The sequence below is a fragment of the Podarcis muralis genome, chromosome 12 (assembly GCF_964188315.1).
Source record: "Podarcis muralis chromosome 12, rPodMur119.hap1.1, whole genome shotgun sequence".
In the NCBI taxonomy this organism is placed as follows: domain Eukaryota; kingdom Metazoa; phylum Chordata; class Lepidosauria; order Squamata; family Lacertidae; genus Podarcis; species Podarcis muralis.
Genome location: NC_135666.1, coordinates 44,537,339 through 44,681,517, shown reverse-complemented (window position 1 = coordinate 44,681,517; position 144,179 = coordinate 44,537,339). Strand labels below are relative to the sequence as shown.

Here is a 144,179-nt window from a genome sequence, read left to right as displayed (position 1 = left end):
CAGTGCCACCCATGTCCCTACAGCGACACCCACATCCCTCCTCTGAAAAATACATGGGGCTAATTCTCATTATTATCATTTTGCTCTATTATCCATAGACTTTTCTTCATCATAAATATGACACCCAGGGTGGATTTTTCTGTGAGGAAATGGCTGACTGATGCAGTATATTGATTTCAGCAAGTAAGACAGGCAAATCCCAAGGTTCAAATCTCAGCATAGCCATAAACTCAAGATGTGTTTTTGGGAAAGTGCTATATTTCAGCATCAGCCGATCCATTCTCCATCAATAAGATGGGTATAATACTGGTTTGCACACCTAACAGGATTATTGTCAGGATTATTCTGTGTGAAGGAGGATTTCTTCGTACTGGGTGAATGGCCAGCAAACCAGTACATGAAAGCCAATGCAAATTAGTTTAAATTGATGCATATCAAGGCAAAAAACATATTCCTTTTTTCAATTATATTTTATTAAGTTTCCATGGAATTGTTGTTTCTCTCCTTCTGCTGCACACCACCTTCTATCTATCAAATCACAATCTAATTACTTCTGTTGCTCATAGCTCTAATCCTGCCCGCAAGTTCATACTATAATATTTATTTAAATAGTCCCAGAAAGGCATCCATTCTTCCATAAAAACACTCATCGTTAGGCAAAAAGTAAGTCACACATATATTGATGGTGTGGCTGGACTGGCAGTGATAAATCAGGAGAGATATCCTGGAGTCATGCTGGATAGCTCAATGAAAACACCAACTGTCAAGGCTTTGGGAAAGCTATTCCTCCCCCTGCAAGAGCAGAGAAAACAAGGTAGAGTCCTTTTTAATGAGACTTATTCAATCCTAATAGCGAGAGACAAAAGAATGCAACAAGCCTTAATAATGGTGTTGCATCAAACTGGGATCAAAGAGAACCAGTATGGTGTAGTGGTTAAGAGTGGTAGACTTGTAATCTGGTGAACCGGGTTCGCGTCCCCGCTCCTCCACATGCAGCTGCTGGGTGACCTTGGGCTAGTCACACTTCTCTGAAGTCTCTCAGCCTCACTCACCTCACAGGGTGTTTGTTGTGGGGGAGGAAGGGAAAGGAGATTGCTAGCCACTTTGAGACTTCTTAGAGTAGTGATAAAGCGGGATATCAAATCCAAACTCTTCTTCTTGGCTGAGGGAGCCGGCGTTTGTCCGCAGACAGCTGCCGGGTCATGTGGCCAGCATGACTAAGCCACTTCTGGTGAACCAGAGCATCACATGGAAACGCCGTTTACCTTCCCGCTGGAGTGGTACCTATTTATCTACTTGCACTTGTTGGCATGCTTTCAAACTGCTAGGTTGGTAGGAGCTGAGATCGAGCAACTGGAGCTCACCCCGTCACGGGGATTCGAACCGCCTACCTTCTGATCAGCAAGTCCTAGGCTCTGTGGTTTAGACAAAACACCAATATTGAAATCAGCAAAACACTGCCCCTCCAACAATGGCCCAGCCCAAGAGTCTGTTCAGTCAACCCACACAACTTAAGCCACTCACAATAATTAAGCCTATTTTTTCCTTAGGTAAAAAAATTAAATTCAACGTGCCTTGGATACACTTGACTCATTTATAAATAGATTAGGTTGAAAAATGGGTCGAGTGAATGATTCATTTTTTAAAGCGAAGTTTAAAAACACGCTGCTATTTGATGAACAAAAATGGCATTTTAATAAATAGAGGTTAAAATACTTTGCTGGACCACTGATGAGGCAGTATCAAAAGGGCAGGATTCCTCACTAATGAAAACCAATGAAGCTTTGGTTTAATTTATGTACCAATTAAATTGGTGCCCCTTGCTGATCGCAGTAATCTTTTTAGAGCTAGGTAAGCAAAAAAAAAGTGGCATTAATGATCACTATGATGGCTTGGCGTTTTTGGACTTTTAAAGCGAGCAGGCGGAATCGTTAGTCTATACAAGCCAATGACTTCAGAATTGCTCTCCCTAATTTCTCTTATCTTTTGCTGACACTGGGTACCAAACCAACAGTGTTCACAGATTCTGCTTTCCCTTAAAATCTTCTGTATTGCACAAAACGGTTCTGTCAGCAGATCTTAGGATATAAGAAATGATCTTAGGCAGGAGTTAAGTTAATCTCCTAGGATGTTCCATTTATAATTTTTAAAAAATTATAATTAGTTTTTATAACTAATCCACAGATATTCCAGAGGATTGTCGTAGAATACAAAGGTCCAGCTCATCAGTCAATTTGGTGATTGAGACAGTGTAGGTCAACTGAATTTTCCTCATAACAGACCCACTGAAATAAATAGTAAGGTCCATTCATTTCAATAGGTTTACTCAGAGCAAACCTTAATTGAATACCATGCACTCAGTAAATCATTATTTTTTAAAAAGATAGTAAAAGGTTAACGTACCCCTGACCGTTAGGTCCAGTCACAGATGACTCTGGGGTTGCGCGCTCATCTCTCTCTACTGGCTGAGGGAGCTGGCGTTTGTCCGCAGACAGCTTCCGAGTCATGAGCCAGCATGACTAAGCCGCTACTGGTGAACCAGAGCAGCACATGGAAACGCCGTTTACCTTCCCACCGGAATGGTACCTATTTATCTACTTGCACTTTGATGTGCTTTTGAACTGCTAGGTTGGCAGGAGCTGGGACAGAGCAACAGGAGCTCACTCCATTGCAGGGATTCGAACTGCCGACCTTCCGATCAGCAAGCCCTAGGCTCTGTGGTTTAGACCACAGCACCACCCGCGTCCCCAAAAAGATAGTAGAAATGTATTAAGCTTTATGACCCATATATGGAGCTGAGTGATTCCAGCTTGTTTGGTTTTGCATGGTGATTGCTGCTGTTATTGCAGTGTGAAATAATGGCTGCATTTGGATGTCTTGATAAACCATGGTTTAGTGTGATGGAAACAAGTGTGGCCTGTCCTGGGCTCTCATGCTCTCCCTCCTCTTCCTTTGGCAAAGCCATAAGAAGAGTGTTGGGAGTGCTCATTTCCAGTTCCAATTAACCATAGTTTAGTGTTCTGTCTGAACCAGAAGCTCTGGTTAATTTTGACTATGGTTTGTTGAAACAAGCCACCTTCAATAAGCCTTGAAGATGGCTTATGTGACAAACAGTTCATGTTCTTGGGAAGCTGCATTTCTGCAATATCAGTCGCTAGTGCCACCATCACCTTGGATTCTATCTAGCTGTAAAGCTAAAGGCACTTCAAAGTAATGGGATTCCTTGTGAGTAATGAAGGATGCTCCTCACTGCCAGCTGGACTCAGTTCTGTGATTCCCACCTCACTTTATCACTCCATATCATGGATCAAAATCCAGAGCGCACACCAGATCACTCCAGAATCCAGTGTAAGTAGTTTATTAAGTAATCAAGGAAACAAGAAATAAATTCTAGGTTCCATTAAAACTTGGGTCCGGAATGAAAATTGTTAGCATTTTAATGGACATTTCTCCTAATAAACACATTTTGTATGGAGTTGTGACTAATATGCACACTTTTGCAAGCAATCTTCTACAATAGAATGCGCTTTTGTATGTTATTTTTCATTAATATGTGCAATTTTTATACACACTTTCTCCTAACATATGCAGTTTTGCACATTTTTTTTTCGTTGGAGAACTGCGTCACAAAAATGAGAAAAATGTGAACTTTTGAAGGCTAGCTGTGTTTCAGTTTGTGTGTTGGTGCAAACTATGTATTTTCTCATTGTACTGAAAACAAAATCAAATTCCTTCCCCAGTCCTAATGCAGAATCACAAAAGGCTACAATCCTGAGATATAGATTTTATGTTTGTCTCAAATCACAGAATGTCTAAGAAGAGTGTAATGCACAATCTAAGCACTTTAAGATTTATAAAAATAGACCTTTTAAACTCAAGGTATGTTATAATGAACCTGAAGCAGCTTACAAAAAAAGAGAGAATAAGATGCTATTAGTGTAAATGTTCTTTTCTTTAAAACACACATACATCACCAGTTAAATTTCCCACAATTCTGCTTCTCCAAACATAAATGTCTTGCGGGCTCTTTTAGAGTTTTCAGATATATTGGATATCATGGCACATTATATATCACAGATATTTTTCAATTACCTTAACACATTTCTGGCAGAACAGATGCCAACCTGTTCTTCGGCATTTCTCTATAATAAGGCAGGCATCCAAAATGATGTGCTGGAGCTGTCAGATCAAAAAGTCAAAAGTGAATTGGTATGGAACGGCGATATGTGTGCGGAAGAGTACTATGTATTTGAGATGAGGACATTTTACTTAAATAGCATCTTATCTAGAAACATGTGGCCTCTGTTAAATTGAACAGGATAAATCTTTATAGATCTATGTACACCAGCATCTAGCGGTGCAAAAATCTGAGCGCAATCCTTTCTAAAACCGTAAACTGGGGAGCTGATTGAAAAAGATAACAGCAACGACAACAAGACACCTTCTTGCTCCCCTTGTACTTATTCATACATTGTGTTTATTACCAAATTCGCGGTGAGGGCTAACACCGCAGTCCCTTCCAGGTGGTTGGATTCTTCCATTTGACTTCAATCAGTGTATCCTGAAAGCAGCCAGATGTTCAGAGAGTTTCCCCAAGGCATGTGGAGAGTGTTTTCTTTCCCTCCCACTTTCTTTCTGCTTTTACAGCAATGGATAAGCCAGAAAAACACACACCTTGTGGCTGAGAAATTCAAGGCTGATGAGCAGTTTGATGGGAGAACCACCACAGAAAAAGCCTTCCTTCCCAAAGGAGCTCCACACAGACCACTGCCCATTTTAAATGTCTGCGTGGTGCCTTGCAGAGCCAGGCAGAGGCCCGGGCCAGGTAGATAATGTTTCCCCCCTTTCCCCCCACTGTTATGTACTGAAGTTCTCACCCTGGGCCAGCAGGGGGATACTGTAGATAGTTATGCAAATGAAGGATCGAAAGTGACGTTCAGTGATTGGATAGTTTTAGAAAGTTGCTACAATAACGTTGTACTGGAGCTCTATATAAACAGGCTGACTGAGCTCTTCAGTTCAGTTCTGTGCTGGCCTCTGAATAAACAAGAGCTGTTTGAAGAATCGCTGTGTCGTCTGATATGTTCACCCACAACTTAACACCCACCAAATTTTATCCTCATTGAGCTATATGTACTCCTCGGGTGTAAGTAATAGTCCTGGCCTGGTCAACAAAATTTTAAACAAATGGCCACATCTTCACCAATTTTTCATCATTTCCCCCCAAAAAAATTAGCGATAAGAAAGCCAACACACTTATCTTTAAGGTACGTGTGGTTTTAATTTTTGGCAAACAAGATTCCAAACAAAAACTCAGCAACTTTTAACAGCATGGAAAACATGGTCCGCCGTCACGTTCGTGGCGCGCTGGCTGCTGGAGCCTTGGTCGCCTCCACCCACCCAGCGCCCGTTCCGCGCTCCTCTGTGGTGCCGATTGCAGGCCCCGCTCCGGACGCTGGGAAGCTTTTCTCTTGCGCTGCCAGCCATGGCCCCAGGGAATCCACCCACCGCGCCGCTGCCTTTGCGCATCCGCGTTCGCCCCAGCGCATCCCCTGCGATTGTGAATATGCTGACCGAGGTCCCCTTTGGAAGCAGAGGCCCGGGCCAAGTGACCCGTATGCCCACCTCGTCTGGGTCTGCATGTCCGCACAGGGCCAAGGATTGATGCAGTACAAAGAATCTTTTAAATGCAACTATGACATTGTGGGTGGCAGCAGGTGGCAGACCTTGGTAATATTGTGCCTTGTGTGAGGCCAGAATTTGACCTCCCCCCCCCCCGCCAGCCCTTGCCCTGCCTTCCCAAAGCTGGGTAAGGGAGGTGCCAGGCTTTGAGAAGGAGGTGCAAGGCTCTGGCAGGGTCCTAGAGCCCTTCCACCTCCTTCCCAAAGCTGGGCAAGCCTTCTCGGTAATGGTGCCTGCCTTGTGGAACATCAGATGTCAAGGAGATAAATAACTATACAGTAGTACCTCAGGTTACATACACTTCAGGTTACATACGCTTCAGGTTACAGACTCCGCTAACCCAAAAATAGTGCTTCAGGTTAAGAACTTTGCTTCAGGGTGAGAAGAGAAATCATGCTCCGGTGGCGCGGCGGCAGCAGGAGGCCCCATTAGCTAAAGTGGTGCTTCAAGTTAAGAACAGTTTCAGGTTAAGAACGGACCTCCGGAATGAATTAAGTACTTAACCCAAGGTACCACTGTACAATGTTTAGGAGACATTCGAAGGCAGTCCTGCATAGGGAAGTTTTTAATGTTTGATGTTTTATTATATATTTATATTTGTTAGAAGCCACCCAGAGTGGTTGGGGCAACCCAGTCAGATGGATGGGGTATGAATAATATAATCATAATAATTAATAATGTTTTTTTTAGCGGGAACTCACCGGAACTCAGTTCCAGCACCTCTCAGGTGGGCGCCATTGACATTCTAAGAGAACAAGGGAGGCGTTCATGGTGAGTTCCAGCACCTCTTTTTCTATAAAAATAGCAATTTAATATTATCATTAACTTGGCTTTGGGAAAGAGAAAAAAGGACTCTAGGACTCTGTCAGAGCCTTCATGCCTCCTTCTCAAACCACAGTGCTTACTAGTCTTTGAGAAGGAGGCAGAAAGACGTTCCCTTGGTCTCCTGTGCCAGGGGACTGGTCTCACTGCCCTAAATCCAACTTTGGTAGCTCTACACCAGGGATAGCAATATCAAAAGCAACACGATGGCCAGAAACAATAACGACAGTGACTACATAATCGCATGAGAACTGTTCCAGAGTATTTTTCATTATATCTATTCGAAAAAAAGATTGGTTAATGGAGAAATTACATATCTTTCTACTTACAAGTGTTGAACTAATTGGCTGATGAAGAATTCAACGAAACAGTAGTTGTTATCTGGAAACACTGTTCAGCAGAGTTTAGAGTTGGACATCAAAATTGGACATTTGCTGATTATACAAAGCTTCACATCTTGCTCTACACCGGGTAAAGTCTGGCACCGTGATTCATTTAAGGACTTTCAGAGACTTCAGTTTGTTAGTTTTGATGTTTTGAATTACTCCATAAAGTTGTTCACATTGTTATTGTTTCTGGCCATCGTGTTGCTTTTGATATTGCTGACTCATATTTTGCAACACAGGGGGTGGTTTGTTTATTACACCAGGGGTAGGCAACCTAAGGCCCTTGGGCCACAAGTGGCCCACAGAGGTCGTTTAACCGGCCCACGAGCCACCCCCAAACCGAGTCGCCCGCTCGGCGAGTCCCCGCCCGCTGCGCTAAACCAGCACAGCATGGCTTGGGGATTCACTTCTGCAGTGCCGGAAATTGCGTCTGCATATACACAGACGCTGGAAATCATGTCTGCACAGATGCAGATGCCGGAAAACACGTGCACATGCACTCACACGCGTGCACAATCCTGCCCACAGAGGGCTCTCCGCTGGAGTGAACCGGCCCAGGCGAGGAAAACTTTGCCGACCTCTGCTACACACCGTCAGTGTGCCACAACTAAATCAACACCAAGCCTGCTGCAATACCTGTTCTCACATTTGAAATGTGAATTTAGGAATCAGAGGCACATCTGGAAAACATTCTCACTGAGTATCCGTCCTGATTTGTTTCCACAAAGTTTGCAGCGAGGTTATATGACATCGGCAGTTTATCGAGCTTTTGTTCTGATCTGTTTGTGGGGAGCTGATGGGACATTGCATCAAGTACCGTATTTTTTGCTCTATAAGACTTTCTTTTTCCCTCCTAAAAAGTAAGGGGAAATGTGTGTGCGTCTTATGGGACGAATGCAGGCTGCGCAGCTATCGCAGAAGCCAGAACAGCAAGAGGGATTGCGGCTTTCACTGCGCAGCGATTCCTCTTGCTGTTCTGGCTTCTGAGATTCAGAATATTTTTTTTCTTGTTTTCCTCCAAAAACTAGGTGCGTCTTGTGGTCTGGTGCGTCTTATAGAGCGAAAAATACGGTAGTTGTTATCCCACACCTTGCAGTACATTTTTCCATCATTTCTCCTATGCCAAAAAGTCCGTGTGTGTGTATACAGAGAGAAAGCTTGTTACAAAACAACAACATATCCACTTTAATTGCACAACCTGAATTTTCTCTTATGTGCTTGAATCCCGCCCACAAAACAGCACTCTCAGCTCCTGCTTCCAATGATGATTTGCTATGATTAGGGCTGGCTGCATGTTTTAGTTTTCTCCTTGAATGTCACCCTTCCTGTTCAGAAGTACTTCATATTGAAAACATTGGGAAGTCATTTTAAAATCCCTGAACTTTCCCACACTGTTTCATAAAGGTGCCTTGGAGTTATTGAGCATCAGTTGGGAAAAAGAAAACCTATACATTCTTTACCCAGGTCAAGAATTTCCCCAGTCTTGGGTACCAACAGGTCTTTTCCCCCAGCCAGAACTCACTGGAACTCAATTCCAGTACCTCTCAGGAGGGCACCGTTGCCATTATAAGAAAACAAGAGAGGCGTTCATTGTGAGTTCCGGCACCTCTTTTTCTAGAAAAATAAAACTGGTACCAGCACTGTATATCCCAGAGCCAGCCAAAAAGCCCAGGGAAGTTTAGGCCAACAGAGGAGTACAGTCCTTGAACTAGCATTGTGTTAGAAAAAGAGCAAAGAACACAGATTCTGCTCACTCAAAGGAGAAACTTTCCCAGAACTGATAAGTTTTGAGTCACTTGTAGCATTTTTATGCTGTTTGGCATTCAGGCAGGGTCAAATCTGAAACTGGTGAGCTGTACAAACCAGTAAAGGTCTTCAAAGAGATAGAATGTGACCTTGCTTTTTTCTTTGGAGAACGTTTAGCCTTTTGAGAGACTGCTCTTCAGTTCTGAAAAGGCCTCCCATTTAATGAATTACCGGGAAGCTGTGAATATCTCAAGTGACTAGATGCAAACTCATAATTCATCAAAGGCATGGAGCCCTGTACTTGGATAACACAAAAAGGGGCAGGTGTAGAAAGGGCAAGGACTCAGAATAAAGTATATAAGGCAGCCAGAGTGCAAAAATGTTCATCAGCAAAATAATAATAATAATAATAATAATAATAATAATAATAATAATAATAATAATATTTACACCCCGCCCTCCTGGGCTCCGGGCAGCTAACACCAAATATGAATTACAATAAATGTAATGGGGGTTAAAATGCAGCCTCATTTTAGTAGTAGCCCATAAATCAAGACCATAAAGGGAGGAAACATTAGATATTCACCCAAGCCAGCTATCCATGGGCCAGCAAAAAAGCCAAGGGAAAATTTATATACCAAATAAGGGGTCAGAGTGAGTCTAAGCTGAAGGCCAGGTGGAACAGCTCCGTCTTGCAGGCCCTGCGGAAAGATGTCAAATACCTATATGCAGAATTTGACTCCCTTCTCCCATAAATTGGGAACTTGATTGGCAGGAAGTGAGGTGCAGGAAAAGGAAAAAGGCGAGGTGGAATAATATCGATAGCAAAGTAACAAAGACCAAAGGTTCTAAAGAGGCATTCAGGACCTTGGGCTGTGAGGCTGACTTGCTGGAGCTTAACTGTTATCACCAATGTTCATGGGAAGCAGTAGAATAGCATGTTCTTGAGGACAGAGGTGGAGGTAGGCAACTTTAAACTCTGAACTTAATGGTCTTACTGAATTAGGCATCTTAACTGGTAACGTATATTGCTTCACTTATTCCTTCAGCTTGTTGCATGCCAGATCCATGCTGTCTTGGGTGAAAACGATTTCCTGGATCCATTTCATTTGGGGCTTAGATCCAGTTTTGGTTACGCTGCATAATAACCTTTGTTGGGAGAGAGACAGAGGAGTGTGTCCTCCTTAATTCTCCTTGAACTCTCACCTGCTCTCAGTCTCAATGACCATGGTAGTCTTCTGGAGTAGCACCCTTTGGTGGTTTCCACACCTCATCAGATGGTCATTATCAGAGTGTGGTGCTTGTAGAATTTCGTTTGACCCCATAGAGCCTTCAGTGAGGTGTTCCACAGGGTTCAATTTTATCGCCCATGATGTTTTAACATCTACAGTGGTACCTTGGTTCTCAGACACCTTGGTTCTCAAACGCCTTGGTTCCCAAACACTGAAAACCCAGAAGTAAGTATTCTGCTTTTCGAACATTTTTCAGAAGCCAAACGTCCAATGCTGCTGTCAACTATTGTTTCCGGGGCGCCTGCACCACTCAGAATTGCACCTTAGTTTTCGAACTCTTCGGAAGTCAAACGGACTTCCGGAACTGATTAAGTCTGGTGCTTTTGTTTTCCCTATTTATTTTGCATTTTTGTTTTTGAGGCTTTTTCGGTTAATTTGCTTTTGTGACTGTGTGGAACCCAGTTCAGCTACTGATTAATTGATTGTGTGACTGGGGAAATGGATAAAAGCCCCCACCCCATCCAAACAATGACTATCATCAGTGCAGGTAAGAAAAAAAAATATTTTAATTTTTATCATCTACAATACTGTCTTATTCATTTTATAGTATCGTACATTGATTATTGCTTTCATTTCATGGATCAATGGTCTCGTTAGTTAGTAAAATTCATGGTAAATTGCTGTTTTGTGGCATGCTCTCTCCCAAGGAGGCATGTCCGGCACCATATTTATCTATTTTTAGATGCCAGACAAAAATGTTTCTTTTTATGCATGCTTTTGGTCATTCATTTGAAGGGTTTCAGGTGTTTGTGGCCTCTTTTAGTAGGCCGTATGTGTAAGACCTGCCTTTCATCTATATAGATACATTTTAAGGTTTTTATTAGTTTTGTTAGTTTTAATTAGCTTTAATGTTTTTGTAATTCACTTTGGGTTACTTTTGTGGGGAATGCAACTAATAAATATAATGAGGAGGAGGAGGAGGAGGAGAAAGAAGAAGAAGAAGAAGAAGAAGAAGAAGAAGAAGAAGAAGAAGAAGAAGAAGAAGAAGAAGAAAATAAAAAATCACCACACATGAGTGTAACAAGAAATGGACATTGGAGAGTGTCTTTACACTCAATGTCAATGGTGTCTCAAGTGCCCGTCTTCTGTGGGAATGAGAGTGCTACGCATGGCTTTGTGGGATGGAGGTAAGGTAAACCGGGGAAATGACAAAAAATACCTAGATTTTCCCCTCCATTGAATTTCATGTGCTTTTAGTTTGTGGACTACAATCCTCAACATCCTTCCTAAGGAATTTGATGGGATTATCTTCTGATGATACCTGCTCTGTGAAACAAATGCCGCTGCAATTGTGCTCCTTGATTAATTACTGGTCGTGAGAACTAGCTCTTGAATATTCGCTTGTTGCACGCACTAATGGGTGCTTCTCTGTCAGCTTGCAAGTGATATTGCTTGCTCCCCTCCATTTCACAGTACAGTGGTACCTCTAGTTCGTTCCAGAGGTCCATTCTTAACCTGAAACTGTTCTTAACTAGAGGCGTTCATTCGCTAATGGAGCCTCTTGCTGCCGTTGCGCCGCCGGCACACAATTTCCATTCTCATCCTGGGGCAAAGTTCTCAACTCGAGGGAACTCTTCAGTTTGTAACCTGAAGCGTTTGTAACCTGAGGCGTTTGTAACTTGAGGTACCACTGCATTGAAATGTGGACAATTCTCTTGTCTTCAAGGCAGAGCGCCAAGTTCAAGTGAGCTTTTGACTTCTAGTTTTCAAAGCTGTCTATTCTTCTTTCCTGAGATTTCCCTTCAGCCCAGCTGCCAGAAAAGAGCTGTGTTTAACTTTCTCTTTCCTCCCTCCTCTCTCTCTCTCTCTCTCTCTCTCTCTCTCTCTCTCTCTCTCAGATTTACCGGGACTGCAGTTTGATTCTCCCCACTGTTAAGGTCGCACAGGTCTCAACAAATGGGATTTTTGTAAACCCCCGGCCCTTTCAAGACTTCTTTCCTTTTTTTGCATTTTCCAAATGGAGGATCCCATGTCTCTTAGTAACCTTGACGTTTTCATGAGCCCGCATCTGCTCACTAGTTCCTGGTGATTCACTAAACGTAGGGCCTTCCAAGCAGTCAATTATCTTTTTTAAAATATGATAAACGTGCTGTTGTTTCTCAACTGCTGCAGGCAAATGCAATTTACACATAACTCCAAATGCAATATTCTATCACTGGGCGAAATTCAATTCCCTTCTCCGTCTGGGTGTTGATTGCAATAGTTTATTCAGTTCAACGCCAAACTAGGCAGCACTTTCAATGCATCTTTGCATTTAGCTTGCAGGTTTTAAAAATGCAATTTGCATCTACTGTGGGGGCTGATAATTAATGGGATTTTTAGCTAGCACAGAGAGGGAATCCCGAGGAATATCCTTCCTCTGAAGCTAGTATTTGCATATATAATTCCCCCCCCCCAACACTTAACAGAATCAAAAATGAAAATAGAATCTCATACAGCATTAAAGGGTATTCCAGGTGAACACAACAGAGGGCAAATTACACTGACAATTTCTGACTGCACAGAAATTGCAGTCATATGGTCCAAATGCCCATATATGCTTTCTGAACCTCCCTGCTGTTGCTAGATTTGTATACAATAAAGTCATACCAGTGAATGTGTTTCTGTGTTTCTTTCGGTTTAGTATGGGAAACTTTCTGTGTTTCTTTCGGTTTAGTATGGGAAATGAGCATTTCATTCAAGGCAATGTGCCATAATTTGACAGATTGCATATTAGCTACCTTTAGGCTACCATCATTCTCACTGTTTTTTAACACATACCTTATTAAATTATTAAAGAGGAAGCTTTTCTTTTCCTCCATATATGTTCAGTAAGGCTAGCTGAGGCGTTTCGCAATGGCTTTTACATATTCTAATCACTTCCAGAAATACGGTGTCCTAGAATTCTGCCACCTTAACACATGGCCACCACATGTGTTGACATGGCCCTCTTTTTTTGCACACTTTTCAGCATCATTTTGAGTATGTTTTATTTATATATAAAAGCATCAGGTAGGCCAATCTCCTGCCCCCAACCTTTGCTGAAATTTATGGACCCCTGTGACTGCTTTTGGTTTAAAAAGAAATTGGACAAAACAACAACATCTGTAATTGACAGCTGTGTTTAGTTTGGGCCTCAGAATTGTAAGCACTTTCCTCTGGTCACAACTATTATTTATTTAGTCAATTTATATCCCGTTCTTCCTTCCAAAGGAGCCCAGGGTGCTACAGGTGAAAGCCTTATTTCCCCCTCTGTGTCTCTGTGTGCCAATATATAAATTGTAGATTTTGAAGCAAGGAAGTAAAAATGGACCGTGACAATTTGGTTCCCTGCGTAGAAACCCCTCCCCCCGAAGACATTGCAAAAAGGGAGTGTGCGCCTTCCTCAGTTTTAACCTATTTTGGTGCTATCTATGCAAGTTCAAACTAAAGGTTTTCAATTGTTATTTACAGGAAATATTGTGGGTTATATCGAGCTAAGTTATACGCAGAGCAGACCCACTGAAACCAATGAACTCAACTTAGATGAATAGCATCCTTTATTTTTATTTTTTTTCAGCATCTCTTAGTTCCCACTGCTGACAAGTGACCCTGTGAGAGTGGCTTTGCTGTTGCCTGCTTGGAATCAAGGCCATCATTTTTGTGGGGAAGCCACTACCACATAAATAGATATGGATTAAGTGTAAGGTATTGGTTGTGGTTTTTTAAAGGGACGCGGGTGGCACTGTGGGTTAAACCACAGAGCCTAGGATTTGCCGATCAGAAGTTCGGCGGTTCGAATCCCCGCGACGGGGTGAACTCCCGTTGCTCGGTCCCTGCTCCTGCCAACCTAGCAGTTCGAAAGCACGCCAAAGTGCAAGTAGATAAATAGGGACCACTCTGGCAGAAAGGTAAACGGTTTTTCCGTGCACTGCTCTGGTTCGCCAGAAGCGGCTTAGTCATGCTGGCCACATGACCCGGAAGCTGTACGCCGGCTCCCTCGGCCTATAGAGCGAGATGAGCGCGCAACCCCAGAGTCGGTCACAACCGGACCTAATGGTCAGGGGTCCCTTTACCTTTTTATTGGTTGTGTTTAGAATAGATTTATGAAAGATTTAGAAAACTTATTGATTAGAATATATGTATGAGATTGTATAGGAAAAATACGGAATAACAGATACAAATTTGCTTAAAATGTATATAGGAAGTGCAGTGTAAGCAATGGAAGTCAATTAATGAAATTTTATTATTGAGATATTTGTAGAATAAATTTGGAAGAAATTCTTCTAATTTTTCTTCTTCCAATTTTTCTTCTTATTTTTTCATTTTTTTTTCTTTTCTTCCTTTTTTCTTTTTATATATGTGTGTGCTTATCTGAAAAATTTATGTATGTTTGTATTTGTATGTATTTTGCTTTTATTTTGTAATAATTATGTAATAATTCGTCCAGCATTTAATTTCTGGTGGTAGGCTGGAAGACAAGCTGAGGCTTAAAAGGGAATAATACTGAATAAAGAATAAAAATGTATTGTGACCCAAATGTCAATTCAGAACCACACATTTCATCCTGGAACGGACTCTTCCAAAGCCAAAGGGCAGCTTGCGCGGTTCTGAACCTGGAGCCCTTTCAAGTATTGACACTCCCCAGCATAAACAACCAAGAGAAGTACGTGGCATTTCCAGAGACTATTAAGCAGTCAACACCTACAGTGAACCTGCAGGGGAATATTTAAGAAGTCTGCGGTGCGTTCAGAAACAGTCATCAGTTTGACAGCTGCAGCTGCCTTTGAGATATACTTGCAAGAAGAACTAATCTGAGGCCTCCTCAGATAAAACTATGCCAGTCGTTAAAGTAAAGAGCCCATCTAAAACACAACAATTACCCAACTTCAAAGGCACTCAAGGAACTTAAAACCACAGTGTGGAACGTACATACATATGACCTGCGCCAAGAAGCGCAAATTGTGTCAGACCTAGGGAGACTTTATGCCATGCTTGGTAGGATTAAGAAAGACCTTCTCCCCACTGCTGGAAAGTTTGATGGCAAGGAGATCACCAATGGAAACAAGTATGTCATGCTGGGTGGTGCACTGTTTTGAATTTTATTCTTGTGGAACAAACGTTTCCAGATAGCACTTTATGTACTGATGTGTGAACATGAAATGGAGCCCAGGGCTGGCCCATGATATATTGCTGCCTGAGGCAAACATCAAATTGGATCCTTTCCTTTACAATACATATAGGCAACTGATGGTTGAATCTTACTTCAAAATGGATGGTGCATTCTCCATGGCAAGCTGAGGGACACATACAGCTCAGACTGAGGGCTTTTCGGCCCTCAGAATCTGCCACCTGAACTGGCTGCCTCATTCTGTCTAATAGTAGGGCCAACCTTGATGGAGTCCACATTACAACAGCTGAGCCGAGCTATGTTTTTTTGCTTGTTTGTTACATTTATGCCCCACCTGCAGTGCAGGGAGGCGGACCCTCGTGGTGGCGCTGTGGGTTAAACCACAGAGCCTAGGACTTGCCGATCAGAAGGTTGGCGGTTCGAATCCCCACGACGAGGTGAGCTCCTGTTGCTCTGTCCCTGCTCCTGCCAACCTAGCAGTTTGAAAGCACGTAAAAGTGCAAGTAGATAAATAGTGGAAAGGTAAACGGCGTTTCCGTGCACAGCTCTGGTTTGCCAGAAGCGGTTTAGTCATGCTGGCCACATGACCCAGAAGCTGTACGCCGGCTCCCTTGGCCAATAAAGCAAGATGAGCACCGCAACTCCAGAGTCGGCCACGACTGGACCTAATGGTCAGGGGTCCCTTTATCTTTACCTTTTTATTATTCTTTCCACACACAAAAAATGTCTGAGGTGACTGACGATAATATCTCATACATAATAAACAAGCAGTATTGCAACAAATATCACAAAATTAGAATTTTTAAAATTTAAAAAGAGGCAGCCAGTTAAAAAACACAAAGCAGGAATACAGATTAACGCACAAAACAGCAGAGAAAAATAAATCACCTCAGTGGTCCAAGGCTTGTTTAAAGAAAAAGAGCTGAGGGCCATTAATGTCCCCTCAGCCGGGAGCTCCAAAGGCAGCAGGAAGACACCTAGAAAGATGGTGCTGCAGCTGAAATGCTTAAATCTGGACTGTCTAGCCAGTATGTACACCTCTATTACCTTCTTCCAACTGGAAGGGAAGAGAGATACTATAGGATGTGCATAAACATGACACAGACACCTGGAGACTGTAACAGCTATTGTGGAAGAATCCCCTTTCTGGCACCATTAGAGACAGCATTTGCCTGGGTATTTTGGTTGATGTCCTGAATCGCTGTGTAGCTTTAGAGTGGAGAGATTCAACAGTGGGTATGATTTTTCTCTCAGCGCCATCTGCAAAAAAATATATGCCCTGCAGAGAGTAGACCAAGCTGGTTGGGAACTCCAGGAGCTTCAGGCAAAGATTCAGCCTGTGTGCTCCTGCCAAGCTCTGGTCAGAGCAGTGGATTACAGCAAAGAAGCCTCTTACAGATTAATAATGAGAAAGAGCATGTAATACAGTAGAGCAGAGCCACAGCTTCTGGTGGCAGGCGTTCTCTTTAATCTAAGTATGGGGAACTTGGTTTTAGTTGCTGCTGATACTTGGCTAGAGACACCTAGAAATCTTCCACCCCTCATGGAAGATCCATGTACCACACTTGCAACGATGAGGAAGGAAATTCCGAGATAAGGGTGTGGTCACGCATCCTATTTTGCAGAGGACAGTCCTCTGTCTGAAGGGCTTCCCGAGAGCAGTCACCCTTTGGAAGATGTATTCTCTGTGAAGGCAGTCTGGACTAACGCTGGTTTAAAGATCCATTAGAAGGGAGATAAGGAGCGGCCTTGACGTTGTCCTTTGACAGTGAGCAGCAGCTGGAGAGCAGACTGAGCTGATCATCCAGCCACCGTCTTCTACAGCATGGTGGCAAAATGTACCGTATTTTTCCATGTATAAGATGTCCCCATGTATAAGACAACCCCTCTTTTTTGAGCCCAAAATTAAGAAATAATTACAGTGGTACCTCGGGTTACATACGCTTCAGGTTACAGATTCCGCTAACCCAGAAATAGTCTTCAGGTTAAGAACTTTGCTTCAGGATGAGAACAGAAATCGTGCTCCGGCGGCACGGCAGCAGCAGGAGGCCCCATTAGCTAAAGTGGTGCTTCAGGTTAAGAACAGTTTCAGGTTAAGAACGGACCTCTGGAACGAATTAAGTACTTAACCCGAGGTACCACTGTAATTGCAACATTCTGTGTATAAGACGACCCCCAATTTTAAACTTAGAAAAAAATGGGGAAAACTATGGTCTAACACGGAAAAATACTGTATTTCTATTTAAATAATAGCAATTCTTTATGAATATGTATCTGTATTAGCACATGTGTGTGTTATGCAAACCAGTATCCTCTATTGTCCTCTTCTAAATTGATGTGTTATCTCCCTTTTGACAATGTGCGATTGGCCACTCGTACTGCTGTTCCACCGGACCTTGCTTCTCGTTTCCTTGCCGTATGACACTGAGCCATGACTCATACTTAACCACTTCAGAGTTCATGCCACACCCTTGCCACTTGCTGGCAAGGTAAGGTCACTGCTGTGGGTGTCCTTGCATCAAACCAGCCTACTCAGTACTGGGACAAATTTTCAAACAGAAACAGCTGTGTTCGCCTGGATACGTGCACAGGATGCAAAATGGCTCCATCCCAATAGGTGAAATAGCCAATTCTAAGAGACCCAGAGGTCGCTCAAAGCTCTGATGTAAGAATGTTTGAGTAAGAGGCTTTGACGTGAATGAGTGGAAAGCTCTGGCAAATGATAGGAACATCTGGTGCCACAGAATGTAGGCTGGCAGAACACTGTGATGAGCTATGGCCCCTACAGCTCCAGAACAAACACAACGATCAGATGCAGAGAGTCAACTAAGACCTTCTTACTGAAGCCTTGCCAATCTGGTATTGGCCTCTTCACACAACAGAGGGAATTTAATTCAAATCATCCATAGAGGTGCTGCAAGACTTTCATCTTGCAAAGATGGACAGCTGCAACAGGAGTATCTCACAGAGTTGATTTGAGAAGAAGCAAGTGCTAGATAATTTACCCTTAATAATATTACAATAAGCAAGCTGGTATTGCAAACTACTGCTATGGCTGGTTATTGGTTCCAGTTATGTCAAATATATGAAGCTGGCTTTGAACTACAGTACAGTGGTACCTCGCAAGACGAATGCCTTGCAAGACAAAAAAACTCGCTAGACAAAAGGGTTTTTTGTTTTTTGAGCTGCTTCGCAAGACGATTTTCCCTATGGGCTTGCTTCGCAAGACAGAAACGTCTTGCAAGTTTGTTTCCTTTTTCTTAACACCGTTAATACAGTTGCGACTTGACTTCGAGGAGCAACTCATAGAAGGCGGTGTGGTAGCCTTTTTTGAGGTTTTTAAAGACTTTGGTATTTTTGAAGCTTTTCCAAAACTTTCCCGACACCGTGCTTCGCAAGACGAAAAAAATCGCAAGACGACAAAACTCGTCTTGCGAGGCACCACTGTACCAGGTAATGAAGGTTATACCTTGAGTTTTTGTTGAGGATGCAAAAATCATATTGTGATCTGCTCAGTTGTGTGTGTGTGTGTGTGTGTGTGTGTGTGTTCATATGGAAATAACAATTTGGGACCGGGCCATTGCAACTGATCATAATGTGCCTCTTTGCACCAGATCAAATGTATTTATGCAAACTACAAAATTGAAATCCAAGAAAATTGCCTTCATTAAGTTATAAATGAAACCATTTGCTGTACTGACAAAGACATTTCCAACCTGCTTTTGGCATAAAAATTTGTCTTTTATAGCCCATATTGGCATGCATGACTCCTGCCTTTCAATTATGAATGCCTTGGGGTGACCAGCAAGCAATAACTCCAGCTGCTGCTGACAGAAGACACCGCTGCTCTGCTGCATTATATTGCTCTGATGGATGTATATTCCCAATATGCTAAACACCCTGTGTGTCAGTGGCATCTGCAACAGCAGGGATTTTGAAATTAGGTCAGGTATATTGATGGGCTGCAGGATAAAAATGATGGATTAAGTAATATGTAAATACGCATTAGCGCATGTATGCAAGAACAGGCCTCAGTACTTCCAGGGTGTGTGAAGTCTGTCGCAGCAAAAAACAAACAAACAACCTAAAGGTGCTACAATAATCTTTATTATTTGATTAATACCGCACTGCTGTTATCATTTGGACACTGGGCTGTGCCTCAACATGCAGATTTTTCAAACGTTTGATTCATTTAAGATATGCATTGGACTTATGGAATGTTAATCCCATACACACATTGTATCCTTACAAACGACAATCCAGGGCTACATGGACTTGTTTCACATTATATCCCCCTCTTAGAACGATATTAGAGACGTCGTTCTAAAAAGTTACAGGGCAGACCTGTTAGTTAAAACATTTTTTACCTTGGTTTCCACACACCCCCCCCCCATCAAATGTAATACAGTGGTACCTCAGGTTAAGAACTTAATTCATTCTGGAGGTCCGTTCTTAACCTGAAACTGTTCTTAACCCGAGGTACCACTTTAGCTAATGGGGCCTCCCACTGCCGCCGCCGCGTGATTTCTGTTCTCATCCTGAAGCAAAGTTCTTAACCTGAGGTACTATTTCCTGGGTTAGCGGAGTCTGTAACCTGAAGTGTCTGTAACCCGAAGTGTCTGTAACCCGAGGTACCACTGTATCTAGCCACACCGTTTTCCAAGATGCTGTTTCTTCCACTGCTGCTGGTTGCTTTGCTCTCCCCTCTGGTGTCACATTTTAGCTCTTCCTCCCTCCCTCTCTTTTGTTATCTGCCCCTCAAATACCATTGGAGGGGAGTTGGAGTTTGAATGCAGTAAAAAAGGGGGGGGGACAACGCTACATAAGGACATAGGAGCAGTGTTTCACCGATAAAGCAGCATAAAATGATTTAAAATTAAGTTATTAAAAAGACAAGGTAATAAACGTAAAAAGTAGGACGTCATGTGTCTATCAACGTTATCAAAACCATACCTTAATCCAGGCATAGGCAAACTCTGCCCTCCAGATGTTTTGGCCTCGGTCCAGTATATCTGATGGAGTGTCTCCACCCCTATCGTTCTACCCAGACACTGAGGTCCAGCGCCGAGGGCCTTCTGGCGGTTCCCTCACTGAGAGAAGCCAAGTTACAGGGAACCAGGCAGAGGGCCTTCTCAGTAGTGGTGCCCTCCTTGTGGAACGCCCTCCCACCAGATGTCAAAGAGAACAACAACTACCCGACTTTTAGAAGACATCTGAAGGCAGCCCTGTTCAGGGAAGCTTTTAATGTTTGATGCATTACTGTATTTTAATATTTTGTTGGAAGCTGCCCAGAGTGGCTAGGGAAGCCCAGCCAGATGGGTGGGGTATAAATAATACATTATTATTATTATTATTATTATTATTATTATTATTATTATTGGGACTACAACTCCCGTCATCTCTCGCTAACAGGACCAGTGGTCAGGGATGATCGGAGTTGTAGTCCCAAAACATCTGGAGGGCCAAGTTTGCCTATGCCCGCCTTAATCCTTCCTCAACATTTAAAAACCATGAGTGTAGATTCACCTCCTCCCTCCCTCCCTCCCTCCCTCCCTCCCTCCCTCCCACACATTTTATCAATATGAACCACAATCCATGTCATGCTTGATGGTAGCACAACCAAGAGTGGCAAAGGTGGTGTTAACAAAAGGTTGTCAAGGGCATTGCATCTATTAAAATAGGCACTGCTGGTCCCAGTTTTTGCACCTGTTTCATCCAAAGCAACTGGGCAACATCTGAACAGATCCTGTTAATGGTACTGTATGTAGGAGAATTGATGCTTTTGAATTCTGGTGCTGGAGGAAACTCTTGAGAGTCCCATGGACTGCAAGAAGATCAAACCTATCCATTCTTAAGGAAATCAGCCCTGAGTGCCCACTGGAAGGACAGATCCTGAAGCTGAGGCTCCAATACTTTGGCCACCTCATGAGAAGAGAAGACTCCCTGGAAAGGACCCTGATGTTGGGAAAGATGGAGGGCACAAGGAGAAGGGGATGGCAGAGGACGAGATGGTTGGACAGTGTTCTCGAAGCTGCCAGCATGAATTTGACCAAACTGCAGGAGGCAGTGGAAGACAGGAGTGCCTGGCGTGCTCTAGTCCAATGGGTCACGAAGAGTCGGACACGACTAACGACTGAAAAACAACAACAAATGTAGGAGAAGGAGCCGGAGTACAGTTTGGCGACAGTCCCTATTGCAAACAACCATCACGTGAGAGGAATGTGTTTGTCTTAAAGCTGATGAATCTGGTGGCATATGCTAGGGACCCCTGACCATTAGGTCCAGTCGTGACTGACTCTGGGGTTGCGACACTCATCTCGCTCTATAGGCCGAAGGAGCCGGCGTTTGTCCGCAGAGAGCTTCTGGGTCATGTGGCCAGCATGACTAAGCCGCTTCTGGCGAACCAGAGCAGTGCACGGAAACGCCATTTACCTTCCCGTCAGAGAATTTATCTACTTGCACTTTGATGTGCTTTCGAACTGCTAGGTTGGCAGGAGCAGGGACCAATCAACAGGAGCTCACCCCGTTGTGGGGATTCGAACCGCTGACCTTCTGATCAGCAAGCCCAAGAGGCTCTGTGGTTTAACCCACAGCGCCATCCGCGTCCCATAGAGGACCATTAAAGGGCAGCAAATGGCCCGTTTGCTATTGCCACCACAGCCATGAGTTCTGTTTGTGTTCTGTGTCCCAGGCATCACAGTGTTGGGGCTGTCTTTGACCTGATGCCTGTTTCATTTATTGCAGTGTTTATTAGAATTTAAAACATTAATGTGTGTGGTTTTCTGGGGGTTTTCTTTTTCTTTTCTTTGGCATGTTCAGGATGCTGACTTTGTTTCTCATTCCAAGCCTACAAATGAAACCACTTGGCATTTATCGTTTCTTTATCCTTATTCCCAGCTTCCAGCACCCTAGAAAAACCGTGGAAATGCTTATCTCCTTCCCACCCAAACCCTGGAAGAGCTCCAACTCGCCACTTTCGAAATAGCTTGGTTTTGGAAAACTCGAGTAATGATCCTTTCCCAAACTGGCTCATCCATCTTGCTCTGATATCATGCATTGTTGCTTTTTTGCTAATTGCAATGCTACTGTGGAAATTGGTTTGGTGCCTGTTATCCATAAGAAAGCAATGGGCTAAAAACCATCAGATAACTTATTTTCTTAATGGTCTTACATGTCGGGGCTTCAACCCATGCTGTCACCCAACTGTCCCCACCGCCACACAGCAGCCATTCTGCGTGGCAAGACATTTTGCTGCCTGGGGTGAAGGACAAGATGGAACCCCCAATCGTTTCAGGTTCAGACTGGACTGGCAATTGAATCTTCTCCACCACTCTCAGAGGCAGAAGGCTAGTATTGAGGGTATAAAGATTGAGATCAGCCACCCCTGTGGGTCTTGCCGCCTGAGGTGGTCACCTCACCTTGCCTCATGGGTGGACCAGCCCTGAAGACAGACCATGTAGGACATGGAGCTTTGTTCTTCAACAGAAGGGTACAGGAAGACCAGCCCTCTGCTACACCCCAGCATCTACTGCCTAATGATAGGGCTGGTCCCATGCTCAGCGGTTAGGTTATTGACAACATCTAATCAGGTTTGCGAGCAGCTGCTCTCTAGATGTTCCTTGCTTTCTTTTGGAAGCTTTGCAAGCATGTAAGTCCTCTATATTTGGGCTGGCTTTTGGAAAATCAGTGGCATAGTACATAGGAGATTTGCTATAATTCCCTTAATTCAGATATATATAGATGATAGATAGATGATAGATGATAGATGATAGATGATAGTAGATAGATGATAGATAGATGATAGATGATAGATAGATAGATAGATAGATAGATAGATAGATAGATGATAGATAGATAGATAGATAGATAGATAGATGATAGAGAGAGAGAGAGAGAGAGAGAGAGATGATAGATTAGATAGATAGATAGAAGATAGATAGATAGATAGATAGATAGATAGATAGATAGATGATAGATAGATAGATAGATAGATGATGATGATGATAGATAGAGATAGATGATAGATAGATAGATAGATAGATAGATAGATGATAGATAGATAGATAGATAGATAGATAGATAGATAGATGATAGATAGATAGATGATAGATAGATAGATAGATAGATAGATAGATAGATGATAGATAGATAGATAGATGATAGATAGATGATAGATGATTAATAGATGATAGATAGATAGATGATAGATGATAGATAGATGATAGATAGATAGATAGATAGATAGATAGATAGATAGATGATAGATATAGATAGATAGATGATAGATAGATAGATGATTAATAGATGATAGATAGATAGATAGATAGATAGATGATAGATAGATAGATAGATAGATAGATAGATAGATGATAGATAGATAGATAGATAGATAGAGATAGATAGATAGATAGATGATAGATAGATACCAGTTTGCAGAATACTATTACCTTCCATCAACATGTGAAATGGGACTCCTAAAATATATCGCCTAGAGTATGTAAATCTGTAGACATTTTGGTTCAAAAATTGGGCTGGGTGGTTATAGGGAGAGCCAAAATGTGCCCTATTCTGTGCAACTGCCATAAACCTAGGGAACAAGCTCTACTACCAAAATGATTAAGGTTTTAAATGACAATTTTAAGTTATATTTTAATGATCAAGATTTAATATATATTTTTAACTGCCACTATATCTGAATTGTCTCTGTTATACCCAATTGCAATTCAATGTATTCCTGTTGTGTTTTGTGATTTTCCTGATATTGTAAGTGAGCCGGAACTGGTCTGTGACCGTAATAATAAAATTCATTCAATGTGCCCTGAAAGTGTTCTCAGATCTCCGCTGGTCTGAATCAGTATGTCAACTTCCTATGCTCCTAAATGGAGGGTTGGGATTTTGACTCAAACTACAATTTGCAATCCTATGGACACACACCTGGGAGTAAATCCTGCTGAACTGGCGAGGCTTACTTCTGAATAGACATAGCAACATGCCTTCCTATTTAAGTTAATTGGTGTCTGAATTGAGTCAGAGAGACAGTACACCAGTTCTATATAACCAAAAACTAGCTCCCAGCAAGATACAATTCCGGCACTGCTTTCCCTTCCAATCATGTCCTATGTAGCTTATTAAGTGAAATCTTTGACTACCTATGGCTTTCAGAAATGTTTAATCTATGTTGGGGAGGTTGATATAAATCCCTTAACATTTCCCTCTTCAGCAATAACGTTCAGGTTAAATAAATCACACACACGCACACACACACACACACACACACACACACACACGGAAACAAGAAAGGAAGATCGCAATGATTAGTTTTTTCTCCAGTTTGGTAGCTTCTCTTATAAACCTAATTAGCATCAGCCTCTTCTTGCTGCCGTAATAATTAGAATATTACTTTGGAAAATCCCTTGGAGGAACGAAATTGTGAGTATTCTTTTTTTAATTACTATTCTGTGTCAGGTTGCTTATCTGAGGATACATTTCTGCCACTAAACTTCCTCCCTTCGTTGGAGTCTATTTAATACTCTTCTCTGGAGGGTGAAAACAGATAACCACTTACTGCATGGTTAATGTTTCTAAATATTCTCAACTCAGCGTTTCAGCGCTCCCGCAATTGTAGGTAGCTATGGACATAGTAATGGTAAACTCAGCACATGACTAGAGTCTGCTGGCGAATTATTCCTTGTACAGTTAGAGCTTCCATATGGAATGTTTTGGGGCCATGATCCTATGGGGCAAACGGCATTCTGTTTTCATACCAAGGGCCTGTGGGAATGAGATACTTTCAATTCCTACATCATTAATGAGCATAGCAGTTATCATGAGCTCTTACCCTTGAGGGCTAATTGCAACGAGGAGACTGGAAATTTCCAAACAGCTATTTGGAAGGTCTTTTTCTTGGTTCTGATGGACTCTTATATTCTTGAAATCTGTTTGTTTAGGGCAGGTTCTAGCTCTAGGTTCAAGCAGTAAGCAAAGAGATTGCTCAGGCCATATACATCTATTGTCCCACAGAATCTGAACCAGACCCTGCGATCATCCTCTGAGGCCCTTCCTCGTGGGCAAAAGGTTTGGAGGATGGTAACATAAGGAATGGCCTTTTCTGTGGTGGCTTCCCGCTTGTGGAATGCTCTCCCCAGGGAGGCTCTCCCAGTGGCGTAGCGTGGGGGGTGCAGGGGGGGGCTGGCCGCACCGGGCGCAACATCTGGGGTTAGGGCAAATCCACGGGTTAGGGGGCGCAAATCCACGGGTTAGGGGGCGCAAATTACTTGCCTTGCCCCGGGTGCTGACAACCCACGCTACGCCACTGGGCTCTCCCGGCACCTTCATTACATATCTTTAGGTGCCCAGGCAAAACTTTCCTCTTCTCTCAGGCCTTTGGCTAATTAAACAAAGCCTTTTAAATTGTGTGTGTCGTGGTGGAAGGTTATTGTTTTGTTTGCTACTATCTTGTGTATTTTTGTGTTTTTATGTTGCAAATCACCCTGTGATCCCCGATGAAGAATATAGGAATTTAATAAATAACAATAATAAATAATACACCGCTTGTATGCCAAAATGGCTTCTAGGTGCTTTACAACTATAAAATCAATACATAACTAAAATGGACTAACCCCAGAGTCCTTAATACATCCTTAATCAAAATATACAACAAAGCAAACTATAACAATGAAAACCAATAAAAAAACCAGTTAAAACAATAGGATCAGAAATTCAGTCTAGGAGGTGTTCATTCCCAGAAGCCCATGAGAAAATTCTGATAATGTATTTTCTTTCCTTCCTTCCTTCCTTCCCTTGCCTTCACCTTTCCTAGTTCTATCTGATTCAACTTTTGGAGAGACCTGCCTGTCTTATATGAATGTTTTCACTTGGTGGTTTGTCTTACTGTTGGCAAAAGTGTGTGTCTTTTGTAGAATGGAGCTGTGCCTTTTCATTTTTCATATATATATATATAGAGAGAGAGAGAGAGTTGTTGTTTGTAACATATCATTTTCGACAGTCATTTAACATAATTTCTTATCTTATACAATGTTTTAGACTTCTGTCAACAACATCTGAAGATTTTCCATTTGTTATCACTTGATCTACATTTCTTAATTTTTCTATTACTTTTAATTGTCCTTAGCTAATAAGTCTCTTCATGGGACTTAATGGGACGTGGGTGGCGCTGTGGGTAAAAGCCTCAGCGCCTAGGGCTTGCCGATCGAAAGGTCGGCGGTTCGAATCCCTGCAGTGGGGTGCGCTCCCGCTGCTCGATCCCAGCGCCTGCCAACCTAGCAGTTTGAAAGCACCCCCAGGTGCAAGTAGATAAATAGGGACCACTTACCGGCGTGAAGGTAAACGGCGTTCCGTGTGCTGTGCTGGCTCGCCAGATGCAGCTTTGTCACGCTGGCCACGTGACCCGGAAGTGTCTCCGGACAGCGCTGGCCCCCGGCCTCTTAAGTGAGATGGGCGCACAACCCCAGAGTCTGGCAAGACTGGCCCATATGGGCAGGGGTACCTTTACCTTTACCTTTAATAAGTCTCTTCATAGTCTTCCTTGCAATATTTCGCATAATCCGCCTTACAAAACTTCTTGCAGTCCTACTAGTGTAATCTGTTTATTACAATTGCTTTTCAAATAGTTCAAATATTTACTCCAGTCCTCTAAGAATCTCTGGTCCCACAGGTTTCGAATCCTTTCTGTCAATTTGTCTGATTCCCCATAGTCCATTAATTTCATTTGACACTCTTCTTTCGTCAGTAATTCTTCTTGTTTCCATTTTTGTGCCTTTTCATTTTTCACCAGTTTCCAGTGCTCTTCCCTGCTGTATCTGGACAAGAATGCTATTCCACAGAACAGGGGCAGCCACACAAAAGGCCCTGCTGCAATATACTGCAGAGCAGGCTTCTGATACCTTTGCAAGAGAAACTCTCTCCCAGAAGACTGGTGTGTGGGTGTGGGTGTTAATGTGACCTTTCAGTATACTTTTACATATTATAACAATATACTTATACACTTGTCCTAAGGTAAGTATTGTGCACTTTGACCTGGGCAAAGTGGCGTCGTGCTTCCCCCTTTTCAGCTAATAGTTCTGATCCAAATCACTCCATCCTTAGTGGTTTTTAGGCACCCATTTACTCTAAGATCAAGTCTAATTTGGCATTTTGGGTATTGTTCCAGCACAAGGGCACTTAAACACAGACCTGTCACATTCCTGTAATCCTTGGCTGAGAACTGGATAGTTCCATTACACGTATTGATACATTTTCCACGCATTTTAAGTTATTTTAACACACGTACAATATCTTCCCTCCGTTTGAGTTTGCTTTGCAGAACGATGCCAGCAACCCCGTTACTCTGAATGTTTATTGCATCCCTGGCAAGCTCTGCTCTTAAGTAATCAGCACTTTCCTTCCTCATTTGTTGTGCAGAGTAATTGTGTTTATTCTGCCTACACTGATTCTCTGACCTGTGGACGTAGTTATCAGTTTTACCTCCTTGTAAATAAGCCTCGTTCAGTTGGTGATGAATGATTGTGTCTTTCGCTCTGTGCTTATTCAATCCAGAGTGTCCCAAAGAGCAACAAAGCGGTAGAATTCTTTAAACTCTGAATCGCAAGCCCCCCTGGAGCGAAACAAAGAGACTGCAGAACTGAAGTCACTTCGAGTTTTTGATCTATGGAAAAGCACATTTTTTTGAATACTACTTTCTGCCATGGCCCTGCTATTCCCATTACACTTTATCAGAAAGAATCTGCATAATTCATCTGAAAGATGCTGTACTTTGAACTGCAGCTTTCAAGTCTTAATTGTTAGCACGCAAGTGGCTATTAGCAGCTGTCTAATTTTCTGCGGAAAGGTGGTGTTACTTGGGCGGTGGTTGTCTTTTTAAAAAAAAGTTTAAAAGGTTGGAATAAAGATGTGGTGCATTTCTTTTATTTATTTATTTCCAGCATTTATAAACTGCACACACACACGCGCGCGCATGCGCGCACACACACACACACACACACACACACAAAGCTACAAAGATATTTCCAGCACAATCAACAAAATGGTTTTGCTGGTTTATTTATTGTTGATTAAATCATGTTGTAAGCTGCGTTGAGCATGGTTTTAACTATGGAAAGGCGGCATACAAATACAATTATGTATGTATATATATATATATGAAATGTACTCGGTTGAATGTGAATTTCATGCTCTTTATTCAGCTCATAGTAGCAATGAATGAAATTTTCCCCAAAACGTCTAGCTATATATACATTATTTACACAATGGGCTCCTGCATGATTGGCTAATTCTAGGCTGCTCCTGTAGGCCAATCAGGTTGCTGATTCACTTCATCCAGGAGCCTGATTGGGTGCCCCTGCAGGCCAATCAGGTTGCTGATTCACTTCCACCTGGAGCTGGATTGGGTGTCTCCTGCAGACCAATCAGGTTGCTGATTCACTTCCACCTGGAGCTGGATTGGGTGGCTCCTGCAGACCAATCAGGTTGCTGATTCACTTCCACCTGGAGCTGGATTGGGTGGCTCCTGCAGACCAATCAGACTGCTGCATTCTGGATCCTATCATTCTAGGAATCAGCTCAGTACATAACAATATATGATAAGAGATATTCAAATATCTAAAGGGTTATTACAAGGAAGATGGAGCAAGCTTGTTTTCCCCTGCTCCTGAGGCTAGGACCTGAACCAATGGGTTCAAGTTACACGAAACGAGATTCCTACTAAACATCAGGAAGAACGGTAAGAGTTGATGGTAAGAGCTGTTGGATAGTGGAATAGTCTCACTCAGAAAGTGGTGGACTCTTCTTCCTTGAAGATTTTTAGGCAGAGATTGGATGGCCATCTGTCACGGATGCTTTAGTTGAGATTTCTGGGTTGCAGGGGGTTGGACTCCCTCAGAGTTATTTCCAACTCTACAATTCTATGATTGTATGTTTGTATGTATGTGTGCAAAATGGCATGACATTTAAGACAACAAAACACAATTAAGAGCACCATAGTTTAAACAGCAACAATGCAGAAATACAAACCAATCTAGCGATCCAGAGCAGGCTTAATCAAATCCACCGTAAGATTAGATTAAGAGGGGTTTTTTATTTTAAAAAAAAGCACAATAGTTCTGTGTGAAATAGCGTTCTTTAGGCAGATGTAGAAGTTGGAAAAAGAAAATAGAAATTCTCCTGAATGTGCTCTCCACTGTGAGGCTTGCTCAGTGTACAGTGGTACCTCGGGTTACATATGCTTCAGGTTACAGACGCTTCAGGTTACACACTCCGCTAACCTAGAAATAGTGCTTCAGGTTAAGAACTTTGCTTCAGGATAAGAACAGAAATCGGGCTCCGGCGGCGCGGCAGCAGCAGGAGGCCCCATTAGCTAAAGTGGTGCTTCAGGTTAAGAACAGTTTCAGGTTAAGTACAGACCTCCGGAACGAATTAAGTACTTAACCTGAGGTACCACTGTATCTGCTTCTGTGTGTTCACCCCTTGTTGTAGCACTGTGACAAGCCACTGTAGGAAATTCTGTTGTTTGTACTGAAGTGCCTCTCCTTTTGCCATGACCTTACGGCAGACCTGGTCAACTTGTGACCGTCAAGTCAAGAACTGTCTATCAACCATGTATGGCTAAGTACACCTCTCCACCTGGTTTCATAGTTTGGGAGAATTATTGAGAGCTTACATGTCTTTGTACAAAGGTCTGGTTTAATAACTCTGTTCCTTTTGCCCTGCTTGCCTCTCTCGGGTCAGGACACGGCCTGAGAAACATGTCTCAGCTGTGCATTATTGAAGATTAGACACTTACTTACGGAGTCTCACTAAGGCAGTTTGAGAATCCCTGGTCTAGCTACAAGAATAATGTGAAAACAAACTGACGGCCTGATGCAGAAAGCAAATAAACTTCTCGGACTCTCGTTCCTAGTGCTAAAATATACATTAGATTGTGAATGGAAGATTCTAGGCACACCTGTTTCCCCCTAATGTATTACAACACTTTGCCCCCTAGAGAATTGCGACGGCAGAAGTCTCTATAATATTCTTTGGAACAGAGCTGCCACAACAGAGCCTGATTATTATTTGCATAAATAACACATCTAACTCTCATGAATGAAACCTTCCATTATGTATTTCTAAAAAGGGCATAAAAATGTATTCTTGGTCTATTTTTCTCCTGCAGATCGAAATAAATAATGCGTTGTTTTTGATCAGCTTCTGTAGGTTAAAGAATTGCCATTTATCTAAATAATGCATTTTGCATTTACACAATGGAATAATTAACCAGCTTTTCTTCTGTTACTTGTTTTTATTTTATCACAGTGGCACCTACTGACTCAAAATATGATTATTTTCTACAACGTGCCCAAGTGCAAATACCCCCATCTGGAGTCTCATGTGTGCTCAAGTGATTATATCCAGCTCTTACAAATGCAAATGTGCCCATTCATCTCAGTAGAGAATGCGGGTGATTCTAAAGGAATGTGTACATGGCATTGCCATCTTCCATTGAGGTTAATGGAGCTTTTGTTAGGCTGATAGAGATGAGAGCATTTATGTGGAGTATTGGAGGTGCTGTACCTGTAAATTTGCTTACTTTTTTATTACTGTTTTGTCATTTGCCATCATAATTAGGCTGGTTTTCTTATGTTGTAAAGGGGTGATCGACAGATGAGCAAAATATGCTTTGACTTTTAACTGGCTCCAGCTATCACCTCACTTACTGAATGTGGCGGCACTTCAGTTTTGAATCCTTCATACCAAGGAAGTGAGCCACAACCCAAGCATAGTTTGGAAACAGGATAAGACATTTTATTTGGACTGGCTTTTGATAATTAGGGGTAAAGGTAAAGGGACCCCTGACCATTAGGTCCAGTCATGGCTGACTCTGGGGTTGCGGTGCTCATCTCGCTTTATTGGCTGAGGGAGCCGGTGTACAGCTTCCGGGTCATGTGGCCAGCATGACTAAGCCGCTTCTGGCGAACCAGAGCAGCACACGGAAACTATTTACCTTCCCGCCAGAGCGGTTCCTATTTATCTACTTGCACTTTGATGTGCTTTCGAACTGCTAGGTTGGCAGGAGCAGGGACTGAGCAATGAGAGCCCACCCCGTCGCGGGGATTCGAACCGCCAGCCTTCTGATTGGCAAGTCCTAGGCTCTGTGGTTTAACCCATAGCACCACCCACATCCCATAATTAGGGTTATGACTGGTCTAATGTTTTAATAATAATAATAATAATAATATCCAAAGAAGTGCTTCTGCTAATGCAAGAATGGTGGCTTGTGTAATGGGACTTCTCCTCCCCACAAAACAATATGCTCTGGAGGGTTGGGCAAACCCTCAGAACAAATTTAGGGGGCATGCAATGACGAGAGAGAGAAGGGAAGTTCTGCTGAACAGCCCAAAGTCCTGGCGCTCAACAAGGCACTTCTCTAGACCAATCAACACCATCACCTTAATTTATATAGCACTATGTTTGTAATATGCCTGTTGTCTTTGTCCATGGAGTTTTCTTGGCAGGGATACTGGAGTGGCTTGCCGGTTCCTGCTCCAGGTGGATCACGTTTGGTCAAAACTCTCCACTATGACCTGTCCATCTTGGGTGGCCCTGCTCGGCATAGTTCATAACTTCTCTGAGTTATTGAAGCCCCTTGTTCAAGACAATGACAAGTAATCAGATGGTGACAGCAGCCACAAAATTGAAAAGATGCCTACTTCTTGGGAGAAAAGCAATGACAAACCTAGACAAGGTCTTAAAAAGCAGAGACATCACCTTGCCAACAAAGGTCCGCATAGTTAAAGCTATGGTTTGTCCAGTAGTGATGTATGGAAGCGAGAGCTGGACCATAAAGAAGGCTGATCGCCGAAGAATTGATGCTTTTGAATTCTGGTGCTGGGGGAGACTCTTGAGAGTCCCATGGACTTCAAGAAGATCAAGCCTATCCATTCTTAAGGAAATCAGCCTGAGTGCTCACTGGAAGGACAGATCGTGAAGCTGAGGCTCCAATACTTTGGCCACCTCATGAGAAGAGAAGACTCCCTGGAAAAGACCCTGATGTTGGGAAAGATGGAGGGCACAAGGAGAAGGGGACGGCAGAGGACAAGATGGTTGGACAGTGTTCTCAAAGCTACCAGCATGAGTTTGACCAAACTGAGGGAGGCAGTGGAATACAGAAGTGCCTGGCGTGCTCTGGTCCATGGGGTCACGAAGAGTCGGACATGACTAAACAACTAATAAACAACAACAAGCTTATTTGTAATATACTGTTAACCTGTCCCAAGTCTGTGAAATGAAGCTGCTAAGATAAACAGTTTCTTTTCCAAACGGAATGTATTGAAAATAAGACATCTTGCTTATGAACGGGTATTTAGGATTGGGCCCTATAAAGGTGCGGCAGACGAATCTGAATAATTTTAAAATGTGCCCTCAGGAGTGAGCCCGTCCAATGCATCCCACAGAGCACCCCCAATTTGCAAACCCAGATTGCTGCTTTGAAATGCACTGAATTTTGCATTGACTGCGCATCTGCTTAAGTTGCATGCATTAACTGGGAAAATTCAGCCATGTACCAGCATACCATTAACTGGAAAGTTGGCTATTGCCATTGTTCTACTCATCTGCTAATGGAATTTTTTTAACCAGACATCTATGACCAACAAAAGTCCAGGGAACCTGATATGGTGAAGTTCTCATTGCTTGTGACATGTGACCAGCTTGCCCAGTGTTTATGCTCACACCATGATAACTGTACCTGAAGCAACCAGATACCCACATCCCATGCTCGAATAGGCAATTGGGAACACAGTTCTCATCAAATTAACTCGTGGCATTCAGATCGGTATATGTGATCTCCGCTGTTCTTGAGGCACAAGCTTCCTGGTACTTTTCCGACAGCTTCCTGGTACTTTTCCGACAGAGATGCGCTCTTTCAGATTCAACAGCAGAAGTAAGTAAGAGGAACCAAAGGTGCCAAAGGAACTTGATAGCCATTTATTCCGTTTACGGTGCACCATGAGCTACCTTCACCTTTAGTTGACCTTCATTGTCATAACAACACAGCTTCTCTTGGCACGAGAAGATATTCCTATCCTTTACTCTCTGGCTCGTCCTCTTTCTCAGTTACTTGCTTTTGTCTGTGAACTTCGTACAGGATGATTTGATGGAGAAAATTACGGTGAGCAAATATCTGAGACGTGACAAAATAAGGTATTAAGGCCAGATATGAAAAGTGATCGTTAGCAAGGTGCTTTAACTGTAGGAATCCTAGGATCGTTCCACACATGACACTTTCCCTGTGTGCTCAGATAATCTCCACGAAAAGGATAAACAATCTTATTACACATCATTTGTGAAAACAATAAAGGGTCTTGTGGCACCTTAAAGACTAACAGCAAGCTTGTGCCATAATAAATTTGCTCCTCTTTAAGCAGGGCTTGCCCATGCAACATCTGTGGGTACCAGTGTTTCTGCTGGGACCTCCTGTGGTACCTGTGAAAGTAAATGCATCCTCAAATATCCCCAATGCATGCGACATTGTTTGGTCTTCCTCCTTCACCTCCTCTTTGTACTGCTTCATTCTCCCCCATTGAACAGGGTTCCTTAAACTTGCCCACATTTCACTGAGTGCACTAAACACCCTCACATGTGTTTTGAGGAGACGTACAAATACAGTGGTACCTCGGCTTATAGACGCTTCAGGTTACAGACTCCACTAACCCAGAAATAGTAGCTTGGGTTAAGAACTTTGCTTCAGGATTAGAACAGAAATTACGTGCCAGCGGGAGGCCCCATTAGCTAAACTGGTACCTCAAGTTAAGAACAGTTTCAGGTTAAGTACGGAGCTCCAGAACGAATTAAGTTCTTAACCCAAGGTACCACTGTAATTCCTTCCTTCCTTCCTTCCTTCCTTCCTTCCTTCCTTCCTTCCTTCCTTCCTTCCTTCTTTTCTTTTTCAAATTAATCTTTATCAAAATTTAAAACACATAAAAAGAAAAAATATATAATGGCTGTCAAAACAAATATTATACACTACATCCAATCCTCATCTTATTTGTTAATTTTTGTAATAACACCATTTCCAGGGCTTTTTTTGGTAGTGCAGCAGTGGCTGGTGCAGATAACCTTTTCTCTACTGATGGTGGGCTCAGGGCTTCTTTTTCAGCCAGAAATTGCCGAATCTCAGTTCTGGCACCTCTCAGGTGGGCGCCATTGGCATTATAAGAGAATGAGGGAGGGGTTCGTGGCGAGTTCAAGCGCCTCTTTTTCTAGAAAAACAGCGCTGGGTGGGCCCATGCCTTATTTTCTGACAGTTTAGGTAAACCAGCTATTTTGTGTCATGCCACTCCTGCATGGCAGTCATTTAGCAACTGGTACCCATGGCATTATGGGACGCGGGTGGTGCTGTGGGTTAAACCACAGAGCCTGGGACTTGCCGATCAGAAGGTCAGCGGTTCGAATCCCTGTGACGGGGTGAGCTCCCATTGCTCGGTCCCTGCTCCTGCCAACCTAGCAGTTCGAAAGCACGTCAAAGTACAAGTAGATAAATAGGTACCGCTCTGGCGGGAAGGTAAACGGCGTTTCCGTGCGCTGCTCTGTTTCGCCAGAAGCGGCTCAGTCATGCTGGTCACATGACCCAGAAGCTGTACGCCGGCTCCCTCGGCCAATAAAGCGAGATGAGCGCCGCAGCCCCAGAGTCAGCCACAACTGGACCTAATGGTCAGGGGTCTCTTTACCTTTACCTTTACCTACGGCATTTCCCCCGAATCCCACCAGCCCCACCCCAAGGTTTTCAGCGCCTGCTTTTAAAAGTACTACAGGATTCCTTGTTGCTTTTAGTGCAACAGACTAGCGCAGCTACCGCCTTGGAAATAAATTGCCAAGTGCAGCCGGAGTGTTTATTATTTTGCCAGCGTTATTTTACATAGCAGCAACATAATTCAGCTGGGCAGCGCCGTTTGTTTCCCAGCAGTAAGGTATTACTTCTCAGAGTCAACCCCTGTTAAGTCTCTGTTGCATAGCTGATCTCATTATACAAGATCACAGCTAAAGCAGCAGCAGTAACTCAATCCATTAATGCACAAGTTAAGCAAGCTGCACATAAATATTTTAAAGAGGTGCTTATTTACTAGTGTAATATTGCATTATAGAATTAACTATCAGCTTCTGTCTAGCAGCACTCGTGAAGGCTGGGGCCGCATCTTTTTAATTCTGCTTCGTGATACCAACCACCTCCTACGGCTCCTCCTTAAGCTCTTCCAGCCAAAGTGAAATCCAGCCGGCTTAGCATAATGAGACAAAACTACGCGATTGTCTTGACTCGGGTTTCGTAATAGTAATTTTAAAAGTCCGCAACAACACTCCATTTATTCCTTAATGTTCTTAATTGGCCCTTAATTCTAGTGCTTTAACCCTATTTTAATATGTGCTCACAGGGAAGATTTATTCTAAACGCCTTTTCAGAAAAGCACTCGAGTTTCGTAGCAATTGCTATAGTATCTTTAAAGTGCAGCATCTGGCTGCAAGGATTCTGACTCTAAATGGAGCCTGTTACGTCAGTTCCGAAGGAACAACGTTGACTGCCTATACGCTGCCAAGCCCAGTTCAAGGTGCTTTAAAGCCATAAATGGTTTGGGCGCCACATATCTGAAAGACTGTGCCATTCCACATCAATCTTCCCGTATAGTATGATGAAGGGAGTCCTTTCTCTATGCTTTATCTATTGGAAAATTGCATTGTACATGCACAAAATAGGCTCTTCTCTGGGCTGGAACCTGATCTGTGGAATGCCCTCCCAAGGAAGTTACGCATTACACTAATGTTGTGCATTATTATTATTATTATTATTATTATTATTATTATTATTAATACCCCGCCCATCTGGTTTTCCCAGCCACTCTGGGCAGCTCCCAACAGAATATTAAAAACACGATAAAACATCAAACATTAAAAACTTCCCTAAACAGGGCTGCCTTCAGATGTCTTCTAAAAGTCAGTTGTTTATTTCCTTGACATCTGATGGGAGGGCGTTCCACAGGGCGGACGCCACTACCGAGAAGGCCCTCTGCCTGGTTCCCTGTAACCTCACTTCTCACGGTAAGGGAACCACCAGAACGTCCTCAGAGCTGGACCTCAGTGAATGATGGGGGTGGAGATGCTTTTTCAGGCACCAGGTTAAAACTTTTTAAAAAAACAACAACACCTCTAGGCATTTTAAATTATTGTATTTTCAGCTAATTAACTAGCTTTATTCCTCTCATTTTTACCATATGGTTGCATAATCTTTTGTATTGCTTCAAAATTACTTTGTAGATTTCAAATTCTTAAGCATACTGCCCTGAAATCCATTTTTGGACGAAGGAACAGTCTATATATTTTCTAAATAAATAAAATGTAAGGTATTTACAGCCTTCCAGTCTTTCATGGAACAAAATGGTGAGATAGTTATTATTTCCATTTTACAGATAGAAAAATCATGTTCAGAATGTACAAAATTTAGCCTCGGCAATGACGGCAGCAGCAGCAGAATGAAGCCATTATTCCTGGGTGCCACTGGGAAGTGGAAGGCATGGATGGAGTTAATAGTGTGCAGCTACCTTGGGTGGTAGAATTCCTTAGGGTAGGGGCTCCTTGCCACCTGCCACCCCTTCCACTTCTGGGGTTGTGTGGCTGCAGCAGTGGTAGCTTCCAAGGAGATCTTGCGGAATTTTCACACAATTTCTTTTCTTTAAAAATGGATTTTGCATTTTTTATATTCACCACAATCTTATCATCTCAAATATACGCACAGACCCAATTACCCCCCCCCCCCACACACACAACTTCCCTCAACTTCCTCTTGTGGTTTGTTGTATAGTGATTTCCCTGCTTTTTAGTTATACCTTAATACCGTATTCTCTAAATTGAGTCCTTTCTCTTTTCTGTTTTGTAATTGTAAGTGTCAAATCCTGCTAGTGAGTTCATTTCTTTACAATATTTTTGTAAACACATCATAAATGGTTCCCATTCTTTTTTTAAAGCACCGCATTTTTCACTCTATAAGACACACCAGACCACAAGATGCACCTAGTTTTTGGAGGAGGAAAACAAGAAAAAAAAATATTCTGAATCTCAGAAGCCAGAACAGCAAGAGGGATCGCTGCACAGCGAAAGCAGCTATCCCTCTTCCTGTTCTGGCTTCTGGGATAGCTGCGCAGCCTGCATTCGCTCCATAAGACGCACACACATTTCCCCTTACTTTTTAGGAGGGAAAAAGTGAGTCTTATAGAGCAAAAAATACGGTACCTGTTGTCTTTATCTCTTAGTCTCTCAGTCAATTTGGCCATTTCGGCGTAGTCCATCAATTTGTCTTGCCATTACAGGTCAAGATCTCCCGAAAGAGGAGAAGAAAAATTTCATGTATGCTACAATGGCGGCCAGGATACTTGTAGCCCAAAAGTGGAAAAGTGACAAGATACCAACTAAAGAACTTTCGCACGATTTAGCTGGAAGCCATCACCGCACAACTCTGGTAAGTGAGTCTTCAGCGGGGGTGTCCCCTTCCCATTTCACCTCAGGCAGTGAAAATAGGACAGTCCGCCCCAGAAGGAAATGTCCCATTTGCCCTTAGGGTCGTCTAGCCTTGAATATGATTATTAGTTCTGAAATATACTCAGAGTCGAGAGTGGATTTCATGCTCTTTATTCAGCTCATAGTGGTGAGAAGGAATTGAAGTTCCCCCAGAATGTCTGCTTTATATACATTATTTACATAATGGGCCCCACGTGATTGGCTAATTCCGGGATTCTCCTGTAGGCCAATCAGGTTGCGGATTCACTTCCACCTGGAGCTGGATTGGGTGGCTCCTGTGGACCAATCAGACTGCTGCATTCTGAATCCTATTGTTCTAGGACCAATCAGACTGCTGCATTTTGGATCCTATTCAACTCAGTACATAATAAGTTCTTTCATGCTCAACTTAGTTTGTAAAGCAGTTGGAAATGTTTAGCAATATTAATTTAAAACGATAAAAAGTAAGAACCCCTGCTGATGGAATATAATACTATTATAAAAGGCGTCGCACATAAAAATTATGTAGTCTTTGGAAACAACCTGAATAGCAGAAGATGAATTGGGTAGCCAGATTGATTTGGTTGTTTATTTCCTTACTATACTTCCATATGGTGGAGGCTGTCTGTTTTTAATTACGCCAGAAAGGTAGCGACTGCCTGGGAGTAAATGCTACGGACTCAATACGAGCATGTGAGAAAATAAAATGAGGGGGGAAATGTGGCTAATTGCTTAGAAAGAACTACAGAGGCCAGAGACATTCATCCTGTAACCCATCTGTCCTAAAAAGCCCTCTCTCCTGTTTACAGGCCATTATGGCTACTTTCCCTTCTCTCTTCTCTGTAGACATTTTGCTAAAGCATATCCGTATTTACCTCACTCTGCTATAAAATAATACAATAGTGCTGTTCACACTAAACACACTCTTTATTTTAAATTCCATTTCTTTTCTTCCGCTGCCAAGCTACCGTTATAAAAGAATGTTTTCGTAACGTATCTTCTACCTTCAAAATACCATCAACACCCACGTCCGGTTGTCTTCATCCCCTGCTAGCAAAATATAGTAATCTCCGAATGCTTTGGCACTGTAATTCCCTAACATTTTACCAACAGGTATTCACTAGCATTGCCATCGTTTGTTTAGGACCCAGCTGCTACCCATTATCCCTTCTCTCTGTCCCCCTCGTTCTGCACTGCCCTCCCCCCACCCCCTAGCAATAACGGCTATAGAGTTCAGAACACTCTTACTGCTGAAGGAGATACGGAAATGTTGTTGGCAACCATTATGAGGGAAGTGCATCGTCGGCTTAGCTGGGAGAAAACCTCTCACACGGGATCAAAGTGCAATTGGGGCATAGCTGTCAACCGTCCCTTATTTGGCAGGAAAGTCCCTTATGCCAGCGCCGTGTCCCGCTGCTGTCCCATATTGATGATGTCCCTTAAATTTCCCGGGTTTCCTCCCTGCCAGCCAGGGAGAAGGGAGGCTCCAACTGTGTTGCTTGGCTGCGTTGCTCACCCAATAAGGAGTCTTAAGAACGACTGGGGGGTGGAGCTTGCCATCAAATCGGCCGCGTTGCCTGGGAGCTCGCCATTGCTCAGCGCTTCCCAGCGGAGAGGTGACGGTGGTTTTCCTTGCTGCATCCCCTTTGCCGGGTTGCTGCGCTGTGGGAACCACCGCTTGAGGCTTTGTTTGGCTGCTGGCTGGGCTTTCTGCCTTTGGCTCAGAGGGGCTCAGAAGTTGAACATACCTGTGCCCGGAAAATCCCTTATTTTGGCTGCTGATACCTTATTTTCGAGTCTGCCGGTCCCTTATTTTCAAATCTTTAAGTTGACAGCTATGAATTGGGGTGATATACTGCAGGAGTGCTAGGCATGCGTGCCATGATCTGGGGAGAGATCTTGGGGAGTAGGGAGTGGAAGAGACAATGAAGATAAATCTCAACACAGAATAGGGACAGGAGGCAATATATGATCAGTGAAGGAGGCTGAGCGCTAGGGAACGGAGGAGGCAGACGAAGGACGGGGAAATATCTCCCCCAATGCCTAAGGAAAGAATGGAATGTATCCTTCATAGGCTAGGTGGGTGGGGAGATTGAGTTGTTCAAATAGGGAAGGGACGAAAGAAACTTGTGTAGATTTGAAGGCTACACAAGCCTTCACAAGCCTACACAAGCCTTATGTCTGGCAGAGGCATAAGGTGAGTACAATCGTACCTCGGAACTCGTCCTCGTACGTTTTGGCTCCCAAACAATCGAAAACCGGAAGTGATTGTTCCTGTTTTCAAACGTTCTTTGAAACCTGAACATCTGACATGGCTTCCGCAGCTTCCAATTGGCTGCAGGAGCTTCCTGCAGCCAATCGGAAGCCACACCTTGGTTTCTGAACATTTTGGAAGTCAAATGGACTTCCGGAACGGATTCTGTTTGACTTCTGAGGTATCGCTGTATATTACCTGCTTTCATTTGCAGTTTGTAACAAAGTGCAGTTTTTCATTTTATTCATATATATGGAACTGTAGTTTGTCAACAGCTTCTCCCCTATTTGTTTGCAAAACAACAGAGAATCTTCTAATTTCCTGGCCTCGCACAAAAAGGAGGTGGGGAGAAGAGGAGGTGGGGGAGAACATGTTTCAAAGGCTTGCCACGACGTGTATGTAACACAAACCATGGTTTATTGTTATGTCCAAATAGGGCCAGAGTGTTAAAAATGTGGCAAGCAAGCATTTAGTATACACATAAAAGCAACTCAGAGTTCTTTTGTTACATATTAGTGAAATGAGTTGACTGAGGGGGAGTCGGTAAAATTAAGAAGGAATGTGTTTTCTGAAATATTTGGTGAATCAATCAGTAGGGAAGAACTAAGTACTTTGGGGTAAGAAACTGTTGACAAAGAACTTTCTAGCATAGATCAGTGTGCTTGCCTCCCAAAGCCGTAAAATCCTCAACCCCTTTCTCTGATAAGAAAAGAGCAATATCTATAATCTGCAATGTGGTTTTTTAAGCTGGTTTAAGAGGCAAAACAGCATCAGTTATGCTGAAGGATGGCGCTGCTGCATTTTCCTGAGGCAGTTACCAGCTAGCTCAGAGGGAGGTAGAATGTCTCATCTGGGATTAATTTAAAGGCAAGCTTTCTTCCCTGGTGATGAAGGACTTTTGCTTTGTGTGTGTTTTCAATCACTCAGCTGCAATCACACTCTTGGTTCACCCCCCCTTCTTCTTTCATTTCCACAGGCCCTCATTTAAGTTGCTTTGAGACTGTTGTTACCTCCTAATTTAGCCGCAAATTCTACAAACATCCTCGAAAAGAATGCCGCACTTGTTTCTTCAATGCCCACTCACAAAAGGGTGGAATGCAAACTGCCCCCTCCAGAATATTTGTTTGAAGAGCTCATGTTGGATCAGTGGGGGGGGGCGGGGGGGGGGGCGGCAGCGGCAAGTGTCTGTGAACAATTGCTGTTTGGTCACAAAGTGCCCGACACTGGAATCTCATGTATGTCTACTCAGACATACTGCATTCAGTGGGACTTGCTCATGTGTAGGAGATTGCAGCTCTGACATTGTTATGGAAGGAAAATAGTATCGGGCAGGCATCTTGAGCAAGTCATTCCAGTTCAATCTCAGTTTCCGAGCCATAAAACGAGATTAGTGACTTAAACCTTACTTTATATTTGATTAAGCCATTGTTATTATGAGATCTGGACTTGCAATATTTTTTTGCTTGCAGCGGCAAAAGTCTACACACATGCGGAACATTAAAGGAGTAGCATGCTGTGCTAAGATGCTCTGAACCACTATAGTCTGCAAATGAAAGATCACATTAATGCCCGCCCCTGTGTCAGGGGTGAGGAACCTGTAGTCCGCCACATGTGATTGGACTCCATTTCCCATCAGTCCGTGCCACTAGGGTCAATTTGCAGGGTTGGTGGGAGTTGCAGTCTAGCCCTGCATTAACTCCATCACAACAAACAGCCAGCACAGTAATAATAATAATAATAAATAATATTTTTTTATTTATACCCCGCCCTTCCTGGTTCAGAAAACAGGGCTCAGGGCAGCTAACAACAAATTTAAAACACTTAATTGTAGAAGCAGCATAAAATACATGAATAACAATAAAATTCAAACTTCAGAAATCAATTTGGGGGAAATCCATCTAATAAGCATTAGATAGTCACCAGGGCTAGCTGGCTGAATTAGTCCTACTTGGGCCAGCGAGGAGGCCAGGGGAGAATTAGCTGTGGGGTCTCAGAGCGGGTAATCTTTGTAAAAGGGGAGGGGGAAGGGAAATAAAAGATCAGGCTGAATTCAAATTAAAGGCCAGGTGGAATAGCTCTGTCTTACAGGACCGACGGAAGGAGGTTAAATCCTGAAGGGCCCTAGTCTCGGGGGGGGGGGGTATCTGCACGCATGCTTCGCCCCCAGATTATAGCGCTGGCCCAAGTATACCAGCCTGTACCTTCTTCGGATGAGCAGCCTGTGCCTTCCTGGGACGAGCCTTTTTAAGAAAAAGGCTGTCCAAAGATTAAGAGGGGGGAATGAAGGAAGGTGAGGACAGGTGACCTCACCTAGGCCCGAAGTCAACCCCCCCCCCCCCCCAAAAGCAGGCTCAAAGCTTCTCAAAGCTTTTCAAAATCATTTTCTCAGCAGCTAAGGATCAGAAACATTCCGCTTGCTGTAACTAAAAAGATTGCAACAAGGTAGAGAACAGAGCCCATTGTCTTCTCAGGCCTTTCTCAGAACCACATTGCAACTTGCTTTCTCTCCGGGAACCATGCCAAAGCACAAGAATGAAACAACGGGAACACTCTGAAAACCCCCTCACCCCCTTTCCTGCCAAGAGTCCACAATAGTCCCAAGACAGCTTTCTGTACATGCTCAGGAACCTCAACATGGGGCAGGACTCCTGAGGGAGGAGAAAGGGGGAGGGAACTAGAAAGGGGTATATATGCGGTGAAGGGTTGGCTTGCAACCTTTCTCTCTGACGTTATTTTTTTCTGTTTGCAGGGATTTAAAGCAAACAAACATGGGGGAGCATTAGGGTTTATCTTACGTCTTCTGCCTGAAGAGTTATAGTCCATTTCACCATCTCAGCATTCTTCCACCTAATTTATCTGCATGTGTGCACCCAGCCTTGAGGGGGAAAATAAGTGTGACTGGTGGATCAGTCACACTTATTTAGTCTCGACATCCTTATCCACTCAAAAGGGACAATTGGGGTACATCTCCCCATCACATTTCCTTGAGTGTTAAGATAGTAATCATTCTTACCCACATGGCATCTTTGCAGTTCTGCAACAGGGGGATTGGGCGACTTTGAGCGAGTTACTATTTCAGCATTTTAGGCCCCTGCCTCTAAAATATAAATGAGAGCAATTCATCTTTTAGGATTCAAGTTCACCCCATCCCACCAACTGAGCTGCAAGGCAGAACTTGCAGCTTCAGAAGCAATCAGATTGTTCCTCACCCTCCTGTTTCAATTTGCATTTGCACATTGCTGTACACACCAGAGAAGGGCAGTGGTGTATTCATGCAAAGCATGTTACCTGTTGGTTTCCCTGCACCTGCAACCCTCACCCTCCTTATTTGTGAAATTACCATCTACACATGTGCTGTAATCAAGGCCGGCCCAATACGTTTTGCCACCTGAGGTGAACCACAAAATGGCATTCCCTCCCTGCCAAGAAAAAAGGGATGAGTGAAGATTTACATCAGTAACAAGGGTATGTGTTTGTGGTAAAGAGCTACATCAGGATCTGCTGCCCCTGTGGATCCTGCTGCCTGAGTGGTCTCCTCACCTTGCCTCATGTGGGGGGCTGGTCCCGGTTGTCATTTGCGCATGCGCAGCAGCTGTCTGAAATGTATACACCCCACCTTAACTGCAGAGTGAATGTGGCTTACATCTTCAAATTGAATGGAAGTTGGTTTCAGGTGTATGTTTCCAACAGGTAGATATGAATTGTGGCTAACATCATGTGCTTCCAACACCAGGAGTGGGAGCGCACTAGAGCTGGAGTAAATGAAAATGTGCTTGCAGCCTTCATTTCTAGTCACAGGGGTCATGCTGCAAACAACAACCAGTGAAAGCCTTTGGTTATAAAAAAAATCTATTAAAATACAGATAGTAAAATGAAGCTGTAAAGGTACCCCTGCCCGTACAGGCCAGTCTTGACAGACTCAAGGGTTGTGCGCTCATCTCACTCTAGAGGCCGGGAGCCAGCGCTGTCCGCAGACACTTCCGGGTCACGTGGCCAGCGTGACGAAGATGCTCTGACGAACCGGCACCAGAGCAGCACACGGAAACACCGTTTACCTTCCCGCTATAAAGCGGTACCTATTTATCTACTTGCACTTAAGGGTGCTTTCGAACTGCTAGGTGGGCAGGAGCTGGGACCGAACAACGGGAGCTCACGCCACTGCGGGGATTCGAACCGCCGACCATGCGATTGGCAAGTCCTAGGCGCTGAGGTTTTACCCACAGCGCCACCCGCGTCCCCCCAAAATGAAGCTGTAGCAGGCAATAAATGTTTCATTTCAGAAGTGGAATTCTATGCTCTGGTAACCTCTAGGTTAGATTATTACTGCAATGCATTATACAGTAGGGTTGCCTCTGAAGATGATTTGGAAACTTCAGCTAATGCAGAATTCAGCAGCCAGGTTGCTCACTGGGCAAGATGGTTTGAGCATATTAGACCAATCTTGATCTGACTGCACAGGCTACCAATTAGTTTCCTGGCCCAATTCAAAGTGCTGGTTTTGACCTATAAAGCCTTAAATGGCTTGGGACTGCAAGGACTGCCTCGCTCCACATGAACCTAGCCGGTCTCTAAGATCATCCTCTGAGGCCCTTCTTCGCGTGCCTCCTCCACGAGAGATCCAGAGGGTGGCAACACGAGAACGGGCCTTTTCTGCAGTGGCCCCCCATTTGTGGAATGCTCTCCCTGGAGAGGTTCAACGAGTGCCTTCATTATACACATTTAGGCACCAGGCAAAAACCTTCCTCTTCAACCAGGCCTTTGGTGGATTGACATCCGAGGTCGTTTTAAATGTGCTGGGGTGGTGTTATTGGTTGTTTGTTATTTGTACTCTCCATTTTGTAGTTTTTTATATTGCAATTCGGTGTTGTAAACTGCCCTAAGATAGATATAATAAACAAACAAACAAATAGAAGCCCACACAAATATACACTTACACCTAAAAATGGTAGGCAGACCCCCCCCCCCAAAGGAGGGGGAATAAACACGTAGTAGTTTTTCAGCAGGCACCCAGGGAAACCGCTGGTTTTCAAACAAAAAAAGCCAGCAAGATGTTACTTTCCAGAGGCAGCTAGTGTTAGCACATACTTTTCGAAAGGGAGCTAGGGGGCGTCAATAAATTATAGGCCTGTTAACCTAATATATAGCCAAGATAAATAGATGAACAGCATTTCTTAACAAAACCCTGTTAGAATCCACCCTGGGCACATTGCAGACTTCATACAGAAGACCTGCAACAGAGTCCTTAGGATAGTGTCACCTGCATAATGCACTTTCATTATGTCTCCAAATTTCAACCACTTCAGGGGTTTGCCCCTCTCCCCCCGTAGTTTTCTTGCAAAAAATGTTTTTTGGGGGGAAATACTCCCCCAAATTTGACGTGAGGGGAGGACAGCTGACCCTCTCCATGCAACTTTTCCTTTTTGTGTATTTGCACGTGAGACACGGAAGAGGGGTTAAAAATGTATTTATTGAGAGGGCTAGTTCCTGCCTCTGGGGACTGGTCAAATTTCCGAAGGAAATAATGGAAATATCTATATCTCTTGTGGCGCCCCCTGAATTCTGCCCTCAGCGTCCCCTCAGCTCAACCCGCCCCCCTTCCCCCCGGCCAGGCAGCAGGCAGGAGGGTCTCCGCGCCTTCGTGTGAGGTATTTATAGCCGGCCTCGGCACCAGGAGTCCAGCCGAGCGCCTGAGGGCGGAGCCGAGCGCAGCTCCGGGGCGGGCACGGCGCGCCGAGGAGCCCGGCTATAATTCCACCTGCAGCCATTTGCGTCGCGGCTTCGGCGGCTAGGCGACAGCGCGGAGCCCCGGCGACAGCGGCCGCCGCGCCTCTCTTTCTCTGACCAAAAGGAGTGGCGGCGCCCAATGAACGGCAACGCCGGCGGCGAAGGCGGGATGATGATGGAGGAGGAGGAGGAGGGTAAAGAAGCAAACTGGCCCCGAGGCTTTATTTCTCGTCATGTGGAGGTTCAAAAACCTCCTTTTTGAGGGATACAGCAGGAGCGAAGTCGTGCGCTCCCGCCGCCCTTTCGCGCGCGCGCTGGGGTCGCGTTTGTGCGCTCCTGAGGCGGACGGTGCCTTTTGGCGGCAGGCAGAACTGCACCGGCTCAGGGACGCTTCTTTGTTCTGGGTGCTTTATTGAGTATTTTGTGTGGTTATGTGTGTGGGGGGCGCTTTTGGTGTTCTTTCTCCCCGCCAACCTGACTCTCTGGCTGCGCCTCCCTTGGGCAGCAGCATCCTTGGTGGCGCGCGAGCAAAGTAAGTGGAGAGCTTGAGGTAAAACGGGGCAGACTTTTCCCAAGAACTCCTCCAGGCGCGCGGGGGGGGGGAGTGTGCGTGCGTGGGAGTCAGGCATGCGGGGGGGGGGGGGAGGAGGAGGAAGCCGGCATCTCTCCCCAGCAGCAAGTGACTGATGGTGCTCCTGCGCTTATCAGTCGCCACCATTAACTTCTGGCTTTGCAAGGGCGCTTGGGAGGGGAAACCCAAACACGCCGCCACCCACTTAGTATAAACAAACGCACACCCTCAAAGGCGGGGGGGGGGGGGAGTGGTTGGGGAGAGAACCCAGCAACCAAAAACTTTGCCCACAATTCACCCAGTTTTTAGCAAGTGGGCATGTCCTTTTTAAATAATGAGCAGCAGCAGCAGCAATAATGATGATGATGGTGATGATATAGTGCAAGAAAACGTATTCACATTGCTATGGGCACAAAAACGCAGTTCTTAGTGAAACGCCCCAGAGGAGATGGTTAAAAAAAAAAAAGTCCAGTGCTTTTATCGGAATACAACTGGCGTTGAAGCCTGGCAGATCCAAAATTCTTGCAATTTTTATTTTTAGATTGAGGTAGGTATCTGTGTTGGCCTGACGCAGTCGAAATAAAAATGAAATAAATAAAATTAAAAAATTGTCCAGTAGCACCTTATAGACCAACTAAGTTTGTTGTGATATAAGCTTTCGTGTGCATGCACACTTCTTCGGATATTTTTATTTTTCTTATTTTATACAATACAGTCGCAGCAAAGAGAAGACTGCAGCATAAAGTTTATGGCGTTATTTCACACGGAACCTATATGGACTGCCAGTGTTTTAAGGCCATGTAAATAGTTCTTGCATTTAACCACACTGGCATCCTCAAGAGTTGAGCTGTGATCCTAGTCACAATCGACTTAAGTGTAAGCCCCTTTAAAATTTCGTGGGGCTTGCTTGAGTTTAGCTGCCAGGTAGCTCCATCCAGTTCTTTTTTATTATTATTTAAATACATTTAAAAAGTTTTAAAAGGGGGGGGAGGGAAAAGGGGAGAATAGGGTATAGTATATTGCTATAACAATTGATCACATTTTTAACCTATTGTATTTTGCAAAAATGAGTTCCAAATTCCATTATACTTGTCCATGCAATAAGCATATTTGTCCATCTATAAGCAACCTGCTTACAAGTAGCAAGTGTAGTCAGGTCTTTGATCCACTGGAGAAATGGAGAGCTCCATCTAGTTTTTAGCAGCTTTGCCTGGCTGTGGGTAGGATTGGCCCCAAAGTTGACTTGTAGCGTGAGGTTGAAACCTGTTTGAGGAAATGTATTATAAGAGGTGAACACGCTTGCAGGTGTAGGCTGCAGTCTTACGTAGAGTTGGGTGTGCCCAAGCCATCGGTTTCCATGGACTTGGAGCACCTAATTCGATATAACATTGTATTACTCATACTGCACACATAGGAAGATTAAGCTTTCAAAAGGTTAGAGATAGTGAAAAACTGAGAAATACAAGCGAGTTTTCCAGGTATTTCCCAGAGTGTGTGGAGCTTTCTTTCAGCAGTGTTTTCCTTTACTAACTTTAATTTTGGTAAACAGCCTTTCAAAAACGTTGCTGATGAAAGCCCTTATTGCTAGTTTAGCAGCATAATGTAGCCACATGCTTTATTTCCCTGTCCTTCCTTTAAGGAACTTATTCCGTGATTCTCCACTTTTTCCACGCACCCGTGTTCTCATTTCAGTAGCTTGCTCTGAGACATAATGATAAAGCACAGGTCATCCAGCAAGTTTCGTAAACCCAGGTATTTCATATGCAAACCATAGGCCAAGGTTTACCCTATGGTTTGAGGTGCATGGTTTGTTTGGGAGCGCTGAACTTCGAATCCAGTTTAGACAACCCACCGTCCTTCAATGGCTTAGATAGCATGGTGCAGCAGAATGACCAGGGAGGAGTAAAAGCAGCTGTGATGCATTTAAAGCATTCTTGCGCCACTGTAACAGTCATAGCATACCCCAAAGATTTCTGGGACCCCCTCACAGGACTGCAATTCCTAGCACCCTTAGCAAAAAACAGTTCCCAGGACTCTTTGTGGGAAGACATGATGATTTACCTGTATGGGGCAGGTGTGTTCCTCCTCTTCAGGAGCCCGTAAGTTTGTTCTGAGCCATGGTGTGGCTCAGTGTGGTTGTGCAAACCAGGCCATTATGGCAGTAGCTCTCCAGGGTTTCAGATGACAATCTTTCCTACCCTGCATGGCGTTTCCAGGGACGCGGGTGGCGCTGTGGGTTAAACCACAGAGCCTAGGACTTGCTGATCAGAAGGTTGGCGGTTCGAATCCCCGCTACGGGGTGAGCTCCCGTTGCTCGGTCCCTGCTCCTGCCAACCTAGCAGTCTGAAAGCATGCCAGTGCAAGTAGATAAATGGGTACCACTCTGGCGGGAAGGTAAACGGCGTTTCCGTGCGCTGCTCTGGTTTGCCAGAAGTGGCTTAGTCATGCTGGCCACATGACCCGGAAACTGTATGCCAGCTCCCTCGGCCAATAAAGCGAGATGAGCGCCGCAACCCCAGAGTCGGCCACAACTGGACCTAATGGTCAGGGGTCTCTTTACCTTTACCTTTACCTTTACCTTTATGGCGTTTCCAGGGATTGAACTCAAAGCATGTGCCTTGTTTAGGGTTGCCATATTTCAGAAAGGGAAGATCCAGACACAAAAGATGTTCAGCTTTTTTTTTGGCAAAGTTGTAGGTGGAATTGGAGTTTTTTTTGAAAAATATCTTTAAAAAATGAAGTTTTTGCCATAATCTACACTTCATGGGTTGCCAAGCATCCAGATTTTCCTGGTCATTTTGGCGATTTTCGCCCGGACACTATTTTTTATAGCTGTATTCTTGCTATGTCCAGGAAATTCCGAACGTATGGCAACCTTGGCCTTGTCCATACAGTCGTACCTTGGTTCTCGAACGTAATCCATTCTGGAAGTCCAGCTGACTTCTGAAACATTCAAAAACCAAGGCGCGGCTTCCGATTGGCTGCAGGAGGTTCCTGCACTCAAGTGGAAGCCGCATCATACATTTGGCTTCCGAAAAACGTTAGAAAACCGGAACACTTACTTCCGGGTTTTCAGCGATCGGGAGCCAAAACCTAAGAGTACCACAGCGTTGGAGAACCAAGTTATGACTGTACTGTTGAGTTGTGGCCCCTCCCTTGAATATTGCATGTCCAGTTTCATGGCATATCTCTTGCACAAGTGCTCCCTGTTGTTGCCAAGGTGCCATCCTTTGTGTTTACAAAATAAATAACCCATTTTGGGGGTTTGGGATTTTTTTGTCCATGCACGAAAACTTAATCTCTTTTACGTACAGCTGGAAAAGTTACTATCTTGGCGTCTCTTACTGTACACTCAAGAGTCTTGTTTGAACACAAATGTAGTTAAAATATCAGTTTAGCTTTGCTTTTAATGTTTGTTAAACATATAACAAGTAAATTAAATCATATTATTGCCTGGCACAGCATGCCCCTTTAATATATTACAGTTCTGTGTGCCAGTGAAGAATGAATTAGCCCAGATAGATCTATTTAATGTTCCTGCTGATGTCAGCTTTCTTTGATGGAAAAATATGAATGCAAAGTAATAATCTTATAAAATTAAGTTCCGTTTAGTCCATGCTGGTGTCAAAGGTACTTATTCTGCTTCTTTCAACTGACTAGATTTCGTCCAGATAAAAAGCCGTAGGCGAGGAAACTATCACTTTTCCGATGTATGGGATTCGATCACTTTCTGGCAAATTAAGATTGCACAAGGCACCAGGGAGTCTTGCAAAAAAAAAAAAAATCCTTTCCCCCAAAATATCAGACTTTTTCTGATAAGGAGTGTGATGTGGAAATGCACTGGGAAGGGCGAGATAAAACTTGTGACCCTCTTTTTAGATTCAGCATCATCTAACCTCCCTTCAAACAAACTGAGATGAATGCTCAATAAAACAGTGTGAGGGTCCCGCTGCTTGAAAATACTGAGTTGAATCCAATTAAGTCTTACTATGGACAGACCAATAAAATCAATGGACTTAAGTTAATCATGCAGTCCTAACTGCTCCTGGAAGGAGTTAGGGTTCCGAGAGGTGGGTCCCTCTGCTGATAGTGAGCTCTGCTACACCAGCTGAGAATGTGGGTGATTGCAGTAACTAACACAAGGTTCCCAAAAGGGAGTGTTAAACGTCTTGTGGAGGAGCAGGGCCAGTTATTGATTCATTGGCTAAAAAACCTTCCAATTTCTAGGTGAAAAAGCCCAATCTGGCTCCCTCCGCTGCACTAACTTCAAGCTGGTGCAGCGAAAAGAGAATTAGAAGCAAACACAAAGGTAGCTCCACCCTGGCTCATCATTAGATAGTACAGTAAAGGTAAAGGGACCCCTGACCATTAGGTCCAGTCATGGCCGACTCTGGGGTTGCGGCACTCATCTCGCTTTATTGGCCGAGGGAGATGGCGTACAGCTTCCGGGTCATGTGGCCAGCATGACTAAGCCGCTTCTGGCGAATCAGAGCAGCACACGGAAACTATTTACCTTCCTGCCGGAGCGGTACCTATTTATCTACTTGGACTTTGACGTGCTTTCGAACTGCTAGGTTGGCAGGAGCAGGGACCGAGCAACGGGAGCTCAACCCGTCGCGGGGATTCGAACCGCCGACCTTCTGATTGGCAAGTCCTAGGCTCTGTGGTTTAACCCACGGCGCCACCTGATTGTACAGTACTGCAACTTAAATTCGTTGATTTGGATCCTGAAGATTTGCAATTGGGGAAGGTTTGGTTTAAAACTATGGGGAAATGTCCATGATTTTAAGAGTGCTGTCTGAGACAGGCACACAGGACTGAGCTGCTTAAAATAATTTATAGCCAACATGGCTTTTTTCTTTTCTTCTTTCTGAACAAAAACTTGACATATTGATGACCATCCCTCAGGCAGGCACACACAGTTTGAAATGATCCCTTGGCACCAATTGAAGTGTTACTTCCTGCCTCCCAAACCAGGAGTTAGTGAGTTATTCCATACCTTAGATCTAAGCAGTGATTCAATCTAAATGAACAATGAAACTTGTCTACCCTGTAATCCAGGGGTAGGCAAGGTTTAACTTGCCTGGGCCGGTTCATTCCAGCGGAGAACCCTCTGTGGGCTGGATCCTGCTCACGTGCCTGCGATTTCCGGCGTCTGTGCAGACACAATTTCCAGTGTCTGCGTCTGCACATATGCAATTTTCGGCCCCATGGAAGTGAGTCCCTGCACTGTTTAGCGCAGCGTGCGGGGACTTGCCAAGCAAGCGGCTTGGTTCGGGGGCGGCTCGGGGGGCGGTTAAACGACCCCCGTGGGCCGATTGTGGCCCATGGGCCTTAGGTTGCCTACCCCTGCTTGCAATCCATATATTGTATCTATTTTCTTATAATGCATATTAAATGGGTTTCCTGTACTGGAGCATTCTTCCCAGCTGTTTTAGTGGTAAAGGTAAAGGTACCCCTGCCCGTACGGGCCAGTTGTGTCCGACTCTGGGGTTGTGCGCCCATCTCACTTAAGAGGCCGGGGGCCAGCACTGTCCGAGGACACTTCCGGGTCACGTGGCCAGCGTGACAAGCTGCATCTGGCGAGCCAGCGCAGCACACGGAAACGCCGTTTACCTTCCCGCTAGTAAGCGGTCCCTATTTATCTACTTGCACCCGGGGGTGCTTTCGAACTGCTAGGTTGGCAGGCGCTGGGACCGAACGACGGGAGTGCACCCTGCCGCGGGGATTCGAACCGCTGACCTGACGATCGGCAAGTCCTAGGCGCTGAGGTTTTACCCACAGCGCCACCCGCGTCCCGTTTTAGTGGTAGGACTATTTAAATAATCTAACCACGATGACTGTATATGGTTCAAATAGCTATGGACACAATGACATTGATGGCTAATTTATTCGGCACATCAAACTGAAAAGGTAGAAAATAACTTGAAACTGTGCTTCCGTGATACCTAAGAAAGCACTTGAACTTCATAAAAGGGTGACAGACAGAGTAATTCTATTCATGGTTATTTGGAAGCTAACTTAACTTGCATTCGATGGGGCTCACTCCCGAATAAGTTTATTTGGATAGGTTTGCAGTCTAAACTATGTACTGGAAGATGTGGATGCTGTGTGTTCAACACGGGCAAAGTATGCCCTGCCAGAAGAGTTAGGCTATATAGTTTGTAATGGAAAATGTTGAATTTTAGGTTGGGTTCAGTTGAAATATGTATATTTTTAAAAAATGCTTTATTGGTTTTAAAAACAAATACAGAACAAAACAATATGCAATGATCAACAAAAGGCAATCCAAGATCAACGCTCATTACAAAAAAAGAAAAGATTGAATTCACATGTCACAAATTCCACACACACTCCCGTTGAGATTCCTAATTTACATTACAACTGCACACTTAACTTTATCTCTCCTAGGTTATTCGGTTGTGTTGATTTTGTAAATTTCTCTTATTTCATGCAGGAACCAATCCAGGCCTACCAAAGAATTTAGATTATTGCAATGTTCTTTTAAGCATTCTCTGTAAATATTCCACTCTCTGTTAAGTATTTGATCTGTGTGGTCTCAAAACCTTGCTGTCAATCTTGCTATCTCTGCATACTCTAACATTTTATTCTTCCAGTCTAGTTTTGAGGGAGTAGAATCTCCTTTCCATACCTTAGCAATTAAATCAAGTCTTTATAGTGCGGTTCGGTTGAAGCCTCTCCTTGCTTTCCTGCAGTGGTGATGGGATAGCAAAGACTACCCTCCATTTCTTGGAGGTGTTAAGAAACATGCTGCGTAGGGCAAATGGAAATTTTAACACTACTAGCATTGTGATTAGGGACATGGGTGGTGCTGTGGGTTAAACCACAGAGCCTAGGACTTGCCGATCAGAAGGTCGGCGGTTCAAATCCCTGCGACGGGGTGAGCTCCCGTTGCTCGGTCCCTACTCCTGCTAACCTAGCAGTTCGAAAGCACATCAAAGTGCAAGTAGATAAATAGGTACCGCTCCGGCAGGAAGGTAAACGGCATTTCTGTGCGCTGCTCTGGTTTGCCAGAAGCGGCTTAGTCATGCTGGCCACATGACCCGGAAGCTGTACGCCGGCTCCCTCAGCCAATAAAGCGAGATGAGCACCGCAACCACAGAGTCGGTCATGACTGGACCTAATGGTCAGGGGTCCCTTTACCTTTACCTTACAGGATAGGGCAAGGCTGACATACCAAAGAGTCAAACACAACTGGCCCCAAGGATTCCCCCTAGCTAACCTTTTCTTGCACCCACCTCAAAAGCATTTGCTTGGCTGGAATGAGTCTCTGTGATAAATTGATCTTGCTCACTGATGGGACAATGGAGAGATGTGTGGGCAAGTATAGAAACCGCTGGTTCTGATGCACAGTGTATTATACAAAGGTAAGAATCACATCCATTGTTTACTGGGATGTGAACCCTCCTCCCCTCGCCAAGAGTTTCCCATGCCTGTGGTAAATGGCACTTCTTACATTTTTATCTCACTCCTCTGGAGCAGGGTTGATAGTTTTCCTCTACTTACCCTCCCAATAGCCCTGAGAGGTAGGCTAGACTGAAAGAGAGGCTAGCCAAAAGCCAATGAGAATCTTCATGATGGAGCAGGGCTCTGAGTAGAGTCTCCGTGGTACAATACTAGTAATCACAATGCTAAAGGTAAAGGGACCCCTGACCATTAGGTCCAGTCATGACCGACTCTGGGGTTGCGGCACTCATCTCGCTTTATTGGCTGAGGGAGCCGGCGTACAGCCCTATCCTGTAAGGTAAAGGTAAAGGGACCCCTGGTCATGTGGCCAGCATGACTAAGCCACTTCTGGCAAACCAGAGCAGCGCACGGAAATGCCGTTTACCTTCCCGCCGGAGCGGTACCTATTTATCTACTTGCACTTGACGTGCTTTCGAATTGCTAGGTTGGCAGGAGCAGGGACTGAGCAACGGGAGCTCACCCCGTTGCGGGGATTCGAACTGCCGACCTTCTGATCGTCAAGTCCTAGGCTCTGTGGTTTAACCCACAGTCTAGGGTTTAACCCCCCTAGGCTCTGTGGTTTAACCCTGCGCCCCACGCCCTATCCTGTGCCCAGCCCCCAATTAAACTTATAAGACACTTGTAATATCGCTTTTTCTCTTTTTCTTTTTGCAGAGTTTCCAACAGGGCAAAGCGTTTTTCTTTGGGTTAACTTAAGTTGCATCGGGTAACAGCTTCTGTTCAGAATGTTACTGTTTTTGGAAACTCTGTCCTGCAAGATAACCAGACCCTCTGCTTACTCAAGCAGTGCCCATATTTAATTTCAACACAAATGCTTGAATGCCCAGTGATTCTGACAAGGGGCCTTTTGTCACAGAAAGCTCACACTTGCCCTGAAGTGTGAGCTCCAAGTATGGGTCAGTCTGTAAAAGTGACCTTTTCTATATAAGCTAAATATACATGCAGACATAACAGGGACATAGTTTGAGAGAGGCAAGTGTAATTTGGAAAGAGATTTATTGTTCCTAAAAGGGCAAATCAATGGGCATAACCCTTCAGAGAGCTTTAAAAAACAAACACCCATCCCACAAATGTTCTGATCCCTAATAATTATAATAACAATAACAACAACAACAACAATAATAGTTATTATTTTATTTATATCCCACCTATCGGACTGCGTTGCCCTAGCCACTATGGGTGAGTTCCAGCATAGTATAAAAACACAGCTAGACATCAAACATTAGAAACCTCCCGATACAGGGTTGCCTTTAGATGTCTTCAGATGGTTGTGTAATTGTTTATCTCTTTGACATGTGATAGGAGGGTGTTACACAGGGCGGGTGCCACCACCGAGAAGGCCCTCTGCCTGGTTCCTTGTAGCTTCACTTCTCGCAGTGAGGGATAAGTCATTGAAGGAACTTACTGGATTTTACTATGGGTTTATCTTTGGACTAGATCAGCTGTACAGGTGTATAAAATTTGCCACGTAATCGCTTCCGTCAAGTAATGATGGAGAGGTGAGCTGCTTGTTGTTGTTGTTGTTTAGTCATTTAGTCGTGTCCGACTCTTCGTGACCCCATGGACCAGAGCACGCCAGGCACTTCTGTCTTCCACTGTCTCCCGCAGTTTGGTCAGACTCATGTTTGTAGCTTACAGCAGAGTAAATAAAACAGAACACTTTAAAACACACACAAAAAAAGAAATTTACATAATGAACAGAAGCAGCACAACACCAGTACCAGAATGAGTAAAAGTATTTGATGGCCTGGGAAAAGAAATATGGCGAAGTACGTGCCAAAGGAGATCATTTTACAAGTGGTATGATCTGCCGCCTCGCTTCAGATGTTGGGGGGCACCTGGAGGTGGACTTCAAAAAAGATCTTAACAGATAGGCAAGCTGACATGAAGGCAAATTATCCTTCAGCATAACTGGTCCCAAGGCACATAGGGCAAAGCTTTAAAAAGCAGCACTCAATGTTTATTTCTAGTTAGCAGGCTGCACCAGCATCTTGAACTAGCTGCAATTTCCAGGAAGTCTTAAAACAGGCCCCACTTGGCTGTGAGGTTCACCCATGGCAAGAGTGAACGGCTTCCCTCCATCAAATAGTTGCTACCATGAACAAAGCCTTGAGTGCTGCAACCAGCTTGAGCCGTGAACTTTACCATAGGTTTATGTGTCTTTGTTACAGAGAACCCAGAATCAAGGATATTAGGTGGCATTTCCAGAAACCAGAAATGTGTGCAGGGAGTCTTGGTTCTAGCCACAGGGCTACAGAACTGTGATCTGCTGAACTGAACCTTGCTAAACCTCTTGCTTTTTTAATGCACGTCAAGACCACAGAACAGGGTTGTTGTGTCCAGTGCTAGCCATATGCAAGAATTAGGCCCATTGAAACGAATGGACTAACTTGCATTCGTGAATTTGAGTGGGTCTTTTCTGAGCAGAGCTTCATTGCCAACAAGCGTGAGTTTGTCATGGCTTCACTATACATGGGTCTTACCTAAGGTATACTTAGGCATACAGTGGTGCCCCGCAAGACGAATGCCTCGCAAGACGAAAAACTCGCAAGACGAAAGGGTTTTTTGTTTTTTGAGTCGTTCCACAAGACGAATTTCCCTATGGGCTTGCTTTGCAAGACGAAACGTTTTGTGAGTTCTTGCGAGTTTGTTTCCTTTTTCTTAAAGCCGCTAAGCCGTTAATAGCCGCTAAGCCGTTAATAGCCGCTAAGCCGCTAATAGCCGTGCTTCGCAAGACGAAAAAACCGCAAGACGAAGAGACTCGCGGAATGGATTAATTTCGTCTTGCGAGGCACCACTGTACTTCTTATACCTAGGAAGTATAGCTAATAGTGTCCATCTGTCATACCTTGGATCCCAAACGCCTTGGTACTCGGACGTTTTGGCTCCCAAACGCCGCAAACCCGGAAGTGGCTGTTCCGGTTTGCGAACGTTCTTTGGAACTCGAATGTCCAACGGAGCTTCCGCAGCTTCTGATTGGCTGTGAGAGCTTCCCGCAGCCAATCAGAAGCTGCGCTTTGGTTTCCGAACGTTTTGGAAGTCGAAAGGACTTCCGTAACGGATTCTGTTCGACTTCCAAGGTATGACTGTACCAGCTGAACAGTGGACAAAGAAATGTATGGGGGGGGTATCAAGAATGTGTATAATGGGGGGGAAATCCTCCATTTTACATTTTTCTAGTAAATGTTAGCGAGATGGTATTAAGGAAAACTTACGACGAATGACAAATTAACATCCTATACTTCATTAAACTATCTTGTCAATTAAGCTTCCGAAATTGCTATCACATTAATGCATTGGGATCGTTGTTGCACATTAACTCAATTTTTCATGCTTATTAGACAAGCTGTATTTTATGTGCCAGATTTTTCTCTCTCTTCTGCTTTAAGTAATTCAAGCTAATCCCCCCCCCTTTGTGTGTGTGTGTGTGTGTGTGTGTGTGTGTGTGTGTGTGTGTGTGTGTGTGTCTAGGATTTGTGTCTTGGTAAAAGTCAGTGGTTATGTGTGGAACACCAAGCACTAAAGTATGGAAAACTACAGCAGTTCATTTAAAAGTAATCCAAAACAGGGATCGGCAGCAAATGGCTTCCAGGCCTCTCCTGAAGAAAAGCTTTATGCCTGAATGATTAATTATCCTGTGGGTGGCAGCCAGATAACAGCACCCTGGCTATTGCTGGGAAAGAGATATAGGTCTTGGTATATAAGGCAACTTCCTGTGATATATTTGGCCATTAAAATGTCAGAAGAAGTCACGGTTCAGTTTTTAATTTTTCAAATTATATCTTAAATAGCAGAGAATATTAAAACAACTAGAGTGGCTCATTTCCCCTGTTTTGCTTATGATTTCTGCTCGCCTCTGGCAGTTTCCCTTGTATTATGTCCCTTTCAGGGAACTCTTCCCATATTGGTTTGTCTGCCAAAGAATCTCTGCAGTGCATCTGCCACAAAATTCTTGCCCGTTAGAAAAGTCCTGAGGAATGTTTTAGGTTGCATGCTTGAGTAGCCAAAAAATTGCGAGATGCAAGCAACCAGGCCAGGATTCTTAGGCCACATCGCAGCCCAGTGTGAACTCAGAATGCATTGAATGCAGCAAAACCTCTCTCCAATGCTAAACTTTGCAGGGCAAGATCAGGCGTGGCAGGCAGCCTTGAGGGAGAAGCACTGCCATTACAGTGGTACCTTGGTTCTCAAACTTAATCCGTTCCGGAAGTCCGTTCCAAAACCAAAGCATTCCAAAACCAAGGTACGCTTTCCCACAGAAAGTAATGCAAAACGGATTAATCCATTCCAGACTTTTAAAAACAATTCCTAAAACAGCAATTTAACATGAATTTTACTTTCTAACGGGATCATTGATCCTTAAAATGAAAGCAATAAACAATGTACTGCAGTCACACAATCAGTCAGTCAATCAGTAGCTGACCTGGGTTTCAAACAGTCACAAAAAAGAGCCACAGAAGCGCAAAATAAATAGCAAAAACAGACAGTCCTCAGCATAACGCTCAAAGCAGAAGTGTGGCACTCAGATTGGAAGTGTAACACTCAAAACGGAGCACGTTTGGCTTCTGAAATAAGTTTGCAAACCGGAACACTTACTTCTGGGTTTGCAGTGTTTGGGTTCCAAGTTGTTTGAGTACCAAGGCGTTTGAGAACCAAGGTACCACTGTATTTAATTTCTTATTGAAGAACTCCTGAGAAATTTCCAGAGCTCCAGAAGCTCAGGTATCCAAAGCAGTGATACCAAAATTTATTTTTTCACTTGTGCATATCTTTTCATGTTGCACTGTGTGCTTTGTAGACCTGTAGCATTGACCTGTTGCATAATCTGCTTGGGCAAGCAATGATGTCACATAAGTCTGAAGTTTGTAGATTGAGGTCGGGGAAACATGCCACAAGGATTGATAAATGCAGATTCTTGGAACACAGCATTATGGCTTCTTACTATATTATGGCTGCTTATGATGTTAATGAAGTTTAAATGGATTTATTTGAAAGGTAACCAAGAGCTTACATTTGTAGCTGCTGCTGTTTGTTAGGATTGACTTGTTTTGACGTGTGTTATCTGAATTGTGTAGGCTTGTAAGCTCTTCAGTGGAAATGCGCTATATAAATATTTTAAATAAATAAAAAAAGATGATTTGCACACATCTGAATAGGATCTAACATTTACTGGGGAGTATACCCCATTGAACAGAGTTGGACTTCCTTCTGAGTAAACATGCATAGAATTGTGCTAAAACGCTGCAGTTCCATGTATACTTTCTTGGGGGGCGGGGCGGTACTCTCTGAAATTTTAGTTGGTTACTTCTGAGTAAAAATGTTTAGTATTGCATTGCATGTTTTGGAAGTCTCTAAAATCCCGTTGCAACAGCTAAACAAAGCAATTGTTTTAAACATTTTTTTAGCTGCTCTTGTATCATAATTTGTGAGTTCTCTAGCATCGAGAGCTTGCAATTTTATTGAAATTCCATTATACAGTGGATGCATGAGGATTACCTAGTATTTATTCTCAGGACTTTTATGACGTGTTATGTAAGAGGCGAAACAACCTCTACTGTTGCTTGTAATTTTAGACATTCTTGTTTTTTAAATGTGTGCACTTCCGCACTGCAGTTTGTTGTGGTATCGCTGCTGATCGTCTGCCGCTTTTATAGACCTGAAGGCGGCTTTTGACAGTATCTCTAGAGAGCTGCTATGGGAAAAATTGGCAAAGTGGGGCATAGATAAAAGGCTGTTGTGGCTTATGATCAAATTACATGAAGGGACAGCCGCTAGGGTGAGGTTAACACCTGAGGGCGATCTCACAAACTCTGTACCAATAAATAAGGGGGTACGACAAGGGTGCATCCTTGCCCCCTATCTCTTTAACCTCTATATTAGTGACATGAGAACTCCCCTAGCTGAGGTCCAAACCACCATTCATGCACCCAGGCTTGCAGACTATCGCTGCCCCTTACTATTGTACGCTGACGATGCGGTGATCCTCTCATATTCAAGAATCGGTTTGAGGAGGGCCTTTAAGATCTTCGTGTTATATTGTCAAACAAATTTACTTACTATTAACCATTCCAATAAATAAATGGCGGGACGCGGGTGGCGCTGTGGGTAAAAGCCTCAGCACCTAGGGCTTGCCGATCGAAAGGTCGGCGGTTCGAATCCCCGCGGCGGGGTGCGCTCCCGTCTTTCGGTCCCAGCGCCTGCCAACCTAGCAGTTCGAAAGCACCCCCGGGGGCAAGTAGATAAATAGGGACCGCTTACTGGCGGGAAGGTAAACGGTGTTTCCGTGTGCGGCTCTGGCTCGCCAGAGCAGCGATGTCACGCTGGCCACGTGACCCGGAAGTGTCTCCGGACAGCGCTGGCCCCCGGCCTCTTGAGTGAGATGGGCGCACAACCCTAGAGTCTGTCAAGACTGGCCCGTATGGGCAGGGGTACCTTTACCTTTAACCATTCCAAATCTAAAGTCCTAATTTTTTCCCAGGAGTCGTAAATTGTATAGGTGGGAACTCATTCACGTTTTAGTTTTGCATAGCAGCCACATAACACTCTTAACCAAAATGCCTTCCCAGATTATCCCATTTAAGTCTGATTTGCAACCACCCCACTACCCTATAACCCTATACTGGTAATGTGGACTCAGTTGGGTTTGTATCTGAATATGCATGCCAGGGTAAACCTAGTCATAGTTTCCTGGGACCGTGATGCTGCTGGAGCGGCCCCACTCCCACCAGACAAAGTGGGGCTGCACTGAGCCGCTTGCCCACCCACGTAGGAGGGGGCCCACCTTGCTGATGTGGCCCTTGGCAGCTGGAGAGGAGCACTGGGCTGGGCCAGGCTGGGGTCGCCTATGTGGAGGTACCTGGTTCATGCCCCCACAAAAATTGTGTGCCTGGAGCCCTGGACCTCCCTGCCACCCCAGACACTACGCCCCTGGCATTCAGACACATTTAGATGGGCCATGTCAACCTGGGAAGGTGGTCTATCTGGGAGAAGAAAAACTCTGATCCTAAGCCTCTGTGGCCTTGTAGGAATATCTTTGGGAGAATAATAATAATAATAATAATAATAATAATAATAATAATAATAATAATATCTTTATTGTCATTGCCCCCTCTCGGGGACAACGAAATTACTTGACTGCTCCATAGAAACCCTAATTAAAACAATACAGTATAGTGCAGCAAGGAAGATTAGATGACTTTCAAAGTCCAGGCTTCCCATTCAGGGCCGAGATCGCTCTGGAGAAGAAGCTGTTCTTAAGACGGCTCGTTCTTGTCTTCATCGTCCTGTATCTCCGTCCCGACGGCAGGAGCTCGAAGAGACAGTGACCAGGATGCGATGGATCTTTTACTATGTCCAGTGCCTTCCTATGGCACCTTGTGGCATAAATCTGCTCTAAGGTGGAGAGTGGGCAGCCAACAATGCTCTCTGCTGCCTTGACAACTCTGCACAACCCCATCCTGTCCTGGGTAGTACAGCTTCCGTACCACACACATAAGCCATAAGTGAGCACGCTCTCAATGGCACAGTGATAGAAGGCAAGCAGCAGTTTCTGCGGAAGATGGTTTTTCCTTAGAATTCTCAAAAAGTACACTCTCTGCTGCGCCTTCTTCACAAGCCCCCTTGTGTTGACACTCCAGGACAGATCCTCTTGTAATTCAATGCCCAAAAATCTGAACGGGTCCCTAAAATGGTTGAATGGCGCCCTGTGCGCCTCCTTCCGGTAGCTCCTGCAGCCAGCTGATGCCAAACATCTTTCTCTGCTTACTTTTGGACCACACAGGCAAGGCTGGGTCTTGGCATCTGGGCTAGGACCCTGCTCAGGCTTATGCCCCAGGGAGGGTCCCTTCTGTGCTGCTAACACAGTAGTTTGACTTTACCCCTGGAGGCACACTCCATTGTCTCTCGAGACAGACAGATGTCAACAACAATTCAGACACATCATTTCTCACCAGTAAAACAATGTAGTCTGGAAAAAAGAAGTATTTCATCTGCTATTTCTGTGGAAATGGAATCTTAACTTTTCTGCATTGCAAATTTCTGACCACGTTAGAAAACTTCAGAGCGCTGCATGCTGGGAGCTACACTGCCGTCGACAAAACTTTTTTTTGTAGCTTGACAAATACACCAAATAGATTTACTGTGGAGAAATGTATTTGTTTCATCTTGAGACTGACCATTATTTTAACAGTGTGAATTCACAGAGTGGCGACTATACGAAATCAGCACGAGAAGTGAATTCCCTGCCATTCATAAATAATGATATAAGCTTTTGAACACAATGCACGGTACGATGGCAACAAACCAATATTCCTTGTAGGGCATTCAGCTTAAAATCATTGTGGTTCGTCTTTAAAATTTAATTGGTACAACAGGAGATCTATTCTGAAGCGCTGTCTGTTTCTCTTGGCAGTTACCATGAATAAGTAATGAAGGATAGTGATATTTTAAAGAGATGTTGATGCTCTAAATATGCATAGTTCTAATACCACTGCATTCAATTATTTACTTACTATATTTTTACCCCTCTTTGCAGACAATTGCTGTTTCTCAAAGCAGCTCGTATCAATAGAGAGAGAGAGACAAAGAGAGAGAATTCTGCCACCAGGCTTACAAACTAAAAAAAAATGACAAGACGCACAAGGAAAGGGGAGTAACAGGTAGCAGTGGGAAATCAGCTCTTTGAAGCCAGAACAAAGTGTTGAGCTAAAAGCACTTATGCCCAGTTTGAGCCAGCCTGATTTTCCTTGATTGGTAGTCTATGTCAACTGGTGCCATGGTCTCTTCAGCAGAGAGCCGTTTTCCCTTCTGCCAGCCACAGGGTCCCCTGGAATCATAGAATCATAGAGTTGGAAGAGACCACAAGGGCCATCGAGTCCAACCCCCTGCCAAGCAGGAAACACCATCAGAGCACTCTTGACATATGGTTGTCAAGCCTCTGCTTAAAGACCTCCAAAGACGGAGACTCCACCACACTCCTTGGCAGCAAATTCCACTGTCGAACAGCTCTTACTGTCAGGAAGTTCTTCCTAATGTTTAGGTGGAATCTTCTTTCTTGTAGTTTGGATCCATTGCTCCGTGTCCGCTTCTCTGGAGCAGCAGAAAACAACCTTTCTCCCTCCTCTATGTGACATCCTTTTATATATTTGAACATGGCTATCATATCACCCCTTAACCTCCTCTTCTCCAGGCTAAACATGCCCAGCTCCCTTAGCCGTTCCTCATAAGGCATCGTTTCCAGGCCTTTGACCATTTTGGTTGCCCTCCTCTGGACACGTTCCAGTTTGTCAGTGTCCTTCTTGAACTGTGGTGCCCAGAACTGGACACAGTACTCCAGGTGAGGTCTGACCAGAGCAGAATACAGTGGCACTATTACTTCCCTTGATCTAGATGCTATACTCCTATTGATGCAGCCCAAAATTGCATTGGATTTTTTAGCTGCCGCTAGTGTCCTTTCAGACAGAGAAGGAGGAGCCAACTTTTTGGCTGATGGATGGGACCAGGTTGGTCTCCTGCTTGCCATGATGCTCTCACTGGGAGGCAGACAGTACAGCTGCCCAGTGACTATTGGTCCCCTGGCTGATGGCAGAGGCCAGGGTGTGCTGATCAAATGACTGATCTGTTCCTGTTGGCTGAGCCTCTCTTGCATCAGTTTGCAATTCATGTGCCCATCTGACTAAGCGAGTGAAGTTTGGTCTTCTGTATGGAGGGACAGTTTGTCTAGCACCAAGCTCCTATTCCCTTCTTATGAGTTATTGCTCTATTTTTATTGTGAAACACCAGACGGTACGCTTTCTTAATTTTTTATTTTACAGTGCACAATTAGTCTCTTTCACACACACACACACACACACACACACACACACACACTCTGCCTCTGCATGTATGCACTGTTTATGTATGTATGCACATGCACAAGGACACATGCACACACATCCTTATTCATGCTCTGCTGCCTAAGAGGATGAGAAAAATCCAGATGTTTTGCATACAGTGGTGCCTCGCAAGACGGAAAACCCGCTAGACGAACGGGTTTTCTGTTTCGGAGGCGCTTCGCAAGACGAATTTCCCTATGGGCTTGCTTCGCAAGACGAAAACGTCTTGCAAGTCTCGCCATTTTTTCCCTGCTTCCCCCCCCCCTTTTTCAAAGCCGCTAAGCCGTTAATAGCCTTTTAACAACTTAGCCGCTAAGCCTTTAATAGCCGCTAAGCCGCTAAATCGCTAATAGCGCTAAGCCGCTTAGCCGCTAATGGGCTTGATTCGCACGACGAAAAAACCACTAGACGAAGAGAATCGCGGAACGGATTCTTTTCGTCTTGCAAGGCACCACTGTATTTGTACGTTCACATGAGTAACACACACATTTTATTGATCACAGCGCTCCACACACCCCAATAGTATTTTTAAACAATTTTGAATAATGTGAGAAATATTATTGCGTGCAGAAACGGACTGCCTGCAGCCTCCCTCCCCGCTGTAGGGCGAACAGAATGGGAGGAGGCAAGCAGAATACTGTACGGAGGCTCTGCGGGAAAGGCGAAAAGTGCTAAAAGTAATTGGGGGAAAAGCTTCACCACTCTTCTCCCTCCAAAAAGCTCAACTCTGTGTCCCCCCCCCCCCCCGCTCAGCGATTGCCAGCGAGGGAACAGCTGATAGGCGGCCTGTTAGACACGCGGGGCTGTTAGCCTCTGGGCAATCCCCCCCCCCCATTCCAACAAGTCAGGGCAATTTCCCCCCATTTTCTTAATTTGGAGTCCTCAGAAATGGGCGGCGTATACATGGGGGCGTCCAATACACTGAAAAATACGGTATATTAAAAAGGATCAGCAAATACTTATAAGGCTGTCATCTTTCTCGCAGAGCTTTGCCTGCCATTTTGCAATTATAATTGTGACAGTCTTATGTGTAGTTTAATTCAGTGCATGATGCAATTGTCACTGTTTTCCCCCATTTTATCTTACTAATTTACAGCTAAAATGAATAACCAGCGGGAAGCACTGCAGAGAAAGAAGAACGCAATCTTAGTGGATGGCGTTATTTTAAACGGCCCAGTGGCAGATGCAAAAGCAGGAGAGAAATTCGTGGAAGAGGCCAGCAAGATCATAATGGAGGAAGTGATAAAGAAAGCTGCGGATGTAACAGAAAAGGTAGTGATCTCAAACATAATACTTTTCAGTACATAATTCACAATAAACTGTCACTTTCCTCATCCCTCACATGCCATTATCCTAAACGAGAAGCCAGTTTTCCTCCCTAGTACAGTCGTACCTTGGTTTTCGAGCAGCTTAGTTCTTGAACGTTTTGGCTCTCGAACGCCGCAAACCTGGAAGTGACTGTTCCTGTTTGCAAACTATTTTTGGAAGCTGAACGTCCAACGGGGCTTCCGATTGGCTGCAGGAGCTTCCAATTTGCTGCAGGAGTTTTGGCTCTCGAACACCACAAACCCGAAAATGACTGTTCCTCTTTGCAAACTATTTTTGGAAGCCGAACGTCCGACGGGGCTTCCGCGGCTTCCAATTGGCTGCAGGAGCTTCCTGCAGCCAATCAGAAGCCGCGCTTTGGTTTCCAAACATTTTGGAAGTCAAAAGGACTTCTGGAATGGATTCTGTTGGACTTCCAAGGTACAACTGTATGTGATTAAAAATTGGCACAGTTCTTCTTTAAAGACTTATTTTCAGTTATTTACATTTGTGTATTTAACTGAGGGTCGGTAGTGGGAGATAATATATGAATGCTGTGTCCTTAGCAAGTTTCTTTCCACTAACCCGATATTTTCCCCAAATTAGGTGTGTGAGTGGCACCCTCCTGAAAAGCTGAAAACGATGCTTGATTTGGAATTGAAAGACACCGGAGAGACCCATCAGAGACTCCTGCAGTTTTGCCAGGATATTATACGTTTCAGTGTCAAAACCAGTACGGATCCTATGTCTATTATCTACTGTTTTTATTCCATTAAATACTATGATGCTCTTTGAAATAGGTTTTCGGAACGTCAGGCTGTTCTTGCTTTTGCTGTCTGACAAACAAGGTGACAGTTTGACAGATTCTTCATTTTCTGCTATGTCAAGCCATAAGGCCCATAAGACCCATAAGGCCCATTTCGGATGTACGACACCAGCTTCATAAGCCATGGTTTATGAAGCTGTGATTGAGCATCAGGGCTGTGCACTTGTCCATCACTTCCTGATGCTCACCCCTGCGGCGTAATATTCTGGTTGGTTAACCAACATTAAACCAGAGTTTTCTGGTTTAAACAAAGCAACACCCTAATGCTGAAGTTGGTGTGTAAACGGAAAACAGGAAGAAGGGCATGACTCAAGTATTCGTTCTTGACTCCATAAACTGTGGTTTATGAAGCCAGGAACCTAAGTCTGTAAGAGTTTATTTTACTGTTGCTCTGGGGCAGTTCCTGAAAACTGACATCTGTGGGTGAGTTTTCTATGTCTTGCCTTAATGTGATGCTGCACTTACTGTATGAATTGGGAACATCATGAAATGAGTTTCCCTGCCAATATGCAATTGTGGCTGTTGTGAAGGGGGGGGGAAGTACATGATGGCCCTGGGTCACATTATATAATATCATATCACAGACTGAGGATATTTTTTTCCTCGAGATGTCAAGACTTATCGGTAAGGAATATATTGGACAACATTCCTGTAAAATGCAAATGCAAATCATGGTATAATTAAGTTTAAACCTAACTTTATGAAGAAATGAATATTTCACGGCTTCTTGTAAAGCTTTTATTATGTAGGTGTGTGGGAGGAAAATTAATGTGCAGACAGAGCCCACAGTAAATTTTAATCTATTGCTATTATTATTAATTTCATTTCTATATCGCTTTATATTTTTTAGGGGGGGGGATCTCAAGGTGGTTTACAACCTACATTAAAACATCAAATAAAACGATCCAGAATTAAACATTACTGAAGAATGCCAAATATAAAGTATACATTCAAAGCAACATAACTAAATGGAAACTAAAATATTATCTTAAAGATAATACATTACAAAGGAGGTCAACTACAGAATGCACGTATAGTGCAGCAAAGATAACAAAAAACAAGTTACCTTAAACATTTCAAAAGAATATTACATTACTAAAGGAATATAAAATGCACATTTAAAACAGCATAATTAAGCAAGAGAATCAAGTACTGATTGATTTTGTAGCTGGAGTCAATCCAGGCCCCGCCTTCCCAGGCCAGGTGGAAAAAGACCGGCAATTCAGGGAACAGGTCTTCTAGGACTTCCAGCCAGTTCTTTATTTCAGGGCGTACTTAAGGGTACGCAGAACCGGCGCCTCTTTTTGTAGATGTTAAAAAGTGTGGCACTTACTATAACAACTTCATGGTGAATACTAGCACCTATTTTTCTAGAAGAAGAAGAAGAAAAGCACTGGTTGTAGCTAATCAATACTTAGGAAAGCTTCAGAGGTAAAATTCCCAAGTGTGCATTAATGTTCTAACATCCCATATGATGGATCTAATTCTAACTCTTTTTATCACAGAATGCTAGATAGCTTTAATATGCTCTTTTTCATTATTGATGCTGTTTACCTATTGCTTATGCAGCTTGAACTATTCCCATGTAAGATAACAAACTCTGATAAGCTTTTAATTATTCGTCTTTTAACAGAGCCTCTTGTGTGTCTCTTAAAGGGGACAGCATAAGTTAAAAAGTATAGATAAAGGGGGGAAATACCTTTCTGAAACTTTTGGAGAATTCCTCCCCCCCCCCCCTAAATTATGAGCAGTGTAATAATATATTTATTTGCAAAAATATATATACTGCCTACATTATGAAAAAAATACGCTGGCTGTGAAGAGCATAAACATCAATGATAAAACTGCAACAACAACAGCAGCAACAACAACAACAATAACAATATAATATTAAAATTTATATCCCGCCCTTCCTCTCAAGTGATGAAACAATTAAAACATGTAAAAACAGTTCTAGTACAGTGGTACCTCGGGTTACATACGCTTCAGGTTACATACGCTTCAGGTTACAGACTCTGCTAACCCAGAAATATTGCTTCAGCTTAAGAACTTTGCTTCAGGATGAGAACAGAAATCGGGCTCCGGCGGCGCGGCAACAGCAGGAGGCCCCATTAGCTAAAGTGGTGCTTCAGGTTAAGAACAGTTTCAGGTTAAGTACGGACCTCCGGAACGAATTAAGTACGTAACCCGAGGTACCACTGTACAGATGCAGACTGGGGAAGACAACTCCTTCAAAGGTTTGTTAAAAGGGGAAGATCTTCACTAAGTCGCCATAATTTTCCATGCAGCTTTTTTAAACCCTATGTGCTCTATATATCCACTATTTCTATTGGGTAAACTTGTCCTCATTGTATATAGAAAGTGAGGGCAGATAATAGAAATTTCAAATGCTCATTTTTTCCCAGGACCCCTGCAATTAGGTGTGGAGATGTTTACCTTCTTAGTGACGAAACGGAGACAAAAAACACCCCCCCCCAAAAAAAAACTTTTAAAAAAAATAACCTATATTTTTGTCTTTATGCCACCCAGTTTCAATTAGGAGATCTCTCTATGTCTGTACAGTGGATGCTTGGGTTGCGAATGTGATCTATGCAGGATGCACGTTTGCAACCCACAGTGGCGCATCTGTGCAAGCGCGGTTTCGATTCAGTGCTTCTGCGCATGTGCAAAGAGCGATTTAGCACTTCTGCGCATGCACGGCTGCCGAAACCTGGAAGTAACCCATTCTGGTATTTCCTGGTTTCGGTGGTCCATAACCCAAAAAATGCAACCTGAAGCGTCTGTAACCCGAGGTATGACTAGTTAGAAGTAGAGTTGGGGTTATTCTTTCATTTGGAGAGGCGTTCCACCTCATCAAATAGATCAGGCCCAATTCTAAGGGGACACAGGTGTATCAATAAGCAGGTGTGCCTTGAAGAGGCCTGGCTCAAATTCAGCTTCGCAGTGGTCCTGTGCACTACTTTTGTCCCTCCCTGACAGTCCATCTCTCAGGCAAAGGAAAAGGCCTGGAGCAGCAGGAAAAGGATTAACGGGGAGCGCAGAGCTTCTATCTGTTCAGAAGAGGCTGCAAGTGATACACAGTGTATCTCTTCCTGCAGGTACTTGTGGGACTTTAAAATCCTCCCTTTTCAAGCAAGTGATACGAACATCCTCTGCCCTCTCTCTGATATTTATCAGGAAGGGCTGAGCATCATCTCTAGCTGAAACGGAGAGGAGGGATTGTGCATTGGTCTTCCTGCACCACTTACGCTAACCAGATTTATGTCTTTTTAATTTTCAGATCACCCAAGATTTTTTAATCAGTTGTATGCTGGTATTGATTATTACTCTTTAGCAGCGCGTTTCATTACTGAAGCATTAAACCCGAGTGTGTAAGTGCTTTTTATTTTTAATTGCTCTGTTGGGTCTGCCATGCTGTTTCAGTGTAAAAAAATCTTATTTCCTGCAGATTTCCATGTGCTTTAACGGCATTGATGATAGGGGTCTGGTTTTTCAGATGTCGGATGAGTTAAAGCTTATTTTGTCATATTGTAAGTTCAGTATAGACACTCAAGTAAAGATGTAGAGGAAACTCTTGGCTTAAGAATGTTAGAAGACCCATGTAAGATCAGACCAAACACTAGTCCAACACTCTGTTTGCATAGGATCCAACCTTACGCTCACAAGGAATATCAGTGTCTTTTTCATGTTCCCAAACAATTGGTATTATGCTGCCTCCGATGGCAGCCCTGTTTAGGGAAGTTTTTAATATTTAATGCTATATTGTTTTTAACCCTCTATACGAAGCCGCCCAGAGTGGCTGGGGAAACTCAGCCAGATGGGTGGGGTAAAAATAAATTATTATTACTACTACTACTACTACTACTATTATTACTACTATTATTATTAAGGCTATGGATGGGAAAGGGAAAGGACCCCTGGAAGATTAAGTCCAGCCAAATATGACTATGGGGTGTAGCACTCATCTCACTTTCTAACCAAGGGAGCCGGCGTTTGTCCACAGACAACTTTCTGGGTCATGTGGCCAGCATGACCAAACCGCTTCTGGTGCAGAACCAGAGCAGCGCACAGAAACGCCCTGTATACCTTCCTGCCAGAGCAGTACCTATTTATCTACTTGCACTTTGACGTGCTTTCGAACTGCTAGGTTGGCAGGAGCAGGGACCGAGCAATGGGAGCTCACCCCGTCGCAGGGATTCGAACTGCCGACCTTCTGATCGGCAAGCCCTAGGCTCTGTGGTTTAATCCACAGCACCACCCGCGTCCACTATAAAACCTCACGTGGGCTTGACTGCTGTTATTCCTGGTACCCTGGAATTCTGACTACACTCAAGGAAGGGATCCATCATTTAGCGCGTATTCTTCTTTGTTCAGCTATTCATGCTCTTTACCTCACTACCTTTTCATTCAATTTTCTTCAACACATTTTGTCAAAGCATTGTTCAGACAGTTGCCTTTTATGTCACGTTTATGTATATTCAGATATACCTATGAAGTGTCCCCAGTGTTTTTGTTAGTGGAAGAAGCAGTCCTAAAGAAAATGATTGAATTCATTGGGTGGGAAGAAGGTGACGGTATATTTAATCCAGGTAAGAAGGTATTCCCCCCCTTTTCTTCTTGCATGCAATTTAATTTAATTTAAAGTTATATTTTACTGCTTTTGCCAGTGCTGTGTATTGGAGTAACCACGAGTGGTTCTTAGGCAATGTCCATACAGGAGTTGCCTTGCTTTAGGCAAGTACATTCCCCTGTTTGGGCAACCTGGTTTTTACAGAGGGATAGAAGCAATTTATGTTACATAGTTCAATGGTGGTTCCTCCCACTGTGTGAACAGCAGCAAAATATGAGGCCAGATCCGTACCATTTCTGTGTACTCTGAGTTTCAAATGTGCTACCAATGTTCATATGATCCTCACTGCGAGAAGTGAGGTTACAGGGAACCAGGCAAGTGAGGTTACAGGGCCTTCTTGGTAGTGGCACCCACCCTGTGGAATGCACTCCCATCAGACGACAAGGAGATAAGCAACTATATAACCTTTAGAAGACATTTGAAAGCAGCCCTGTATAGGGAAGTTTTAGTATATACTGGAAGCTGCCCAGAGTGGTTGGGACAACCCAGTCAGATGGGTGGGGTACAAATAATAAATTATTATTATTATTATTATTATTATTATTATTATTATTATTATTATTATTCACCCATATCCTTCAAAGCATTTTTGACAAGGTTACCATTGGAACCTCAAGGTAACCAAAAGCCTAGATATATTTATTTTAATTTTAAAATGTTTTTAAACTTTTTTTTCACGCACTGTTAAAAGCTTTCATCTTTTAAATGTATTACTGTGCATATATTTTTAAAACTTCAGATTTTATTTACCTTACAAAAATTAGGTCAACTTAACACCTGATTTTATTGATAATTTAAATGCATATTTCATATGGTTTCATGTGAGCAGCTTAGAGGTTTTTTTAATCATATGTGGTATATAAATCCTGTTAAACATTCAGAAAGTTGTACCTTGATGTGCTAACTTTTGCTGGTAACCCTTCGCTGACATGGCAAATGTCCACACCTGAACATTGGGCACCTCCATGCTTATAAATTGGAAGTGCAAAGTGTTCATGAGTATGAGTGTTGCATGAATCTTTTCCTTTTCCTTTTTTAAAGGTGGCTCTGTTTCTAATATGTATGCGATGAACTTAGCAAGATACAGATACTGCCCTGACATAAAGGAAAGGGGCCTTTCAGGGATGCCTCGATTGGTGGTATTTACGTCAGAAGAGGTAACCAACCTTCCTCCTTTGTAATTATTCAAAAAGTACATTATGCTGGAGAGCAGATTCCGTGCCGGATTTACGTACAGTGGTAACTCTGGTTAAGTACTTAATTCGTTCCGGAGGTCTGTTCTTAACCTGAAACTGTTCTTAACCTGAAGCGCCACTTTAGCTAATGTGGCCTCCTGCTGCTGCCACACTGCCAGAGCACGATTTCGGTTCTCATCCTGAAGCAAAGTTCTTAACCTGAAGCACTATTTCTGGGTTAGCGGAGTGTGTAACCTGAAGCGTATGTAACCTGAAGCGTATGTAACTTGAGGTACCACTGTATAAGCTAAACAAGCTACAGCTTAGGGCCCCACTCTCTTGGGGGGCCCCAAAAAAATTAAAGGGAAAAAACTGAATGTACATTTCCAAAATATAACATAAAAAACAAATAAAATAAAACCTACATACAGCAACAGATTTTTGTGTTGTGTAGGCTCCTATGATGTAAGTCATGGGCCCCGCCTGCTAGCCTGCTCACTAAAATATCGCTGGTTTGCTCATTTCTATATATAGGGTGCCTACATTCTGCATGTGCAAATGGCTTTAGATACCTATTAGGCCCATAAATGACCATATAGCATATATTCAACACAAAAAACAGCGACAATTTGTTGTTGACAAAGGTCAGCTAGACATATAAAGGGCCCCATTACCTTCAGGAGCTTAGGGCCTCATCAAACCTAAATCCGGCCCTGTTCGAGAAAACGTATTTGTTATAGCAGGCTTAAAAGGCTTACCACTAGCATAGTGCTGGTCTAGGATCCAGGCTTGAACTGGTTCTGTCCGCTCCTGAATCTATGAGGCTGTGTTTACATTACCTGGTTAAAACACAGCTCGGTTCTTCTTTTTCTCAGTTCGGATCGAAAGTTAGTTGAGGGGGAAATGCCTGTAAACACAGCATTTCATAAGAAACGGCAGGAATGATATGGATTGTGTTGGTGGGATCAGGGCCAGATTTAGGTTTGATGAGGCCCTAAGCTACTGAAGGTAATGGGGCCCTTTATATAGCAGGCGGGGCCCATGACTTACATCATAGGAGCCTGTTGTTGTTGTTTAGTTGTTTAGTCGTGTCCGACTCTTTGTGACCCCATGGACCAGAGCATGCCAGGCACTCCTGCCTTCCACTGCCTCCCGCAGTTTGGTCAAACTCATGCTGGTAGCTTCAATAACACTGTCCAACCACCTCGTCCTTTGTCGTCCCCTTCTCCTTGTGCCCTCCATCTTGCCCAACATCAGGGTCTTTTCCAGGGAGTCTTCTCTTCTCATGAGGTGGCCAAAGTATTGGAGCCTCAGCTTCAGGATCTGTCCTTCCAGTGAGCACTCAGGGCTGATTTCCTTAAGAATGGATCGGTTGGATTTTTGCAGTCCATGGGACTCTCAAGAGTCTCCTCCAGCACCATAATTCAAAAGCATCAATTCTTCGGCAATCAGCCTTCTTTATGGTCCAGCTCTCACTTCCATAAATCACTACTGGGAAAACCATAGCTTTAACTATACAGTGGTACCTCAGGTTAAGTACTTAATTCGTTCCGGGGGTCTGTACTTAACCTGAAACTGTTCTTAACCTGAAGCACCACTTTAGCTAATGGGGCCTCCTGCTGCTGCCGCCGTGCCACCGGAGCACATTTTCTGTTCTCATCCTGAAGCAAAGTTCTTAACCTGAAGCACTATTTCTGGGTTAGCGGAGTCTGTAACCTGAAGCAAATGTAACCTGAAGCGTATGTAACGCGAGGTACCATTGTAGGAGCCTACACAACACCAAACACTGTTGCTGTATGTAGGTTTTATTTCATTTGTGTTTTTATTTTTTGTTTTGGAAATGTACACCCAGGTGTTTTTTCCCTTTAATTTTTGTGGGGTGCCCCAAGAGAGTGGGCCCCTAAGCTATAGCTTGTTTAGCTTATACGTAAATCTGGCACTTGGTGGGATCACACTGGATGCAGAGTAAATGGAAGTGTGTGCATAGCCCAGTTAGCAATATATATATATATAATTGTAAGAAGTCTCATTGGAAATCCTTCCAGAACTGTATCTCTTCTGCTCTTTTCTAAGCTCATGTAGTAGACAAAATGCTGTTTCAGCACCACTTCACTTGCTCTGCACTCTTGCTCCCTACAAGTTTTGCCCACAGTGAGAAGCCTGTTGATAGACTTTATTTACATTGTGGGTGGGGGACACGCACCTGTCTGCTTACCTGCAGTCTTTCTGTTCCTTGCTGTATTCCTCTCCCTGGGAGATAGCTTTCCTACAGTGAGTTAAGTGACGAAACATTCATTTATTTCCACCCACCGCTCCAGTGTTGAGAGCAGAGAGATACTGTTTTAAATTAAAGCAGAATGGTTCCACGCTCATTTCTCAGTTAAAATAAAAAATAACAACGGCACAACAAAAACATCAGTTTTATACTTCAAGGGGCTTTCTTTACTTGATTATTACATGCTACTCAACTGATAATGACAAATCACGTCTCCCTAAAAGTGACAAAAAAAACCCCCTGTTCTTAATGGTTTGTCAAGAGGGAACAATCTAGTCCAGGAACAAATTGAAATGCATTGTTCGGAATTTATTATTTCAAGCTGATGTAAATGGAGTGTTGTGTTCTTCAGTGATTGTATTTTAACAGCAATTTGCAGTAATCTGCATTTTTCCCCCCATGGCAAAACAATTTAAAAACTGGACGAAATGTTTTCCCCACTTTTGTGGGACCATTTATCCTCTGTAGAAGCGTGTCTGGGATATTCAATGCCTTCTTGCAGGGAAGGTGCTTTCTAAGAATTTGTGGGTGGGAAGGAGGTACCTGTCAAGTAAGAGGTGGCCCAGGGTTTGTTTTGTTACTGGGACAAACAATGCTATATTATGGGGGCAGCCACCTTTTGCCATCAAGGATGCCCTTGGCAACAACAAAACACTATGGCATTGCCTCATTCTCAGGGACATTTTGTCCCGGGAACAGATATGGGCTGCTGTCAGCTACCCAGCTTATTTCCATTCAATGAGAGAACAACCTTTTCCCACCTCATATGTACAGGTAGTTTCATCAGATCAAAACGTAAGAAAAATGCCGGACTGAATACTTCATTGAAACACTTCTATTAACTGCCTACTTTGGTCCGCTTAGTAAATTATGGGAGTAAATTTGGGGGGACTTTGACCAGATATGGACGTAATGACAAGCCATGTTGGTTGTTGCGTGTCGAGGTCCCCAAGCCACCCCCCAATAATTCACACATCACACATCAATTTTGGTTTGGGTTTTTGGCACGATTTTGGCCACAACTTTATTTAAATATACACAAGTGAGTGGTTGCTTAGGCATTGGTTCCGACTATCTGTCCTTGCCCAGGGGCAGAACTGACTTCTGGATTCCAGTGGAAGCCAGTGAGGGAAACAATTTTGGGGAGAAAATGAAGCTGGGCCTCAGTCCCTCACTTCTCACCCTCATGCTCCTGGTGGCTTGCACGGCCCCAGTCCGATGCCAGGGACAAGGACGAAAAGAATGGCAAGCCCCTGGATTCCTTTAACGGAATTCCCTTTCCGCACCACCATTGGAGGGGTAGGCACTTGCCCCTCCACCAACCAATTTGAACCAATGCCTAACCGCCAACCTTACAAGTTGTGACGATTTGCTACGCAGTAGGCAAAAACCAAATGGCACCAGCCAATCAGCCAAATGGACAAAATTCCTACCAGGCCCCTGCCTCAAAGCAGACGACCCCATGACAGGCATACCAAGGTCAAGCGAACAACCCCCCCCCCCAATACAGGGAGGGTGGGTGGGTGATCCGGTGCAAGCAGCCAAGATTATTTAAAACCTCTGACCCCTCCTTCAAAATTGGCAACAAGCAATTCTCCCCAGCGGCCCAATTAACCAATTCACTGCCTGGGTCACTCCGCAAATCCGCCCAGCAACAATGGGGTGGCTTGTATCCCCCACCACAACACGTGCTCTCTGCTAGGGAGAACACGTTTTGTGGCTACACAAGCCAAAGGTTGCATGCCCTCCCTCTCTTGAAAGCTTCCACTTTTGGACCAACCACAGTTCTCCATTATTTCTGTACTCTTGAGAACTCCATTGTTTGTTTTAGCTAACTGAAATTAGAACAAAGTCGGGACCAAATTATCGTGGGCCCTTAATTGTGATCTTCTCATACTTCTATACTGTTCATAACAAGAGCTGTGATTCATTGTGCTGCCTTTGTCCCCCCATCCTCCTGCCCACTTTGGAGATTTTGCTGATCTATTATTTTCTGAGCCCGGAGAGGTTTGACATTTTCTAGTAATTCAATGTCACACTCCTTTTGATTGAGCTTAATAGGTGACTCATAGCTTACTAATAAGGAGCTGTTTTGTGAGAATCACTCGCAATTCGAATGAAACCTTGCTGCTTAAGAGTCCACATCTCTAGTGAGTGCCACATTGTAGCTTTGCACACGTATTTCATTATTGATGTAATTCAATGTAACAGAAGATTAATTATCTACCTATGTATGTTATTATTCATACAACACTCTCAGTGAATGGATTCTAAAGCCTTTGTGAATCTGCCATGTTAGAAAAGATTGGCTGGTGGTAGCTGATGATATCTTCTGTGCATTTAGTTAAAAATTGGGGGGTGGGGTGGGAAGAGGGGGAATAAGCCCTGTCAAAAAAGTGGGGCGATCCATCTCATCAGAAAAAGTGTGACAGGACTGAATACCTTTAATATATTCATACCCACACATTAAAGTGCAGTATTTTTCATAATTATGTTCCTCCTTTACTGCATTTGTGTGAACTCTCTTGAAGAAAGCTGAATTAATTAACCACCTGGTTTCACCTGCTGTATGCGAAGGAACAATTTAAGGCGTTTTCAGGGTGGTTGGCAAATATATTAATTTAACCCTTAAATAACATAACAATTTGCTCCAGTTTCTTATTCCTCCCTATTTTATTATTATTATTCTACTAAAACAAATAAGCCGCCCTGAATTTTTCTAGATAGCTCAGTCAGTAGAGCAATTACTTTGAGCCATGAAACCAGGGGTTTACGTCCAGTGCTTAACTAAATTTAAGGTTCAAAAAGCTCAGAATTCCCCCCTCCCCTGCTTTGAGAGGGGAGGCTAATGCTCTCCTATTTTGCAATTCTGTGGCTGTCATTGGTTTTGTGAAGCCTTGATTTTTGCCCAAAACCGGCAACGAGTGTGCCTCAGGAAACCTATTTGTCGATATGCCTGCTGTTACCTGTTTGATTTTTACCCTTTACTCAGTGTCATTATTCCGTGAAGAAGGCAGCGTCGTTCTTGGGGATCGGCACACAAAATGTTTACTTCGTCAAAAGTGACGAAAGGTAAGGCGACCGAAGCCGTCGAAGCCGTCTGATGATCCTTTTAAAATACTGAAGTAGTGCTGAAAGCGAGTAACCTATTACATAACTGAAAAGTTTTAAATCTGTGTCCCATAGAGGTAAGATGATACCTGAGGAACTGGAGAAACAAGTCCAGCGGGCAAGGAAAGAGGTGAGAGGGGGAGAGAGAGTGAGAGAGCAAGAGAGAGTCTGTGTGCCCTGTGAAAGGCATACCTTATGTGCATTTGTGTATGGCAGTCTGCTCCAATGGGGGGCAGTGTTGCGCCCGGACCACGGGAGTGATCTGGCGAATGGCTGGGCTGGATGGCTGCCACCTGGTGATTGACCAATGCTGGCTGGTTTGGGGCAGGTGCTTCCTGGGGGTGGGGTGGGCCCAGCCGGCCAATGAATGCCGCCCTGGCCCGCTCCCAGGGGGATAAATCGTGGCCTGTCCTGGCTCTCCTCCTCAGCCTCTTTTGTCGGATCATGCATGTGAATCTTGCAACACAACGTTGCAAGGTTTGCAGCTGCAGCTGCTGCTCAAAAATTGAGAAGAAGGTGCATTAAGGATAATATGATGGACTGTAAAGATCTGATCGGAAATGAATTTTGGAAGCTTATTTGTCTCAGCTTTTATTTTTATATCACTGTATATACAATTATATATACAACACATATATATTTGCTTTCGTACACATTATATATACAACACATATATTATATATACAACACAATTATATATACAACACATATATATATGTACAAATAGGGCGATACTACATTGTAATGGTGTATATTTTGTATAGTATGCATATATTTCTTTTTTAGCGGTGGTTGAAAGGCTGTGATGGTCACAACAACAACAAAAATCATAAATTCAATTTTTGGTGGCGTTGTTAGAATGGAAAAAGGGTGAATGAACGTGAATGAAAGTTAAAACAGGGTAGCTTCTTGTGTTGCAAATGTTTCAGGTCCAGTCTGCTTTGCCACAGATTGCACGGTAAGTCGTGAACCAGCAGTGTGATCCCCAGGTATTTTAGTTCATCGCTTAAAAAATAATAGCGCTAGAACTCACAAAATGGCATCAAAGAATAACTCTTGCACTGCAAACCTGGGCCATTCTCATTATGCTTCTCACTGAGATTATATCTATAATTGTGCTCAAAATTAAGGAACATCCCAGCTTTAGTAGGCCAGTAGTATCTTCAGGATACAGTATATGCTTAATGACTATGGCATTTTATCAGACATTTCATTCAGTTTGGGCAGATAGGAGAAATGTGGAATAGAATTAAAATAAATCTGTTCATGAATAAAAGATCAGCTGCTATTTTCTGGGCAAAACAACTATTGACAAGCAAACAGCATTCCCTTCATTGTTTAAATGGATTATTGATGATAAAATCTCCTTTGATTTTAAAGTGTTTTACAGTGAAAACAGTACTTGGCTATAGCTTCTTGTCCTGCACACTTCTTTAAAAAACTATCCTTGCGGATGCGTCTATCTGTGCTTAATATGGTTTCATTTCCTTGAAGTGAAGACTATAAGCATTTGAAATGTTCTCTTATCTCATTTCATGTTTGCAAGTGTCTCTGCTGAGTTCCATTCGATAACAGTGTTTGGTGTGGGAGGCGTCCTATCTTCTCTGCTTTGCTGTGCAGTGCTTCACAGATTGCAGAAAAAGATTGGTGCCTGTGTTTTCACAGGGTATTCACAGAACAGATTCATAATGTTTGGAAGGAGATCCATAGATGCAAAGACATGGGGAACATATTTTCGGTTCCTCAGCTCGTGATAGTCTCAAGGGCAGGTTCCCGAATGTAACTTCCTCTTCATACATTAGAGAAAATGCAAGATGGACACACGGTCCAGTTATGGAGACCTTGCCCCATGAAAACAAAATTTGTTATGGTGTATAATTTGTTCAACAGGTTTTCCTATAAATGCAAATTTTGTGAGGGTTCCCCCCCCCCTCAGGTACTTTTATGTGCCAAATAATATTTTTTAAAGTTGCAAAACGGTAGAAACAGAATTAGTATGATACACACAATCTTGGTCTGGCAGAAATAGAGGCTTTAAAATAGTAAAAGAAGCAAACTGCAGCTTGAAATAACGTATTTTTTGCTCTATAAGACTCACTTTTTCCCTCCTGAAAAGTAAGGGGAAATGTGTCTGCGTCTTATGGAGTGAATGCAGGCTGCGCAGCTATCCCAGAAGCCAGAACAGCAAGAGGGATTGCTGCTTTCGCTGCGCAGCGATCCCTCTTGCTGTTCTGGCTTCTGAGATTCAGAATAATTTTTTTCTTGTTTTCCTCCTCCAAAAACTAGGTGTGTCTTGTGGTCTGGTGCATCCTATAGGGCGAAAAATATGGTAGTTTTTATTTTGATCCTATCGTTTTCATATTGATTGGCCTTGATGGTTGTAATATCTATCTAACCCTCCCCCATCCTCACCCCACAAAGGCTGTAGTGTCATTACCATTTTTTGTTGTGGGATTGGGTAGAAAAGAACTATGTTGTGTGTATCTTCATGATGGGGTATTCTGTCCGTGTTGTGATGGGTTAGGATGGCTCCCTAACACGGTTCCAGAGTTCTTCATTTGTTGCAATGCGCACACAGAGCTCCCTGCTTTCTCGTTCACTTCAATGGAGCAACAGCATTTTCTTTTCTTTTCTTTAAGGTATGTTTACCCCCTCCTTTCCCAAAAGAGCTTCAAGGCAGCTTGCATTAAAAAAACAAATTATAATAAGCCACAATAAATAGAACAGGTAAGAAGCAATTTGCAGGAGCCAGTGAAGCGAGCAGAGAAAATAGAAATAGCTGAGACTCCAGCACCATTAAAAGCATCTGAGAATAGCATAGACTTTGACAGGCACCTAAAGGACAACAGTGGTGGTGCCAAGTGAATTTGGGCACCACCACTGAAAAGGCCTTCTTGAGTCACCTCTGAACTTTCGAAGACAGGGACATCCAGAGTAGGATTTCTGAAGAGGATCTGAATTGTAGAAAGATCCCTCTGGAAGAAGTTGGGTTTTTTTATATCCAGATCCTGGTCAGCCACTTAGCTTTAGTGGTGAACATGACAGACCCTCCAAGTGTCCCTATTTTCCAGGGACGTCCCTGATTTGGAGAATGTCCTGCTTTTCTTTAGGATGTCCCTATTTTCACTGGAGAAATGTTGGAGGGTATGGAGTTATCCAACTTCCGAGCTGTCTGAAGGCAACCCTGTACAGTGGTACCTTGGTTTGCGAACTTAATCTGTTACGGAAGTCCGTTCTTAAACTAAAGCGTTCTTAAACCAAGACGTGCTTTCCCATAGCAGCAGGGGACTCAATTGACAAATGGAACACACTCAACAGGAAGCGAAGCATGTTCTTATTCCAAGGCAAAGTTCACAAACCAAAACACCTACTTCCGGGTTTCAGCGTTCTTAATCCAAGTTGTTCGTGAACTAAGCTGTTCTTAAACCAAGGTACCACTGTATAGGGAAGGGTTTTTTTTTTTAATGTTTAAAGTTTTATAATGTTTTTATATATGTTGGAAGCTGCCCATAGTGGCTGGGGCAACCCAGGAAGACGTGGTGTGTGTGTGTTTATAAATAGTAAAATTATCATTATGGAACGGAACGGCCCTATTTTCCTCAGAGAAATGTTGTAGGGTATGGCATGAGCACTTTGGTTTGGGTCCGGAAGCAAACTGTCCAATGTGTGAAAACATTCACTAGATGCTGGCTGTGGTGATCAGCCCCTGTTAATAACTGGGCGATTACACTCTGCACCAGTTGAAATCTCTAGGTGCTTTTCAAAGGCAATGTGTCATTCTCTCTACGAATCCTTCTGTCTGTTTGAATAAAGCTGCCGGTGAAGCTACCTTTCCCCAGAAGAAATCACTGGACTGCAGCAAGTATGATTTTATTTTAGCCTGACATTCATGGAAGATTATGGTTTTAAATTCACATTTAAATTATCCAGAATGAAGTGTGGAGAGAAGGAAGGAAGAGGGGTGGGGAAGCCCGATTAATGCACAGGATGTGTCCCCTTCCGTTCCTTCTGCCCAAATGCATGTCAATATCATCGAAGCATTAAAAAAATAAAATTTCCCACTGAAAATGCGTTTGGCAATCATTCCAGCTAGCTCCAGAGTCTCATGGCAAAGTGAAAAGACAATTTCTGAGAAGTACTCCTCCTTTCCCCCCAATGTTAAGCTAAAAACCTATTTAAAGTCTCATCAAAGCCAAAAGAATCCAGTTTAGTGGGATTTATGAGGCTGTTCCATTGGCTGCAGGAGATATTATTTTGGGGGTTTTTTTGTTCAGCGTTTTAAGTTCGTAACCTGAAAGTCACTTTAATCAATAGTTCAGTGTAATGAAAACTTACAGCTGTTGCTTTGGGAGGAAAATGTTACTTAGCGGGGTTTTTTGTGTTTGGCTTTTCAGGAGATAGTGTTTCTTAAGATATTATTGCAGTGAGAAGAATTTAAAAGAAAGGTCCTAAGTACTGCAGATGATTAGGTTGTTAGCTCCATAGCTTCAGCATATGTATAAACGCAATATAAGGCTCCACTCACTCCTGTTCACAAACAACTGCATATAATGACCTAGCTTGCACAGTACAGTAAATGAAACTCTGACTTTCTGGGACCTCAGAAAGATGCAGGCTCCGAGATAAGAGTTTGCAGCTTCTTTGTTTCTCCCCATTTCCTTTTGCTCCTGCACAACACGGAGGTAAGCCAAAAATGTGGCTTACTGCAAGTGTGGGGAATCTTTGACTTTCCAGATGTTGTTGAACTATATCTTTAGCAAGCATGGCCAGTATCCAGGGAAGATGAGATTTGGACTTCAGCAACATCTGGGCAGCCAAAGGTTCCCCATGCCTGGCTTAGTATTGTCACCTGAAGAAACCTTGCTACAGCTCATGATTAGTGAGGAGAGAGCTTAAATACGAGACTCGGTTCAGGTGGCACACTAAACTGTGGTTTGCATGATCCCTGTAAACCATAGTTTGTCTTACTGTGTTGTGCAAACCAGGCCATAGTGTGTACCGTACTTTGAAATTTTAGTTTTAGTGCTATACGGCAATTGAGACTCAAGCCTTTGGAAATAAATAACAGAAACCCTGCTTCCTGTTGCAAGCTTAATACTTTGGGTGGGAAGTCTTTTCCAGCAGATTGATGAAAACTTGCGTGATAACGATGCCAATGTTGAGACGGAGACCCAACGAGTTTATGCACATCAGTATTATCTGATTTTTGCTTTTCAACTGCAGCCCCTAACGTTTTGTCTGCTGCTACTCCTGAAGTTTGGAGAGAGTTGGGTTATGGCACACAATGGTCAAAAGGGGCTACTTCATAGCCCTGCTACGTATTCCTTGTGTGGCCATTTGGACCATAGGATGCAGCTACCTGTCTACAAATCCTACCTAGTAGCAGGGCTTTCCCTCCCTCAAGATCCCAGCCATTGTGATTAATATGTCATTGGATCAGGGCTCATTCATAACTGTAGTTCTGAAGGGGTTTGCATGTGAAGTTGCCACACATCCAATCCCTGCAGTCTACTCATCCCAGTAGCTTCAGTCTATGGTGGTTCCACACCTTGTACCTGGTGGGATATGTGCTTTTGGTGTGTCCTGCCCCTCTGGGCCTGTCTTGTCCACTTCTCATGCACATGGTCTCCTGCTACTGCGTGGGAAATTGCCGCACATACATCCTGTCCTTTTGTAGACCTTCTATCCACATTTGGCAGCAGATTCAGATTGTTGATGGCAGGAAAAATAAGCACTAATTATGTAATGCAGGTAAGATCCCCTGAGAGGTGAAGAATCTCTTCCTTGCATGAGTAGCCTCCTAGCTGAGCTAATTAGTACTATCATCAACTGAATGTTGTTATTAGCATTTAATACCAGGGACTCTTCTTACTCTTAGTTCAGAAGAAAATAACAGGGAAGGGAGAAAGATAAGTATGCTATAGAAAGGCGTGGCTATGGCGAGGTGGTAGTAGCAGCACCCTACCTAGTTACGCTGTCATCTGCTCACGTTATGGTCTCTGACAACGGTGAAATTCGAGGCTACACTGTGCATTTCTTTAAATGTGTTAATAGTCAAAATGCACTTAAAACAGTAAGTGCCTCTGGTTCATTATTTGAGAAAAGGTCTCTATACATCTTGAACCTATACCACTCCTTCCTTTGCTGCTCCCATCGAGCTTCTAAATTTATGTGGAGAAAGAGGAGGAAGGGGAGAGCAGCAGCAGCAGGGGCAATGGAGCTTTGTTGTTGTTTAGTCGTGTCCGACTCTTCGTGACCCCATGGACCAAAGCACGCCAGGCACTCCTGTCTTCCACTGCCTCCCGCAGTTTGGTCAAACTCATGTTAGTAGCTTTGAGAACACTGTCCAACCATCTCGTCCTCTGCCGTCCCCTTCTCCTTGTACCCTCCATCTTTCCCAACATCCGGGTCTTTTCCAGGGAGTCTTCTCTTCTCATGAGGTGGCCAAAATATTGGAGTCTCAGCTTCAGGATCTGTCCTTCCAGTGAGCACTCAGGGCTGATTTCCTTCAGAATGGATAGGTTTGATCTTCTTGCAGTCCACGGGACTCTCAAGAGTCTCCTCCAGCACCAGAATTCAAAAGCATCAATTCTTTGGCGATCAGCCTTCTTTATGGTCCAGCTCTCACTTCCATACATCACTACTATGAAAACCATATGTTACTGCAAAATAGGGCCCAAATACTACATTCCCCAGTGCACCATTTGTGCACCAGGTCCATTTGTGCTCAGGAGTTATCCTTCATACAATCATAGTTGGAAGGGTCACCTAAGTGCCAACACCCAGCAATGCAGGAATCTCAACTAAAGCATATGTAACAGATGGCCACACAATCTTTTCTTCAAAATTTCCAAGGAAGGCGAGTCCGCCACCACCCGAGGAAAACCGTTCCACCCTCAAATGGCTCTTACTGTCAGAAGGTTCTTCTTGAAGTTGAGTCGGAATCTCCTTTCTTCTAACTTGAATCCATTGGTTCAGGTCCTAGCCTCCAGAGCAGGAGGAAATAAACTTGTTCATCTTCCGTGTGACAGCCCTTTAGATATTTGAATCTTGCTATCATATCTCTCCCCTCCACCAGTCTCCTCTTTTCCAGGTTCAACATACCCAACACCCTCAACTGTTCCTCATAAGGCTTGGTTTCCAGACGCTTGATCATCTTGGTTGCCCTCCTCTGCACATGTTCAGCTTGTCAATATTCTTCTCAAATTGTAGTACCCCAAGCTGACACAGCACTCCAGGCGTAGTCTGACCAAGGCAGACTGGAGCTTTACTGTGACTTCCCTTGATCAGGACACTACACTTCTGTCCCCACAGCTTAGAATATCATTGGCTTTTTTTTGCTGCTGCATCAGAGTGTTGACTCATGTTAAGCTTGTGGTTTACTAAGACCCCTAGATCCTTTTCACATGTACTACTGGCAAGCCTTATATTTGTGCAGCTGGTTCTTCCTGTCTCAGTGTAGAACCTGACATTTCTCTCTGTTGAAATTCATTTTGTTAGTTTGGGCCCAGTTCTGCAATCTGTTAAGGTCCTCTTCAATCCCAATTCTGTTATCTGTGGCATTAGCTGCCCCTCCCAGTTTGATATCACCTGCAAATTTTATTAGCATCCCCCCAATACCTTTATTCAAGTGCTTGATCAGGCATAGGCAAACTCGGCCCTCCAGATGTTTGGGGACTACAACTCCCATCATCCCTAGCTAACAGGACCAGTGGTCAGGGATGATGTTGTAGTCCCAAAACATCTGGAGGGCCGAGTTTGCTTATGCCTGACTATATAAAGACGTCGAACAACAACGGGTCCAGGACAGAACCCTGCGGAACCCTTCCCCCAGGATGACGAGGAACCATTAGTGAGCACTCTTGGGGTTTGGTCTATCAACCAGCACTGGGACCCATACTGAACCTGCCCTCCTTGGTGGGAATGTGATATTCCCTTGAGGAGCTGGAGGGCACTCTCCCCTTATAGTGGATAAATCCATTTTGTGCTCACTTGCTTAGAATGGCTAGTGCATTTGTGTTTGGAGTGCTCACAAAGAATCAAGGCTCTTTCGGGACTTGCAATGTGATTCTCATGCACCCCCTAGTTACTGCATGCAATGTGACCTTTAGGGGGGAAAATCTGAAATAGCCCCTCGGATTTCTGATCCAGATCAGGATCATTGGCACACAGGAAGGGGATGGTTTATTATTTTTACATTTACAGTGGTACCTCGGGTTAAGTATTTAATTCGTTCCGGAGCTCCGTACTTAACCTGAAACTGTTCTTAACCTGAAGCACCACTTTAGCTAATGGGGCCTCCTGCTGCCGCCGTGCCGCCAGAGCACGATTTCTGTTCTTATCCTGAAGCAAAGTTCTTAACCTGAAGCACTATTTCTAGGTTAGCGGAGTGTGTAACCTGAAGCGTATGTAACCCGAGGTACCACTGTAAAAGCAATTGACCCTTGCCTCCCATGCTGTGAGCTTGCTGAAAATCACTCTTCCCCCCTGAAGCAAATTGCAATCTGGGGTGGGGGGCAGGTTTATTAGGACCATAGCAATGGAGGAAAGGTTTGGGTACTCACCCCCACATGCCTCAGTTGATGGTTTTGATTCACATTAAATTCAGAAAGGCATAAATGCCAGGCACAACTTGTCCCTTACAGAAGAACCCACTTCTCCTTTAAAGTTGACCCAACCAATCGGTTGGAATATCTCAAATATCGCAGTAGTCTTGTGCCAGGCTGGCCTTGCCTTGCCACGAAGCAGAACCTGTTCTTTGGTACCATCTGAAAGGCAGGAAATTGTCAGTTGTTTATTTGGTTATATTTTCCACTGCCTGGGAGGGTGAACCATTGCTTATGCTGCAGTTTGGATTTTCCACTTCAGGTACCGCAAATGTCTTAAGCTAGCCCTGCCATAACGGAAATCTTTCCAACCTGAATTTAGAGAAAGAGAGGTAATCAGTTTGCTTCCAGTGACATATGTGTTAAGCTTTTGGGACCAGGCCGCGAGAGAGCATTGATCATTGACAGTCGATGTTTGACACTCTGGCTCTTAAGTAACCCAGGTTTTTCCAACGTTTTGGATAGAATACTTTTAAAAGACCAGTTTGCTGCTGAGAATGTAAAATGTAGACATTGTTAGTCTTGTCCTAGATTCCCAGACCTTATTGTATTTAGCGTGTCGCCCTCACTGGAGAATTTGAACAGTGCAAACAATCTTTTGTTTTGGATCATTCTACAGGGTTCAGCACCATTTTTTGTCAGCGCTACAGCTGGCACCACAGTTCTGGGAGCGTTTGATCCTCTGGATGAAATTGCCGACATCTGCGAGAAACATGACCTTTGGCTGCATGTTGATGTAAGTTAGTTTTATTAACATTTGTTCTTTGTTTCACTTTATTAATCCTTCCTTTTAACCGCGGAGCCGTTCTCACACATGCTGGGGGGGAAAGTGCAGCTGATTTTGCAAACCCAACTAATGGTGTTCTAAAAACCGAACTACGTTTTGTTTAATGCATAAATCTGTGGACTGTCTCTCTCTGAAGAGTTCAGAGTTTCTTTATTTTGATGTAGCTTAGCTTGAGAGGTTGTTTTGCCCAGACATATTTGGTAACTTTCACCGTCTAAGCCCTGTACAACATTACATTAGTTTTTCATTGTGTAATATTAAGAGCTTGCCTGAAGAATAATAATAATAATAATAATAATAATAATAATAATAATAATAATAATATTTGTACCCCGGCCGGAGCCAGGCTCAGAGCAGCTAACATCAGATAAATAACACAATAAAAACAAGCAATCAATCGACTGGACAAATGACAATCCGCAGGTTAAAATTGAAAGTGGTTAATACTCGATATTATAAGGACCTGTGAGCGGGCTGGGAACCCTCCTTTGTGCTTGTTCTTATACAAAGAGAAATGTCTCAGACTGAACCCTGACCAAAGGCCTGGTGGAACATCTCCGTCTTGCAGGCCCTGCGGAAGGATGTCAAATCTCGCAGGGCCCTGGTTTCTTGTGTGAGAGAGCGTTCCACCAGGCCGGGGCCACGGCCGAAAAGGCCCTGGCTCTGGTCGAGGCCAGTCTAATCTCTGTGGGGCCCAGAATCTTCAGGGTGTTGACTTTTGTAGACTTGGACTTTTCCTCAAAGGTTGTGTTGGCTTCGGCATAACATAACCTTTTGTTTTATTATTCCTCCAAGGTGCTCGCGGTTCTTTCATAGGCTCCTTAGTGGAAGAAGGGGAGTTTGAGGGGGACTTCTTCCAGGCACTGGGTTCCCCTTCCACTATGAGAGGATTAGGGGAAAGCTCTGAAGCCTGAAGACTGCTTGCAGTCTCCCAGTGGGAGCAATTCCCCATGTCTGTTCGAACTCCTGAAAAAATTAGTCACAAAATATTTGTCTGGTTGGCTGAGCCATTGGTCTCCTGAGTCCAGGACGATGGTGGTTAGGAGGTTATTATCCTATTGTTACGTGAATGTTGAGTTATTTATCCTAAATATCTAGAATGACTCCTAGATTTCCATTTCTGTGCCAGTGGTACTATCCTTTAGCAATACATTGTTTCTCTGTGGGAATTCCTTTAAAAAATATATATACTTTTCAGATATATACTTTTCACTTATTTTAATTTTAAAACTTGACTTCCTTCCCCTCTTTCTGAGGTTCCTTAAATTTATTTTTAATATCTTCTGCAAATCCAAATTAACTTACTCATTTATTTATTTATCTATCATACACACACACACACACACACACACACCCTTATATAGCTGCAGGTTATTACAATAATCCTGCCAGTGTTTTTATCTGTTTACAATTTATCTGTAAATATCCAACAAACCATTTCCATTCTTTTATATATATAAAAAGTTTGTTATCATGATTTCTTCCAGTAGGTTTCACTATGGGAATTCCAGCACAGTTCTGTTTGCTTAACATCTAAAGATTCCAAAACTGTATGACTTGCAGAAATATCTATTCATGGTGAATGACTAAATAATTTTCAAATTACCTAAGTGGTATTACTGTAGGCTTTCAGTAAAGCAGTTTTTGCAAACACAGCTAAGGAGGATTAACATAACATGAAAGTTTGGTAAGCTTCCCCCCCCCCCAAAAAAAAAAAACAACAACCCTTGTATTTGAGAGTTTTTGCTATTTTCCTGATCTTCTTGCAGATGGGTTATTGGAAATATGCAAATCTTTTTGTTGTTAAAAGTGCCTTCTTTCGGAATCAGTGAGCTGTTGATTGCTTGGCAATAATGCCTTTGATAAGGCTCTTTATTTCTTCAGAGTAAATCATTTGGAGAAGCTAAAAATAAATTGCTTCCCTGGTATTACGTTACGGCTGATGTAGCTGTCGTAGGGATGTTATTTGATTCCCTTTGGAAGAAGAGGCACCATTCATAATAGTGGTGGGAAGATTTCTCTACAGAGTTGGCCCAAGTAGTCTCTTTGTGTGTTTAAGGATGTGGAAAAATGTCTTCCAGGTATGAGCTGATCCCAGAGGGATGGATGCAGAGTCTATCAAGGGCATGTCTGCTGTAATTTATCACTCTCTTCTGTCCAGGCCTCCTGAGAAAAAGCTATATATAAAATGTGCTAAATTTGCAGTGGCTTGGGAACAGATTCAGATCACCAAATATAGGCTGTTATTTATGACCCAAGGCTATATACAGCGTGATCCTATATGTGTCTGCTCTCTTGTTCCTAAATCCCATGAAACACCCTTTTCTGCTGAAACAGCCTTTCACCTTCCACATGTTCTGAATTCTCCTTGTGCAACTAGAATACTTATGAGTATACCACAACTTCAGAGCATATTCCATGATGGCATAGCAGCTTCAGTAGTGGCTGTGTGTGTTGTCTGGTTATTTTATCATTTATTAAATTTATTTATTAAATTTTAATTCTTCCCTTCCTCCTAAAGCAGTCCAGGGTTGCAATTATTCCTGAAACTGACAATAATTCCAGAACCTCCAAGTGTCCCTATTTTCCAGGGACAGTCCTGGATGTAAAGAAGCCATCCAGTTTCTGATTTGATCCCAGAATGTCCCTCTTTTCCTTAGTAAGGTAAAGGGACCCCTGACCATTAGGTCCAGTCGTGGCCGACTCTGGGGTTGCGGCGCTCATCTCGCTTTACTGGCAGAGGGAGCCGGCGTACATCTTCCAGGTCATGTGGCCAGCATGACTAAGCCACTTCTGGTGAACCAGAGCAGTGCACGGAAACGCCGTTTACCTTCCCGCCGGAGCGGTACCTATTTACCGCCCTATTTATCTACTTGCACTTTGACGTGCTTTCGAACTGCTAGGTTGGCAGGAGCAGGGACCAAGCAACGGGAGCTCACCCCATCGCGGGTATTCGAACCGCCAACCTTCTGATCGGCGAGTCCTAGGCTCTGTGGTTTAACCCACAGCACCACCCGCGTCCCTTTTCCTTAGGACGTCGCTATTTTCATGTTGGAAGGTATGGGGTTATGCAACCCCTGAGCCAAAGAGATAACTAACTAACTAACTAACTAACTTCCCTGCATAGGGAAGTTTTTAAATGTTTAATGTTTCGTTATGTTTTTACATAAGTTGGCAGCCGCCCATTTTCATTGAAAGAATGTTGGAGGCTATGTAATATCAAGTTAGATAGAATAATTGCTAGATTTCACTCTGCTTGAATGTATGCAACAGATAAAGAGATGGGAATATAAATCTTCCAGAATTCATTTTGAAGATTCTCACTAGTTATGGTTAGTTTCCATGATTACTCATGTAAACAAACACCTTTGGTTTTATTCAGCTATTCAGTGTTCCGTAACTTAGTCTGCTGGCAGAACAATAGTAAAATGTTTCTAAAAATTTCAAACAAACTTTAGACTGATGTACGTACGTATATAGCTCAGAGAAGGTACTTAACAGCGACATACTATGCTTGTGTAAGCGAGGCCTTATTCAAGCCAGTATATATACTTTTGGGTTCTTTGAAATGAGTGGCATAATCAGGAGAATCCAGTTTGTACCATCCCTGCCGTCTAAACTTTTAAAACCCTCTAATGAGAGTAATAATTAAATTATACAGTGCTGAACTAACACTTTATAACTTTTAATAAATATCTCCGCAGGCATCGTGGGGAGGCTCAGCTTTGCTGTCAAGGAAGCACCGCAAACTTCTGCAAGGCATCCACAGGTAGATGATGTTTAATTTGGAAAGGGGGTAATTAAAGTCAAATGCAAGCGTTTTTGAAGTCCCATTGACTTCAGGGAGACCATCATTTCTCACTGAAACCACAGACACTCACGTTTCATTTTGGATAGATTGTGTCATGCTCGCTATGAGGATAGTGATTGGAAACCTGGGAAAAAATGAAGAAAATTCTGCTTTATCATATGCAATCACACTGCAATTGCAAAGTAATTTTCTGCTTCTGTCCATTTATCACTTTCATAGGGCTAATTCGGTGGCATGGAATCCTCATAAGATGCTAATGGCAGGGATCCAGTGTTGTGCCCTTCTGGTGAAAGACAGTTCTGTAAGTCTTCTTTTTTAATTTCCCAAATGCAACTGGAGTGTGTTTTTGCTGCATTGAGAAAATAGATAGATTAACTTAGGTTTTCCAATACAAAACTATAACATTGCAGACAATGCAAACAGTGCATGAGGTGCTGATAAGGGGTGACGGGAAATACCTGATTTGTGCATGTGAATGACACCCAAGCTTCTACTTATTTGCCAGTACAGTGGTACCTCGGATTAAGTACTTAATTCATTCTGGAGGTCCGTACTTAACCTGAAACTGTTCTTAACCTGAAGCACCACTTTAGCTAATGGGGCCTACTGCTGCTGCCACACCGCCAGAGCACGATTTCTGTTCTCATCCTGAAGCAAAGTTCTTAACCTGAGGTAATATTTCTGGGTTAGCAGAGTCTGTAACCTGGAGCGTATGTAACCCGAGGTACCACTGTATTTTAAAATTAGCAGCTCTGATTAGCTAATTTTGTAGTGTGTGCATGCCAATTTCAAGTAGTAATATATTAAGGTAAAGGTAAAGGGACTCCTGACCATTAGGTCCAGTCATGGCTGACTCTGGGGTTGCGGCGCTCATCTCGCTTTACTGGCCGAAGGAGCCGGCGTACAGCTTCCGGGTCATGTGGCCAGCATGACTAAGCCGCATCTGGCGAACCAGAGCAGCGCACGGAAACGCCGTTTATCTTCCCGCCGGAGCCGTACCTATTTATCTACTTGCACTTTGACGTGCTTTCGAAATGCTAGGTTGGCAGGAGCAGGGAGCTCACCCCGTCGCGGGGATTCGAACCACCGACCTTTCTGATCGGCAAGCCTTAGGCTCTGTGGTTTAACCCACAGCGCCACCCACGTCCCTTAGCAATAGATTGCATGACTTTAAATAGGTTTGGATCCGGATCAAATTTAAGAAATGTATATTGGAGCCTACAAATATAGATACAGTTAACATTTTATCATTCTCTTTGAAATATATATATATATTTTCATTCTTTTCCAAATCAACGGGATTAGGAAGTGTTTAGAAGTTAAATGCATTAATGGGCAAAATAATGACCTAAATGAATAGGACTTAGGAAAATATGGGAGGGCATGTTGGAATGTCATTGAATTAACAAAAAAAAAGTTGGGGGAAGGTGAGAGGGTTTTAAAATTGATTGAAATGGGAAAGTAAGCGCTTGGGATGCAGAGGCAGTGAAATGCAGAGATTAGTAAATCCATTGTAAAAGCACAGATCAATCAAAGCAATTGCTGGGTGTCCTCTTACGTTGACAGGAAGCGCTGGGGAAGATCACAATGTCTTCCAGGCTGTCCTGTTAAAATAAACCTTTCCCTAAACAAACCCTGTCACCACAAGCTTGCATTTAAGTGTCTGCCTGTTTAGCTAGGAGAATCATAACCAAGTCGGCTGGCATGCAGCCTTTATCTGTTCGAGATCCTTTAGAAAATAAAATGTTCACTGTACTGAAAAAACATGATACAGATGTAATGTCATTTAAAAATATATACCAAAAGTTGATGTTTGATAGCATCTCCAAATCACAACAATGTTCATCATAGGGTGGATTTGACTTAAATCAAATCGATTTAAATCACTAGCCAGTAAGACTGGATTTAAATCTTTTTTTACAGAAAGACTCATTCTTGCTGGTATAATCTTAATATTTACAACCAGATGTAGGTTTCATTTTTGGAATGATAAATTTTCAGAGTAGTTTTTACAGTTATATCAAAAATAACTGATTTGTTTATACTATTAGAAATACATTGACAGAAAATTATGAAATTATTGTGTGGTTTAGTAAGTTAACTGCTTGTATTTTTACAACTTTTCTGCTGTACTTTAACGGAAGGAGAAAAATAATAATTTCCTTAATAACAATTTAAACAATTTATTTAACTAAAACAATAACAGTATAGCATATGTATCCATATTTGTTAACTGATGTGGTTAAACAATTTTTTAAAAAAACTTACTGCGTTTTAGCGCACTTGAAAAACTTAAATCATTTCCTGATGAATAGCTTTTGGACTATAACTTAAATAGAAAACTACCTTTAGGAAGATTTTTCCTCCAAAAGCATTTTATTTTAAAAATCTGTTTTAAATAAAGAAAATCCAATTTAAAAAATAATAATCATTGATTTTTATCCACCTTGGTTCATCAAATATATAAAGGTTCCAGATTTCTGTAAATTCAGCGACCAGGTTATTTTTTCATATGATTGTTGTTGTTTAGTCATTTAGTCGTGTCCGACTCTTCGTGACCCCATGGACCGGAGCACGCCAGGCACCTCTGTCCTCCACTACCTCCCGCAGTTTGGTCAAACTCATGCTGGTAACCTCGAAAACACTATCCAACCATCTCGTCCTCAGTCGCCCCCTTCCTCAGTGTCTTCTCCAGGGAGTCTTCTCTTCTCATGAGGTGGCCAAAGTACTGAAGCCTCAGCTTCACGATCTGTCCTTCCAGTGAGCACACAGGGCTGATTTCCTTAAGAATGGATGCGTTTGATCTTCTTGCAGTCCATGGGACTCTCAAGAGTCTTCTCCAGCACCATAATTCAAAAGCATCAATTCTTCGGCGATCAGCCTTCTTGATGGTCCAGCTCTCACTTCCATACATCACTACTGGGAAAACCATGGCTTTAACTATACGGACCTTTGTTGGCAAGGTGACGTCTCTACTTCTCAATATGCTGTCTAGGCCTGTCATTGCCCTTCTTCCAAGAAGCAGGCGTCTTTTAATTTCGTGGCTGCTGTCACCATCTGCAGTGATCATGGAGCCCAAGAAATGGCTTCATATGATTAGTTGGTAATTATTTTGGATCCAGTAGATCTGTCCTGGCATAGAGCAGAATGTACATATAGAAATACTGCATGAATATTCACTTTAGCAGGGGAAGATGTTTCATGCACATAGTTCACAATGTATATGAATTGTTCATCAGCATCGTAAGGAGCATTGTGAGCTCCTGTTTCGGCAGGCTTTGGGTAGCACGTTAGAATCGCTGAGTTTTCGTTTACATCCTAATTCTACGTCTGTATACTGATATACCAGTGGCTAGGCAGATGTGAGATACTCATGCACTGGTGTACAGATACAGAAGAACAAAAAGCATTATGTGGAAAAAGAAAACATGGTTATGTATCGAAGCACAATATGGCTCAAGCTTAACTGACAAGGGTGACAGAAATCGCATCAGAAAGTCTGCTCCACGACATTGAAAGGCCACGTTCCACACTGGAGAATAATGTTTGCAAACCGAGAAACCTTTCCAATTCCCATGTTGCATAATTAGTATTCCGAGACACAGTTTCTCAAAGAACTGCTAATTTAGTTTTCTGCAGTGTTGAGGTCGTAGAGGGGAGGAAAAGATGAAGGGGGTGATGGCAGGTGGGCAGCCATAGCCATGGAATCAAAACAAGAAGATATATCCATGGCCACTGTAAGGCTGGGTTCATACGTATACCCCCCATTCTTCATTCTTCATCCAAAGTTGCTTACAACCAAGACACTTGCAAAGGAAAGATGGGAAGAACTTTAAGGTATACAGTATTTTGAAAAGATACCTGTTTCCATACTTGGAACTGGTTGAAAGTACACACATGTTGAATTCCTGCAGTTTTGAGATAATTATCTAAGTCAGCGGTGTTGCGTATTTAGCAGATTAATTGTGCTGCAGAAAGCGTGCTGGGGAGACCACACGTTCAGGAAAAAATGAAGAAACGCAAAAATATCTTTTGCTTGGCTTTAATTACAAAAACAAAAACACCTCTTACATTAAATCTATGAGTATGACCCATCCATCAACCCATTCACCAGGGTACTGAGAGAGGCACACGCTGCTCTTTATATACTATACCCAATTGCTGACACAGCTTAATTAACACAATTTAACAGCATCTGCTATACAATGAACCTTAATATTTAAATAAACCATTCAACAAGTGATGTCCAAATTTTTTTCAAAGAGGGCCAGATTTGATGAAGTGAAGGGCCGTGAGGGGCGACCAAAGGGCCAACCAGTTATTGACCTGTTTTTAGGATTGAAGTTGTTGAGCTTTTTTTAGGGTTTTACCCCAGGAAGTAAACTGCCACAGAGGCTGGATTAGGCCCCTGAAATGGACTATGGACATGCCTGATCATAATGATATATTCGCCGATCTTTTCCTTCTTTTTGCCATTCAATCTGCAGGCTCCATTTCCTGAGTCAATGTTTCGATTTCTTCGTTTATTTCCTCTTGGGTTAAGGCTAAGACTTGCCTCAGGCCGCCATGAGCTCACTGCTGAAGTGAGATTTCAGCCAGAGGACTTGGTGGCTCCAAGGTCATTTCCTGATACTGCAACCCACAAACATAATAGGGAGCCAGACACATTGAATACATGAAGCCTTAACTTCCAGGTGACATGTCTAGGATTGCATTGTTAATCACTCTACTGCAGCCATCTGTCTTCATGAGGAAGATTAGTCGCTTCTTGCTGGCAAAGTGTTGCTCATTCTTAATTTCCATGCATAATTATTTGTCAGTTTGATGGGATGGGCTGCAGTGTTTAGTCAGTTAATTGGTTAGGTGAATTGTTTGAAAACAATTTGATTGACTGAAAAAAGGGTCCTCAGTTAACCCGGCAGCAAATCTCGTAATACTACTATAATAATACTATAAAAAAAACCTGTAGATGAAAAGGCCCACCTGTCAGCTCTAAAAAGTGTAGATAAATAGAGGCATTGCTTCCCGGGTTAGAGAGAAGAGAGAAGTTCTTCTTCCAAGATGCTACCTGCTGTGATACATCATCTGAAAACAGAGAATGTGTCTTGTTTTTTCGTTAGAACTATTTTTCAAATACAGTGGTACCTCAGGTTAAGTACTTAATTCGTTCCGGAGGTCCGTACTTAACCTGAAACTGTTTGTAACCTGAAGCACCACTTTAGCTAATGGGGCCTCCTGCTGTTGCTGCGCCGCTGGAGCCCGATTTCTGTTCTCATCCTGAAGCAAGGTACTTAACCTGAAGCACTATTTCTGGGTTAGCGGAGTCTGTAACCTGAAGCGTATGTAACCTGAAGCGTATGTAACCTGAGATACCACTGTAACGCAAACTTATATGCATCAAGGTCTAAAATCCTTGCTTAATCAGCAGAGATTTCTTCCATCTTATGACAACCCTGGTTAAAATCACAGGATCAGGGAGGTTGTCACACAAATTGCTTAGAATTGTGGTGCCTGTGGAGTCTCCGCAAGCCACCCATTTGTGAGATGTCAAACTGCACATGGATATTAAGTGTCTGCTGAAAACTTTCCTGTTCTGCTAGGCAGTTAAGAGTACACCCCCACAATGGTCAGTTGGTGTTTGTTTTTAATTACTTTCTGCTGTTAACTTTTTATGATTTTATCGACCGGTTTTTATGTTTTCATACTGCTGTAAACGGCTGTGATTCCCCCCCCCCCCCCCGATACAGTGGTACCTCAGGTTACATATGTTTCAGGTTGCATATGCTTCAGGTTACAGACTGTACTAACCCAGAAATATTACCGCGGGTTAAGAACTTTGCTTCAGGATGAGAATAGAAATCGTGCAGCGGCAGCGCAGTGGCAGCAGGAGGCCCCATTAGCTAAAGTGGTGCTTGAGGTTAAGAACAATTTCAGGTTAAGAACAGACCTCCAGAACGAATTAAGTACTTAACCTGAGGTACCACTGTACAGTGGTATATAAATATTATTATTTTTAAATCAATAGATATATAAATATTCTCCTAGAGACTTCCATTGATCTATCTATCTTGTTCAATGTCAGGCTTCGGGGAATTCTATCCCTCCCCCAATCGCAGCAAAAAGCATAGAAAAACAAAGAAGAGTTCTTACTTAATGAGTTTATTCAATCATCACAGCGAGAGATGAAGGAAGGCAGTCCGTCTCCCGTTAATGGCGTCGCTCCAACTGAGCTCCTTCCCCCTCCCTTCCAAGCAACAGCACCTCCCCTTACGGTGGCCGCCAGGGGCTAATTTTCTCTGAGTCTTTTGCTCTTGCACTCTCAACGAACGCCAAGTTCTGGGAGAAAGGAGGTTCAGAAATACTCTTCAGTGAGAACGTGTCAGCTGGCTGCTCTGCCTCCCCTGGCTCTGTCTTCCCCCTCCTTTCTTCCAACTCTTCTGTCCGTCTGTCTCTGAGCTGTGACCTTCCTCCAACCACTGCTGTAATTCAACACTGCCTTCCTCTTCTCTGGAAGCTTCAGGAGAAGTGGGGCTGCGACCTCCACCATTCCTCCTCCATCTCGTCCCCTTCAGTCCAGTCCCTGACACTCAAGCACATAGTTAAACTGGTGGAATTTGCTTCCATGTGATGTAGTGATAGGTGGATAGATGGATTTTACAAGGGCTAAGAAGACAAACCCGTGGAAGTTAAGGTTATCCATGGCTGCTGGTCACAATGGCTACATGCTGCCTCCAGGATGGGAAGGGTGCCTCTGAACGCCACTTTCTGCGGAACTGTCGGAGACGGATATTGCTATCATGTGCTGTGTTTGGGTCAACAAAGGCAACTGCTCGGCCACAGTAGAATCGGGATGCTGATTTAGAATAGGGGGTGGGCAGGCTCTTTTGTTACATTGCGTATGGGTGTTTTGCATCTTTTAAACCTTTTCCCTTAGTGATGCTAAATTTAGAAGAAGACCGATTGACATCCAGTCTTCTCTCTCCAATGGCCTCCCTAAAGGATTGTTAAAACTTTCCCTTTTAGGACTATAAATGGCTCCTCTCTTCCTTAAAGTATAGGTAAAGGGACCCCTGACCATTAGGTTCAGTCGTGGCCGACTCGGGTTGCGGCGCTCATCTCGTTTTATTGGCCGAGGGAGCCGGCGAACAGCTTCCAGGTCATGTGGCCAGCATGACTAAGCCACTTCTGGCGAACCAGAGCAACGCACGGAAATGCCGTTTACCTTCCTGCCGGAGTGGTACCTATTTATCTACTTGCATTTTGACGTGCTTTCGAACTGCTAGGTTGGCAGGAGCAGGGACCTAGCAACGGGAGCTCACCCTGTCGCAGGGATTCAAACCGCGGACCTTCTGATAGGCAAGTCCTAGGCTCTGTGGTTTAGACCACAGCACTACCCACATCCCCCTCTCTTCCTTAGGTAGCTTTAATTGTCAGAAGCTGTCTGGCTAAAAAAAGTTTTTAAGCTGTTTGTACTTTTACTATTGTGTGCTGTTTTAGTGCTTTATAGCTGCTTTAGGTAATTATTATTATTGTGAATGGTTTTAGAAATGCTTAAGTTATTGTTTTAATTCACTCTGCTTCCTTGTTGAGGAAATGCGGGGTATAAATGTTTTAGTAGATGAATATTGAAAAGATAGATACACAGAGAGGAAGCCTGTTCCAACCTGTCAGTACCCATAGATGAGAAAATTGGCTCCTTTTCAATCCAGGACTTGTGTTTTGTACATGATGCTGAATAGCTTGTGTCTGGTATGCATATGTTTTAGGTTTTGCCTTGACATATTCCCCCCTCTGTTTTATTATAAGCTTGACAGAGCTATCTGTGCTATATTGTAATGCAGATTAAAGGCTGTACATTCAGTTACAGAAATACAGACACTTTCATTAGGCATAATGTCAGAGTCCTTGTAAACCCTTTCCTGCAGCAGACAGGCAAGAAGAGGTGCAGAGAAGTGCCATCAAATACTAAACTTATTTTCTGTCTGTTCACAGTGGACATCTTCTATATTCAATTTTAAAGTGGATTGTGTGCTCCGTTGTGAGATGATATTCGGCAATATCATTATGAATCGGCGTACGGTTCTATAGCCTTCACGCTCTGCTGGGAAATTGGGCAGGATATCTTTAACCTGAACACTGGCTTGCAGGCCAATTATATTTCCAAAAGCAACTTATTGGACAGAGCTGAATCAGAATTGAAATCGCCCCCATTACTGGCTTTAATTCTCTTTTCTAGCTCTTCTGTTTCTCCCCAGCGCCTTCTGACTACATGCTTCCAGTGACTTTTTTGCTCAGCGCCTCTTGCCCAGTTATCAATCTGTATCCTTCTCCCACAACTTTCCATTCTGACCTGTGTGCCTCTAATGCATTTCCAAATATTTCCATACTTCCATATGTGTGCAGGATTTCGTAGTCAAAACATTTGGTGTTCCTTGGTGCAGAATTGGTACCTGACTGATGCAGAGACTTTGCTTCTCCTTATCCTATTACTCTTTCAAGCCCTTCTCTGTATCATTTTTCACAATTTTGTGACTCTGTGGTCAGAACATAGCATCTTGGGAAACATGGGGTGTCTACCAGTAGCTCCCTGAGTGATCTTCTTTGGCGATCACTCGTAGCCAAGTAAGATTGTCTTCCATAAACACGGTTTTAACAATGAGTCCGTAAGTGACTGTGGAGGCCAATTCTGGATTCACATGCCCTTCCACATTGGTTTTTTCTTTATTTTCCTTTTACAGTATCTCGCTTTCTCTTTCTTTCGGTTTCTCCTTTCCTTGTCTTTTTTCCCCGTCTGGATTTGTTCTCTTTTAGACGAAGTAGCTGTTTTATCTTAGTGTGTTATAAAAAAGATACTTTGTAATGGGCATGTATTTTTGTATATCTTTCAATAAGTATCAATAAACTTTTTTTTAAATTTATTTTTTCAAGGATAGTTGGGTGAAGATGTAAACTCAGTGTCGGGCTGCTGTGAAAAAGGCAAATTCTATGCTAGGGATCAGATATTCAGAGCTGGTGTAGTTTGGTGGCTAAGATGTGAGAATTGAATCTGGCCCATAGTTCACATCTGTCAGAAGCTACCTGTAATTATTATTATTTATTGAATTTATATACCGCCCTATACCCAGAGGTCTCATCGATTTGATTTTTTTTGGGGGGGGGGGTACATTTTCTGTGCACAAAAATGATAGTAGCATTAAATATTCCTCTGCTGACATCTCAGTTGAGGTTCTCTGCTGAAAAGGTTTTTGTACCAGCCCACAACAGTTATTAGAATGTTATCTGTGGATCCCTAAACCTAATTGTTAAGTTCAAGACGTAGTCTTAGAAATCCTAGGTTAATAAAATGTTATAGTTTGAGGCTGGGGATGGGAGGGCCTTTCTTTTTCTTCTTCCAACAATCTTCTGTACAACCATGCGAGAAAATACCAAAGGTTAGACTGTCAGAATCCTAAGAAAGCTTCTGAAACCAATAAAAATTGCATAGCAATTGAGACATCTCACCTTTTAATCTGAGCAGCTTATTTTTAGCCCTGTGTTTCTCATTCCTTCAGCTTGCTCTTTACATACCTATATTGGGTGATTTTGCTGTCCTTGAAATTCATTTTCAAGACACATTCATTGTGGTTTACTACTACTGTGCTCATCACTACTCAGATGTTTTGTGTTAGGAGATGAGAAATAAAGAGGCAAAGACACAGGTTGTGGGATAAACTAGAGCCACTTTCACACAAGTGTAGAATTGTAGAGTTGCAAGAGACCCTGGCGGCCATCTAGTCCAACCTCTTGCGATGCAGCAATCTCAAGTAAAGCATCCCTTCAAGGAAGGAGAGTCCACCACCTCCCAAGGGAGTCCGTACTACTGTCAAACACAGGTTTCCTCAAACTTGGTCCTCCAGATGTTTTTGGCCTACACCTCCCATGACCTCTAGCTAGCAGGACCAGTGGTCAGGGATGATGGGAATTGTAGTCTCAAAACATCTGGAGGACTGAGTTTGAGGAAGCCTGGTCAAACAGATCTTACTGTCAGAAAGTTCTTTCTGATGTTTAGTCGGAATCTCCTTTCTTGTAACTTGAATCCATTGGTTTGGGTCCTACCCTCCAGAGCAGAAGAAAACAAGTTTGCTCCCTCTTCCATGTGACAGCCCGTTTATAACTTTAGTACTTAAGAACTTATGAAACTTTCTGAACTGCATCAGGGGAATTACCGTATCTTTCGCTCTATAAGACGCACCAGACCATAAGACGCACCTAGTTTTTGGAGGAAGAAAACAAGAAAAAAAATATTCTGAATCCCAGAAGCCAGAACAGCAAGAGGGATCGCTGCTTTCACTGCGCAGTGATCCCTCTTGCTGTTCTGGCTTCTGGGATAGCTGCACAGCCTGCATTCGCTCCATAAGTCGCACACACATTTATCCTTTTTAGGAGGGAAAAAGTGCATCTTACAGAGCGAAAAATACGGTAGGCCATGTGTAGGAAAATGCCGAAAGCTTCTTAAGCTCCTAAGCCTGCTGGCCATGGGCTAGCCCACCCCACATAGTGTCTAGCTGGTCTTAAACCCGACTCTTTCCCCTCTTCCGCACCCTTAAAGGCAGATGCTCCCCATCCATGGCCTCTCCAAGCTGCACAACCTGGAGTGAGTGACCCAGGTTCCCCTCAAAAGTGGTTCATATTGTGTACCACAAGGCCGCAAAGCCCTGTGTGCGAGTCTCTGGAATCACTATTCGCCTGAAAGTGCCTCAGGATACTTAATATTTTTTCCACCTCTTACCTTTCCTTTCCCACCACACAGGCCTTCTGAAACCAATAAAAATTGCATAGCAAGTATCTGCTATCCACAGGCTTTATATTGACTGTTTATTTCCCATTCCTTCTGCATTCTGTTTGCAGGTGTTGTTCCTGAAATTCATTTTCAAGGCACATTCATTGTAGTTTAAGATTCCAGTGCTCTTCACCACTCAGGTGTTTTGCAATGGCATTTTCTATGGAATTAATTTGGAGAGTAAAAAGCCAATGAATCACTGAGTGAAATAATTTCATTTTAAAGCTGGAATCATCATGTAATAAAATGGTCTCCCTGCTGCCTGGTTTTAAATGTGAAGCACTATAGAATTTTAGAGAGAGATCAGAGTTGATGCTCTTCTTGAGTGTATCTTTATGGTGCGGAGTGAGAGAGTTATATGATAACATTTAGAGGCTGCGCATGGTAATAATGAAACATTTCACTGCCCAGCGGTGCAGGTGCTAATGTGGAAAACCTTCGAGCATGTGGCTGTCATTTGTCTCTGGAGCCCATAAACCACTGAGGATTGTGAAAGAAACATCATGTAGCCTTGAACAAGATTCAGCAGGGTTTTACTTAACAGTGCAATCCTATACATGTCTACTCAGAAATAAGGCCTACTGAGTTCAATGGAGCCTGCTCTCAAGTAAGTGAGGATAAGATTACGGGGGAGGGGGGGACTAACATAAAAAGATCCTGGCCTGAGATTAATAATAATAATAATAATAATAATAATAATAATAATTTATACCCCGCCCATCTGGCTGGGTTTCCCCAGCCACTCTGGGCGGCCTCCAACAGAATATTAAAATACAATAGTCTATTAAACATTAAAAGCTTCTCTAAACAGGGCTGCCTTCAGATGTTTTCTAAAAATCTGGTACAGTGGTACCTCGGGTTACATATGCTTCAGGTTACAGACTCTGCTAACCCAGAAATAGTGCTTCAGGTTAAGAACTTTGCTTCAGGATGAGAACAGAAATTGTGCTCTGGCGGCGCGGCAACAGCAGGAGGCCCCATTAGCTAAAGTGGTGCTTCAGGTTAAGAACAGTTTCAGGTTAAGTACGGACCTCCGGAATGGTTTAAGTACTTAACCCAAGGTACCACTCTAGTTGTTTTTCTCTTTGACATTTGGTGCGAGGGCTTTCCACAGGGCAGGTGCCACTACCGAGGAGGCCCTCTGCCTGGTTCCCTGTAACTTGGAGATGTTGTGTGTCTGTGTTTTAAATACAAATTCATGGAGTTTGTTGGCTATTGTTGAGTCAGTTTCTGGAAAGCGTTTATAGCAGTTATTCCCAGCTATAGGACAGATGCAGAATTGGATAATGCAGTTCAAGCACAAGGTTTATAGGGACTGAATGTGCCAAGTAATTACACCCATCGCCTTGCATTAAATTTAAATTACGGCAAATCTGTTTTGTGAATAAAATCAAGGCCCTACTAATTTATGGAATGAAATTCAGTTCTTAATACAGATGGAGATAAGTTAGCCACCAGCTACCCGAATTCATTCCCCTTCAATCTTCCTCTTTTCCATAGAAGTTTGGAATTGCTGAGCTCATCATTTTGCTGGTATCTTGGTAACCATGGCTCCTATTTTGAAACTGTAGCTCCCACAGCAAAGCCAGAACTTAAAGGGTCCATGCTGCACACAAAAAAAGGAAGCATCAGCTGCATTATTGCATTCCAGCATTTTTAATTACCTGTCGTGAATACTGTAAAGGTAAGACTCATGCTGTTTCATCTCATGTTGCCTCTTATAACAGGACTTGCTTAAGCGCTGCTACTCTGCCAACGCGTCCTACCTGTTCCAGCAAGACAAGTTCTATGACGTCAGCTACGACACAGGTGACAAATCGATCCAGTGTAGCAGAAGAGCAGATGCGTTCAAGTTCTGGATGACCTGGAAGGCCCTGGGCACATCTGGCCTGGAGGAGAGAGTAAACAGAGCCCTTGCATTAGCCAGGTAAAGGTAAAGGGACCCCTGACCGTTAAGTCCAGTTGTGACCGACTGGGGTTGCGGCTCTCATCTCGCTTTATTGGCGTATTGGGAGCTGGCGTACAGCTTCCGGGTCATGTGGCCAGCATGACTAAGCCGCTTCTGGCGAACCAGAGCAGCACACGGAAACGCCGTTTACCTTCCCGCCGGAGCGGTACTTATTTATCTACCTGCACTTTGACGTGCTTTCAAACTGCTAGGTTGGCAGGAGCAGGGACCGAGCAACGGGAGCTCACCCGTCGTGGGGATTCGAACCCCCAACCTTCTGATCGGCAAGTCCTAGGCTGTGTGGTATAACCCACAGCGCCACCCGCGTCCAGGCGTTAGCTAGGTACTGCCTTTCAATTCTGAAGGTTTTGACACCATGTGTATAAAATCATGTCAAGTTAAGGCATGATGAGTTGTTGCAATAAGATCCCTCTATTAAGCTTAACATGTATTTTTACTAAGTGCCCTAATGTAGGCTTGCTGGAAAATTCTGGACATGTATGGAAATTGGACGCCTAAAATGGCATCCACGGGGAATATTTTTCCGGGGGCTTTTCGTGGAGTGCACTGTGAGGGCTCCATCCACCCATGGCGCCACTGCTGTTGGCACTGGCTGCTGCCTCCCTCGCTTGGACGTGCACGGCCGGTCTGTCGGGGAACCACTTTAGCATGTGGCAGCAGCACAGTGTCCTGAGCACGGCGGCCTCTTTCAGTGCCAGCACCTAGCACCCCTTTCCCAGGGCCCTGGGCCCACCGTTTACATCTCCGAGCCTGCCCACCCAGCCAATAAGGTGTGAGCACTCCTGCCCGACGGTTCCCACCGTCTCCTGCAGGTAAATGGGAGGCAGCGTGGGCTCGTGTGCAAATGTGTGTGTGTCTGTGTGTGTGTGTTATTCCAGAAACTGGAAGCGAGAGCATTGGTTTCACTCTCCATGAGCTCTGCAATCCAGGGAGGTTGGGTGGCCTCTAGCCTTAGTGGAATAGGCTCTCCCCCACTCTCCCCTCTCAGCCTGAGGCGACTCTATGGTTGCAGGAGGCTGGGTGGGGCCTTGCAGGCAACAGTGGGAAAGGAGAGAGGATTTGAAGGGGAACCTCAGAGAGAGCAGGGCAGCAATGGCCAGAAGTGCCCGCCCTGGAAAGCAGGAAGGCAGAGGGTCCAGGTTGGGTATTGGGCTTTGGGGAAACGAGGGGAACCAGTTACGGCAGCTGCATTATTACACGGAAAGGGTTAACTGTGATGGTGGGGCGGGCAGTGGGCACTGCCTCGCCTCCTCTACCTTCTTGCAGGGGTCAGTTGTGGATTTTTCGGCGTTTTCATAAAAAAAGGTCAACAATTTTGGTGTTTTCCTTTTTGGAATACAGTGGTACCTCGGGTTACATACGCTTCAGGTTACAGACTCTGCTAACCCAGAAATAGTGCTTCAGGTTAAGAACTTTGCTTCAGGATGAGAACAGAAATCGTCGTCCGGCGGTGCGGCAGCAGCAGGAAGCCCCATTAGCTAAAGTGGTGCTTCAGGTTAAGTACGGACCTCCGGAACGAATTAAGTACTTAACCCGAGGTACCACTGTATGGCAAGCCTACCTAATGTGAAAGTATAGCCGGGAAAATGAGAGATCCTGAAACGAATTGTCACAGTTCAGTTATTATAATATTAGTCTTATAAACCATGATTCTAATTATTATTATTATTATTATTATTATTATTATTATTATTATTATTATTATTATTATTTATACCCCGCCCATCTGGCTGGGTTTCCCCAGCCACTCTGGGCGGCTTCCAGCAAAGTATTAAAATACAGTGGTCTATTCAACATTAAAAGCTTCCCTAAACATTCCCTAAAATGTAACCTCTTGAAAGTTTCAGAGGGCACAGAACACTATGCCTAGATTTTTTTTTAGTGCTTCATTGTTTGGGGGGTTACAGGGTGGTGAGTATCAGAGTTGAGTTTAGAAGTCTGGATTTGTACCATCACCTCCATCGCACTAAACTGGTCCTGGGGTGTGTGTGTGTCAATTTGTAGTTCGCCTCAAGGCCCCAAAATGTATTTCCCCGGGACATTCACAGAATTACAGAAGCAATCCTGTGGTTTCTGATCTCATCTGGGAATACCCTGGTTTTCCCTCTCCAGGATTACAGCTGCAGAAAAGACAATGTAGAATGTTACCATGAACTCACCCAGAAATGAAGTTCTGTAGAGGCAAATACTCTGAAAAACAAAGCCGTTGTGGTTTTGCTGGATAGATGTCCTTGAAGCCTGCTGAACAAACCATTTGAGGCACATCCTATTACCCTGTGTATATTCAGAGTCTGTTGGTTGATTCCCCCTACCAGCAAAAGGATTGCTCATCAGGGTCACTCTCCCCAAGTTCACTTTGCTAAGAATATACAGATTAATGATCCTGTTGAGATCAATACTTCCCTTTGATGGTTAGCATTTAGCCAGTGGTGTATCTAAGCAAAAGTGGCATTGTTTTCCAAAGAAGAAAATTGCCTTCATCTGATAATGACCAGCAGCGATATTCAGCACAGGAGCTAGCTCTGGAGCATTAGGCACCAAGACTTTACAGCTGAAACATCAGTTTCTCTGGGCAATAAGCCAGGTTGGTTAGCTACATGACCAACTGTACCGCATGTTTCCGGATATGTTACAGTAAGCTTCACTCTGATGCTGCAGAGATAATATTTCAAGGTCCCTGAATATAGACTTGTCTTCATTCTGGAGCTAGCCTACTGACCTTATATCTTGAGGTCAAGAATTTTTTCCATTGCCAGACTGAACTGCAAATGTTTTTGTTGTGTTTTTTTTAAAACTCGTGCTGCAGTGTGGTTCACGTCTTGCACCGTCAGTGCACCTTCATCATTTATTAGCATTTCCCCCCTGCTTTTTGGGCAGTATTGGGCTCCATAGGTTCTTATTAGACGGAAGATCCAAGACTTGTGTTGAGCCATTTTCCTTACAAGACCTTAGCATTTGAGATAAGTGCGACAGAGGGCTCAGTTGATCCCTAAGGAAACATTTTGTGAGCTTTGTAGCAGTGCTGCAGAAACCTTGTTAATTTGAGCTTAGAGCAATATGTTCCAAAGATATGTTTGCTTCTCTGCTTGTGGCATAGCATCGCCGCTGCGCACTCCTTGGTTGTGTGCTCGCCTTGCCTTCTTTTTTTTGCTCTGCACAATGTGAATAATAGCAACCTTCTGTGCAGCGTGTTTTGAGAAGGAATGAAAAAGAACATTCCAGGCAATTGAAGGTTATAATGATACTAATGCAATGATAAGCATGAGTTGAAATTATCGTTTTTGTTGCAGTGCATTCATTTAGACAGTGTTGGTGCTAGTGGCAACAGTTCACCATGGCAATCTTGGTTGCATGGATATGCGTTGAAGAGAAAGAAGTCACATGCGCAAGTCTTGTTAACAATAAACATCTTGTCAACTCCCCATGCTCTGACATAAACACTCTGTAGAGTGTTCCTTTCATTGACTCCCTGGGCAGTCAGTCTTGATAAAAATCTCTTTACTGCCATATACATGGATGATTCTGAAAGTGCAGAACCATTCTAAACCAGGTTGTATTTCATTTTACTTATTTGCTTCAGACCTCATACTTTGCTTCTTGTGCTTGAGGGTTTGCTGTGAAAGCCAGGCCACCAAAGGACAGTAAAAGGAAAGGCTATTGTGGAAGTCCGCTCACCTGGTTCTGTGCAGCCTTTCATCAAGCTCGGGGGAAATGGTTTCTGTAGGTTTACTGCGGAAAACTGCTGTACTCAGCGCTGATAGGCTGGGACGTGTGATGTCATAAACCCACCTCCCTGCAGGGAAGGCAGGCTGTCTGTTTCTTCAAATATTTGAAGAGCTACACGTACAAACATATTGCTCTGCTTTCCTTTGGACCACATCAGCAAGGCTGAGAGGAGGGAGGGTCTTGTCATCTGGGCAACCAGGACCTCCATGCGTACCACACAGGGTTGCACACCGTGGAACATCACAAAAGCAACAACGTGTACATTATTCCACTGGATATTTCTTCTGTCCTCCACAAATTGAAAGTGCCGTGTTTTTCTCTCCATAAGACGCACCAGACCATAAGGCGCACCTAGTTTTTGGAGGAGGAAAACAAGAAAAAAAATATTCTGAATCCCAGAAGCCAGAACAGCAAGAGGGATCTGGCTTCTGGGATAACCTCTTGCTGTTCTGGCTTCTGGGATAGCCGCACGAAGCCTCTCCTGGGCAGTGGGATGAAGGCTCCCCCAAGAGCCACGCTCCCTTTAAAGAGCCGTGTGGAGCATGTGTGCGGCTCTTGGGGGCTTTTCCCCGAGGCAGCTCTTTAAAGGGAGCGCTAAGCTCCACACGGCTCTTTAAAGAGAGCGCTGAGCAGAGCCTCCCGCCTGCATTCGCTCCATAAGACGCACACACATTTCCCCTTACTTTTTTAGGAGGGAAAAAGTGCGTCATAGAGCGAAGAATACGGTAGTTCAAAATGCACATTTAGTCAAATAATGTGCATGCAGTAGTTTAAAACACACACACACACCACACACACACACACAAACCAGACTCCCTGCTTGCAGCATGGGGAAAGGGCAAGACAAATGACTGAATCAGCAACTGAATCACTGCTAAGTATTTCTACCATTCATTGTGATGGCAGGAAGAAGTCCCCCGGGGGAAACTGCAGTGGCTCCTTTTTCATACTATGTTTCTGCACAGCCTTATTTTAACACTAGTCAGAGAACTGCAATACTATAATGAATTTTTTTTATATTTATAAAAAACCATACTGCAAAAGTACAATGGAACAGAAATGGTGCCAGTCCCCTCCCCATAAAAAAAACCAATGGTTATAGTTTATTGGACTCCAGTTTTGCATGGGCTTAATACTGACTGTGCCTCCTGCTTGCTTCCCCTCCGATTATTCATCAAATTTATCATCGCCAATTATGATTTAAAAAAATATATATATTTCATAAGCCCTTCTTTCTGTGGCAAACGTAGGCCCCATTGTGGCACAGCAAAAGGTGGTTAAGTGGTGTGGTAAGAGAAAGGGAATGTGAAAAGAAGGGTAGCGTAAGTTTGGAGAGAGGAATCAAGGCGATATCGCCTAGCGCAGGAGGGAGATACAGAACTGGGCAGAGTGGGATGGAATACCCAGCCAGGCTATTCTTGGTCCTATAGGCAGTAAATCTACTTAGGTGTTAAGAGTTACTTCAAAGAAGCGGGGGCGGGATGGGGGGGGGGGGAGGCTGAGTCAGAGGCCCTATATAGGCAATTAGACATAGTGTCTGTTAGGCCTGTTACCAAGCAATATTCCTGCTATTAAGCCTTAGCTAGAATACGAACACAACCATTCAGAAATAGTTGGCTGATACGATTAATTCTTGTTAGAAGAGATTGTTCTTTATCCACCTTTGGCGGAAATGCATCTCCCTGGAAATGCTCTGAATGTAGCCATCATAGGAATTTCGGTTTTTGTTTGTGACTCTTGTTCTTTGGCTAATGTGGGGCTGTATTTTGATTTAAAAAAAACAAACAACAGTTTCTGCCATGATGTGAAGAACAGACCACATACTGGGGCCAACCATTTTTAACATACTTTGCTTCTTGGGTTACCCAAAGCAATAAATTATGATAAAATAATTATAACACACACATATTTTTAGCTCTTCTCCCCAGGTTGAGATCAGTTGGAGTATGTGCAGGTAATAGTTAGCAGTTTGGGATGAGCAATTTTGGGGTGGGGTGAGACACAAAGCAGCAGAAAATGGAATATAGGTCTTGTGAATAAATAGGTTGTTTTCATTTATTACATTTTAACAAAATAAACATCTTGTTAATACCAAAAGGGAAATTGTCAAGTGCTTGCCCATCACTGGAGCGCCTTCGCAGTCATTTGTTGCAACACTGAATGCCAGAAGAATATGATAGAATACTCCCTGCACCCTTTCTCTTCTTTCTCCTTAAATAAAATACACCTTCTCATGACTGTAGACTTTGGGTACCTTGGGATTTAATATTAAGTTATTCTGCAGAAACGTTCAGTCACCACTGCATCATTTTGAGTTCCATCGCAAAGGATCAATAAGAAGGGCCTACCGATATTCCATTTGCAAGCCCCACCAAGCATACAGTAGTCATTTTAGGCAAATAAATTCTCTCTACATCTTGGACCAGTTTTGCTTTGGTATGGTGAGAATTGGAGAATTAGTTCTGTGTCTTTTAGCCCAAAGCAAATGTATATTCTTTAGATATGCGTGTATACATTGAGCAAGGCATGGTAAATTTTGTAGCTAAGGATCAGGCTTAGTAATTTACGCCAACCGCGTGTTTAACAATGCATCTCATATTCAGTAATGTAGGCAGTTGACAGGATCTTAAAACTCAAAAGTTAGTGTATTCATGTATATCTTTATGCTTAATTGCAGATACCTAGTGGATGAAATTAAGAAGAGAGAAGGATTCCAGCTGCTGTTGGAGGTTTGTGCCAAGTGCTATACAAATAATGTGTATGTCCAATCATTTTGAAACTGGTGGTGCGAAGCTAGTTGATGCAGGCAGTATTTATTATTATTACAATGGTTGTTTTTGTTATTTATTGAATTCATATTTCAAAATCATCATCCTGATTGCTTCCGGGAGAGCAGAATGTAAGTTCTACAGCTAAATGAGCTGCTGTCCCAGGACTAAAAAAACCAAAACAAAACTTTAACAACATAAACTGACAGTGTGAATTCTTCTTGAATGAATAGGCCCAGATTGCTTGCTCCATAAGGAACAAGCTTTACTTAGTATGGCAGGAAGTCTGAGTCTAAATGACCCAGTGGCTTATCTGTGGCTAGCAAAATAGTCAGGCGATAGGGCTCTCCCTTCTTCTCCCTGAAAACTAAATTCAGTATTCAGCAAGAGCGAGTCTATGCATAGCATACCTGGGCCCAGTTCGTGCTAGAGGAAAAGCTTAACTTCATCTCATTTCATAGCAGCAGGTGGCATGCTTGCTGATCTCTTCCTGCTGACAACTGTATTCTCCTTGATGATTAAACCGTATTTAATACATTCTTTGAAGGAAGGCAGAAAATGATATTATGAAAAGAACCAGTGCCCTTTCATGAAAGAATTTAGCACAGCTGGTAGTTTCTACCCACTTGGGAGGAAGATTAGAACTGTAATTGAGGTAGTGTTCACACTGGGGGGAAATGACAATGCGCTGTAGATACTGCCCTCCCTCGCCCATTATGGTCTCTCTCTCTCTCTCTCTCCCTCCCCCGCCCCCGCCAACTTTTATTAATCGGAAGTGTTCAGAAAGAACTGGCTATGTGCGGGAGGAAATGTGCTGCAGCTGCCATTGTTCCTTTACAAAATATTTCCAGCGAAAATGTTGATAGAGGACTCAGCTAGACTGGTGAAGAAAATATGTGTTGTTTGTGTGATATAACGTTGTGCCACCAGATGGCGATGTGGAGTCCCCTTTTTCTCTACCTGTTTTCCCTGTTTAAATTTACAACACTTTAAACTGAAATGCTTCTTTGATGTGTCTAGATCCAGCCAGAGAGGGGAATTTCATTCTTTAATTCTTGTGTGGGTGGGTGGATTTGGGGTTTTTTAGTACATGCATGTATACACACACATTACTTGAAAGAATGGAATCCCACGCTGCAATTACAGGTGAATGAAAGACCTGGAATAAGTAAAAGGTCAACCTTTGTGTTGCTATAAAGAAATATTAAATGAGATTGGCAGTTAATGACATTTAATAAGATTGGCAGGGCAGGTTGATTATTAAGATCATGGGTGAGGTAGAATTTGCCCTCTTCCTATATTGTCTCTCGTATGTGTACAAAATGAGTAGATTTGCCAACTTTCTTCGTATGCAACTTGAAAACTTTAAATTGTTTCTCTCCTTTAGCCGGAGTATGCAAATATTTGCTTCTGGTACATTCCACCTAGTCTGAGAAACATGGAAAAAGGGCAGGAGTTCTGGGAGAAGCTCAATCATGTGAGTACTGTATTTTGTTCATGGGGTTTCTGACATGGATATTGTGTTTTAAGCAGTTGCGTGCAGCACTAGTTTTCTAGAGAAAGAGGTTCCGGAACTCTCCACTAACACCTCCCTTGTTCTCTTATAATGGCAATGGCGCCCACCTGAGAGGTGCCGGAACTGAGTTCCGGTGAGTTCTGGCTGAAAGAATAAGAAGAAGAGTTTGGATTTGGTATCCCACTTTATCACTACCCGAAGGAGTCTCAAAGCGGCTAACATTCTCCTTTCCCTTCCTCCCCCACAACAAACACTCTGTGAGGTGAGTGGGGCTGAGAAACTTCAAGGAAGTGTGACTAGCCCAAGGTCACCCAGCAGCTGCATGTGGAGGAGCGGGGAAGTGAACCCGGTTCACCAGATTACGAGTCTATCGCTCTTAACCACTCAGCAGGTGGTGCTTTTCCCAGTATGCAGTGTGTTGATGATAACTTTATCTGTTGGATTTCCGCTTGTCCTCTAGCTCTTAAAGGCATAGGAGCCCTATCAGGAGGGAAGAAGTTGGCAATCACAGTTCTGTACACTGGTTGTTCCTGATACACCTTGGAATAAAAGTGAAACCTGCTTTTGCCACGTGCTCACAAGCCTGGTTCACCTTCAGAGTGTTATTTTGAACCTAGATAGGTATCTGCAGGATTCTAAAGTTTGCCGCGATCTCAGTTTAGACAAGGCTAATTAAGTTTCCCCCTTAATATAATAGATGCAGACATTATACAAGCCTTCCGCTTGCTATCAAAGCTGCTAACAGATGGCAGACCTGAGCGAAGATGAACAACTGTGCCTGCATCCATTGTCTAGACAGAGCATTCATTACCTGTTTTAGACATTTAACATCGTCCTTGGAACTTGCTCTGCATTATCAATGGATAATACGAGGGGGTGGCGGGGAAAGCTTAAGTCTGAAATCCCAACCCCACTTACCTTTGAGTAAGCCCCATTAAATTCAATAGGACTTGACTTATTAGTAAGCATGGTTAGGTGGTACAGCCTGTAATTGGAATTAGAAATCAGAATGGGGTAGAATTCATAGCAAAGGGGTTTTTTTGGGGTAACTTTTATAAATGATTGGAAATGCCTGAGCTTGAGGAAAGGGGGGGGGGGAGAGACATTTAGCAACTGGTTCTTTTGATAAAAGGTGTTGAACATCAAGTTAATTGAAGAAAAAAATCTGCAATAAGCAGGATACGGAATAGTTTGTACTGCTTACTGTATCTTATTTCAGCCACCCCTCCTCCTGCCATCTTTAATATTTGCTGTATAAGCACTTGGAATATAAACCCAAAGTGGAAGGAGAACAACGTAGCTGAAATTCAACAGCAGAGCACATGTGTAGTTAATTCTGGTCCTGTATTACTGGATATTAGATTCTGCTGTGGCTGGATTAATCTCTCATTATCCCTGACCGTTGGTTATGCTGGCTAGGACAGGTGGGAGTGGATATCACAACAACATCTTGAAGGACTAGAGATGTAAAAGGAATCCATTGAGAATGGATTAGCAAGTGAATTTCCTTCAGGCTGCCCGTTCACCCCCTGTTGCAGCATGGAAAGCTTTTGAATGTAGGTCTGTACAATTAAGGTTACTTTTTATCATGAACACATGTGTAAATTGATACATAAATGGCTTTACAATATACGTTATTTACATATTGATGTGTATAGGTGCTTCTCTGCTGTTCTTGTTTCTGAAGTGTTGTTTAAAGGCAACCTTTAAACAATCCTAACCATGTCTACTCAGAAGCAAATCCTATTGAATTCATTGAGACATGCACCTAGGTAAATGGGATTAGGAGTTCAGACTTAATCTACTACCTGTTATAAAGTTTTCTTAAAATGATGGAATGCATTGCTTATCATTGTTCTTTTCACATGGAAAGAAGTGATCTCTGTTGCTTGTGGATTTTATCTGCACTCCTCAATTAAATCCTAGCTTCTTTGTCAAACTGGGGAGAACCAACTGGATTTGACTCCCTGTTTTTTTGGCTACCCTGAGGCCAAGATGGATGAGCCTATTCCCTGTCTTCCTCTTGATATCATACAGAGCAAATCTGTACAATTTGCAGCTTCACATTTAACTTAAACTGGCTGTCTCAGGTTGATTCCAAAGGAACCAATAATTTTATGAATGTCTAATCTCAGTAGATGGTTCGGTTCCCTTAAAAGATGTTAAGTGCTTAAAGCACTGATTCATGCACTTGAGCTCAGCACGTCTATTATATATGTTGGTTTACCTTATGAAATAAATATGGTGATGATATGATAAAGCCTAGATGTAATCAGTATTTGCCCTTAAGAGCTTATGTCACTTGTAATTAGCTGTGAGCAATTAGATGGCTGTGATCGTGAATCCCTTTGCTAAACAGGGCTCATTGAATAAGCTTGATTATGCAGGTGTAAGAAACAAGGAAAGCATTTCTGTCTGTGCAAAAATATAAGCTGGCAAATGGAAACCCAATGTTGCAAACAGCTAGCAGTTTATAGATAGGACAGTAATTTTTGCTAACCTTATGATGAAAACTACTGTTGAATTGAAACTTCTGTAGCTTTGTAGATGGTGGGATAAACCTTGAGCTGCTTTTGCTAGTACTGTACATGCCCCCTGGTGGAATTTCCGCTTCTTCTCACTTACAAGAATTATGCAATTAAACACAACAGGAAGGGAAGCTTGTGACCTATAGAGAACTATAAAGATGGTGTTTTGTCCATGTCATGCATTTGTGGGTCTGGGGCTGAAATTCAAACATTACTTTCCTTCATCCGTGAAATGCTATCAATTTGAAATACGTGCTTACATACACTTTACGAAGACAAATCCTGCACAATGGAGATGGATTGTAGAAGTGACTCAGCCCCTTATAAATTGCGATTAGTGTGTGTGATCCGTTCCTGTCTTTGGCCTGAAGACCAGTGTTTTGTGAAATATACTGTGTGTTGAGTTATTTCAGTACAGTGGAACTTCGTGTTACATAGCGCCCTCCTTACGAATGCTTCGGGTTACGAGCTCCGCTAACCCGGAAGTAGATGCTCCTGGTTGCGAACTTTGCCCCGGGATGCGAGCGGAAGTCGTGCGCCGGCGGCGCGGCAGCAGCGGGAGGCACCATTAGCGAAAGCGCGCCTCATGTTAAGAATGGTTTCAGGTTACAAACGGACCTCCGGAACGAATTAAGTTCGTAACTGGAGGTACCACTGTACAGATCTAGGTGCCTCAGAAAGACCACACATGCCGGGAGAGTTCATTCCTATATTGCTCTATCTGTATATGATAACAGGTGTTTTCAGGTGTTCTGTCGTACTTTTACCAAGGAACAGGTTGGGATTCTGCTGACAGAGACCAGCTTGATTATCAATGAGTAAGGGGCAGTTTTTGTCTCCTCCCCACTAATGTCCCTAAGGAGACTTCTCTACTTTGCCCCATCAGAAAGAAAAGCAAAACATTCAATGACATTCTAGAAAATAAAGTGCTTTACGTTGGGACACTTTTGCGAGGATGGTAAATTTGGCTTCCATCATCCATCAACACAAGGAGTTTCTTGTATGCTGACTACAGACACAACCAGGGGCTGGGATATATAATTATTATTGAAATCAAGTCGTGGCTAGTAAGGAAGACCCAGGAGCACACTCAAAGTATATTCCTGATTATTCCTTTGCAGGACCCGCCCCCCCCTCAGTGCTTTGTGGGCAAAATTACCATTTCTTGCTGGTTGACAGGCACAAAATTTAAAAGCACCGTATTTTGCCTACAAATGTACACTCCTGTTTCTTCCTTTGCAGCAGCTGCAGCTTGAACTTTCTTGTACCTGGTATATGTATTTGACACCAGGCATAGGAAAGGTGGCCGTCACTCGTCAAAAATGGCTCCCTAGACAGAGTCCCCATCAGCCCCAGCCACCATGGCCAAATGTCAGCAAAGACACAAGTTGTAGTCCAGAACATCTGGGGGGAACCAGGCTGGAGAAGACCAAGTTAGAAGGGAAGGGAAAAGTTATGTATTTGCGGGGGGAGGCTGCTATTACAGTGGTACCTCGCAAGACGAATGCCTCGCAAGACGAAAAACGCACAAGACGAAAGAGTTTTCCGTTTTTTGAGTCGTTCCGCAAGACGAATTTCCCTATGGGCTTGCTTCGCAAGACGAAACGTCTTGCAAGTTCTTGCGAGTTTGTTTCCTTTTTCTTAAAGCCGCTAAGCCGTTAATAGCTGCTAAGCCGCTAATAGCCGTGCTTCGCAAGACGAAAAAACCGCAAGACGAAGAGACTCGCGGAACGGATTAATTTCGCCTTGCGAGGCACCACTGTATTTGCTCAGTCTGTCATAGTAGCATTACCGTTAACATGTAAAATTAAGCGTTCATTGTTAGAAGCCAGTTCATTATTGTTACTTAATGAAAACAGAGCATATTGCATTCTGACCTTAATTCTTGATACAGTAGTACCTTGGTTCTCAAATTTAAGCCATTCCAGAAGTCCATTCCAAAACCAAAGTGTTCAAAAACCAAGGCACAGCTTCTGATTGGTGCAGGTGCACTGGAAACAATAGCCGACAGCCGCATCGAATGTTCGGCTTCTGAAAAACATTTGAAAACTGGAACACTTATTTCTGGGTTTTCGGATTTGGAGAACCAAGGTACCACTGTAATGAATTCCAGCCATTTCCTAACCATAAGCACTATGTGTTATGACATAGAAATGAGCACTCTTAGTTATCATTGATATTTCTTCTTTAAGCCTAAGGAAAATATTTTTACACCACCAACTGCAGTGGCAGATTTACAGTCCTAGGGACCCTGTGCTCATCTAAATAGACATGACTATGTCCAAACCTTTGACAGAGCTAAGAATTAGTTAATAACATGGGTTGTCTTTTTTTCCACTAGTATAATATATTAAATAGCTTTTTTGGGGTTTCTAATTAATGACCCACTCCTATAGAGAGGTAAAAAGAAAACACTTCATCTGAAAATTTATATAAAAGAACAAAACGAATGAAAATTAAAGATTTGGTTCAAATATTCCCACGTATCCCTAAAATGTTTACATGTTATCGTTGACATTTGCAGAAAATCAGTGATTAGCTTGTCGTAATTTAAATCATGCAGTACAAAACTTTTGATTGCTAAATTTACTGAACTTGTTAAATGCTCTTGAGATACAGTAGAAAGTAAGTAATTTTTTTAGCCTTTCACCAGTTGCATTTGATGTGGGTAATGTTAAAATATATATATAAATTGTCTCTACATTTGGAAATTTGGCACTCAAACCACCAATAACAAGCTTGTAAAGTGCCATGGGGGGACGCGGGTGGCGCTGTGGGTAAAAGCCTCAGCGCCTAGGACTTGCCGATTGAAAAGTCGGCGGTTCGAATCCCCGCGGCGGGGTGCGCTCCCGTTGCTCGGTCCCAGCGCCTGCCAACCTAGCAGTTCGAAAGGACGTCAAAGTGCAAGTAGATAAATAGGGACTGCTTACCAGCGGGAAGGTAAACGGCGTTCCGTGTGCTGCGCTGGCTCGCCAGATGCAGCTTGTCACGCTGGCCACGTGACCCGGAAGTGTCTGCGGACAGCGCTGGCTCCCGGCCTATAGAGTGAGATGAGCGCACAACCCTAGAGTCTGGCAAGACTGGCCCGTATGGGCAGGGGTACCTTTACCTTTTACCTTAAAGTGCCATGGGAAGATATAAAGTCTATACTGTTGACAAAATGCAGGAAGTGTTGCAATTCATCTTTAAAAACTACAGAATCAATGTCCTCTGAGTACATATTCAGTTGTTTTTGGATGCTGTCGTCTTCCTTTGCCTTGTCAATGTTCTTTACCAAAAGCACCTACAAATCCAAAGCTGATTTTGTAGGATCTCCCCCCCCCCCCAGTTCTACAACAAAATTATCACAAACTTTTGTTTACTTTCTAAATCTGTTTCATTCTCCTCAGCATCATCAGAACGTTTTCCTTTTCCTTAAACATTTCTCACTTGAGTCTTCATTGGGATTAACTATATATTCTGTTAGAGAAAATGGTTCCTTTTCAAGGGACGGATTTCTCACTTCAGTGATGAAAGCGTTGAGAGCAATCCAAAATTCTGCAACCATCAATACATGACCATCTCTCAACCACAGTGATTTGTTAACAGAGTTCATTCTTTGCAACAAACTGTTCCACAAAAATATGAGGACAGTATTTTCACCCTCCTTAAGCCTTTCATGCTAAGGATTTTGCTTCAACCTTTTGCAAGAAACTTCTCATTTTCTGCTGTAGCAATATCAAGGAGGAAATTCTTCATTCCTTAATCATAACGTTTACTCTAATCCAAAATGGCGCCAGCTCTTGCAGGTCACCATGTATCCAATGCTAGTCCTACTCAAAGTTGACCCTCTGAATTTAATGACTATGACTAAGAAAGATGGAGGGCACAAGGAGAAGGGGACGGCAGAGGACGAGGTGGTTGGACAGTGTTCTCGAAGCTACCAACATAAGTTTGACCAAACTGCGGGAGGCAGTGGAAGACAGGCGTGCCTGGCGTGCTCTGGTCCATGGGGTCGCGAAAAGTCGGACATGACTAAACAACTAAACAACAACAACAATTTAGGTCCATCCATTTCAATGGGTCTGCAGTGAGTAGGGCTAGCATTGGCTATAACAACCCTTCATTGCAAGTCAGCTATATAAATGAAGCATGGAACCACTGCTGTTCTTTTACCAAAATGCCAGGGAAAATAAAAACCAGAGGCAAGTGGCTTTCGCACCAAATGATAGCAATCACTGTACTCCAGTCCGTGTGTTTCAGAATTGTTCCACTTCACCAGAGCCTAAAGCAGTTGCAGCTCAGGTTTTAGAAAAATTAAAAAAGAAATTGCAAGTCACATAGTATCCATTTCTGGCAAAAAAGCAATACAGTGGTACCTGGATTCTCAAACGTCTCGGGACTCAAACAACTTGGAACCCAAACACTGGAAACCTGGAAGTAAGTGTTCTGGTATGTGAACTTTTTGCGGAACCCAAACGTGCTCCATTTTGAGTTTTACGCTGAGGTCTGTTTTGCTATTTATTTTGCGTTTTTGTAGCTCTTTTTCTGTTTTGTTTTTGTGACTGTGTGGAACCCAGTTCAGCTACTGATTGATTGATTGATTGATTGATTGATATTGATTGTGTGACTGCAGTACATTGTTTATTGCTTACATTTTATGGATCAGTGGTCTCATTAGATAGCAAAATGCATGTTAAATTGTTGTTTTAGGGGTTGTTATTAAAAGTCCAGAACGGATTAATCCATTTTGTATTACTTTCTATGGGAAAGTGCACCTTGGTTTTGGACCGCTTTGGTTTTGGAACAGAATTCCGGAACGGATTAAGTTTGAGAACCAAGGTACCACTGTTTATATATCCCAGCATGTCTTTGAAAGAAGAAAGCCTGTCTCAGCCCCCCCCTCCCCTTTCTTCCTTTTATTTTCTCCTCATATAATTATCTTCTTAATTCCATCAGCTTTAAATGAGGGTGAACTGTTACAGGAAATATGCCCCCCAAAAATTATTTTTATTTTTATCCAAATCATCCCATCTTTTAACAAAAAAAGACAAACACACACAAAAAATAACACTTCATTTATCAAACCAGTCTTGACCAGTAGTGAACGAATAGGCCATCAGGGGGCACCAGTGCAACAGAAATGTATTTAAACTTCTAATTAGTGTGCATGTTGTTAATCTCTTCTTGGTGCAATCATGCAAATCTTAATCTAAAAGAAAAGTCTGCTCCAGTTTTTTAATATATATTTTTAAACATCAGCATATTTCCCCTCTGATGCATTTATAGGATAATCTGTTTTTCTGGGGAGCTAAGCTACTACCAGGGAATAACTCACAGCTTGTTAGTATTGGCTTCCGCCTTCCATTAGGCAAAAATATGTTCTCCTTTCTTATATGAGGATTTACGTACTGGGTTATATTTTTTGGAGCATTCTGAGTCTTTAATTCATATTTTTTTAAAGAGAGAGAGAGAGAGAGAGAGAGAGAGAGAGAGAGAGAGAGAGAGAGGGAGGGAGAGACTGTGTTCAGTTGGATTATCTTCCTAGTAAAGGTGCTTGGGAGTCAAGTGATGGGACACAAATCCCTATGTAAGAATAGGTTTTTTACAGATGGCTTTGGTAAAATAGGAAAGGTCTATTTATTGAAGCTGAGAAAAGTGCCTACAAATATTGGTTGTTAGCAGGTATAAATTCAATAAGTGTATCATAAACTTCTCATTTTGCAGGAAAGATGGCCCAGGACATTAGTAAATTTGATCTGACTATATCTGAGTACAAGTATTATTTGTTGGAAAGTATAGTATAGTATAGGGATGCGGGTGGCGCTGTGGGTAAAAACCTCAGCGCCTAGGACTTGCCGATCGCATGGTCGGCGGTTCGAATCCCCGCGGCGGGGTGCGCTCCCGTTGCTCGGTCCCTGCGCCTGCCAACCTAGCAGTTCGAAAGCACCCCCGGGTGCAAGTAGATAAATAGGGACCGCTTACCAGAAGGGAAGGTAAACGGCGTTCCGTGTGCTGCGCTGGCTCGCCAGATCCACCTTGTCACGCTGGCCACTTGACCCGGAAGTGTCTGCGGACAGTGCTGGCCCCTGGCCTCTAGAGTGAGATGAGCACACAACCCTAGAGTCTGTCAAGACTGGCCCGTACCAGCAGGGGTACCTTTACCTTTACCTTTATAGTATTTACAAGATGGGGGCCAGCAGGATGACAGAACTTGTTAAAAGAGGATCAGAAGACATGAGTTAGGGCCTAATTTTGCCAAATGTGTGAGAACACATTAGTGGGCTATAAAGGAAAAAAATAAGTCCCTAAAGGAGGCTGCCCAGTGCATATTTACATTTATTGCTAATCTGGCATTGCGTTCTTCCTAACATGCTCTCCCAAAGAGTGCTAATTCTGTAGTCTTTGTATCGGAGTGTCTGGATTATTCACTCACTCCCGATTTAGTGATGTAACAGAATTTCTTGGATTTAAGGGAGCCTGCTCACTGTGTCTCTGCATGCCATTGCAGAGAGGTTGTCCCTGGGCTTTTTTTGCTTCCTTCAGAGCAGAAGGCATATTCAGAACAGTGACTCATGCAGAGATACAAAGGAGGGCTTTGTGGGTAGGCATTTCTTACTACTGCATAAGTAGTAAGTAATTCAGTAGTAGTAATTCAGGAAAAAAGGGACGCAGGTGGCGCTGTGGGTTAAAGCCTCAGCACCTAGGACTTGCCGATCGAAAGGTTGGCGGTTCGAATCCCTGCGGCGGGGTGCGCTCCTGTCGTTCGGTCCCAGCACCTGCCAACCTAGCAGTTCGAAAGCACCTTCCGGTGCAAGTAGATAAATAGGGACCGCTTACTAGCGGGAAGGTAAACGGTGTTCCGTGTGCTGCGCTGGCTTGCCAGAGCAGCGATGTCACGCTGGCCACGTGACCCGGAAGTGTCTGCGGACAGCACTGGCTCCCGGCCTATAGAGTGAGATGAGCGCACAACCCTAGAGTCTGGCAAGACTGGCCCGTACGGGCAGGGGTACCTTTACCTTTACCTTTAATTCAGGAAAAAAGTGCTGATTGAAGGTATCCTCACCCCATTCACTGTTAGGATGCATGATAAAGTAAGAATATTTTAGAATATTAGCATGTGGAGGTTTTGTAAAATTAAACAGGAGAGGGTGTCAATGATCTGATATTTCCCTGCCTGCGTGTTAAACAGAACTTTAATTTGAAGATGCCTTCACAGTAGTGGTCACTGAAGTTTTCTCCAATTTATGTATTAAGGTTTGTAGATGTATTTCCACACAGCAATTATATATGTCCAATATTCTTGGGTAGGATTCACATTTTGTGAATCTTTGTACTTTGTACTTTTGTCCATTTACTGTATTTATTTTCCCCGAATGGTGATTTTCTTGAATCAAAATGAGAGTACCCCTAAACATTTTTTTTAGAAAAAAAGCACTGGTAGGATGACTTCATGTACTTAAGCAAGGGCAGATCCTGAAGAGAGATCCTGAAGAACCTAAGTTTTCCCATTAAAAGGATAATATAGGCAAACTTTGAGGATGCACTGGGACGCAGCTTACCCATTTCTAACTAGGCATTTCTTTACAAATCCATTATTTTTCAAATGGTGGAAATAACATTAGCCAGCATAGCCTTTTTACTGTCTGACTTGGGGGAAAAAGCCAAGTTAAGCCCTAGAGCATGGGTAGGCAAACTAAGGCCTGGGGGCCGGATGCGGCCCAATCGCCTTCTAAATCCAGCCCGCAGACAGTTCAGGAATTAGTGTGTTTTTACATGAGTAGAATGTGTGCTTTTATTTAAAATGCATCTCTGGGTTATTTGTGGGCATCTGGGTTATTTGTGGGGCATAGGAATTCGTTCATTATTTATTTTCAAAATATAGTCCGGCCCCCCACAAGATCTGAGGGACAGTGGACTGGCCCCCTGCTGAAAGTTTGCTGACTCCTGCCCTAGAGAGCTAGTTGCCTTCTCCTTCCCCATAACGATAGTTTGCTTATTGATCTCTCCATCACACCTGACCAGCCACCCCCTCAACTGCAAAATTTTGCAGGAGGGTTTTTTGTTTTTGCATGGAAAAGAATGTTATAAAACACAAGAGCTGACATACTCAGCTTTTTAAAAAAATAAAATAAATTCACCTCGTCTTCTATGAATGAAAGCTTACTCATTTTTGGACCACAGTGTTTGGAGTAACAAGCCCTTTGGTTGCACTGAAATGTCCAGGAACATGCCACAAAATCTTAGCAAGATTTACAGGAGTGATATTTTCCTGAAAGGAACAAAGAGCAAGAATAAATAATTGATTGACTAAGGGGTTAATAGCTGTCACCCATGAATAGTCTCCAATTGGTATTTGAAAAAGTAGGGAAAGAGGTGCAAGTCCTGTATACCTGAAGAACTCTAACGTTATTTACATAATGGCTTGTGTTCATTTAATGGCCTTGGCTTGTATTGTTTGAAGTCCATTGTATTCTTCTGCTGTCTCTATCAATAATTGCTTTTACTTTTGCTAAATTGTGTCCCTGTGATTTTGTCTTCTGTTACCCAAAATATCTTGGACATTTGATACTTGAAGATACTGGCTTTCACATTTAAAACATCCAGTCTTTCAAGGGAGCCCGCTGGACATGCTGAAAAATGATCCCAATCTTGTTGCAGAGGTGACAGTCCATTGTGAAATTATCTCCGCCATGTGCACAGTTCCTTAATTCGCTCGCTAGATGGAGATCAAAAGCAACATAAATGATATCCCCCTCCTCTTTTCCCTCAGTCACCCAGCAGAAAATGAAAACGTATCGACTACCTCCTTTGCCAAGCATTTAAACTTTTTCTTTCCACTTCCAGAAAGATTAATCTTTTTTTCCACAATCCTTTTGGCGATTAAGCTAGGAAGGGAAGGTTTGGAGGGATGCTGAACTGTTAAATCGTTACATGCTATTGTTACAGCAATTATCGTGCTGTTTATTTTACAGCATAAAGGAAGCCATTTCTCTCCCTATCGTTATCAGCTGACCATAATAAAGCGACCCATAACTGCGGGGTAAAATTAGATTGTTATTCTTGTAACAGAGGAATTAATCTATAGCAGCAAGGCCAAACTGTATCCTGGAAGCTATGAGTGGATCCCAAGGCAGTTAAGGGAGCAACTCTTGGTTGGCTTATCTCCTTTTACAAGGTTCTCTATCTTTCTCTTGTCAGAACCTGGAACCAAGGATATGGAAGCAGCAAAACCTGGGCAGAAAAGTTTTATAGTTGTTGCAGTAGCAGCCTGGGCTATGGGGAGATGGACAGTCTTGGGGAACCGTGATTCTCAGATACATGGAGATATTTATTATGTAAATACCTCCTTAGCTTTCAGAATTCCTGAATTATAACTACATATGTGAAAAGCGATTTGCCCTGTCTTTGGCTAACTTTCCTTGCTTAGTTGTAGGCTTGGTGTGAAGGAACTGTTGTAGAAAGCATAGGAAGAGCTGCTTTTTCATATAATTGTGGAGTTGGAAGGAACCACAAGAGTCATCTAGTCCAACCCCTGCTTTTCGGCAGGCATCCTTCCCTGGGTTCAAGGGTTGAACCGGATACCTTCTGCATGCAAGGCAGATGTCCACCACTGAGCTATGGACTTTCCTCAATCTGTGTTAAAACGGATAACCAAAAGCGGTCCTTTATGCAACTCACCTAGCAATAGATTCCTCTGCTCATTTCATCAGTCAGGTGACTTCAAATTAGATGGTCGTTGGCTGGGGTTTGTACTTGTTACCAATTGGGTAATAATATACATTAGCAGTAAGACAATTATGGGCTACCCTTTTTGTCCAGATGCATTTTTGAAGCTAAATGATTCTGGGAACTTTGCATTGCATTTTTACTTACTACATTTGGATTATCTTGTTTGTTGTTGTAGGGTTATTTTTGTGTGAGTCACATTGTACTGGCCATTGCGCACAAACAATAAAAATCTGTCTGGCTGACTCATAAACTTTATATGGTAATATTTCACAGGAACTCTTCACAGTTCCAGAGTGTTGGTTCCAGCATTTTGAAAGCTGCCAGAGCTAAACAAATGTTTAAGTAGTAGTAGTAGTTTCAGTCACTGGAACCGTTACAGAAAATAATATATATATATATATTTCCTGCTGGAAAAGATGAGAAAATGAAATGGAGCAGCTTTACAATGTAGCTATTTATTTCATATTGACTGTAGGTCATAAAAAAACAAACAAGTTTTTATATACTTGGAAACACCAGCCCAGCATGTCTTCACAGCACATGTAACACGGAGCTCAGCAGGGCAGGGGATGGCAACTTTTAACCAGCAATTAATACGGTGGCAGGGCACAACTGCAACAGGAGCAATGGAATAATCTTACGCAATAATCTTGACAATGGAGATCTCAAAACATCATTGACAGATGCGTTCTGTGCAGCAGAGCATCACTGTGCTATCGGAGTAGCATTTCGCCCCTTGATTCTGGATGTGTTCACACCTGCCTTTGCAAACAGCAGTATTTTAATAATAATAATAATAATAATAATAATAATAATAATAATAATAATTAATGAATAAATAAGTTATTATTTATATCCTGCCCATCTGGCTGGGTTTCCCCAGCCACTCTGGGTGGCTTCCAGCAAAATATTCAAAATACATTAAAACATCAAATATTAAAAGCTTCCCTAAACAGGGCTGCCTTCAGATGTCTTCTAAAAGTCAGATAGTTGTTTATTTCCTTGACATCTGATGGGAGGGCTTTCCACAGGGCACTACTACCAAGAAGGCCCTCTGCCTGGTTCCCTGTAACCTCACTTCTCGCAGTGAGGGAACCGCCAGAAAGCCCTTGGAGCTGGACCGCAGTGTCCGGGCAGTATTTTACTCCCATATTGTCCTCAGAAGGAGAATACGTCACTCCAGCACTGTTCGCCTTTGAGCGAAGAGCAGCTATCCCTTGTCATAAGAGAACTTGGCTCATACTGTTCTCCCCTATCATCGGTGCCCAGGAAAGCCAAAGCAATTTCACTTTACCACTGAACCACTTGTATTGTCCAAAATAGCAGGGGAGGTCACAGTACTTTAGTCTCTGTGGGTCACTGAGGACACGATTCTGCACCTGTATGTATGTACAGCTGTGGCACCCGTAATGGAACCGGGCATGCTAAATACAACCGCCGGTTTGCTAAAAGACACACGAGAAAGTCACAAGAAGACTGGCACACTTTGGCATGAGAGGCCACTGGAATGGGAGCCGTAATGAATGGCCAGGGCAACTCCAAACCCCAGAGCCAGGCAAGGAATTTCAATTCCTCATCTGAAGCTTTGACAAACGTATTCTACATATCAAATTCTCATTTACTGGGCAGAGTCTTGGGCTGCATTATTATAGATGGTAAAAGGCGTCCAACATAATGGCCCTGGAAAGGCTTTTGTAAGCCATTAAGCCTGATACCTTTTAGGTTTCTGAATTTCTGAAACATGGAAGAACAAGCAGAATTAAACACCTTTCTTTGCTGTTACCTCTCTCTGCCATGTCATTCATGTCACCCCTGTCAAAACCCTAGTGATAGTATAGCTGCTATATTAAGGCATGGCTTTCTGCATCAGAATTGCACAAAACTGTCAGAACGTTATGAACAGCTAGCTTCAAAAAAGAAAGAAAGAGTGAGCCTAACGTTCATTCTAGGTGTGAAAGTAAACTAAAATAATTTAGGGCGAAGCTAGCTGCTACTTGTACATTAGCAATATTTGCTGCCGTCAGGGAATGCACCCAGACTACTAAGCAGTAGAGAAGATTAATATGCCATCGTCCTAATTCAGTTTGGAATGCATCTGATGGTGTAGAAGAATAACGCTTCTGATTCCCAGGTATTTCCATAAAAGTAATAATGCAGCAATGTAAAACTGAATGTGTATACAGTATAATAAGATGTAAGAAATTGTGCTTGCTTGTGACAACTGTTTGGTATGTATCCTGGAGTCATGGGAGCAGGAGACCGTATTGTAACCACAGTATCTCAAAGAAATGAATCATTTGGTTTCAAGTCCAGAGACCGAAGTATTTTCTCATTATTTTTCACATCATTCTAATTCTCAACCTGTGCTTATAGATGCCTACATTCTTAACTTTCCACATCTGTCGTGTTAATGCTATATTCTTCTCAGGCCAGGGCGGCTATAAGGAAAAGCTAAACCCACAAAGTATAAATACAGAAATAAATTCAGAAATACAAGTGATGGCATTTAAAAAAACAGCAACAACACATTAACATTTTGATATATTGAATATTATTAGATTTAATAATCAGGACTACGGTAATTGCGACTTGCGTTGTGGTAATGAATATTGACACATGACTCACAAGTGTACTGAATTTAATTAACACTAATAGAACGGATTGAATAATAGGAGGATTAACATCTGTTAGAGAGCCAAAACAGCGAGATTTATAGCTCTTTGAATAAATATTGGCCTCTAGAATATGAGGTCAATAAATCTTATGTCTGACCTTCTCTTAAACTGGCACCTGAATCCATATAGAGGACTCTGTAACTGTTTGTGAAGTTCAACTGCCCACCTCCTTTACTTTCTCCCTGTTTGAAAAATCAATGAGAAGATTAGGAGTCTTCTTACTGATTACAAAACAGAAGCACCCTAGTCCTTTCCTTCAAAAGTCAGGTTTTTCAAGCAAGATTACTCAGTTGACAGGGGAGAATCAGAATAAAGAAACATTATTAAAAATGACCCTACTCAGATGTGACACTAAGCCATGGTCTTCATCTCCATTTCCCTTCCTTCCACCACCTCATATGTGGTGATTAAAGAGTTCCCAATCCTAGTTTAGGAGCAAACCATAGTTTGCTGTTTCATCCAAACTTATGTGTGCAATAATTTGCCTGCAAACCGATTGTTATGTACTGAGTTGAATAGGATCCAAAATGCAGCAGTCTGATTGGTCCTAGAACAATAGGATTCAGAATGCAGCAGTCTGATTGGTCCTAGAACAATAGGATCCAGAATGCAGCAGTCTGATTGGTCCACAGGAGCCACCCAATCCAACTCCAGGTGGAAATGAATCCACAACCTGATTGCGATAAATAACTACCTGACATTCAGAAGACATCTTAAGGCAGCCCTGTTCAGGGAAGTTTTTAATCTGTGATATTTTACTGTATCTTTGGTTTCTATGGAAGCCGCCCAGAGTGGCTGGGGAAACCCAGCCAGATGGGCGGGGTACAAATAATATATTATTATTATTATTATTATTATTATTATTATTATTATTATTATTATTATCCTACATGCAAGGGGAGCCTGAGGGTCATGACTATAATTCTAAACCTTGATTTCATGTGATACCAGCACCTGATAGTATTATGGTTACTAATTTGTTCTTTAATTCACTGTAGATAGCTTGCACTCGTCTCCAGCAAACAGACTGGGGTGGGATTCCGGACTAGCTGTGCTCTGCACTCCCCTAAATCACCATGATTTGGGGGACCTTCCACTGTAATAGTGGAAATCGTTTGCCAGACACTTCAGCTCAGTTGTAATTTTTTTGTGTTTCTCGACTCCTGCCCTCTAAGCTGGCTCTCCACCGGTTTCGAGACTTTTGTATTAAGCAGCGTATTAAAATGTGACATGTGAAACCACTAAACGCACAGCTGGAAAACACTGTTTGAAAATTGGCTCTGAATAAAGCTCACAGCATTTTATTAATTTTGCTATAAAGAGCAGCATCTATACAGAGGGAGCACGTAATATGGCAGATTGTGACCCTGTGCTCACTTTTTTAAGCAGTGGTTGTGATTACGATAAGTCTTCATGATGCATCCACCACAACAAATTATTACAGCATAATTTGTTTCTGATTGTGACTACGCCAACAAAACATTCCTGTCTGAAGAAGGGTACGCAGTGGTTAAAACTTTTTTTTTTAAAAAAATTATTTTAAGGACCATAAATAATAACCATAGGAAAAGGTAAAGGGACCCCTGACCGTCAGGTCCAGTCGTGACCGACTGAGGTTGTGGCGCTCATCTCGCTTTATTGGCCAAGGGAGCCGGCGTACAGCTTCCAGGTTATGTGGCCAGCATGACTAAGCCGCTTCTGGCGAACCAGAGCAGCCCACGGAAACGCCATTTACCTTCCTGCCAGAGCGCTACCTATTTATCTACTTGCACTTTGATGTGCTTTCAAACTGCTAGGTTGGCAGGAGCAGGGACCAAGCAACGGGAGCTCAGCCCATCATGGGGATTCAAACCGCCGACCTTCTGATTGGCAAGTCCTAGGCTCTCTGGTTTAGACCACAGTGCCACCCGCGTCCCTAATAACCATATTCCAAACAAAAAATTCAGGATCCATATTGTCATCACTGTGTGTCCTCGCCCCTCATTTGTTTTCAAAGTCATTTCTAAAATGCAATAATAATAATAAAGATGTCCTTTTACATTAGCAGATATCTAAAGCCCCTGCAAACTATTTCCACTGTTAATTCCCTTGGGCTTTCTGGAAAAAAGTGAAGAGACTCTAGATTTAAAGTTTCTGAATTAATGTGCTGTAAGGTGAACTCTTAACTCTGCTTAAAATATTAATCAGTAATTAATCAATGGTGAAGGCTTATTGCTATTCATTTTTAATTATAATATTTGGATTGGGATGTTCTCACATAACAAAGGTTACTACTCTTTTGCGTTTTAGGGCAAGCATTAATTTTAAAGTTTTTATTGGAGCAGTTGTAAAATATTTAATGAGAACCATATAACTGCATTTAATAAAATTGTTTATTGGCAATATAGCTATAAAGAGAATTAGAATTCCAACTGGTGAACAGCTTTTGCCTTTTAGCAAAGAAAGAAAGAAAAAGAAAGGAATAGCAGAAATATTCTGTGGACATCAGATATGGTTATTTTCTCTTAATTTAGAACTGATTCTAATGTAACGTTTGGTATTCCCAGGAAGATTTTATTGGGAAAAAGTGGGAAAAGTTACGATGAGCTACACAGCTTTTCCAGGGCAAATCCTAAAAACACATTGCAGCTAGAATTATGAGACTGACATGAGACTATCCCAGGAAAATATGCATAGATAATCTCTCATTTAAAAAAATGTGAATACTCCTGGTATCACTTAAAAAAGGCATATTGTGAGAAATACCTGTGTTAAAAACTGTTTTGGATCTTAAGCTGCCAACAAACCATAGAATCGTAGAATTGCAGAGTTGGAATGGAATCACCTAGTTGAAAGAGTCATCTAGTCGCCGTCTCCCCTGCAATGTAGAAATCACAGCTAAATAAACCCTGAGAGATGGCTAACCAATCAGTTTAAAAGCGGGTCATTCCACATCATTTCAACAAGGTCATGTCAGCCTCCGTCTCGGATTTTGATGAAATTTGGTTCAACCCTTATGGTTGAAAGAAACCCCCTTAAATTTCAGATGTTCTTTTCTCATAAATTGATAGAGAATGGTAAGGAAAATATATATATGCAAGAGAAATTTTCAGCACAGCCTTGGTCCATACATGACTGCCACATGCAAGTTGCTTGCAATAATATCTGCTTGGCTCAATTTGCAGAGATATGAAAGACCGATTTTAAACAACCCCGAGAAAGGCATAGAAATAAAGAACATGGATGATAGATTTTTGAAATAGAGGTTTCCCTAATTCTTTTTAATGAAGTTGTATGGCACTGTATATTTTGCTGATTCTTTTACTTTCCTTGGAGTTGATCTGAAGGTCATTGCAATGATTTCGTGCTAAACCATATACAAGAGTTTGGGCTTGCTTAAATGTTAATGCTTCCCTTTAGATCTACCTAAAACAGAGGCACAACTATCATTATAACTCTTTAATGCAAATCTGGAGGATGCCACACATGCTAGCTCAGATAACGGTAATATTCAGTGTGAATAATAGGGAGCCGTTCCAAATCTCTCATGAGACATTTATTTTTCTACAGTACTGTACAACTCTCTCTCTCTCTCCTTTTAATAGCCAATCATCAAATAATGAATCCTTGCCCACTGAACTTACATTTGTACTGTGTTTCTTTTGTTCCCCTAGAGGAAGAGAGCAACAAAAAACAAAACTCATCCCAGTGCACACAAACTATGAAAAGATCTTTAAAATATTCTTTTGAGATGACTTGCTGCAATTTATTTACTCTGGGGGGCGAGGGAATCACTTTGCAGGAGGTTGGGGGCTGTTCTCTGAACAATATTTTAATGACATGCTTTATAGATGAGTATTAAGTAAATGACCTAGTTGTATGTAAACAAATAACTATAGATAGATATTGATATAGATTTTAACACCGTAGCTCTTGTACTTTTGATCTGACCAACCTGGACTCAGTACAATGATATGGATCACTCCTGCTAATTAATAGACTACCTTTAGTTTTAATTTTCCGTGCTCTTGGTGACCTTCGTACTTTGTAATTGCAAGGTTTGATATTAGGAAGCCAGCTTTGCTACATTGTTAAATACTTTCTTGTTTAATTTTGCCCCATTAGGGTAATACAGTTTTAACAAGCAATTTTATTTTATTCGGTACATTTAAAAAGAAAAACCTGGTTTTACTTGGCTTTTGATCAATGTTAACTTGCTTTTGACATTAGATTTTTATCAGTCTTTTTAATGTTTATTTTTATGTAAACTGCTTAGGCGTTATGAGTGACTAAGTGGTATATAAATCCCGTTAAATGCTAAATGCTACTCGTATTATAGAAAGAGTGGTTGTGGCATGAAAACCAGTGTGTGGAAGAAGTAGATAGAGGTTAGAGCTTGTATTCAAGCTTCTCCTTCATGCTGAAGGAAATGTTAGGTAAAGGTAAAGGGACCCCTGACCATTAGGTCCAGTCGTGACCGACTCTGGGGTTGCGGCGCTCATCTCGCTTTATTGGCCAAAGGAGCCGGGGTACAGCTTCCGGGTCATGTGGCCAGCATGACTAAGCTGCTTCTGGCGAACCAGAGCAGTGCACGGAAACGCCGTTTACCTTCCTGCTGGAGCAGTACCTATTTATCTACTTGGACTTCGTGCTTTCAAATTGCTAGGTTGGCAGGAGCAGGGACCGAGCAACGGAAGCTCACCCCGTCGCGGGGATTCAAACCGCCAACCTTCTGATCGGCAAGTCCTAGGCTCTGAAGGAGATGTTGGCCAGTAGCTATTATCTACACACCTTTTCTGCATGTAGGAGGAGAAGGGAACAAGCACCCTCGTCCCCAATTGCCTCTGTCGCTCTCCATCAGTTTGACGCCATCTGTGTGCAGCAAGGAGCCTTCTCTACTTTGCAGGCTCGCTTTGTAAGCCTGGAGGACCATGGTTCTAAAACTCACAGGCTCCCTCCTCTCCCTGCAGTCATCTCATGGAGGCTGAACAAGAGGGTCATGCCAGCAGGGTAGCAAGATCTCTCTTCTCCCCCTCCTCCTCCTTGTGATGCTAATAGCATGACTAAAAGAATGCTCGAAGCACCCTTGTCTCCCAGCTTTATTTACCTGGAAGAGCAATTATATATCCTTCTAAACGTGGATGTGCGAGGGGTGTTATTGGTTTGCTCAATTTTTATTCTCTGTTTTGTGTTTTTATGCCGCGGAACACCAACGAGATCTTTTATTTTATTTACTATTATTTATTATTTTTCTTCTTGTTTTCATTATCTATTTTGTGTTTTTAATCTTGTATCTTTATGCCGAGATCTACGGATGAAAAGCGGTATACAAATGAAATAGATAAATAGCATGAAACAAGCTACTTCCACATGTGCTTCCCAGAGCTTTCTTCAGAAAGAACTGGAAGCATATAAATAGAACAGAGACGCCACCAGGATTTGAACCTTCCGTAGCCAAGCCCAGCACAATGTTCATTATATCTACAAATGAGGAAAAAGCTTCATAACTTCTTAAAAGCTGTTAAAACAAGTTGTTTTAAAACCATTAGTTCCATGTCATCGGTTAAGCCTTGAGGACTGGGAAGGATCCATAGCTCAGTAGTAGAGCACAGGTGGCGCTGTGGGTAAAAGCCTCAGCGCCTAGGGCTTGCCGATCGAAAGGTCGGCAGTTCGAATCCCCGCGGCGGGGTGCGCTCCCGCTGCTCAGTCCCAGCGCCTGCCAACCTAGCAGTTCGAAAGCACCTCCGAGTGCAAGTAGATAAATAGGGACCACTTACTAGCAGGAAGGTAAACGGCGTTTCCGTGTGCGGCTCTGGCTTGCCAGAGCAGCGATGTCACGCTGGCCACGTGACCCGGAAGTGTCTCCGGACAGCGCTGGCCCCCGGCCTCTTGAGTGAGATGGGCGCACAACCATAGAGTCTGGCCCGTACGGGCAGGGGTACTTTACCTTTTTATCTGTAATAGTCTCCTGCCAACCTAGCAGTTCAAAAGCACTTCAAAGTTCAAGTAGATAAATAGGTACCACTCCGGCGGGAAGGTAAACAGCGTTTCCGTGTGCTGCTCTGGTTCGCCAGAAGCGGCTTAGTCATGCTGGCCACATGACCCGGAAGCTGTACGCCGGCTCCCTCGGCCAATAAAGCGAGATGAGTGCCGCAACCCCAGAGTCGGCCACAACTGGACCTAATGGTCAGGGGTCCCTTTACCTTTTTTTATCTGTAATAGTCAAGTTAGGAAGGTCTTCTGCTCCCAGAAAGCACTGGGCTGCTTGATCTTATTCCATATATACAGAGCACATTGAAACTCATCAGTGCACCTAATGGGGCTTTGCTAATTTCCTTTCCTTTCCCAAGTCCTAATCCTGACTTTTGGCAGCTGCTTTTGGGCACCACAGGAGAATACAGCAGGATGGGCGCTCCTATGCAATATCGCTTTGGATTCCAGCCCTAGCGTTTTACAACCTGGGTTTCCTACGTAGTTTTTATTTATCTAATTGCAGTATTTCTCAAGTCTGCTTTCCGGTCACAATGTTTCAGGGCCGCAATTCCCCATATCGTAGCTGACAGAGACCAATGACACTTGACTGGTCATCTGGCTTATGTGCCTGGTGGTGGTGAAGTCAATGAGGTGAACCTGCCATCTTTGGGATTATGACTAAACACGTCTAAGCCAGAAACCACCACCACCCCCCCAATAAATGAAACGGGTGGGGCAAATATGGAGGCATCTGTTTCTTCCTCTTCATAACATCCAGTAGCTCTGAGGAATGTGGAAGCGCTTACAATGATTTTGACAAATGCCTTTATCTCTCCATTTTGTTGTACGATGCAGTGCAAGGGAAACTCTGGTGCACTCATGCGCAGCAATAATTTATTAGTGGTTTAGGGATGTGGGCCCAGAACAAATTCTAGACAAAAGAAAAACATGTTTGGGTTTTTACAGACTGCTTTGGCAAAAGGACCAAAGCTGCAATTGGGAGTGCCAACATTTGGTATTTCGTTTATCCCAGTCGGGGTGACAGCTGACAAATGACCTGGGTTTGGTTTTAATTACCGCTGGAGATGAGGGAGAAAAAAAAGCCTTTGCATTCATCTGCAACCAATTTCACAATACAAAGCAATAAACAAGCAAAGTATTTGTGGCATTTCACTGATTTTTTTCTCTTTTTAATGCCAGTAAATGAAAGGTGCAGTTTTAACACCGAGAAACAATGGCCTGTTTGGGGGGTTGTGAGGAGTTCCTAGGACTGAAATCAAGACCTATTATTTGGTATGTTGCTTTTGATTCTCTAATGTCTTCTGGGGGGTGCAGCTCTTTCTAAAACCATGCTGCCCTTCATTTCAATTAAATTTATCTCTTTCTTTTTTTAAAAAAAAAAGTATTCAGAAGTTATTAACGGAATCTGCCCTCCTTTCAATCATGTGAGAATGATGACTGGTGAAAGGGAGTGGGTAACTCAATTTTGCTGACACATGATGGTAGTGGTATCACGGGTTGCATTTCAGCATAGAAAAGCCTATGGCAGGAATTCCCACATATGATCGATTTGCAGAATGTGCAGCGGGGATGGGGACCATGTGGCCCTCCAGATGTGGCTAGACTCCCAAGTCCCATCATCCCTGCCACTTGGCCGCGCTGGCTGAGGGTGACCAGAGTCCAGCCACGTTATCCACAGAGTATACTGTACAAAGTCAGAATTATCCACAGAATGGCAGTGCTAATCATGGAAAAAAGTCATTACGTCTAGAAAGCCAATGTCTGCACGGACATGCAACACTAAACCCACCTTCCTCAATCAAAATGTGTGGATGTTTTGAACTACAACTCCCATCATGCCCCCTGCTAGCTAGAGGGCATGAGGTTGCCATGGTTTAGCAGTGTCACTCGCCACATTTCAGTTACATTCTCACACACTGAAAGACACAATGCAAGCAAAGCACAAATATCATCTACTACTACTACTACTACTACTATTAATACTACTACTAATAATAATAATTTATTATTTATACCCCGCCCATCTGGCTGAGTTTCCCCAGCCACTCTGGGTGGCTCCCAGTCGAGTGTTAAAAACAATACAGCATTAAATATTTAAAACTTCCCTAAGCAGGGCTGCCTTCAGATATCTTCTAAAAGTCTGATAGTTGTTTATTTCCTTGACATCTGATGGGAGGGCATTCCACAGGGCGGGTGCCACCACCAAGAAGGCCCTCTGGTTCTTTGTAACCTCACTTCTCGCAATGAGGAAACCGCCAGAAGGCCCTCGGAGCTGGATCTCAGTGTCCGGGCAAAATGATGGGGGTGGAGACGTTCCTTCAGGTGTGCAGGATCGAGGCCGTTTAGGGCTTTAAAGGTCAGCACCAACATTTTGAATTGTGCTGTGTAATATATGTGTAATATCACTTTCATGAAGACATCCTGAGAAAGGCACAGCCCAGAAATCGACAGAGGATGCCTCCTCTTTTTCTTTCTTTCTTTCTTTCTTTTTTTTTTTTTGCAGACCCTCAGAGGTCAATGAAAGCTCAGTAAATGCAAGAAATCATTTGCGGATTTCATTGACCCATTTACTACAGGATTTGTTTTGGTGTTTTTGTCTTGGACTTGGGAATGTCCTTATGATTGGCATCTACCCACAGTCCATTTCACAGCTGCAAAGTCTGCTATGAGATCATAGAATCATAGAACTGTAGAGTTGGAAGGGACCCCGAGGATTATCCGACACCTTGCAAGGCAGGAATCTCAGCTTAAGCACCCATGACAGATGGCCATCCAACCTCTGCTTAAAAACCTCCGAGGAAGGAGAGCCCACACCTCCTGCGGGAGACCGTTCCACTGTCCAACAGCTCTTACCATCAGAAAGTTTTACCTGATGTTTAGTCAGAATCTCCTTTCTTGGAGCTTGAAGCCACTGGTTCAAGTCCTACCATCCAGAGCAGGAGAAAACAAGCTTGCTCTTTCCTCCATGTGAGGTAAGAGCAGGCTTCCTCAACCTCGGCCCTCCAGATGTTTTGAGACTACAATTCCCAGCATCCCCGACCAGTGGCCCTGCTAGCTAGGGATCATGGGAGTTGTAGGCCAAAAACATCTGGAGGGCCGAGGTGGAGGAAGCCTGGGTCAGAGACTTGGGTATTTCAGTGACAGCCTCCAGAACTTGTAAGCTCTCAAACACAATGTTTAAAAATCATGTTACAGAGCGAACAATTTTTGAATCACATTAGTGATATATATATTGAGAGAGAAAACCCAGTGCATACAAGTGAATAGTAAGAGAACCCATACAAGTAACACTGACACACACTAAGTAGAATAGGAGAAGCATAACCACCCGACCCCCCCCGCCACTCCCCCTCTCCCTTTTCTTCCTTTTTTCTTCTTCCTAATTGTCTAAACCAATTCATAAACCAAAAACTCATACACTGACCACTAATAATGAAACATACGTTGTAGATATTTTTCCACATTTATTTTGCTATTTTTGTGATAGACAAATGACATTGGGGGGGGGGGACACAAAGCATAAGGCTTAGGAAAGCCAAGTAATACTTTTTCATTGCTCTTATGTAAAATAATAATAATAACAATAACAATAATAATAATAATAATAATAATAATAATAATAATAATAATTAATAATAATAAACAACTTTATTTATATCCCGCCCTCCCCAGCCGAAGCCGGGCTCAGGGCGGCTAACAACAATAAAACAGTACAAAAGTACAGCACAAACAACACTCTAAAATCATTCATTATAAAATTAATTCAAATCAAGCCACTGGCAACCATTGGGCCAGAGCTCCGCGAAGATTGCCGAGGGAGGGAGTCAGGCTGTGCCCTGGCCAAAGGCCTGGTGGAACAGCTCTGTCTTGCAGGCCCTGTGGAAAGATGTCAAGTCCCGCAGGGCCCTGGTCTCTTGTGACAGAGTGTTTAATAAATAAATACTGGCAATCTCCCAAACTTTTCCATCTTTTCAGTTTGCAAAGTTCCAGAGCACATCCTACAAGGTGAGCATTTATCTATCACTGTTCCTCCTGAGAATCTCACTAAGCCACAGGGTTGTCCTCAAGCAGTAAACTGAATATTGGCATGTAGGCCAGCAAAATGTCCCCAAATTCAAATTAATGTAAGCTTCTGCTCCAAAATAGGTCAAGAATAAATTGCTGTTCCTGGACCTAGGTCAAGTAGGTCACTAGGCCAAGTTCCTATAAATTTCAAAACAAGGACACGGGGAAGAAACTTAGCTAAGCCACTTCAATTTTTACATGGGTTTTATTTAAAGTACTATAGTATTTAGGTTGTGCAACAACATTGCTTTATGCAAATCCCCATTCTTCTGTATAGGAACATCTTTTACGAAGAAAGCAAGCTATTGTTGAGATTATGAACTGAGCAGCAATATTATGAACATGTCTGGGATAAAACACAAAAACAAGGTTTAGGTTACATTCATCATCTGAAGAGAGAATGTTATAGCTATTCTTATTCCTTTTAGAGGTGTAACTTACCACTTCAAACAGCCCAGTGACACATCTGGCTGCACAGAAAAAATGGTAGAAAAATTCTTTTTCCAGTCTAGTGAATTTTTCTACAAGGCTGGTTAAGGGGGCGAAAGGAATTCCATTAGGTATCAACCATTCTAATTATCATTTTCACTTGTCCATATATTTTCCAAATTTATCCCTAGTTCTTTTGCAACACACGTCTTATTAACAATATCTGCTTTCTCTCTCTCTCTCGTATTTTCCCTTACTTTCAAAATTGAAATGAATATTCGGGCCGTGTATAACATTCTATATTTTGTGTTCATTGATTCGTGCTTGTGTCATGTTGTGATGTGTAATTAATATCCAGAGAGTGGGTTGGCCTATAATAAAAAAAGCAGGACTTACCGCACAAGCAAATCGAAATGAGCAGAGGCAGGTTCAGGTGAAAACATGCCATCTTTTGAATCTAACATTGATTTCAAGCCAACATTCACTTGCACATTAGATATTAAAATAGCGAGGGATGTGTGTACAATATGATAGGTTGGGAAATATATTGAGTAATTTTCTGACATTTATATTAAAATTAATTACCTGGGCTTTATCAAGTGAAGTGTTTCTTTGTTGCAGGAGAAATAATGCTATTAAGTAAAGGTAGGCACCGTCATATTTATCGTATCGATCGATCGGGAGATTCTGACACTGCCTTTTTGAGGTTGAGCAAATGAGTTTCAAAATCAGAACGCAGTATATTTGCTCATAGGAAGGAGCCCAGAGCAGGCTGTATTTTTTAGGGTTATATGGCATGTATTTATTTTCTAAATAAGTACTTGTCAGGCCAAGATTTCCAGCATAGTCCGGGAAGACCTAGATGTGGCTACTCTTGGGTGAATCTCTGTGCTATGATTATTCGTGGAACACCTATGTTTTCAACAACATGCCTGAGATCACATGCTGAAGCTGCAATCCTAAAAGCACACTCACTTGGAAGTGTTCCCAACAAACTCAGTATCCTCTGAGTAAACCTGAACATGTGTAAGATGGTGCTACGTGTCATTTTGGACTTAATTTGCAAAATGGAAGAGGCTGTGTCCTCTCCTTTCATGAAATCCTTCCTCCTTATCAGAAATATTTATATCTGAAAGTTGTGCCACGAAGAGAGAAAGGTTTGAGTGTATCAGAAGAATTTACCACCAGCTTGTTGCCTTCGTGAAGTGAATTGGGTTGTGTGTGTAAACCTGGTGAAGAACAAGGGAGAGGTTGAGTTATATACTAGTTTTAGTTTGTGGGGCGTCCTATCCAGTGGAATGGGTGTTCACCATGTCGCAAGACACTAGACAGGAACAAAGACTTGTGGGAAATAGGCTATACCCTCAGTTTTTCCTCCTATCTAGATGCAGACAGTCCATTCCTACTAGTTTCTGAACCCTCCTTTTTTTCTTTAGATTTCCCTTATTCCCGTTTTAGTTTTACAGTTCTTTGTCTGCACGTTGTGTCTCTCCCCACAAACAAACCCTTTCATTTGCTCTCTATGTTTGGTCGTTCTGCTTATTTGCCACCCTTCTTTTATTCCTTAGTTGTTTACTTCCATTGATAAATTCTCCAGAACCGGTGCCCTTGCCGCAGTGCCAAGAGCCGTGCGCTCTTTTTCTTTCCCTCAACGGCTGCCACCATTTTTCTGGGGTCACAACTGTATTTATTTATTTCGTTTTGGTGTGTGTGCTACTTGTGTGACTGCTGGTGTGGCATTCGCATTCTCTTGCTCTGATTTAAAAACGACTTGGCCACCTCCTCCCAGTTCGCTGTTTTAACACGGGCAACGGAGTGAGCATTCCTATTACATTTGCCTTTGAAATTGAGCCCTGACTGAGTGCCTCCTGGTTCGCTTTGGCGGTGACGGAGTGCCTGCCCTCGTCCTTACCCTCCTGGTGTGACAGGGAGTGTGTGTCTAGCTTCTGTTTCCCCCCCACTCCTGGTCCACGGTGTGGCAATCGGAGTTGAGTGGTTTGGCACGAGGCTTTTGCCCCCTTCTTCTTCTGGTCCACGGAGTGGCAAACAGAGACTTTTGGGTCTGAATTTCTATAATCCTCCTCCCGGTCCACGGTGTGACAAAAGGAGTTGAGTGTTTATTTGGTGAAAATCAGAGGCTGTGTGTTTATGTGCGTGCATCTTTGCCGTTTTAATGGCCGCCATGGAGGAAAACTGACTCTTTATTTGTATCCTTTCACCCATCTACCTTAGGGGTTAAAGTTTCCAAAGCAACCTTAGGTAGGTGGATTAAGGCCTATATTTCCATGGCTTTACGAGTCCCTTAAATTACCCCGTCCATCTCACATTCTGGCGCATGTTGGACATTTGTAGGCCAGCCACCTGGTCGTCATCTTCCACCTTTACCAGACATTACAAATTGGACCAGCTGTCCTCAGCTAAGGCAGCCTTTGGCTGTACAGTGCTCCAGCAGGCATTATAGTCAGCGTATTGCAGAGATGGGACCCCCCCCCCAAATTGGTGACTCCCTTATGGAATGTCCCATTCCATTGGCTACGACACCCCACTCCCAAAACTACACTTCTTGTAAGGCCAGTTGTTCTTTTTCATTGACACGCGCACATAAATCTAAAGCAGCATTGCTTGTTTTGAAGAGAGATTGTATCAGGGAGCAGAATCTAACCCTTGTAGTTCTCATTTTCAAGTGATATGTTTTAATCCAACATTTCTTTCTCGATACATTAACTAATTGAGTAACTTGTGTGTATTCTTTTGACTGAAAAAAAACAAAGGTAATAACAAAATAAGCAGTGCGCCAGAAATTTTGTTATTCTATTTTTATTTGCATTTTCAAAAGCGGCAACAGAGCATATTTAACCCCCCTCCCCTCCCCTCCCCCTATCCCACTTACAACTTCATACCAAATACAGCATGTATACATATACCATATGACTTCCCTTCCACACTTTCCCCGATTCCTTTGATTTCTACTACTCCGCATAATCCACATCTTTTTAATCATCCAGTTTGTTATCTATTAAATACTCCATCTATTTCAACTCTGGTGGATTTACTCGAGACCCGCTAAGCTATGTATTTGTCTACACTAGTTCTTAAAATATTCAACAAATATTATCCCTTCCTCCTTATCTTTGTTTTCTCTTACCCTGTTCATCAGACTTAGCCACTTCAGCATATTCAAGCATTTTACACTGCCATCCTTCCTTGGTGGGAACTAGACTTGTTCTCCAGCTTGGTGCCAATAAGGTTCTAGCTGCTCGTTGCAAAATTGTCGTTTTCTGCCAGTGACAATGCAGATCCACAGTGAACTATTTTGAGCTTTGTAACGTAATGGGTTGGGTATTAAACAGTGAGCACCTCTTGCTTTTGAACATGTATGCTTCCACCCATAATGGGGTGTCATGTATATTTTATTGCACTTGATTTATGTTTTATAATTTTAATTTTAGCTGCTTTGTTGCACTTCCCCCCTCTCCCTTTATCTAAACCATAGTTTTTAATTCTGCTAACTGACATGAGGCATGATCCTGCCAATGTGATGTTGTGCGCACATCTCCCTGTGTGTGGGAGGGAGGTCGGTTTCTGGGTTCGCCAGCCAGCCAGGATGTGTTTGTGGGACAGAATTCCATATGTAGAATCAATGTGGAAGGGGGAGATTTGGTTGAGCAAACAAGCAGAGCCTAAGATTTTAAGGAGGCCAGTACAAACTTGCAGGTTCTTATCAAACCAAGCATATGTAAGGTTTGATACATACATGTGGATTCTTCCCTGTGAACCACCCTGAGACCTCTGGGTATAGGGCAGTATATCAATTCTATTATTATTATTATTATTATTATTATTATTATTATTATTATTAATTCTCCCCCTTCTTATTTCATTTCTTTTAAAGGATTTCGACCCTTTCTTGCCTACTTGAGCCCCTTTACAGACTGTTGCTTTGTACTACTTTGCAGGAGAGCCAGTGTGGTGTAGTGGTTAAGAGCCGTGGACTCGTAATCTGGGAAACTGGGTTCGCGTCTCCGTTCCTCCACATGCATCTGCTGGGTGATCTTGGGCTAGTCATACTTCTCTGAAGTCTCTCAGCCCAGTCACCTCACAGAGTGTTTGTTGTGGGGGAGGAAGGGAAAGGAGAATGTTAGCCGCTTTGAGACTCCTTCGGGTAGTGATAAAGCAGGCTATCAAATCTAAACTCTTCTCTTCTTCTTAATATATGACTCCCTTCCTTCCTTCAGGTTGCACCCATCATTAAAGAGAGATTGATGAAGAAAGGCAGCATGATGTTGGGCTACCAGCCGCATCGTGGCAAAGTCAACTTCTTCCGCCAGGTCATTATCAGCCCCCAGGTGAGCCGAGAGGACATGGACTTCCTGCTCGACGAGATTGACTCACTAGGCAAAGACTTGTAGTTGATGCTTCACAGTGCTAGGCTTTCCTTAGTTGTGCAGAGTTTACGGCATTGTCGCCCAACCTGTGGCCTTCCCAAATGTTGCTGGACTACAACTCCCATAATCTATGACAATTGGCCATGCTGACCGGGGCTGGTGAGAGATGGGGTCCGACAATATCTGGAAGGCCAAAGGTTAGCCACCCCCCTACCCAGTTTTCTGGGAGTAAGCCTCCTTGAACTCTAGGGGACTGAACTTTGAGTAGACATGTCTAGGGTTGTACTGTAAGAATGTTTGCGACATGAATGGTATTAGACCATGTAATTCATAGATAAACGCCCAGATGGCTGAAGCCACTGCCAGGAACGCCTGGAGAAGTGGTGGTCAATTCTTTGTAGCCTTGCTTGTAATAAAGAGCCGGTGCTTTTCAAAACTAGACATTTTGTGTCTAACGTTGATATGTCATTGGCTGATAACTGAATGCTAAAAATGGGCCCCCATTAACTGCTAACATATATTGTTATAAATTAGTTAAAGTGAATGGAGTTAAGCCATCGCCAGGTTTAGATCATTGGGTATTAAGTAAAAAAAGTACCTTTATATGCATTGTGAAGATTAGATGTTCAGGATTGGTGGGCTCTACTTATGCAAGAGTTTTTTCTTCTTCTTATGAACTAGGAAATGAAGTGTTGTGCACTAATTACCATCCACCATTTTTTCCTGGAAGCATCCAAAATGTTACATACAAAATACTGGGTTGGGGCAAGACTAAGTTAATTTTACTTAGGTACCATTAAAATGGGGGGGGGGGGAGTGGGTGATGATTTCAATGGGATCTAAGTTCATCAAGTGTGATTTAGTCTGAATCCATCCCATTGTAATTTACATGTCATTCTTTTCTCTTTTTATCTTGGGTCAGAGGGACTGTACACAGTTTCTAAGAGTTTGTATTAAATTTCTATTGCTAAAACATCAGCAAGGTATTTCTTAAGCATTTTAGAGGCCTATTGAAGTTAAATAAATTCCACGTGTGTGTATATATCTCCTAGAGTTGTATTTTTTTATGCTGTGTGGCTATTTAAGGTAAGGATTACTGTATTGATTCATCCACTGGTGTGTTTCTAAAGATGTAAAAACTATCAAATTTCACTTGAGCAGAGTATAAATGGAGGGATTACACTAAAAAAATAATATAGGTGTGTAATAAGTTGAAATTTGTCCATAATATTTAGAGACATAGTTTTACAGTAAAATACTTTTTGTGAAGCTGAAAAGACCCATACTAGGTTTAATCCATTCTTTTCAATTTGTTTATTACAGTGTGTTTTAACCAATTGCTTTGTAATTCATGGTCTTGTTCTTCCATTGCTGTATGTAGAAGTTTTGCTATATTTGCAGGCATGGTGTAATGATTAATTTATTAGAGATCTGTATTTTACCTTCTTCTGTGAGATCTATGTGATGATACGTATAGTGCATAACAAATTGCCTAGAAGTGCTTTTTGTAGCAGCACATTATGTGCAAAATATGTGTGTTCTTAGTTGAATCTTTGAATAAAAAGGCATTGATAACTCTTAAAAACCAATCCAGACTATTTCTTCTTTTAAAAAAAATAAAAATGGAGCTTGGATCCTTGTTAAAGAGGGACCTCACGTATCTCTCCGCTTCCCAGAACTAGTTTTAGGCCTGAGTAAGCCCCGGGGGAAGTTTCCTTCTGATGGACCCCTTCTTACCATTTAATTATTAAATCAATTTATATATACCGCCCTGGTGTGCTGGCGGTGAGCCTGCTGTTCTCACTTACCTACTCAGAAGCTATTTTGTTGTCTTCTTTTGTAGTCCCCACTCAGACAGGAAGCTCAATGAGTTGTGATGATAAAACGGGAAGATGGAAGACCATGTTTTCCACCTTGAGCTCCTCGCAGGAAGGTGGGGTGGAAATATATCAACAAATTCTGCTCAGTCCCTTTGTCAGCTGGCTTTCCGTCATTCACTGCAGGGGAGAGAGTGCATTCTTCACCCCTTGGTTGTACCTCCATTTAAATGTCTGGAACAGACCTTACGGACAAGCATGGATGCTCTATACCCACAGTTCAGATCTTGCGTGCTTCCAAGGAATTGCTATGCCTGCTTTTGCTGCCCTTTATGTTGCCAGACTTTAACCCACCAACATGAGCAAGGAAATGATGTGTAGCTTAAAAGGTAAAGGACCACTGGACGGTTACGTCCAGTCAAAGGTGACAATGGGGTTGCAGCGCTCATCTCGCTTTCAGGCTGAGGGAGCCGGCGTTTGTCCACAGACAGCTTTCCGGGTCATGTGGCTAGCATGACTAAACCACTTCTGGCAAAACGGAACACCGTGACGGAAACCAGAGCACACAGAAATACCATTTACCTTCCCACTGCAGTGGTACCTATTTATCTACTTGCACTGGCGTGCTTTCGAACTGCTAGGTTGGCAGGAGCTGGGACCGAGGATTGGGAGCTCACCCCGTTGCGGGGATTCGAACCGCCAACCTTCTGATCAGCAAACCCAAGAGGCTCAGTGGTTTAGACCACAGCGCCACCCGTAGAGGATTCTGTCATGAGCAGGAGTTAAAAAAAACATTAGAATGACTGAGAAACCAAACTGCTTTGGTCTCTCATTGGCAGCTTGGATAATAAGCTTATGCTACATTCAATTTTTATTTCTGAATTAGCACACAATGTGTCGTTGCAACTGCTCCAGCTGGCCAAATTCTTTTCCCTTCTTACTTATCGCTGTGGATCTGAAATAATCTTATTCCTTAATTTTGTCAGCAAATCCAGGCAGGTTATCAAGTGCCTGGAAAGTATCCACTCTATTTATTTACACCTGCAGGTTGGCCACTATCCTATGCAAAAATGTTATTACTACATGCTGAAACATTGTAATTGTACAAATAATGTAATTGCACACAAATTCACTATGTCATGATTAAACACGCTAATTGCAGGTTGGATGAACTTGAAGCTGTTCTGGTTGGCAAATGCATTGTGTAACGTGGGGAAAATATTTTTTTAAAAAAAAAAAATTAAACCAAGACGTACAAAATTAGATCCTTTTGCTTCAAATGTTAAATTACCCGCTGCACTAATTTTGTTACTTGAAAATAATTAAGCAGGAATACTATTAAGATGAAACGGAAAAATACAGCAATTTTGCTCAGCAGCAAGAAAATTAAAACCAGTCTCGACAACTGATTTCCGTGGAGGAAGTCACTTAAAATCTGTGGCCCTGCTAGACTCCCAACTCCCATCAAATTCAGCCACCGTGGCCACAGGCTAGGGAAGATGAGAGGGCGAGTCCAACAACATCTGGGGGGCCACATCTGGGAGGTTCCCCAGCAACGCTGCAGAGCATAGTGGATGAATCATCTCTCTTAACATTGCATATCTACACCGAGGGCTGGCAACTTAAATAAAATGTGGGGGGCAGGGCAGGTAAGCCCCACCCTGCATAATCAACCACATGGTGCAGTGCACACACACGATTTGAATGGGAATGCCCAAATATTTTACTGGGGAGGCCAAGGACCCCTCAGCCCCTAGTAGTTGGCTCCTATGTTCACACCTCTAAAGTCTCAGCGTAGCATCTTGTGTGGAAG

General features: G+C 43.1%; 1 protein-coding gene across 3 annotated transcripts; it reads left to right on the top strand.

Moving 5' to 3' along the window:
• Positions 1 to 45,482: 45,482 nt before the first annotated feature.
• Positions 45,483 to 142,138, top strand: GADL1 (glutamate decarboxylase like 1). 3 transcript variants are annotated; one of them, XM_077916340.1, is made up of 15 exons: positions 45,483 to 45,722; positions 64,556 to 64,731; positions 65,371 to 65,497; positions 68,871 to 68,961; positions 70,073 to 70,179; positions 71,262 to 71,377; positions 76,663 to 76,742; positions 76,857 to 76,911; positions 86,007 to 86,123; positions 89,879 to 89,943; positions 90,205 to 90,286; positions 102,532 to 102,731; positions 109,177 to 109,228; positions 110,655 to 110,744; positions 140,400 to 142,138. In XM_077916340.1, the coding sequence occupies exons 1-15, from the start codon at positions 45,668 to 45,670 to the stop codon at positions 140,571 to 140,573; spliced, it is 1,587 nt and encodes a 528-aa protein (XP_077772466.1). In that variant the 5' UTR covers positions 45,483 to 45,667; the 3' UTR covers positions 140,574 to 142,138. The 3 variants fall into 3 exon arrangements, with proteins under 3 accessions (XP_077772466.1, XP_077772465.1, XP_077772467.1); XM_077916339.1 differs by lacking the exon at positions 45,483 to 45,722 and adding an exon at positions 58,540 to 58,582; XM_077916341.1 differs by lacking the exon at positions 45,483 to 45,722 and adding an exon at positions 62,143 to 62,244.
• Positions 142,139 to 144,179: the final 2,041 nt, after the last annotated feature.

Coding starts and splice junctions, on each gene's coding strand:
- GADL1 (XM_077916340.1), top strand. CDS start 45,668: ATGAACGGCAACGCCGGCGGCGAAGGCGGGATGATGATGGAGGAGGAG. Junction 90,287..102,531: donor TTCTGGTGAAAGACAGTTCT/GTAAGTCTTCTT, acceptor CTCTTATAACAG/GACTTGCTTAAGCGCTGCTA. Junction 102,732..109,176: donor AGAGCCCTTGCATTAGCCAG/GTAAAGGTAAAG, acceptor GCTTAATTGCAG/ATACCTAGTGGATGAAATTA.